The following is a 121,896-nucleotide window of genomic DNA, read 5'->3' as shown; positions in this document are numbered from 1 at the left end:
CCTGTCTGAGATGCTCTTCTGGGGATTGGGCTGAGAAACTGGCCAGAATTGTAGCTTATCTTCTTGTACTTAGACAGGGGGCTGTGCAGAAGCAGAATGGTCCATTAGGCAAGAGGTTTAAGGTAAGGGCCTTAGATGAAGTAATTCATCAAAGAGCAGATACTGATCATGTCTCCAGGGAAAGGCAGAGAGCAGGGGGGAGAGGCTATTTTTGGAAATTTAACTTCATAGGGTAATCAGTATTGAGAAAACAATAGAAGGTAAAAATGATCATGTAAGTTATTCACATTCAGTAAACAATTTATTAATTTTTATTTATTCATTTAGTAAACAAACACTTATTGAACATCAACTACATGCTAAGCTCTAGGCCTTGGGGATAATGACATGTTCTGGTGTTCATGGAACTTACCCTTGAATTCCCCAAGGCATCTTTATAGCCATAGAGAAGTTAGAAAGAGGGTGAGGTGAAAACACAATAAGTTATTAGAAGCCTTGTCAACTATTAACTGCCAGCAATCTGATACACATTTCGTCACTTGATCCTTCATAATCCTATGAAGCACATGTTATCCTTTGTTTTATAGGTGAGGAAACAGCCTCACAGAGATTAAGAAATATGTCTACCATCACACAGTTCACAAATGGGATTGGAAAGCATTTCTCTCCATTCCAAAGTCTGTGATGAAAATTCTACCTTGCGGGGCTGGGGCTGTAGCTCAGTGGTAGAGCACTTGCCTTGCACATGTGAGGTACTTTCAGACAGGCAGCTTTGCCCTGTGGCTGAGAGGAAGTAGTGGCTAGCCAGACACCCACACCTTTAGGTGGAGCCTCAGTTTGATCCTCAGCACCACATAAAAATAAATAAATAAAAATATTGTACCAACTACAACTAAAAAAAAAAAAATTAAAAAAAATTCCACCTTGCTACTCTGCTTTCTTACTTATAATTTATGTTATAAAGAAATTTGGCTTGCTAATAATTATCTCAGAGTATACAGGTAGTGCAAAGTCAAGTATACCCCCTGTGGCAATGATGAAGGTAAACTACCTCAGAAAGAAGTTAAGTTCAAAAAGGATGGGGAGAAAACGATGTTAAAAATGTTGGGAGGGCAGAGACTTCCTCTCCATCTGAGTTATATAGAGTGAGATGGGGTCCTGAGGTCTGGGGAAGACCACCACAGCTAGTATAGAAGTAGGTTTCACATCAAATGAGATGTAAAGTAACTTTTCTGTTAAGGTAGAGTACTGCACCACCTAACTATGTTGACCACATATATGATGGTGATCAAGTAAGACTGCATGACCTGTGATGTAGGCATCTTAGTTTGTGTAACTACACTCTGTAATGTTAGCACAATAATAAAAATCAGCTAAAGATGCATTTCTCAGAACATATCCCTGTGGTGAAGTGATACATGACTATATATATGTTCATGCCCACTGGTCAAGATATGTACTACAGTTATCATGAGTGCTGAATATAAAGTGTAATTGCCTTACCCAGATGCAGACAGCAACTGGACACAACACAGTACTCTGTTCTTAACTTTGGTTTTGCTCTCCAAGTTTTCAGTTACCTGAGGTCTACTATAGTCTGAAAATATCAAATGGAAAATATAATTCAAAAATGTTAAATCTTATTTCCATGTTGCTATAATTTTTCTATTTTATTATCAATTATTATTGTTACTTTCTTACTGTGCCTAACTTAATTTATGTTTAGGAAAAAACAGTGTTATGTAGGGTTTGGTTCTGCCTGTTGTTTCAGGTATCCAGTGGGGATCTTAGAATGTGTCCTCTGTGGATAAGGAAGGGCTATTGCACCTAGTACAGCATGGAATGCAAACAGAGGTGTCAAGGAGCAAATCCAAGGGGTAAAAAAAATACTTGGATGTACACAGCAGAATCCCAAATCAGCTTAGTCTTCTTTGGACACATACCCAGGATCTGGGGACATATAGTTCAGAAGTCATCTGAAACTGCATCACCAAAGACCTGGACACAGCAAGGTGAATGTCAGTCCTGACATCAGGGATTGTTTAGTTGACTTGTTTTTGCCACATGTTAGAGGTATTTGTGTGTAGTGTTTGCATACACACACACACACACACACACACATTAGATGGTAAGGGACAAAAAACTGGGTTCCAGGTCTTGATAGGAGGCAGGAATCTAACAGACTTTGAATGAAGCCTACTTCCTCCTGAGACAAGATTGAACTTGCTGTGCTGATTTTTCTGAAATGTAAAATCGCTGGTTCATTTTACATTGCCTCTGCCCACAGCATCAACTAAGTCCAAATATTGAAAATCTACATAAAAGTAATGTATTTACATTTCTTTGCAGTCCTCTTCTGCTGCCCTTGTTTTTCCTTATATACTGAGACCCACATACAGTCCAATCTTGTCCACACAGGCTCAGTCACAAGACAGTAATTCCACCAAAATAATCTGTGAGACCCATTGTTGCCACTGACTATCCTCCATCTCTGCTTCTAAGCCCATTCTCTGTTACCCACCTAAGTCACTTTAGAAGCTAAAGACTACTTCCCCCACCCCCTTCTAAATATATGCCAGAATTAGGAGGAGAAGGGGAAGTTGTTAGTTAAGGAAATTTCCAAATGCCAAAACATAAACAATTCCAGTAACTGTCCACAACTGGAAGTGCAATGTGTGAACAGAACAGTCTAGATAGTTTATAGCTAGCCACGGAGGAGCAGAAGGGGCGTGCAGAAGCAAAGTCAGCTATGATAAAGTGTAGCTGAAGTGACATGTGGAGGAGGAATGGGAACATTTGTGAGCCCCAACCCAATTTGTGGAGGACAACGTTCTTTCTCTCTGGAGGAGGAGTGAAGTTGTAAGATAGCAGGGCTATTGTTTTCCAAAGAAAATACCAGGCAGGGTGCAATACTGGACATCTGACCACACTAAGCAGAGATGAGCCAGAACTTTGGAAGCCAGAACTCTGATGCAGTCCTATGTGTCTTCTGGGGTCTAGTCTTTCCAGTCCATAGAGTCACTCTCTTTTTTTCTTTCCTCCCTTGTACCCTCATCCTCCTCCCTCATTCCTCCCTCCCTCCATCCCTTTCTTACTTCTTTCTACATAGTAAACAGAGAATACGAATCTAATTTAATCTGTGTTGTTGATTCTGACAATCCTCTGGAATCTCAGATTGACCATTAGGAATTATTTTCACTGGACAGAAGGACAAATATTGACATAGAAGCCTAGAGATAAATCTGAGTTTGTAAAGTCTTGAGGATTATCCTGAAGATTAGTTTGAGCAAATCTCACTTTAAAGCTGCTTTCTTGAGATTTTCCATTTTGTCCTAAAAGTCAAAGATTGAAGAATTTCAGATTAGTTGATGTTTCTGGTTGTTTGGCCTCGGGTTAAAGCTTTCCTTGCCACTCTCATCAGTCCTTTTCCAGATGCTCTGGGAAACTTTTCTGGGTTAAAAGATTAGCAAGAACCTATTTACAAAGCTTCTACATATCTGGCTGCAAAATCATTTTGATATGTGTGATTATCTCTGGCTGAAAACTTATCTTGATTAATTAAAGCACTTCTGCTGCTACTCACAGCAGGGAAGAGTTTCTGGAAAGGACTCCAGAGCCACTTAGCCTCCTTGAGAGTGCTACTGTCCACAAGTCTAGACCAGCAAATGCCTGCCACCACTTCAGTTATTTATCTAGCATAGCAGTAGTGTGGCAGTTGTCTAGTTTCAATTAGTTCTGTTGCAATTTAACACTATTGACATAATTAACATTTCAAAAAATGCTTTGAAATTTTTCAAAAATTACCTATTTAAAAATATGCCTTTCTACTTTAAATATCACAGATTCTCATTGCAGAAAATTGTAAAATAGAGGGAAACATAAAGAAGAAAATAAATACAATCCATAATTGCATGACTGGATGATAAACACCATTAACATTTTGATGAATATCCCTTATATTTTTCCCCTATCATACAATTCCTTAAACATGCAACTAAAACTTACATTCTAATAGGAATTTTTTTCACTTAAAAAATACATATCACACACACTATCCCCATGTAGTTTTCATATACAACATAATATTAAATGGCTACCTAATAATGATCCATTATGTAGATATATTAGAATTTATCTTAAAAAAAATCCCCTCTTAGGAACTACAATTAAGTTGTTTTAATTTCTTTTTTCACTGTTTCGGGTAATACAGACTGAATATCCTTTTACATAAATCCTGACAATAATTCCTAATTGCTTCCTAATGGCAAATTCTTAGAAATGGGAAGCTAGATAATAGAGCTTGAACATTTTAAAGTCTTTTGCAACAATTCTGCCAAACTGGCCTCCAGAAAGGATGTTACAATTTATTCTCCTAAAGACATTTTAGAGAGTAATATCCTCAGCAATATTCAGTCTTCAAATTAAAATTTTACTTATTTGACAGAAAAATGGAAATCTAATTTTCATCAAAATTTCCTGGAATACTGGGAAATGGAATACTATTTCACATGTTTAATTGGCCATTTGCATTCAGGCCCTAGGGAATGGTGCACCAAAGCCATCTATTCAGTCTCCTACTGTGATGGTTATCTTTATTTCTTGGGGTAGATGAGCTATTATTTGGTGGTTGCCTCTGTGGATCATTTCCAAAGGTAAATTTTATGACAGTGTTTTAAATGCTTTCTTTTTGCCAGCTATCTAAGAATATCATGGAAAGTGGATGCATGTAAGAAGTGACCAATTTATCTTGCCTCCAATTTGCAAAATTTGGGGGAGGGGACAAGAATGGAGGTGGGGGTGTGTGGATAGGTAGGAAGGGGGTCTTGCTGTGTCGCCCAGTCTAGGTTTGAATTCATCATCTTCCAGCCTCAGCCTCCCAAGTGGCTTAGAATTACAGGCATGTGCCACCTAACCTGGCTTAAGTGAAATTATTTTTCTTTTCTCTGTAGTGCTAGGGATTGAACCCAGGGCTTCATACATAGTTGGGCAAATGCTCTACTACTCGTTCGCGTCTGCAGCTCCCTTCTTTGTTTTTAGTTACTCATATGCTCTACTATGTTTTGACATTTTGCCATGACTCCTTTTCATTTTTCAAATAAAAACAAAACTTATTAGGAAAATTACTTACTACTACATAGCAGATCTCATATAGAGCTGCACTGATAAATATAGCCTCCTTTGGTCCTCTGTTACCATCTAAATCGAAACTTTAAAAAAATAAATCAAATTAAAATTTATGCCTCTTACTTGCTCAATGGCCACATGTGGCTGGCGGTTATTGATAGGTAACAGATGTAAATGGTGGGAACATGAGGTTAAGGGGATAATTCTATAATCTAGACCTACTGTACTGACCTTCCACAAGCTTTCTTTTAAAAAGCAATTTTACCTGAAGTCCTTCCTGGCTTAAGTCAATAGGATATGCTACATTCCTCAGCAAACAACCTGTTCTCTGTGGGGGTGGGGAGATGAATGCCCACTTCCCCCACCCAGTAGAAGGAGAAAAATGTTACCTGAAGGGGGGCAGTTTTGTGACCTTTACACAGACCAGATTCCAGAGTTCAAGGAGATATGATAATTAGGAGCAAAGCCCCCTAACAGTAAAATCTGTAATAACAAGTTCCAATTAGAACTGGTCAGAGTGAACCAAAGTGACCCAGAGTTGCCTTGGATCTTTACTGTGCACAATGGGGACTTGGAAGTCTAATGGAATCCTGTTGTCTGTCAAAAGTTGAAAGGTGGGTCTCGATGGTATTTTCTGGATAATTCCCTGGGATCCCCAATAAAACAGGAGGACAGAGAGGTATGCCATCCCTCTCGTCTCTGAAAGGACCCTGTGGACAGCATGCTGTGCTCTACTCTGATTTACTCCATGATGTGTAGAACAACTGTTTTTAGGTTGTGCCTAAACCTTTGTTGCTCCGTTTTGTAAAGAGGTGGTTTGCTATTTCTAGTTCATTTTGAGTTTAAGTGCTGAGGTAGAATGACTCCATTCTTTGTTTGTACAAGTAAACAACAACCATTTGCCTGGCACAACCATAAGGAATAAGGATAAATAAATTAATGGTGCTAATAAGAATGATCACCTGTGATCTTATCTTACATTCTCTTGTCATTTCCCCCAGAGGTTCATGAAAGCCTTTGGCTTTTGAAAACCAAGCGATTCTGCAGAGTGCTAACCATAAGAAACACTAAGTTCCATGTTACCCAGGAGGGTAGGATAGGAACACAGCATTATGAAGAATAGGAAAAGGAAATTAAGTTCTGTGGGCAGAAAAGCTCCACCTTTCCTCTGGAGACAGAAAAAGACTAAGAGGTCAGATGGGGACACTTGGCTCAGCCAAGCTTGACTTCCTCCACATCTCCACATCTTTTGCTCTGGGCTATCTGACTTCACCTGACTTCAAGGCAGTTGACCGAGGAGCGGCCTTCAAAGAGGATGGGCAGATACAAACCTGTGTGCATCCTCATGTGTCCTGAGGTCAGTGGCATTTTAAAAACGAGCACACCAGTGTTCATAGAGGGCAGAGGCAGAAGGTGGTTGTCCTAAGAATGACACTCAGAGTTCAAGTTTATTGAACAGTTTCCTTTATGACTTTCCAGACTCTAAACAGGGCAAACTTGCAATCAGCTGAACAATTAAAAATGGCAACGAGGCACAGGAAAAAAGTAGAGTGTGAAAGAAGAGAGCAAGCCAGGGATGAAGGAGAATGAGTCTGCTGGGTGGTTTCCCTGAGGTCTAGTTATGCCAAGGACAAGTTGAAGCAACACATTAATGTTTATGAGACTCACTGTGCACAGGGCGTTGTTAATCTGCAGACTCTTGGCTTCTCTCTGAAGCCTTTGGTTTTCTGCAAGACCAGATGGTAGCTTTTCCTTCTTACAAGGATTTGCAAACAGAGAGGATGGTCTCAGGCAGACTCTGTAAGATTATCCTGGCTTTGAATGTAACTAAGGATGGGCTTATACCTTCTGCGGTTTCCCATTGCCAGAAGGATAAAATAAAGAACTCTCTGGCGTGGGTGGCATATGCAGGGCATCTTCAAGCTGATCCTCACATGTTTTTCCATCTTTACCACCCATCTGTCCCAGTGGCTCATGAGCTTTCCCTTGTCCCAAGCCCTCTAATGACATAACATAGTCTTTCAGACTTCTGTCTCCACCCAACAAGCTCTTTCCCTTACATGCTCTCATTTTTGACTATAGGTCTCCTGAGTCAAGACTCAGCTTAAGTTCACCTCCTAGAATTTTTCTTCTGGCCTGGTGACTCTGGACCCATCTTTCTTGTGGCTCTAGTGTGAACAGACATCTAGATTAGCTCTTATAACCCATTGTAAGTATTTGTGGGGTGTTATTAATATTAGGATACATTACATTTTAGTGTTTCTTAGGAAGGTTGAACTACAGATGTCTTTAATATAAACAAAGGCTTGCGAGTTAGATTAACTTTCCAAAGGTTATATATCAGGTAAATGGATAGTGAAGATTTGAACTCCTTTTGGATTCTAGGTCCTGTGCTAGAAATACAGGTCAAACCTAGTAGTTTGTGCTGGAACTGGAAAGTCAGAGTGAATTCCACAGAGCGTATTAAACACATAACTGGAAAATATGGTCAGAGGAACAGGAAGATCAAAGTTACACTTGGAAATGCTAGTTTGATGGTGGAAAAGGGGAGAAAGAGTGTAGGGTAGAAGGATGAGTAGTTTCTGGGAAACACTTTTGGAGGCTGTTGCAATGAAGAGATTTGTTTTCAGCACATTAAGCTTGAGCTGACTGCACAAGTGGAAAATCCAGTTAAGGTGGAGGTAGAAAAAGAGGTGCTAACCAGAGGCAGAAGTCTGGAAGCTGCTGTAGAAAGACTGTAGATGTTAGAACTGCAAGTAAATGAGGTCACCAAGGCCTGGAGTATAGGCAAAGGAGGACAAAAGGCTCAGAAATAAACTTGGAAATTTGGCAAATTGAGAGTGAAGAAGAGGGGAAATTGTGAAAAGATAGGAGAAAAGATATAGAGGTGTAGGTCAGAGCAGGGACTTATAAAGCACTGATCAAACAATTACAGAGCAGACAAGGAGTCGCTCATATGGCATGGGAGTGTGTTGAAGCCAGGCACAGTGATGTTCCCCTATAGTCCCAGCAACAGGGGGGCTGGGGAAGGGCCTTTTGACCCAATATGTCTGTGACCAGTCTGTGCAACATAGCAAGAGCCTGTCTGAAACAAAACCCCTTTAATAAGTTCTTAGAGTGACAGTAAGAGAGTGGAGCTGAAGTGGGAGACCAGGACACAAGAGCCAGTCAGCTGTCCTGCACTGGAAGCCAGAGTTGGCGCCTGGGCTATGGGGCAGGGTGGGAAGGGAGGTGGGGATGGCTGCAGACCTTCCACATTTTATTTATTTATTTAAGTTGCAGACGGATGCAATACCTTTATTTATTTATTTATTTTTATGTGGTGCCAGGATCGAACCCAGTGCCTCACGCATGTTCAGCAAGCGCTCTACCACTAAGCCATAACCCAAGCCCAGGCCTTCCACATTTAAAAGTGGCTTGCAGTGCTCTGCTTTTTCTCAGAACCTTCATTAGTCTCTAAAATCCTGGTATACTGGGGGAATCAAGACCAGGGCGAGTGGTCTTAGAAGGGGTTGAAAAGGATCAGAATGGGAATGGGTCCCATGGAATGGCAAGCTGGTGAATTGAAGACATTTGTAGAATAGGAGGTTCAGAGTCACTGGCCTGAAAACAGAGCCCACCAGGAATTTGTGAAGTTCTGAGGAGGGCAGTGGACTATCAGAAGGCATGGGATGAGGCTAGAACCAGTTTCCTCTGAATCTAAAGGGTCGTGCAGACCTGAGCTGACATCTGCAGGACAACCTTATGATGGATGACATGCTATGAAATAGTTATTGTTTCTGAATGAATTAACTATGTTGGTGGACTTTGCAAGAGCAAACTCGAGTGAGGGAACCCCTCAATGTTTGCAGATCTAGTAGGCTGGAGGGAGAAGTCGGATCTTAATGCAGCATTACATAGACATAGTTTACATCTGTCGTAACAGGGCAAGTTGCCCGGTTGCGAGTCATTAAACTGTCTGCTGGAGAACATCTCTGGGACTTTTCTGGTCCCTTTGCTCATGAGTAATTGCTTCCTAGAAAACTTTTTCCAAGCCCCAAATGTTTTTTCTGAGCTGAAAGGATGTGACCCATTAGAGAAGGTTGCTGCAAAGCAAGGGGTCAGCAGCCTCAGGCACCTGCTCCTCCTGCCTTTCCTGAAGTCAACTATGAGGGCTTGTGATCTTCAGTAAAGTCAGGTTCAAGAGAGGGCAGGTAGCTAGGGTACTGCGCAGACAGACTCCTATGCTGGGACAAGAACGGAAGCTCCAGGGCTTAGCTGAGATCACCCAGTTCTTTCCACCTTTTTACCCCAAAGACTGATGAGACATTTCCTCTTAATAATTTGTGTGTGTCACAAAAAGGGTGTATGCATGTGTGCACACACTCATCTCTGAGCAATGTAGGAGATTTTTGGATTACAATGGGAGTAGCATTTGATGATTAAATGAAATTTGTGAAAGTGCTAATTGAAACCCTGTCAAAAAGATGATGATTTTAAAATGCAAGTCACTAAAATGAAATGATAGATTGCTTGCATTTATTTTACAATCTACATTTTGCTAGCCTCTCCCAGTTTGCCCAAGGAAAAGGGTGAAGAAAATACTAGCTTTTTCAAGTTTCCATTTTTTTAATACTAATTGCTGGGTGTGCAGAAAGATATGAAATTCTTAAGTGTTAGTTGGCCTCAATGGATCCCATATTTCTTATCTGTAGATGTCAGTAAACATTAAAGTAGGGATCCTCATATCTATGACATTGATGGTGGGAGCAATGTTGTGAGATTGTGTGACAGATTATGTTTTTCATAGATGGCCATAAAAATATGTCCTGTCCTGCATATTCTTCTTACGATGTGTTACTGGCACTTCTCCCACAGAAAGGTCAGCTCTACGTATTCTCTTTCTCAAAGCTCAGCAAGATTTATGATTGTTTTGGCCAACAGGGTATGGTAGAAGTAATGCATGTGACTTTTTAGGCTGGGCCAGCAAAGGTGACAGTTTTCCTTCGATCTGTTGGACACTCCCTTCAGAGTGCTAGGTTACCATGAAGACATCTAATGCCCAGGTTGCATGGAGAGGCCTGGCTGGCTGACAGTTCCAGTTAAGATTCCAACCAACAGCCAGAGTCCAATGCCTGACATGAGAATGAAGACACCTCCGGGTGAGACTGATCCCCAGCCATCAAGTCTTTTCAGCTGAGGTTCAGGTATCATGGAGTTGACTTCACTGTGCTTTGTCCAAATTCTCTACCCACAAAATCTGAGTGTCATAAAATAGTTACTTTACACCACTAAGTTCTGTTACATGGAAACAGCAGTTGGAACAGAGATATAAAACTAGGAGCCCTGTATACTCCCTGAGTCCTCCCAAGATACTCTTTTGGAGAGTTAGAGTTTTTGGAACATGATTTGAAAAAATCTGGGACTAACCAATCTTCAAGGGTTCCAACTTCCCTGTTTCTAATAAACTTAGAATTTAATATCTTCATCAAGAAGAAGTATCTTGCCCCGTATTACAAATTGAGTTCTCTTTACTCCAAAGATGCTGAAGTTCTGACCTCTAGTACTTGTGACTAGGACCTTACTTGGAAATAGGGTGTCTGCTGGTCTAAGATGAGGTCATTAGTCACCAATATGACTCTTGTCCTTATGAAAAGGATTTGGACATAGAGATAGACACAGACACAGACACACACACACACATACACACAGGAAAAGCCATAAGAAATGAAGGTGAGATGAGGATGGTACAGCTACAAGCTAAGGATCACTGAAGATGGCTAGCAAGCTTCCAGAAGGCAGGAGAAAGGGATGGGATAAATTCTCCCACAGCAGGAACCAATTGTGATGCAGATGCCTTGATTTAGAACTGTGGACATTAAATTTGTTTATGCCACCCAGTGAGTGTTACTTTGTTGTGGCAGCTCTGAGAAACTGACTCACGGGTGAGTTTTAAGTGGGTGATGGACCTTCATGTTCTGAAGCCCTCTGCAGCTTCATCCAGGCCTCTTGATTGATTCGGCAATGTAAGTCTTGGTTTTTCTACTTACCGAGCTTCAACTCTGAGAGGGTAGATGTGCTAGGCCCTAAAATCATTGTAAGACAAACAGTAAGTTTACTAGGCAATGAGGCAGATTTAAAAAGTTGCAAGCAATTCTAGGTAAGTCTTAAAACACTTTAGAAAAAAAAAATCTCAGGAGTTTTAATACAAGTAGAGCCCTACACTGGATTTTGGTGGAGCCGAAGATAGAAGGGATGAATCAATGAATATGTAGTATTTTCTGTGCCCTTGTCTAATCAAAGAATGTGAATACAATAAATGTGACTCCTTTATTGTTGAGCCTACTTAAAGCATTTGTAGAGTGCTGGATAGATTTTATTATGTTCTTTTCCCTCTTCCCTCCTTGTATACATAAAACATATGATTCTAAACATTTTAAAACGAATTTTAAAAAAGAATACAATATTTATGTCTTACAATATTTCACCATAGTGATGGTTAGATGGTTAGGGCTATCAATAATGTTACCAGTTTTTATGATAAGGTTTTGGAATGAAATTTCAGATGGTTTTGATTTTTTTTTTTTAAGGTAGGTAAAGCTAATGGACACTTTATTTATTGCAAGCTGAGGAATGAACCCAGGGCCTTGCACACACTAAGCAAGTGCTGTATTACTGAGCTATATTCCCATCCCTTGATGCAGCTTTTTTTTTTTTTTTTTTTTTTGGTTCTGAGGAATGAACCCATTGCCTTGTGCATGCAAGGCAAGCACTCTACCAACTGAGCTATATCCCCAGCCCTTGATGCAACTTTTTGATGAGATTTATAATTAAAGCACTCAGTAGTTATTAGCAGTTTCTGAGTTAAAGAAAGTTGTGTGATAATAATTTTCTAGCTGGTTTACTATACTTGAGATTTGATTGTCGTATGTTGGTAGAATTTGAACAAATCACCCTAAATTTTGGAAAGCACATTAAGTATCAGGAGGTGGCCTGCTACTCAAGTCACAGCTCTACTCTCCCTGCCCCACATAAAACATGTTATTAATATAAATCAGGTATTTAATCCCTTCAGCACTGTTCATATTTCCCAATTGACATAAATTCAGTTTCTTTGAGTGGTAACCTGGACCTAACAAAATATTGATGTGGCTAAATGTTTAGATTGAATTGTTTTGACTGACGCCAAATCTGTAGTTCTCAGTTTTACAGAATGAATTCATTTAAAATATTTCCTCACTAAAGTAAAGGCTGTCAACATCCTGTCTTTGTTTCTTGATGTTAGCCTGCTCATAGTGTTAAGGCTCACAAGTATAACTACCAGGAAAGGTTATGAGTCATGCTTCCAGAGGCTAGAACCTGGGGAGAGTGAAGAAAAAAAAAATCCTTCTAATTTTGAACAAACTGACTTCCTGTTAGAAAGGCTTACAGAAAAGTCCTGCCCCTGTGAAACAAAAATTGGTTTCCTTTTGGAGATCATTGTGTGTACAGTCTTTCAGGTTTTCATTGGGATTGGCTATTCTGTGAAGTATTTTTCATAAAGAAATCTAAATCACTAAGAAATATAATTTATACAAACCACTCAATAGGCACAAGTGGAACTCATCAACTGTTTCACAAACTTCTCAACATTTATTCCTCAAATGCACAGTGAATACATCTTCATGTTTTTGCATTAGTCTTAATTATGCTTGGACTAAATCAGCCCAATAAAGATATTCAAAGCTACCCAAATGTTATTTAGAGTATGATTTTAACAAAATTATCACATGTTGTCTATGATATTAGGTGGAATTCCAAGAACTTTCACAATTCAAAGTGAGGAAATGTTATAATTTTTTTTTATCAGAATCACTTCTGGGATTTTTTATGTAATAGAATAATTATGGAAGAAATATAAGATGCAAAGCTTACAGGTTACTTCTTTTCTGTCATGTTTTTCAACACATATTACCTGAGACTTGTAATAAGAACTGGTTAAGCTGGGCGTGGTGGCACACACCTATAATCCCTGTGGCTTTGGAGGCTGAGGCAGGATGATTTCAAGTTCAGAGCCAGCCTCAGCAAAAGCAAGGTGCTAAACAACTCAATGAGACCATGTCTCTAAATAAAATACAAAATAGGGCTGGGGATGTGGCTCAGTGGTCAAGTGCCCCTGAGATCAATCCCTGGTACCCCTCAAAAATAAAAAAAACAAAAAAACTGAACCAAATAATTTTTAAAAAATGGTATATGTCTCAATGTAATGAGTTGAAATGAAATTAATTCCTTAAAGGACTGAAAAAATAAGTCTATATGCATTGTGTACACAATGAACTGAAATCACCAGCTCTCTCGAATCTACTATATTCCCAGCTTGTCCCCCAAAGTTCTCCAGTTTCATCTAATCTCTTCTAAGGGTCTGATACACATATTCACATGGTACATCCCATCACATTCACTATCCTTCCTCATCTCAGTCATCCTTCTCCAAAGAGTTGACTATCAGAAAAATAAATGCTATACAGAAGAAAGTTACCAGTCACAATTCTCTTATGCATAAGTGATACATAAATTTTTTCTTGTTCAAGGTTTCCATAAGCCTAGAGTGACTGTGGTTAATTAGCGAGGCCTCCTAGATGTGCAGAACCACTCTGATTCCTTTAAATAACCACCATCATTACCGTAAAAGTATTTACTGAAAGCTGGGCTGGACAGCCATTGTACAATTTGGTCAGGCAAATGCCCAACAATTGCACTCCAGATTATATATTAAGGCGCTAATTACCCAAATGGAACTCCAGGGGCAGCTTAGGTAGATGCAGTACAGTGAATTAAGGAAGGAAATAATTAGTCACAATTACAGAAACTAGCTCAATACCAAGTGAAAGAATGCATGCAGCCCATTTCCGGCAGAGCACAGGGAGACTTAGTAATAATAGTTTAAGAAATGCAAAAGATAAACATGACTTATAAAAATGAGCAAGGGACTAATCTCAGTGTTAACTTACAAAAATGACTTTATTTAAGTTATTTTCTGTTCCTATGTACTACATAGCCAAATAACACTAAGACATTTTATCATGAATTTGTATTATGACAAGTCAACTTTCAAGCCTTTTTCTTGACAGTCTTAGAAGTTTTGCCAGTAGTTGACACAATCTGAACACTTATAGACAGGAGATGAGTGGCACATAAGGCATGGAGTTTCAACCCCAATAAAAATACGCACTAAAGAAGCAAAGTAAGGTGGGAGAGAAGTATTCAGAAGGAGGCAAATTCGAACAACATTAAAATCCATGCACAGAGCCTGTTACTTGACATGGCCAAGAAATCAAATTGTCCAAAGTTAGATACCCCATGTCAAATTCTTCTGATTAAAAAAAAATTTCGTGTGACATGGGTAGATCTTCCTGTCTCTCCAAAATGAATGCAAGTATGCCATCTTCATCAATGAATGACTCTGAGAAGACAGAACAAGAGTGGATACTAATTTGGAAGGCAGGAAAGTGTCAGAAGCATGGTAGTGGGACCTGATCTGAAAAATTTACAGCAAGTCATGTTCTGATCAAGGCCACCCAAGTTCTCTTACCATGTTTCTAAGTAGATAAGAAAAGAGAGAAAATTGTATAGACCCTTTAGGCAGTCTATTCCCCCCTAATTATGCTGTTTTGTTCATTTGTTTTGCTAACTTGAGGTTAACCCTATCCAAATTTATTGAGATCCTACCCCAAAGGTGAAATATTTGAAGAGCATTATCACATTCAGGATTCAAAGGAGAATGTTAACTGAATCTTAATTTATGCTTGAAAAATGAACTGAAATTATGTTGACATTGATCTGTTCACTACTAAATACTGCTGACAGTGTTCATAATGATGGATCATAAATGCTTATTGTTTAAATAAATATATCATGATGACTAATCAGGTATTTGGTATAAAATTAAATTAGAGAGTAAAATAAATTACTTTAAGAATGGACTTCACTTATAGTAGAATATAAACAACAGTAAAACCCTACTAGGAGACATCTTAAGAGATAAAGATTTTGTTTTTTTCTTTTTTTAACATCAGAAATCATAAAATAGTGTATTGTAAGAACTTGGACTTCTTTATTCCAAGTAACCCAAGGAAGACTCACGTTGTTAAGACCCTTCTACAAACAGGTTTGAGATACAGGTAAGGAGGCGCCTAGAAATGAGTACATACTTGCAACAGGCATCTCTTCCCAGCTTTTCTGAGAAAGCAGTGCCTGCCACACAAGATACCTCGTAAACTGTTAGGAGTCATTAAAATAGCTGGAAAATACAGTGACAGGGAAAGAGAGGTGAGCACTAAGAAAATTTTATCACTGTAAATAACAGATTCTACTGTATCAAAAACCAGGACATTAAAAATGCTGCATCAAAAGCAAAACAAACCCAACACATAAGAAGAAGATAGAATAGCTTTCTGAGGCACGGTGTTCTGAGGGGGGTTCCACTGGGATGCATTTTTTTCCAACCAGACCACCATCAAACAATTATTTCTACTCTGCATTTCAACAATAAAACTCACCAAAAAAAGCTTACCCAGCATGAGATTCAAGCAGCCACTGAAGTTGATAATATGTAAAATGCTTTTTTTTTTTTTTTTTTTTTAAATATTTACACAGCAGTTACTCGCGAATTCTATTGAGGCCAGAGAAAGATAGCTAGTTGTCCTTTTTAGCAAGAGCACTTGGAAAACACAGAAAGTGATTAGGTAAATACTTCTGTCCACTGAGTTGATCAGTTAAAGAACTTTAGAAAAAGTCAGCAGTTCATTTACCTGAGTTTCCCATTTAAAGGCTAAATAGTAAGTAATTGAATGCTTTTACCTAAGAATGTGAATAGAATCTTATAATATTAAAAGGGCCAGAGTCAGAAAATTTAGATTTTTGATTTTTATAAAATCTAATAGAAAGATCTATGAATTTCCCTTTAGTTAAAACATAAAAGTTGTGGACCTATGCTGATCTTCTGAGCGTTATTTACAACTTAAGTTGGGAATCAGCTTGCAAAATCTTTAAGAAAACAAATCAAATTCTTTGGAATTTTGAGCAAGTGACAAAAGCCAATTATTAGTGACTTATTTCACTGAGGAATCCATATGAGGTTGCTAGTTATTACTAGTTCAGCATAAATATAATTTTAACCTGAATAGATCCCTTTTGAAGGGTGATAGAGATAATAACCATACATGTCAATCAAGAAAAACAGTGCACACAAGTGTTCTGCCATCAGTGTCTAAGCTTACTTTTCAACAGGGTATTTCAGTCATGCTCAACCATGGACAATCTGCCAACAAACTCCTTGTTTAAAACAAACAGGACTATGTTTCTAAATACAATACAGTGTTCATATTTGGGATCCCAATATTCTGGAATTGAATATTTTATCATATAAGAACTACACCACGTTACTATTCTAAAACATCATTATTTTAACTTCAGGTCTAAATAAATCAGCTCCACAAAAATCACATTCTGAAACTTCAACACAGAACAGAAAATGTGAAGCTCTTGGTCTCTGTTACTGGATTATTAAACAAGTAAAATGCATTTTTCCCTTTAATCCTCCACCCCCTGATGTATCTGAATGTTTAAAACACAACCGAGGTACACGTGTCTGCCCAGCAGTCACCATAGCTGCCTCTTGTACACAGCGCAAAGTAGAATCGGGCAAATTCACCAGGATCAAGGAGCCATTTTTAAAAACAGCATTTTAAAATCCCAAACCATCTTCCTACTTTCTTTTGTTATTAAGTTACAAAGCTTTATCGGGTCAGCCAGGGAAATATTTAGCCCAAATCCCCATATTATGTTGGATTTTAAGTACAAAGGTAAATAAAAGCTCTGCTGATCGTCAGGCAAAACTTCTTGCTAAGTGACACCACTTAGCACTTTATTCACACTTCTAAAAAAAAAAGTTAACAGAACCATTTTAGATGAGATATGTATTTAAAGCCAGAGAGCAGACAGAGTTTCTGTGCTGTACCACTAGCAGGCTTGTGGGAAATCAATAAATATACATATGTATTCATATATATAGAAGTGGATTATTTGGTGAAACAGGCAGGATTTGAATAGCTTACCCCTGCCACAGTGCCTAGAGGAAAGGAGAGCTGAATGGAATATACCAGCTCTTCAACAGAGTGCTTTAGTGCTTTTTTTTTTTCCATCTGATGCATCTGCTTATCAAGATATCAAAGATGATTAAATTACTCAAAAAACAGGCTTCTCTAAGTCTATGATTTTTAAATTTAATTATCTATTAGGATGTTAAAATAAATCTAATTTCTCTAGGGCTCTTCACCAGTACTGCATAGCAATGTTGAAATTACAGCATGGAGGTGCTTTTGTATTTAGTTTTAAAATGTTTTTTTTAAAAAAAGGTTGGTAAAAACACAAATCAGTTGAATTATAAATCACCAATTCAAGCATGCCAACCAGTAAGGATTGCTTTCTTTATGAACTTACAAAATCCTTGTCTAAGGATAATTGTCACTGTCGGTATATGAAATAATACAATTTAGGGGCAAATTTTAAAACTAATACCCTGACAAAGGACTTCAGTGAATTTATACTTCAGAGAAAAGTTTTCTGTAGAATGAAAGGCTTGGCCAATGGAGAAGACAGCTGTTATTAAAAATAAACTAACAAGCATAGATTCCTTGGTGTAGACATGATGAAAACAAAAACAGGGACCCGGTACTGGTGCAAATGGGCTAAAAATGACATTGGCAAGATATCTTCATCCATTTAAAATATGCCAAAGTGCATGCAATTTATATTTCCCTCCCTTTTACAAGAATGAACTGAAAAAAATAAAACAAAACCAAAAAAACAGACGGAACCATCTGTTTCTGTCAGTAGAAAACAATAATAGATACATTAGGTTCCAAGACAAATAAAACTTTAAAGTATTAATATTGAAAAAATACAATTAAATTTTTATTAAAAAATACATACTCCTTACTCTTTGTGTACATTTTGTTTCGTTGTGAAAAAGAAAAAAAAATAAAATAAAATAGGAAAGGCATTAAGACTACCTAATTACTTATACTGTATTTGGTAGAAGCGTGTTTCAGTCAAACTCTGATGAAAAATAAGTTATTCAGCTTTCATTTGCTCCCGGACGTCAGAAGGCAGAGTTTCAAACAGAGCATCTTCCACAACCAAACCAGCTCTCTTCAGAGCCCGGCAGTCACCGAGTTCTGGAGGGAGGATCTCAAAGTGATTGCCTTTGACGTCTAAGTAGGAAAGAAACAGTAAATTTCCAATTTTTGGTGAGAGTACAGACAGGCTGTTTTTCCCAATCTTCAGAGTTTTAAGTTTCTTGCAGAAGTAGAGTTCATCTGGAAGGCTTTCCACTTTGTTACAAGTGATGGAAAAATACTGTAAACTTTGTAGAACTCCAACTTCAGGTGGGATAAATCGAATGTCATTGTAGGATAAGTCCAAGTATCGGATTTTGTTGCATAGGAAGAGGTGGGAAGGCAGCACCTCTATTTTATTGTGACTGAAGGACAGTCGTTCCAGGCTGGTGAGCTTCTTTATATGCTCGGGGATGTAGGTGATGCTGTTATGCCACAGTTTCAGCACTGTCAGCTTTCTCAGGTGCTGGAAGCTCACAATTTCTTCTATAGATTTCAGGTTGTTTTCTTTCAGGTCCAGTTCCTGGAGGCTGAGCAGGCTGAACACGGCATGGGGAATGCGCTCCAGGTCACAGTGGACCAGTTCCAGCTCTGTAAGATTGGTCATCTTCTTTAAGTTGTTGAGCATGACCAGCTTGGTGCCGTCATTATGGATGCACATCTTTTGGAGATGGCTGGAAACATCCACCACTGCCTGAGGGATTTTGGAGACGTTACTTTTGATAGAGAGGATTTTAAGGCTTTTGAGATCCCGCAGAGACTCAAGGGTAATATTTTTGGATATGTCATGACTTAGAGAGCCAACCAGGTAGAGCTCTTCCAGATTCCGGAGTCCATACATCCACGGGGGCAGCTCCCTCATGTCATCAAACTTGACGCTCAAAACCTTGAGGTTTTCCTTCAGGAAAGAGAGTGCTGCGCTGTGGATTTTGACAGAACACTGGTGAAGAGAGAGCTCTTGGAGATTGTCTAGCTGTGCAATGGTGGCTGGGATCATTACATTCTTAATAATTTCAAGTTTTAGAGACTGCAACTCTGTGATTTCAAAAACAGTGTCCGGAAGGCCAGAAAGCATGATAAGAGGCAATTCCAGTCGATTATGGGCATTTGTCTGCAGCTTCTGCCTCAGTTTGTCAGGAGTCCACTCGTTATTTAAGTTCAGCTGCTTCAATTTGTTTTCACTGACTTCGGACAGGAACACTGCAAATCTCTTGGAATAGAGAGGGTCATACTGATCTATCATATGAAGCATAAAAGCAAAATCATTTTTCACATCTGGAATATCATCAATTCCAGTCTCCTGGCGGACATACTCAAAAGAGTATTCCCTTAGGGAACGGTAGAACAGCCAGTATAAGGTGTAAAGGCACGTCAATCCATAGATACTTACAAAGCATAGGTAGCAAAAGGAGAGTTTTGAGAACAAGTGTGCCATGGTATGATTGCAAGAGAAGTTTTTATATCCAGTCATGTCCTGAATGTCAACATTACAGTCCACTGTAAACTGGACTTTGGAAACCAGAGCGCTATTATATGCAATGATGATTAGGAACTTGATAACCTTCAGTACAGTCTGGCGAACATACATGGCATATAATATATCACCTTCTTCCACATGCAGCCTGAACTTCTTCACCTTCTCAAATAAGGCCTTTGCTTGCTCACCTTCCTTTTTATCCAGAGCCCCTGCAGTAGATTTGTCAACCACAAACTTCTCAGGGATTGATTTTAGAGACTGAGAGTTGACCAGGCTGCCTTCCGGGCCAGACTGGGTGGTGTTGGACCTGTTCATATTGTTCTTCCTGTTGTCCTTTTCCTCAGAGTCCTCCCCAGACACTTCAGATAAAGCCCGTGTGGTCCAGGGAGAGTCAAAACACTTCCCCAGGATGGAGATGAAATGTTCTATTTTGGAGCTGGAGCCAGGGAATTTGAACCAAAAGTTGCTGCAGAGCATGAAGACCAGGGTATGGATGAGCACAAGGTAAGGGAAATACTTGGCGTACCAGTGGAGGGCTCGCTCATAACACATCTGGTTTATGAAACTGTACTGTTGCAGGTCCAAGTCTGTCTTCAGTCCTTTCATTTCCACAGTGGCAGGATTCCCGGGAGATGGTTTAGGTGGAGGCAGTGGGGTGGTACTGGCAACGGCTTGAGACACATTCGAAACGGAAGTGTGGTTCTGAGCAGGCTGCACTCTTTTCGGAAGGCAGATTATCTTGTCCTGCATGACCTGAAACACAGAAATAATATGTTCAAATTATATTACTCTAAGAGCTTTCCTAATGTCATTAGTACGAAGAAAGGAGCAATATCATCCAATAAATGTCCGTTTCCTCTGCCTGGAGAATATAATGCTCAATTCCAGCACCAGCATTTTACTCTTAGCTCATATGTTGGAAAAAAATGAAATAAATATCTGAATTTATTTCTCATGTGTAAGCTGTGACATAAAACAGCAATTTTTTTGAAGACACAGAACAAGTTATAACAAAGTGACTATTTAGAGAATCTTCATATATATATTTCTAATTTGTATCTCTTCTCTCACCAGACACTGGAAAAATCAGTTATTGGTCTGGAAAGTATATTTCCTTATCAGATGTAATCTTGAGTTAGATGGCTCCCAATATTATATTATTTTATATATGAGTAGTAAAAGAATTGGAAAGAAGAAATATGGAAAAAATTCTAACTTTATTGTTTCCCTTTTTCTTTCTACTCATATCCTGGTTTTTATGCAAAAATTAATAAAATTAATATGAATGGCTTAATATAATAAAAATTTTATTAATTTTTTGGGAGGGTGCCGGGGATTGAACTCAGAGGCACTCAACCACTGAGCCACATCCCCAGCCCAATTTTGTCTTTTATTAGAGACAGGGTCTCACTGAGTTGCTTAGCACCTTACTATTGCTGAGGCTGGCTTTGAATTTGCAATCCTCTCGTTTCAGCCTCCCAAACCACTGGGTTTACAGGCATGCATCACTGTGCCCAGCTTTGTTAAGTTTTTATACTAACCATTTCTTCAGAAAGAGATGAAAGAAGACGGGAGTGTTCAATAGAAAAATAATTATGTCAAAATTTGCTAGCTTTTCATACAATATTGAGAATCTCTCTCCCTCTACTGATGCTTTAAGTAGTTGAAAACAATGTTATGCTATAAGAATGTCAAGATTGCAATTTGAGAAAGAGAAGGGCCCTTTTTGAAGATGAAGTAGGATGAGGCAGAATATACCTTGAATGAACCTGGAGGAATCATATCCATGAAGAAGCCCACGTAAGTGGAACAATCTGAACAATTAGCAAACAGTTCCAAGGAAGAATAATAACTGAGGACTATACAGCAATGACATGGGGAATTAATAATTCAGGAGAAGTCTACTTGTACTTGAAGATGTCAAATGGTGGGAAATCCAGTGTTTGGTGATTCTGCAAGAGTAAGGTATCTCACGATGTTGCCATGTCAAAGTCTTTTACATTGACTAGAGAGGCAGAAACTGAACCCATTGTAAAGTGGACTGCTAGGCATGGTAGGTGACCACAAGCTAGGGATGAGGGAACAAGCATCTCAGCACACAGAAGTACGAAATTGTCAGTGGAGTGAAGCATCCAACACTTAGGGAAGTGCTGTCACACAGGAGACCATTAGTAAATATTTGCTGAGAAAGTGAATGAATCCAGAACTGCCACCAGTCCTTTGGCTCAGGGTTGTAAGGGCCTGGGTGTCGAGGACACCTCTCTTAGGATGAAGATAAAGATTGTTGACAACAGCAAACTTATATTGTGCTTAGTATGTGACTGTCCCTATTCTCATAATGTCATGGGGCAGGTACTCATTGTTTCCATTTTGCTGATGAGGACACTGAGGCATGGGCTCAGGTTAAGCAACTTGACTCATGTCATCTATAGCCAGAATCATCTGGACCCAGAGTCCATGTTTCTTATTTCATTTTACTGAATTTCTAGGAATAAATCAAAAGGATCCCAGTATGACTTTGTCCTAGATAACAAGTACAAGCTTTTTAGGTACAAAGCTTGCTGCTTCCCATAGCCTATGCATAAAACAAGAAATGAGGCTAGAGAAAGAGAAGTAGAGAGAAACAGGGGAAAGGAATGTTCTTCCCTGAGCACATTCTCCAAGAGTGACACCCTTGGGCTAATATGTTAATATGACATTGTTAATGATGTCATGAAAACAAGTGTAAAAGCAAGACTAGTTCAAGTCAAGAACGCAGGCACCTTCTTAAAAGGTGCTAAGTTCTTGCCAAACTACTAGGCAGGCTCTCATGCTGTCCCTCCTGTAGGCTTGCTCCTAATGATGAAGATGGGTAGGGTTTCCTGGCTGCTGCATAGAATTTTAGGCTACGCTCTGTACCAGTGCACCTGGCTGAGGGGCAAGCATGGGCTGTAATCTAGCTTGTGCTCCTTCACTTAACTATATGCACATAGGGCTACGTCCACACTGTAGGGGTGGCTTTTTATATTTTGCACAAAGGCATCTGATTGGCTGGGGGGCTGCCACGCTGGGAAGGTAGATCCCATTCTCCCCATTCTGCAGAAGAAACGGACCTAGGTTCAAAAGAATGACTTGTTCAAGTTCACACAACAGGAATCACAGCTGTCTTCTTTTTCTGGCCCAGTGTTCTTCCACTGTTCCACACGGTCTTCTCATTTCATCAGCTTCAGTCCCATGTAGGAGGGCAATATTAGCCAAGTTTCTTTCAGACCTCTGATTTTATGTTTCTCCTAAAATCTTCATGAAGATATAGTTTTTGAAATGTGCCTGCTCAAATTCTGGGAGGGTAAAGACAGTGATTTATTTTCCAAAAGCTGTTAACCACTCAGAAATGAGAACTGAGTAGGAAAAAATACTGGAATTTAGTCGCTAAAAACTGTAGTTGCTCATGTTGCTGAGGGAACATATCATCAGAAGATTCCAGCACAGAGGCAACTCCAAGTAGAATTCTGAAAGAATGCAGGGACAGGTTGTTCAATCCAGAACTATGAAAAGCAACAACCACCAGCTTAGTGAGTCCTGCAGTCAATAGTATGAAGATTTAAACAGTAAAATAGTTATGGGAGAGAGGAAGTCAGTTTCTTCTATGTTTAACAGAAACAGTATTTTTTTTAAATACTGCAACATCAGGAAGGACTGGGAGAATGATCAGCACTTTCAAAGTTATATTAAAAAAGAGAAAGAATCCCCCTACCCCCAAAGGCAAGATAGGATCCCTAAAAAGGGGTAGTGGTGATACAGGGCATTTTTTGGGTATCTCTGTAAAACTCTGTGGCATCCTGTAAAACTTGAAATTTTTTTCTTCATCTTTTCTGCTTTTCTAAGAAGTCTGCAAGTTAAACCTGTACCTCACTTCTCTTTACCTTTACCCAGCAATTGAAAGATTAGAGTGCAAAACAAGTCTTAAAGAAAGGCTGCAAAACAAACTTGGAAAGAATTAATTGTGGGGTTCTAGCTGCTAGCACAGGACTACGCTAGAGTATGGGCAGGGAGAAAGTCCCCAGGCCCCTCCAGTTATAAAACCCTATACGAAGTGCAGATCCTCCCCAGCAGCTCCTCCAGTTGCAGTGTGGGGAAGTTGTGCCCCTCTCAGGGACAACCATGAGGCTGCTTTTGGAAGGAAAAGGCTTAAGTATAAAGCTGCATGTTGAGTTTATGTAGGGCAAGTAGAGGAGGAGGGGAAGAAATTGGGGGTGGGGGCAGGGAAGAAAGGAAAAAATTAAAAAGCAACGTGAACAGGAGAATGTGATCCAAAATATACCAAGGGGAGAAAAGTAGTCAAAAAGCTGATATGAGAATCCTTCTCAGAATGAAGGCATTTATGTTAAGGAAAATAGATCAGAGTAAACATGAGAATGAGGAGAGGGACACAGAGAGGCGCACTTGACAGCTAGTGTCAGGTGAAGCCAAGGCACAATTTGCCCCCTCTCCATTGTGAAGAAAAACAGTATTGTATAAATAAATTTTTTGGAAATCACAGCAAATTCATGCTTGGATCAAAGTTGAATAGAAAGGAAGAATTTTCTCTGGATGGGTAAAAATAAATTATTTCCATGAAGCAGATACCAGAACATGAGAATGGAATCCTTCGGACATGTGCCAAAACTTAAGAGAGGGCACTGGACTAGTGTTTGACCCTAGATCCTCTAGATCTTCAGGAGCAGCTGTCTCTAGTTCAGGCAAGACCTGAACAATTTCAGAGGAGGAAAAGTTTATTTGGGGGCTCACAGTTTCAGAGGTCTCAGTCCAAGACAACTGGCTCCATTCCTTGGGGCTTGAAGTGAAGTAGAACATCATGGTGGAAGAGCATGATGGAGGGAAATGGCTCATACGATGATCACGAAGCAGACAGAGACTCCATTCTTCAGACACAAAATATATATCCCAAAGGCACGCCCCCAATGACCCACCTCCTCCAACCACATCCTACCTGCCTTCGGTTACCACTCAGTTAATCCCATCAGGGGATTAATTTACTGATTGGGATAAGACTCTCACAACCCAACCATTTCTCCTCTAAGTCTTCTTGCCTTGTCTCACACATGAGTTTTTTGGGGACGCCTCACAACCAAATCATAATAAAGTCACTTATGCTAAATGCTACGTGATCAAACTAAAACTTCAAGGAAGCAGATCTCCAAACAGACCAGTGTTTCCTGAGAGCAGGAGACCTCAGTCTATTTGCATCAGAGTAATAAGTAAGTCCTCTCTGCTAATTTAACCCTGATAAGTAAGTAACCTAATGTTAACCAGTCAGCTTTTCCCCTATTGTTCTTTTTCCTTGTCTCTACCTATGAAACCCACTGTTATTCTACTGCCCACCGGGAGCTCTCATTCTATTTTGCTACCTCAGTTCATGAATCACAAATAAAAACCAGTTATATCTGTAACTAATTTTGTCTTTTGAGAGTCAGAATCATAGCACATATGCTGATTATGCAAAAAAGTGTAGTCTACATATTTAGGCTGTTGCCAGAGAAGCAGTTCAGTGAAATGCAGAACCCATCTGTGACAACCTATAGAATAGATGCCACATTTGTGTGCATGAGACTCCGAAGGGCTGAGATTAAAACAAAATAAAACAAACCCACTTAACTTCAGAGGAACTACTTGAAATAACAAAGATAGAGCAATATAAATAAAGACCAGCTTATCTAGCACATGCCAAAGGTGTAAATGACATATCCAGGACAGGGGTAGGACACGGGAACACAGTTCTGAGTGTGCCTCAGGGAAAGTAATCATTATGGAGTCTCTACTCTTAGTTGCTTTGTGAGGGATAAAAGAACAATAAGGCCTTCAAGGTCAAACACAGGAGAAAGACATTTAAATCAGCTATTAGTGTGAGAAATTCGTCTTTTTCACAGCAAACTTTATAATCAATTTCAGAAAAAAAGAAAAACCTGGTAGTATTTTTATTGAATTAAATTTAAAAACAGGTATCTTTATGGTGTTCATGATGTTTGTCTCCATCTAATTGTGGCTTTCAGGATTATCTTATAGTATTCTTTACAAAGGCTTTATAAATTTACTGTTAAGTTACACCTTTAACTTATTTATATTTGGTTACCAAAAATCTGTCTTTCCTTTTTTAAAATATCTTTATTTTATTTATTTTTATGGGTGCTGAGGTTCAAACCAAGTGCCTCACATATGCTAGGCAAGCGCTCTACCACTGAGCCACAACCTCAGCCCTGTTTTTCCTCTTAGCACATTTATTTTTAATACAGAAGGCACAGTCTCCCTACCCCTATGCCATTCTTCCATGAGCCCTGATAAATTTGGTTTCAGATTTATATGCACATTTACATACGTGATATATAAACAAATGGAATCCCGCAGTATGTATTGTTTCTGAAATATGTATATGTATTGGGCTTCACTTTTATATGTCTTGGAGATTTTACTATATTGCACTTGGAGATCTATTTCCTCTTAAGTGCCCTGAAATTATACACTGTCGGTCGATGCACAGAACTTCCTAAAGACATTTCCATGATGATGTGCATGCAGGTAATTTTGCTATTAAGAATTGTGTTGTTTTCAAAAGACTGCACACTGCCTGATTTTATGTGGTATTCTGCAAAACCAATTCAGAGAACAGAGAGGGACACAGAACAGATGAGAGGTCACGGGTTGGGCTCACTGCAAGGGTTCACACACCAGGGATTCCTTAAGGTGTTGAGATTCTTCTGTATCCTATTTAGTTGCAAGAATCTATGCAGGTTTTAAAACCAAAATATCTACCTTTTTAATTAGACAAAAAGCACATTCTTTTTTGGGGGGTGGGGGTACTGGGCATTGAACTCAGGGGCACTCAACCACTAAGCCACATCCCCAGCCCTATTTTGTATTTTACTTAGAGACAGGGTCTCACTGAGTTGCTTAGTGCCTTCGCTTTTGCTGAGGCTAGCTTTGAACTTGTGATCTTCCTATCTCAGCCTCCTGAACCGCTGGGATTATAGGCATGTGCCACTGTGCTCAGCAAAAGGCACATTCTTAATGGTGGGAAGGCTAAATGCTGTCTAATATCAACACTGCTCTGCCAGATTTTTTTCTGGTATTTTTATATCATATTTGTGTCTCTATTTTCACCTGGGTGATTTTGTTATATTTTAGATGTCCACTTTATATAGATTTTTAAAAATCCAAAACAATCACCTTTTTCTTTTTCTTTTTTTTTTTTTTTTTTTACAAATGAATGTAATGCAATATGTTATTTTGCTTGCTCATTTCTAGACTCATCATTGCTTATTTCTAGACTCATCATTTTACGACCCTTCTTCCTCCTCCATCTTGTCTTCTGTTGCATTGGTAACCTCCCCTACGTTTTATTTCCCACCACCCTCTACTCCTCATCTGGTTAGGAAAATGTAGGCTGCATCTCTCTTCTTCTAGATGTTATCCACATTTTCTTAAAATGTACACTTAAAGTTTCTCAGTATCCTACTCCTCTCCCAAGAATGTTTTAACTGTTCCCTGAACTATCCAATTTGACTGCCCTGGAGTTTGTTTTAGCTTTCTTTATTATTTTTACAATCTGTGGTTAACTTTGATTGACTATATATTCATTAAACCTAGGGCCTACCAGTTTTCTTAGATCCTGCATTTCCCCAGCTGTGTTCCTTTTCCTTTTGAAGCATATCCACTCCTTAATTACTTATTAAATAAGGGTCTGTGGATGGGAAACTCAAACACTTGTAGATCTGAAAATGTCTCTATTGCTTTCATTCTTGAATAATAATTTAAAACTCTGTGTTGAAAATAATTTCCCCATAACATTTAAAAACAGGATTCCATTTTCTCCCAGGCTATTTTTCCTGGTGAGCAGCCTACTGTCAGATTGATTTTGTTATGTAGTGGCCAATCTACCTTTCTCTATGGTGGTTTCAAGATTTTACCTTGAATCACAGATTTTTCTACAGTTTCACTTTAAATTTCAATTTATGTGGATTAATCCTGCACCATACCTATAGGCAAGCACTTACTTCAATTTTTCAAAAATTTAGCAAACATTTCTTTAAATTGCTTCAAATATCGCTCCTTCATTTCTTCCAAAATTTCTATCAGACACATGTGAGAGTTTTGTAGTCTATCTTTCCTAAGGGTGCATATGCTTTGTAATCCTTGTCTTTCTTGGAACTTGGGTCTGGGTAAACTTGGTACTCTTGTCTCATTCATAATTTTTTTATGCAACTGAGTATACTGCAACTGTTCTATCAATTGATGTTTTAAAATTCATTAATTGTGTGTGTGTGTGGTGCTGGGGTTTGAACCCAGGGCCTTATGTATGCCAGGCAAGTGCTCCACCACTGAGCTACACCCCCTCCCCCATTGAATTTTTCATTTTCTAAGAGTTCTACATTTTTTATTTCTATCTGCTTTTAAGTCATATCTCTTTTTTAAGTTATGCCTTTATCTTTTTGACCACTCTAAATATGTATTCATTTTAAATTCATGGTCAGCTGTTTGAGAACTTGATTTCATCTGGAGTGAACCAGTGTTTCAGTTGCTAATTTTGATTAGCCTTGCTTAACACAGTTTTCTTCAAATGTTCTAGGTGGCAGGCACATTTAGAATGGGAGGTTGTTTTTCACTGTCTCTATCATGTGTGCTCATGTGGCTTCCCGTACCCAGTCAGGCCCTGATCCGCCATTAGTTCTTATCATGGAATTCTGATGTTTTATTGTGATGTCAGCACCTCCCAGTTCCAGGCAGGCAGATGGGTCAGGCTGACTCAGTTCCTGGATGGGAGGCACCCTAGATGGACAGTTTCCTCTGAAGCACCAACTCTAGCATCCAATTAATTGTCATTCTTTGCAGCTTCCTTTTGGGAGTAGGGGCCTTGGCTTCAAAGAGTGACCAAGCTCTAGTCTCTTATCTGACTTGATGCAATTATAGTCCCCTTCATTGGCAGGAGCTGAGCTCCTGGCTGATACTGCTTGGTTTTGGCTAACAGCCCAGCCATCGATTCAGCCCCATTCAGTGTTCCATTTATGCTTCACAGAAATGCTTGTTTAGTTTTTGAGTCCATGAGTGTGTGTTTTCAAAAAAATCTCTTCATATTTATCCATCATGACTAAAGACAAACAGAGGAGGGTGTTAAAGTATAATACTTCCTTTATCAGCTATTCCTTAAGTGTTTATGTGTGCTTTAATATAAAAATTAGTCAAAACAAATTAGTACTATGAACAATTGGTGTTGCTTGGGTAGTGCCAAACAGCGTCAACTGGCCAAATTCCCCCTCCTCAAAAAGGCTGAATTCCTTTTTCCCTACCAACAGCATATGAGACTGCTTAGTTCCCTACATGTTCTTTCTCTACAAACTACAATCCATAAGCTATTCTTCAATTTCAGCTTTTTAAATGACAGTTATGACTATATCATCATAGAAAGAGGGAGGGAGGGAGAAAATTTGCAGTATATGATAAAATAGGTGGTACCATTTCAGCATGTTAATTTGTGATCCAAATGTATTCTTTAGTCTGTGCCTTACTCTTTAAAAAGACTGATCCTATAATTTTAGCAGCTTGGGAGGCTGAGGCAATAGGATCTCAAATTCAAAACCAGCCTTAGTAAATTAGTGAGGCCCTAAGCAATTTAGCAAGACCCCTCTCAAAAAATAAAAAAAGGGCTTGGAACCACCATTTGACCCAGCTATCCCACTCCTAGGTCTATACCCAAAGGACTTAAAACACCATAATACAAGGACACAGCCACATCAATGTTGATAACAACACAATTCCCAATAGCTAAACTGTGGAACCAATGTAGATGCCCTTCAGTAGATGAATGGATAAGGAAAATGTGGTGTATATATACACAATGGAATATTATTCAGCATTAAAAGAGAATAAAATCATGGCATTTGCAGATAAATGGATGGAGCTGGAGAATATAATGCTAAGTGAAGTTAGCCAATCCCCCCAAAACAAATGCTGTATGTTTTCTCTGATTTAAGGCTGCTGATTCATAATGTGGTAGTGGTGGGGCAAGGAAGGATTAGATGAACTCTAGATAAGGCAAAGGAGAAAAGGGGAGGGGGATGGGAAGGGAGGGGGTATGGGGATAGAAAAATACAGTGGAATGAGATGGCCATCATTACCCTAAGTACATTCATGAAGACATGAATGTTGTGAATATACTTTGTATATAACCAGAGATATGAAAAATTGTGCTCTATATGTGTAATATGAATTGTAATGCATTATATTGTCATATATAACTAATTAAAATGAAAAAATATAAAAAAGGGAAGGGGATATGGCTTAGTGGTTAAGTGCTCCTGGGTTCAATCCCTGGCACTAAATAAATGAATAACAAAAAGACTATGCCTTGGGCTGGGGCTGTAGCTCGGTGGTAGACCACTTGCCTAGCATGCATGAGGCACTGGGTTCAATCCTCAGCACCACAGAAAAATAAAAAACAAATAAAATAAAAGTATTCTGTTCATCTACAACTACAAAAAAAAAAAAAAAAAGACTGTGCTTTGTGCCTTACCCTGGTTATGGCAGGTTTATTATGGTAGAATGGAGCCACAGAAAGGCATGTGGACTAATATGATGGTGATTGCCTTTATCCTTCACCTTCCCTCTACCCCAGATTCAAATTTAGCTGGTACCAAATGGCTCTATCCTAAAGCTGATCATCCAGACCTGCCCCCAGTCTGTCAGGAGGAGCTGAGTTATTGTTACTGGCCTCTGACCAAAGAATGATGTGACAAGAAAAACATCTCAAAGAACCACTCCCTAGGGCTTCTTTGAAGACACCAAGAACAGACTAGACTTCACCATCTAAAAATTTTTAAGAATTTACTGCATGTTAAGGGTCACAGGAAAATCAGAGGCATGATCAGGTGTATCTGTGGTTCTGAAAGCACTTGCAGTCTTGTTGGAGAGACATGAAAAAGAGTACAAATGAAGCAATGTGTATGCCAGGTGAATTACTAGAGGAGCACAGTTAAGAGTCTGGGTGTGGAGTAAGAGGAAGGCTCCATGGAGCTGGTGGTAAAGAAGGCTTCATTTGGGTCCTGGAGCTCCTAGATTTGAATAGGTTACCAAGGGACAGCAAGTCAGAAACTTGTGGGTTCCAGAGACAGGGGCAAAAGGCTGCATTTGAGGAGAAAATAAAAAGAAACTGAAATGATGGATTGTCAACTCTCTCTCTCTCTTTTTTTTTTTTCCTGAGGTAGACCCATTTTTTCTTTGGCAAAGGGATGGAAATAGAATGGAAGGGAAAAACTTTCATGTAACTAAGTTATCAGGCAAGGTACAACTTAATTGCTATGAGCACTTTCTTCCTGAGACAAGATGCTAGTGGACAAAGAAAGCATTGTTCTCAAAAGGCATAAGATTTACTCTCATCAGTGGTAGGATTAACTATGAAAATACAGGATTTATTTCAAGGATAACTATTTAAAATGTTTTAAGTACAAAAAACCCTGGATGAGATAGCAGAGGAACTGAAAAGGCAGGGTTGATGGTGAACATCTAAATGCTTTGGGGCTTATTCACAAGTGATTTCGGGTCAGTCTTTGCAGGAGCACAAAAATAGACATCCGTGAGAACTATACATGTTGCATCTCTTGTCACTAGGACAAACACAGTCCTTGTATCCAGGGGAAATGGGAAAGCAAAACTGCAAGTGTGAGGCAGCATTTCTTTCCTGCCATGCACATACCATTTTCCTCTTCTTGTGTTTTCTTTCTTTTTTAAAAATAATTAATTAATTAATTTTTATGGGGTGCTGAGGATTGAACCCAGTGCCTCACATGTTCTAGGCAAGCGCTTGACCACTCAGCCACACAACCTCAGCTCCACCACCACCACCCCCCCTTTTTTTTTTTTTTTGGTACTGGGGATTGACTAAGGGGCATTCAACCACTGAGCCATATCCCCAGCCCTATTTTGTATTTTATTTAGAGACAGGGTCTCAAAGAGTTGCTTAGTGCCTTGCTTTTGCTAAGGCCGGTTTTGAACTTTTGATCCTCCTCTGCTGCAGCCTCACAAACTACTTGGATTACAGACACCGCCACTGGCTCTTTTTGTGTTTTCTTAAAGACTTTATAAAAGTGCAGTTTCAGGGTTACAGAAAAATAAAGAGGAAGGTACAGAGATTTCTCATGTCTTCTGCCCTCACAGGAACATATCTTCCCCCATTAGGAACATCCATCACCAGAAGGGCATATTTGTTACAATTTAAGAACATACATGGATACACCATTACCACCCAAAGGCCATAGTTTCTGTTTCAGTTCACTCTTGTGCATTCTGTAGGTTTGGATAAATGTGTAATAATACATATCCATCATTATGCTATCATATAGAGCAGTTTCACTGTCCTGAAAGTCCTCTGTGCTCTTACTACTCATCCCTCTCCTCTTCTGCAACTCACCCCCTACCACTGAAATATTCTTCAATTTTGCCTTTTCCCAAATGTCTTCTTGTTGGAATTAGACAGTATGTATACTTTTCCAACCAACTTTGTCCACTTAATAATGTGCATTTAAGGTTTCTCTTCATTTTCCCCATGGCATGATAGCTCATTTTTTTCTGGATAATATTCTATTGCCTGTATTATCTCTTCCTTTTAATGATGATAATTAAAATTTACATTAAGGCCAGCAAAATACATAACATCCATGGAGAAAGTTTAGATTCAGATAGTCAAGAGAGAGAAGAAACCATCTAAAGCAAATTGTCAGGTTTTAAGGTGTTTATTAATAAACTTCAGGCTGGCTGGGTGTGTAGCTCAGTGTAAACCTAGCATGTGTGAGGAGCTGGGTTCAATCCCTAGTACCCCCCCCCCCCAAAAAAAAAAAAAAAAAAAGAAAACATAACCCAACTTCAAGGGTGGAGTAAAAAACATTTTTTAAAAAATTGTTTGCTCATTTCCTCTATAGAAATAGGAATAATAATAATAAAACCCCCTAAAATTCAAAAAACAAATAAACCCTGGCACCTCTGAGGCAAAGTTTGTGTCCTTGTGAGGTGGGGAATCCAAGAGATCGAAGGGATGAGTTCATTAAAACTTGGATCTTTGAATTTATAAATTTTCTCAGAGGTAGAGTATAACAACAGTACTTTTTTTTAAAAAATAGGTTTCATTGACATGTTATTAAAACCAGATATCCAGAAAATCTTCTTGAGTTATGCATCATTAGAAATTTTCATACTTGAGGAACATCAAATGCCACCAGTCTGGTAGAATTTCCCAAGTCATTATTATACAGAATAAGTAAAGGTATAAAGACCCATAAGCTGCTTAAAGGCAGGCACCATGTTTTATTTTTATTAACTGGCACAAAATAGGCATGCAATTACTATTAGGTGAAGAAAAACTGTGCCCACAAAGGAGAAGAAACCTCAGCCACAGCAAGTCCACAAATTCATACCCTCAGATGCACTGGACACCTGGAGTTATATGACTTCCGTTATCTTCCTCTGAGATGAAACAGTTCATTTCACACATCCTCTGCATTTCCAGTGATGTCAGCCCAGTGATTCCTCAAGCCAAAGGTCAGTGCTGACTCACATAAGACATACCAAGAGAGTGCCAGACTTGGGAAGTACTGTCCATTTATTCCCAAGTTTAAAAACAATCACATCTACATTAGAATTATGTATACATTTTGATATTTTCTCAGTAAATACCACTCTCCTATCACTGTCAATGCTGAGACACCAACTTCTCTGAGGGCATAGGTGGCAGTATGTGCCATCACTGTTCATTTTTTTTAACCCTTGGTTGGCCTGGCACTTCCAAGTCATCTTTGTTGTATCTACATTGTGTGTGTGTGTGTGTGTGTGTGTGTGTGTGTTTCCCCCCTCTTTACCTTTTGAAGAAACCTGTCTCACAACAAACAAGGAATTAGGGGGAAAATATCAAAAAATGAAGGTGAGAGTTAAAGTAGTGCCATTTCACTCTGTGTCATGAAATTTCCTCATGAACCAAGTGGACCGGTGAATCATTTGATCCATGGCAATTTTAGTGGGAAACATCTATTTCAAAGTAAAAAATCTGTGGGAAAATTCAATGGATATAAAAACTGTGGATAAATATTAGGAACAGATATTTTGATTTATAACAAAGAGTATTTGTTTTACTTATTTGAAGAATTTGAAATATTTATCTATAATTATGCTCTTAAAATACTGTAGGAAAAAGCTCTTTTTGAAATGATGCCCAGAGACTGAAATCAGTTCTGCACTCAGCTGGCTTAAGACACTCGACAGTTTAGTGATAAATCTGTGAGCAGGAAAAAGTTAAAAGAAATTAGGAGTGATCACAAAGAAACAAATCCTTTGGACTATCCACAATGTATGAACGGCACTAAGATACAGAATTCTACAGACTAGAAACATCCAATTAAACAAATAAAAAACTGTTCTAAAATGATTTTTCAAAAACAGTGATGATTTTAGAAATTCACTATCATCTTCAAGAACAATACACTATAGTACCCAGTGAGATGATGTCACTGGCCAGGTGTGATCCAATCTATGTGAAGGAACAGACTGCATTACTCAAAAAACATTTCGATGTCACTGTGATACCACAGAAGGCTTGCAGTTAACGCAGGAGCCGTGGCATTTAGGAGGCACTTATCAATGAGGGTAGAACTCAAGACACCACTTTCTTCTCTCTTCCTTCTTTCTAGGAGAAAAAGGGCCAATAGAGATTGTAACCCTTAAGGAAAAGTATTGAACTGTGGTATCACAATGGGTCAGAGTCTGAGTTCAAGTGGCAGGACTTTCTCTTGGAACTAATCCATTTGGGTGCTCACTGCAGCTTCTGTTGGAATTCTCTCATTCCTCTTTCCTCCCTCCCTCCCTCCCTTCTTTTCCTTCAGGGTGCTGAGATCAAATCCAGAACCTTGAACATGGTGGACAATGGCTCTACCAATGAGCTGTACCCTCAGCCTGTGCATCACCACATTGAAGTCTCTCATCTTCTTTAAAGCTGATGTGAAAGGACAGGTCTGGAGCTGCCTCTCTCCTGAAGTTGATGGTACTACCCTAGGAGGGCCTGAAGAGGAGAGCTCCGATGAGCTTTAGGAGAATTAACCAGAAGTCCATCTCCTTCTGCCCTTTCTTCTCATACCCTTCCCTTTTCCCCTCTATTTCTCCTTTGCTTGGATCCTCCCCATCCACATGCTTCCCCCTCCTCCCAAGCATGGCTGAAATTACACTACATAAAAAGAGGCTAAGAAGGTTTCTTTCACCCTCTCCCCCATTTTCTGGTGGAGGTGTGTAGGCCTTGGGGGAAAGCAAGCACTTGTGACATATCTGAGGTCTGTCCCAGCGCTTTAACTTAAATGTTAAATGTTCTCTTGCCTGGTGTCTTATACTCTTGTCTGTATATCTCCTTCAATGGCTTCTGGGAGAGGAACACTGGTAGCTATGGATGGGAAAATTTAGGCATTTGGTCCTGGATCTTAGACCTCTCTCAGTCTTTAAAAGAGGACCAAGTGGTTCCATATATGACCCATGGAGACACCCCAAATGAAGAGAAGGTATTTTGAAGTCTATGGTTAAATAGACTAAATAAATAAACAAATTTTTATTTTATTATCTTTTTGTTACAATAAATCAGTAAAATGTAAATACTACATTTTATAAATGTAAATTTATTTATCTTTCCAGTTTATAAAACTGAGGCTAAGAAAGGTCATGAAATCCTACTAAAAATCATAAAGCTGATATTTTCTATATGAAGTCTTAATATTTCTCTTGAAACTGACTTGACATAGTAGAATTATAAAAATACAAATTTGTATTTCCAGTAAACATGAAGTTTCTTATGAAATAAAATCATGATATAGCTGGTGGCCTGTTTATTAGACAAAAGATTTGCAGACTTTCTAAAAATATAAAACTGAGTATCTAATACAATATGAAACAAGTATTCCAGAAAAGAACATTACTACAACACTGCCACATCTTGCATTATGCATTTTCTGAGAATATGTAGCACCTACATTATCAAATTTCATATCGGTATCCCAAATGAAAAGCTAATAGAGTTGAACTTAAGTTCACATGGCCCCAGCTTTGGGTATCAGCACAAAGAATCTCTCCAGTTTTTTTTATTTTTTGTAGCATTGCGGATGTAACCCAGGGCCTTGCACATGCTAGGCAAGCATTAACCCTCTAAGCTATATCCCCAGCTTTTAAAAACTAATATACCTTGAGCAGGGAGATGTCAATTCTTTTTTAAAACAGCTGTCTCTAATATTGATAATACTTCCAACATTTCTTAGAAAAAGTATCATTTTTGAACTTGTTGTTACATGATTAAAAGGGTTACTATGTTAAAAAGCCTTTATTGCTTCATATTAGATATAAGAAGTGCTGGCAGGAGTATCCCAAGTTCTGGGTCAGCACAGGCAACTTAGTGAGACCCTGTTACAAACCAAAGAAACAAGCACTCCCCCCCCCCCCAAATAAAACAAAACAAAAATCATGGGCTGGGTTTGTAGTTCAGAGGTAGAAAGCCCCTGGATTCAATCTCCAGTACACCCACCCACCAGCAATGGGGGGGGGGGGGGGAAAGAAAAGAAACAGAAAAGTGTTATCGATTACATAAAAAACCCCAAAGTCCTAATTTGCTAGAAACTTCCATGTAGACATTTCTGAAATTTTACCATGCTTCACAAATCTCATCCTTTATAATGTCCTAAAATGGTAATTTTCTTCAGGAATATGATTTATTCCTATAGCCATCCTATATTGAATATCAAGGACCTTGATTTTCCCAGACAGAATTAATTATTCTTTCTCCTTTGCATTCACAGCACTCTATTTCACATACCCACTGTGGCAACTATGCAGTTTTTACATTACAACAGTTTCAGAACCTCCAGGACCAAGATTAAGTTTTGTGTCATTAGAACCTAGCATCATGTCTATAATGTGTACAGAATAAGTTTATTCAATGAACAAATAAATGTGTTATCTTACCCCTGAAACTATTTTTTAGAATCCTTTGGGACAGAGATGAGCCTTAAATTATTCTGTATTTCCCATAATACCTAACAGTGCTGGGAACCTAGTCAATATTCAATAAATATGCACTGATTTATTTGCAGCTTCATAGCAAAATTTTCATTAACAGAACTCTTCTATCACCATTCTCAAGCTAAAGCTAGATGCTAATGTGTCAAGGAAGTTATAAAAAGAGATTTCTCTATCAGACTTCCACTAAATCACTTTCCCTCTTCCAATTTTGATGTAATTTTTCTTAAAAAAAGAAGTTTAACTACTGCAAGACTACATCTTTCATGGAAAAGGAAAACACATGTCATGAAAATATCACTGATTCAAGAATCACTCAAGTTTAAATGAAGTTCTTTTTCTTTTTTTTTTTTTAATCCCCGAGAGTCTAAAGTATGCTAAATAGTTAATGAACATAAACAGGCCCTTGACGTTCATTTAAAAGTTAGTTTAAAATGTAAAAAACATTTTCCCACAAAAAGACATGAAGGTTGTAAGACTTTTAGTGCAGCTCATAAAGCCAGCCCCAGGGGTATAGAGTGAAATGCTGTTACTAATACCAACATTAATCACCACTGATAATGAGGTCCACTTGGGATGCTGGCAACACACCTCTCCACATAACATCAGTAGGAGCGGGCAATCATCTGGATAACAGAAATCTGGTTTTCACCATGACAACTAAAATTTTATTATAAAACAACCACACAGAGCCAAAACAAAACAAATTCTCAGTTCCATAAAATAAATCATACTGACACCGAAATAACTCTGTAACTTGATATAAAGAGGTGCCTCAATTTCTATAGTTTCTTTGTCATAACAGTACAATTTTTTTCCCTACACAAAAAATTTGGTTTTAGCTTTCCCACATATAAGGGCCCATAGCAACATATACACCTTAGTACCTGAGATCATATAAATTTATACAATGAACAAATAAATGTCACTATTATCATTATTTGTTGACACTTAACTTCCAAAAGTGTAGGGCAGAAAATGTTATGAGAATGTCTCCCTGCTTCTATAAGGTGGTAAAGATTTACTGACCTTTTATTATCATGTTCTGGAATTATATCATGAATTTTTTTCCTCAAATTTGCTATTCAAATATCAGGTCTATCTCTTTCCTTGACATTAGCTGTATGCTCATTATTTTAAGGATGAGAACCCTCAGCATTCCTGCCCAATTCTGCAGGGGTGCTGTGGTAAATTTGTCTCATAGTACCTAAGAAAGGTTATTTTTTTAGTAGCTGTTTTTATACTTTTCAGGGGAAAGCTGATTTTTCAAATAATTACCTTCATACCAAGTTTTCTGCATTATCTCATGATGCAGATTTAAACTGCAGTTTTGCATTCTCGTTTTTATTATTAAGATAGCCAATGAAGACTCAGCATTGCTGAAGCATATTTATGTACTCACTCAACAAATATTTCTTGAGTGTGTGTTAGGTAAAAGGTACCCAGGTGGGCACAAAGAAGGATCAGACATGAATCTAGCCTGTAAGCAACTGGCTATGTCATAGGAGCAACAAGACATGCTCTAAACATTTTCCGCCCTATGCTGTGGCTAGTCAAGTATCAACAAAGTAATGATAGTGGCAATGTATGTGATTCCAGGTACCAAGATCCTGCAGGATTCAATTATTTGTCCTAAGTCTGAGAAGTAAGACTTAAAGCTGGAAGCTCAAATTCAAGACAGCTGGCATTTATGGGAACACAAGTGCCCTAGGACACTAAGTTAACAGGTGTGGGTGAGGGTTTGTCTCAGGTCCTACAGAACAGATCCACATTAGAAAAACACCTGCTCTCCCTCACCTCTCTGTACCACCACACAGGCTGCAGCTCTCTGTCTGGGATGCTTCTACTGATAGCCACATGCCTCCCTCCCCCTGGTCCTTTTTGTTCTGTCCAGATGTCTCAGGACTTCCTGGGTCACTCTATTTACAGCAGGATCCCCTTCACTCTCTCCTCACAGTGCATTAGTTTTTTCCAAGTACTTATATCTGACATTTATATTTAATTTTTTTATTTTTATTTTTATTTTTTTAGGAGGCAGGGATTTTGTTATTTTTGTCACTGTTCAACCCCACTGTCCCTTCCCACACCCCTCCTCAGGCTGTTCAATTTCTGGAAAGGTAACCTAACCTGGCATTTACAGAAAAGACTTCACTTTTTTGAAAGTTTGCATTTGTACAGAGCCAAAACCATTCTTCCCAGAGCTTCCATGATTGGCTCTATTTGGTCTTCTAGGACACTTGGAAGACGATCCAGCCCTTTATATGGCAACCCTTCAAGTATCTTCTCTTTTCACATTCCCTTCAATCTTCTAAAGTTGAGATAAACACACCATCAGCCAGGCCTCATTCAAGGTTTTTGGGTCCTTTACCTTTACTGATTACAACCTCTTCAATTATGGTTCCAAATAATCAGAAATGAACACAGGTTTCATGATATATTTCCACAATGTGATAATAAAAGATCAATAAATCTTTGCCATCTTTTAGAAGCAGGGTGACATTGTCATAACATTTTCTGCCCTACACTGTTGGTAGTTAAGTGTCAACAAAGTAATGATAATAGTAATTCATGTGATCTCAGGTCCTAAGGTGTAGATGTATACTTCGAAGCTCTCAGCCTCCTTCCAAGGACATCAGGTTCTTGCTGTATGTTAGTATATATTCAGAATATGCCATTTACCCCTCATCATCCACTCCTCCCTTTATACCAAAGTCCATTCTTCTGAGCTCTTACCTGATGGTTGCTGACTTCCCTTTTGGGGATACAGAAAAGGACCCTGACAGGTGAGTCCTTGCCTCATGGAGTTTATATTACTATAAATTAAAGATAATTCTTCCAGCAAGATTTTTGTTCTTTAAAGAAATGATTTATAAATCTTAGCCTTAATGATTTTCTCACTTGTAAAATTTAAAAATGACTTTCTCACTTGTAAAATTTAGTTAATTCTCTACTTCTGAAGCACAACGGAAGTATTTGCAAAGAGATTTATACTTTTACAATTGGAAAAAAAGTATAATAAATTTAGAGAGAGCATCTCATCTATACTCTATAAAAGACATGAAAATTCATAAGTGAGATGATTTTGAATGTGTGTGTATGTGTGTGTGTGTGTTTGTGTGTAGGGTTGGGAGAGGGGAATCTTGGGGCAGAGGGTTGAATTAACCATCATCCTGGATACACTATATATTATCAGCATTAGTTTATATGAACACTATCTTCCCCCCTCCCTCTTTCCTTCTTGTCCTCTTGCTCTCTCTTTCTTTTTACTCCTTAAGGTCATTCTATAATCACTTCTACCACCTTATGTGAACATTTGTCACATAAATTTTGGGATAAATTTATAAGGTTTCTAAAAAAATCTAACTAGAATTTTACTAATATTACTTTGGATTTATAAAATGAATTGTTGGGGATGGGCATCTTTATAAAATGAATTCTGTGCTATTTAAAACATGGAATGTCTTTTTGTTATTCATACTGTCATATATGTCATTTATTAGACATTTAAAAGTTTACTAAGAAGGTATTAACTATTCTCAGCTAAATTCCTAGATACCTAGTATTTCTTGTTATTGTCAATAGTGTCTTATTACATTTGTTAGACCTTTTAGTTGGTATATATCTTGAAAAGTTGGGAGAATTTTATTTCATATTTTAAAATGTGTATAGAAAACAGTTTTAGTAATTTTTTTTTTACTATATGAAGTCTAGATATTCCAAGACAATTGTAATTATAAAATGAACACTAAAATGCATGATTTTTTCAAAGGAAAACAGTAATATAGCAGAAGAAGGAGCAGCATTCATTGTTTATATTAAACAAAAGGCTCCAAATATAACCTAGCCTATAATTAGAATGTGGTCCTTGTGTTAGCCCAATCCTTATCCCAGGGCCCCTGCTGGTTGGGATGATCCAAGGGTCAGCAGTGTTCTCAGCTGAAGGGGAAGAGGGAACATCCAGAGGAACAAAGGAGGTGGATGTGGCACAGTGCAGCTCTTTGACAGGATTAGAAGATGGGAGAGCTCCAAGTCATGGGTCCTGATTAGATACAAGGTCACTTCTTTCCGTGTATTGTACTAAACTTATTTAATATAGACCTTCAAATAGAGGTTTTGATGTGTTCACACACAGGAATGACAAAAGAACCTAAATATATAATAAATCACAACTGCTTCCATAGACAGAAGACTGGTCCTCTGACATTGTTTTTGTTATTTGAGGATCAAGGCAATTATTAAACAATCAACAGGCAACAAGATTCTATCAATCCATAATGGTGAGATAAAGCATTTAGATTCATGTGCTGCGCCAAATTGTATGAATCACTCTTGAGACCAGGGATTCACTACACATTAAATTGTCAAGGTGCGATATGATAAGAAGTCAAGTTCTAGGGAAGATCAAAATCAGTTTGAGTAAACCACTAACAAGGAGGTTCTAACTAAGGCATTTTTTGGTTACTAGATATAACAGAGGTTTGTTTGTTTGTTTTTGTATCAGATATTGAATCCAGGAGCATTTAACTAATGAGCCACATCCCCAGCCATTTTTATTTTATTTTATTTTTTATTTTGAGCAGGGTGTTGCTAAATTGCTGAGGCTGGCTTTGAACTCAAAATCCTCCTCCTTCAGCTTCCCAAATCGCTGGGAATACAGGTGTGCGCCACCATGCCTTGCTATAATGTGGGTTTGGAAACAGTGTTTTTTTCACCTCAGCATTCTCCATTGTCCCTACAGACATGAGAAAGGCTGCTCTTCAAACTTGTCACCATCCAAATGACTTTTGTTTCATATTCCTCAAAGACCCATACAGAATGGTGATGTGTAGCGGGTGCACAGAAACTTTATAAAGCACATTTTAGGTGAGGTCTTCATTTTAACCCTATTTCTTAGTGTCATCTGCTATTTCATCAGTAGTCTAAATTTTACCTTGAATTAAGTAAGAATCTAAGAATTTCTGGGTCTTCACCTATAAATTCAATTTGACCAAAAACCCAAAAAATCTACTAGAAAATCTCAGAGAGCATAGGACAGAGGATTGCAAGAGGGGAGTAGAAGAAAGAATTCAAGGCACATTGTCAAAATGAACTCTTGTGCAATCACTTGAATCCTGTAATTTTTCCTTCCTGTATTTTCAGTGAATTGACTGAACATTTGTGAAGGCCACTTGCCATGGGGCTGACATTGATAGCTCTAAATCAGAGAAGTAGAAATGAACCTCAGTGTGCACCAGAAATCAAAGTGTGACTAACAAGCTCAAATGTTCCAAACTCTTTGATAGTGTTGCCTGGCTGATCAGTTTGTTCCTGAAAATTGGTTACATCCACTGGATTCTTTGTAGATGGGCAAAATTCACAAAATTTTGTGGGTCCCCCTCCCTCCCCTCCACCCCCACTCCTCCAAATTCAGAAAGCAGGAAATGTCCTTTCTGTGCAACAATCACCAGGCAGGTCCCCTAGGGCTTCCGGGGGCTTGCATCTTCCAATTCCTGTTTCTGGTTTCTAACTGTTAACTCTGTATTTGGTCATGAGCTCCCTGTGGGCTGTTGTGGATTTGGTCATAATAAGATAACCTGGAGTTACTGATCAGAAATCTAAAGCAATCTTATTTTTCCAGGAAGCAACACAATGACCTTTGAGAATCTGGTCTATTTATTGAGTGTGTTGAGTTTTTGAATTGTGTTGTTTATAGCACAAAGTTGGCTGTTTACACTGAAAGTCCCTGAGGCTGTATGCCTATACAGGAATAGGATTCCTACACTCCTACATCCTCCTGTTTTACAGTGAGTTTATATTTGTTTCTTATGTGGACTGATGTAATTTAAGGAATGTTCTTTATACATGCACTTATTCCATAGCAGCCTTGAAAAAGGTTGCTTGCTTAGAAATGAATAAATATTTGTCAGATGAGTAAGACAAGATTGCTGACTCAAATCCTTTTATATCAAGGCAAGAAATAATCAACACTACTTTAACAGATAATAACCACCTCCTTCCCCCAGTGTTTTCCAAGCTGCATCTTGCTAAAACTATATTAACATTACCTTTTAGGAGTAAACAGATAATCAACTATTACTTGCCATAAAAGAAGCAGTTTTCAAACTACCCAAAAAGCTATTGGATTGCCATTTTATTAGCAATGAGTGATCTCCCACCTTAGATTTGGCTTTGACATGTTTCAAGCCTAGGAATTAAACTTGCTTTGGAAATAAGATCAAAAAGAATAATCACATGTTCCTTTTGCAAAGGGAAAATCAAGGCATAAAAATTTATTTAACATTTAAATATCACCCTGGAATTGGAAAAGGAACTTGAGCTTCACAGAGAACCCTTTGTTTTTACAGTTATCAATCATTTAGCCAATTTCAGGGGATTATCATAGAGGAGTTGAAATAAGAGCTTAAATTCCTCTACCAAAGAACTGTACTTTCATTTGCAAATTAACCCTGGCCAGTTTTGTTTTCTTTAATAATTTATACCATGTTTTTGCTTATTTCTTTAATGCTTACTGTAGAAGATATTCTTTATTTTTTAAATAGCAGGTATATAGTAAATAACCTTTAAAAAATCCAATCCATCATTTAGCAAATTGATTTTTTTTATAACTTCCTATTCCCTTTAGTCATTTTGTACTTGTTTTAAATACTGAAAATCCTGTCTTACAAACCAAATTTTGGCTATGCAATCTATCTAATCATAATGGTTCCATAATATTCCACCCCAGTGTACACAGGGATAAAAAGCACAGGCTAGAGAATCAACCTGAGATTTGATTCCTGGCTGCATCCTTTGAAGCAAGTTATGTAACTTCTACATTTCAGAATTCTTGTTTGAAAAATGAGAAAAATATTCATTCTGGGAGCTAAAGAAAGTGCATACAGATTCCATCACAGGTCTCCTTATGCATTACTCAGTGGAAGTGCTATTGGCATTCTCTACAGGATGATTTCTGTTATATGGAACATTCCACCCATGGCAGGGTCTTTAGTATTCCTGACTCTGACCCCTAGAATGCCACTTGAGCCCTCTACCACTGTATCAATCAATGAGGTCTTTGTGAAATGATCATAGTAAATTGTCTGTTTATGCTGCTTTTTCTTCCATTCCTCTTTTAAAAATATGGTTTTGGCTTTGGGTAGCCATTCTTTGAGACATCACTGAGTTATCTCCTCAAATTCCTAACTTCCAGGGGCTGAGATGACAAAACATCCTATTTAATCTTTGGAGGTACCATCGAGGCTCACCCATTAGGAGGCATTGCTTATATATTTCTGTGCTCTTTAGACCATTCAAAACCTGCAGGCTTGGCTGTGCTATATTTCTCATTCAATGTTTTACACCCAATTCAGTGCCTGACTGACACATTGTTTGTGCTTTGGGATGCTAGCTGAATTGAGTGGCTCACCCCATATGAATTCTGAGCTCTGTAGCCTTTATATTCTGGCTCAGTATTCTCATTTTTTCTCAGAACCTTGGCATCTCAGACTACACTTCCTGTATTCAGTCAATTGCATCAGATTTCCTTTTAAAGCTTGTAAAGATGAAGCAGGCTTGTGCGAAGGGCCCAGGCTTGAGAACCTGTCTAAATGAGAGAGATAACAGGAGTGGGGCTGAGACGGTCCATGGAGTGCTTCCGTGTCTTCTGAACATTATAGGCAGGATGCAGCTGTGCTACAGGAAGATGATTCTGACTTAAGGAGGCTTAAGTTGTGCTTGATACCCTCCTGAACTCACAGCGGACCCATCTTCTAATGATGTTCACTGCAGACGGTTTTGTAGGTACTCTCTTTTTCAATCATTTGATTTCAAATAAACTACTAGTCTTTAATGACATGTCGTTTCCTTTTTCTTTTCTGCATTTCATCCTGCCCTGGAATATGTAAACATGAGATATGATCTCCTGGGCTTGTTAGGCAGATCCTGCTGCAGCTCCAGAAGCTCTGACATAGTAATAAAGTAAGACAGATTTATAGTCCTGTTGATCTGTTACTTTTAGTTTCCAAACTGGCCATTCCAAATCTTCACCCTTCTCTTTGAAAGCCCCTACACTTCACTACTTTCCTTGCTGCTTTTCCTGCTTCTTCCCACCCTCACAACTTTTAGCAGATGTATAAAAGCAGACTTTTTTTTGTACATCACAAAGAAACCAGAAACTATAAGATATAACTCCCATCATTTCTATCTCCATTCCAAATAAAAGTGTATTTATTGCCATCAGTCCTATTCTGATGATAAATACCTTTTCCACCCAAATTGAGGGGGATCCTTCCATCTGGATCCTGGATCCATCTCTCCTTCTTCCTGAAGATAAACATTCATCATTAATCTTGAACCCTAGGATCTCGGTCCAACTGCTTACTTAATATCCAGACTTTGATGGTAAGCATATATTCCCAATGCAACACACTCAAAACCAAACTTTTTCCATTTGCTCAAGTCTAAAAACCTTAGTCATCTTTGATGTCTCCTTTTCTCTCATATTTCTCATTAGATCTTTCAGCCAATCTCAGTGGAATTTCTTTTAACTTATATTCAGAACTGCTATTTCCACCCTGGTCCACACCCTCTGATTCATTTCTCTCCTGGATTATTGCACCAGCCTTCCAAAAAAAATCACTCGGCTTCTATCCCTGCCCTCCCATAGTGTATTCTCGATGGCTGTAGAGATGGTCTTGTTAAAACATAAGATTATGAACTTTTGCTTAAAATAATCCAAATGCATCTCATCTCCTAGCAAAGTTGCCTTTCAGTGGCTGACAAAGTCCTGAGTGATCTGGCACCCACTGCTTCCTGGGCCTCACTCACTGCTCTAGCACCCTGGCCTGCCAGCTTGTCCTTCAACCATGCCAGGGAGAGCTCTGCTTCAGGCTTAGAATGTTATCGAGAGTCTTTCTAGAGTCACCCTCAATGTTCAGACAGATAAGATCATCATAAACCTTATGTGACACCAGAATCACCTAGAAGATACAGGATTGAGAAGATGGAAAAATATACCCTGTTCATGGATAGGCAGAACTAACATCATCAAAATGGTGATATTACCAAAAGTTCTCTATAGGTTTAATGCAATGCCAATCAAAATCCCAATGGCATTTCTTGTAGAAATAGATAAAGCAATCATGAAATTCATATGGAAAAATAAAAGACCCAGAATAGCAAAAGCAATTCTAAGCAGGAAGTGTGAATCAGGTGGTATAGCGATACCGGATTTAAAACTATATTACAGAGCAATAGTAACAAAAACAGCATGGTACTGGTACCAAAACAGGCGGGTGGACCAATGGTACAGAATAGAGGACACAGAGACTAATCCACAAAGCTACAACTATTTATATTTGATAAAGGAGCTAAAAGCATGCAATGGAGGAAGGATAGCATCTTCAACAAATGGTGTTGGGAAAACTGGAAATCCATATGCAACAAAATGAAACTGAATCCCCTCCTCTCGCCATGCACAAAAGTTAACTCAAAGTGGATCAAGGAGCTAGATATCAAATCAGAGACACTACGTATGATAGAAGAAAAAGCTGGCTCCGATCTACATATTGTGGGGTCAGGCTCCAAATTCCTTAATAGGACACCCATAGCACAAAAGTTAATAACAAGAATCAACAAATGGGACTTACTTAAACTGAAAACTTTTTTCTCAGCAAGAGAAACAATAAGAGAGGTAAATAGGGAGCCTACATCATGGGAACAAATTTTTACTCCTCACACTTCAGATAGAGCCCTAATATCCAGAGTATACAAAGAACTCAAAAAATTAAACAATAAGAAAACAAATAACCCAATCAACAAATGGGCCAAAGACCTGAACAGACACTTCTCAGAGGAGGACATACAATCAATCAACAAGTACATGAAAAAATGCTCACCATCACTAGCAGTCAGAGAAATGCAAATCAAAACCACCCTAAGATACCATCTCACTCCAGTAAGATTGGCAGCCATTATGAAGTCAAACAACAACAAGTGCTGGAGAGGATGTGGGGAAAAGGGTACTCTTGTACATTGCTGGTGGGACTGCAAACTGGTGCGGCCAATTTGGAAAGCAGTATGGAGATTCGTGGGAAAGCTGGGAATGGAACCACCATTTGACCCAGCTATTGCCCTTCTCGGACTATTCCCTGAAGACCTTAAAAGAGCGTACTACAGGGATACTGCTACATCGATGTTCATAGCAGCACAATTCACAATCGCTAGACTGTGGAACCAACCCAGATGCCCTTCAATAGATGCATGGATAAAAAAAATATGGCATTTATACACAATGGAGTATTATACAGCACTAAAAAATGACAAAATCATGGAATTTGCAGGGAAATGGATGGCACTAGAGCAGATTATGCTTAGTGAAGCTAGCCAATCCCTAAAAAACAAATACCAAATGTCTTCTTTGATATAATGAGAGCAACTAAGAACAAAGCAGGGAGGAAGAGCAGGAAGAAAAGATTAACATTAAACAGATACATGAGGTGGGAGGGAAAGGGAGAGAAAAGGGAAATTGCATGGTAATGGAGGGAGATCCTCATTGTTATACAAAATTACATATAAGAGGTTGTGAGGGGAATGGGAAAATAAACAAGGAGAGAAATGAATTACAGTAGATGGGGTAGAGAGAGAAGATGGGAGGGGAGGGGAGGGGAGATAGTAGAGGATAGGAAAGGTAGCAGAATACAACAGTTACTAATAGGGCATTATGTAAAAATGTGGATGTGTAACCGACGTGATTCTGCAATCTGTATGTGGGGTAAAATTGGGAGTTCAAAACCCACTTGAATCAAATGTATGAAATATGATATGTCAAGAGCTTTGTAATGTTTTGAACAACCAATAAAAAAAATAAATAAAAGATACACTGACCTATTTTAATGATTAACTGCATTTGGATATCTATTGCCCTCTCCCTCCATCTCAAATCTCTCTCCCCTTAATTATTTTCTCCTGGATCCTCTCTGATATCTTGAACTATTCTTAATGTATTTATTTCAATTCACTGAAGTTCAATGTTTGTCCTTCAAGTATTGATATTTTCCATTGATTTTTCCTCAGTCTATGTTCTTTATGTATTCATTCATTAATTCACTCATTCACTCATTTTTCATGGTTACTGAGTGCATATAACCTCCTTGTCTAGCCAGTTGAAACATAAAGAGCTATAATATTCAGGCTTTTCCCTAGGAAAAAAATCTAGTTGTACAGGTGATAAAAAAATAAAGCAAATATTCAGGTATTTGGTAAATATGAACTTATCCTGAAAATCTCCCTGTGTTTCTGCCTCTCCATATGTTTCCTGAGAGCATGGTTTCATATTGTTTTTCTTTCTTTTCAGTCTAAATTTTAAAAGCATAACCAACTTATGTATAAGAAACTAAGTAAATCTTTTGTTGAATCCTTCACATTTTAATATTCTCTTCTAACAAAACTAATTTTAACTCCTCAACCCCCCAAATCTGAGTTATTAGAATGGATACATGTCTCTTTTGTCTTTATTAATTACACATGTTTCCAATGCCACTTTAATAAAACCATAATGACACACACACACACACACACACACACACACACAAAAAGAAGATACAGGATTGGAGGCACAGCTTGCCAGCAAGGCAGGACTGAGCTTCCTTCTTTGGGAAAATCTTCACAGTTGTCTATGCTGTGGTCCACACTGCTGCCTAGAGTTAGTGTCCCTCCCAGTATCTCCTCCCCCCATATCTCAGGTATAAGGAAAAGACCCATCCTAGGCAGATCCAAGACCTACCCTGACTTAAAAGCTTTGAGCCCTAAAGAAGCAAACATCTCTTGCAGCTTGACCCATAAATCTTTGATGTACCGAGCCATACAGTTACAAGGGTTACTACAATCACAGAAATCCAATGAAATGGCTTCCTACCAGGCTTTTATCTCTTTCCCAGCCCAGATATAGCTGACCAATCAGTGGTCATTTATGCCAGGAGCAATATGGCCCAATAACACAGTTAACTTTCCACTTTTACCAGGTTTCTGAGAAACAGTGAGAAAGCTGAGAAAGTTAAAAAAAGTAAAATTCTGCAGAAGATGAAATGAAGGGTCCTATTAACCCTTTGTTATATGCCCCTTGTTCTTGCTGTTCTCTCTGCTTGGAAGGCTCCCTCCAGGACATCTACATGGCCTGCTCCTGCACCTCCTTTTCTTTCTCAGCCAAAATTCACAACTCCTAACTCTCCTTCTGGGACATTCTACCATGAATGCTTTACTTATTTTTCCCATTGCCCTGTTCACCTTCTAACATATTATAGTAGTCCTCTTTGTGATTTCTTTGTAGTTTTGGGTTCTTGTGGTCTGAAAAAAATTAAATGCAAAATTTCAGAACCGAGCACTTCATAAGTTATAAAGTACATGTACTTCTGAGCAGTATGATGTTAGTCACTTAGTAACTGCCTTGGTTATCAGATTGACTGCTGTGTCTTAGTGCTTGTGTTCAAGGTACTCTGTTTGTTTTTTAATGATTCTCTTTTAAAAAATATTTATTATTATTATTATTATTATATAGTTGTAGATAAACACAGTATCTTTATTTATTTTTATGTGGTGCTGAGGATCGAACTCAGTGCCTCACATGTGGAAGGCAAGCATTCTACCACTGAGCCCCAGCCCCAGCCCCCTGGTTTTAATAATGACCATAAAGCACAGGAGTAGTGATGCTGGCAAAGTAGTCCTGCCAATGAGGAGTTGTAAAGTACTTTCTTTAAGTGAAAATTCTTGATTTAATAAGAAAAGAAAAAGAAATAATATGCAGACGTTGCTAAGATTTACAATACAAATGAATAAAGAAAAACATAGGTTTTGGTAGTATCCCCACTTTCTGGCACTCACTGGGGGATCTCCAGGGGACGACATATATAATTTACTAATCAATCTTGCTTAATTTACGTGTTAATTTTCCTGCAGAATTTAAATTCCATAAGGGAGATTTTTACCTTTTATTTTTTAATCCTTCACTGATAATTCTTGGTAGAAGTATGTCAGGCACACAGTAGGTTTTTTAACAACATTTTGTTAAAATTATGACATTATTAATATTTTGTTAAAATTAATTTCTGCTCTTTCTCTCTTTTAGACTCTAGCTTCTCATCCTTTCTTGGGCAGGTGGGAAGGGGGCAAAATGTTTTTGGTGACCGAATAAAAGACAGTGTGTTGTCAGGGTTAAGAAAAAGGACTTTGGATCCAAATTGTGTGGTGTGAATAAGGGCTTTGCCACTCACCTTAGGAGGTTTCTCTAACCTCTGTGCTGTGGGTATCCCATTTATAAATGGGGATAATAACAGTATTTATATTCTAGAATTGCCATGAGGAAGAAATGAGTTAAAATGTGTGTAAAGTGTCCAGAAGAGTGCCTGACACACTGGAGCACTGTATGACAACTATTAATAAAATCAACTTTAACAAGACCTTTATTTCCACGCTGCACTACTTGTAGCTATTTCTCTCACTGCCTACCTCCTCTTGAGCTGATCTTCCAGCCCAGCTGCCCATGGCCTTTAACTTCCACCTATCTTTCCAACCACCAAAACCAAGATTTCTAAGAGCCCAGGTGTTGCTTTTCTTTCCTTAGTCTGAGTGGGCTGAGAACTGCCTGTTGTCGCAGATCACACTTTTCTTTGGCTTCTGCCACTCCTCCTGCCTGGTTTCCATCTGTCCTTACCACTGTTTCTCAGTCTCCCTCAGAAGCCTCCCTTCCTCTGCCACGCACTCTTCAGTGTTGTTCCTGACATAGTCTCGCTCACCACCTTCTCCTGGGTGATCCCATTCAAAGGCATGGTGCCGACTCCCATACAAATGACACCCAATCTGTGCCAGACCTACTGAATTTCCCAAAGATGTTGTGTTCTTTCTCACATCCATGACTTAGAGATTTCTCTCCTCTTTCTGGCACCTTCTCCCACACCTAGCACCCATTGCCTGACTAGTTCTAGCTGGTTTACCAAGTCTTTTTTTTGGAACCCGGGATTGAACTCAGGGGCACTCGACCACTGAGCCACATCCCCAGCCCTATTTTGTATTTTATTTAGAGATAGGGCTCACTGAGTTGCTTAGTGCTTCGCTTATTGCTGAGGTTTGGCTTTGAACTCATGATCCTCCTGCCTCAGACTCCCGAGCCACTGGGATTATAGGTCTGTGCCACCACGCCCAGCCTGGTTTTCCAAGTTTTAATGCAACTATTACCTTTTCTCTTTTCCTAAGCTAAGCCCTCTGTACTCCCTTCCTGCCATGGAGACATCTGTATCATAGTGCAATACAACGTCTCCTGATTGCTAATGTATTTAGTTCTCCCCTAGAAACGAACTACTTACAGGTATCCATCTGCTCAAAGTATGGTGCAAAATATATCTAGATTCAATATATGAATAGTAGCATCTGTGTAGAATACATTTTGATTGTGCTACAGTTTAATTCAGAACTGAACATTGGACAAAATAATGATATCTCACCAAAAGAGTAGTTCTTTCAGAAAATCTTACAAGCTTTTATAAGCAAAAAAACCCCTAAAGTTCTGTTTTGGCAATGTAAATGGCACTCTGGAAATATATAATATATTCTGCAGTAAAGTCAACTTTGAAAGGTAGGCTCCCTCTTTGATGTTGGTGACATTGACTTGACAATAGTCAACTGCAGTTGGGATCATCGAAATCTCACAAGTACCATATTTACCTTATTAGAAAAAGTTTAGTAAATATGTGTCTCAGGCTCCCTGCCATGATTACAAATGCCATATACAAACAGAGAAGAGCAACTAATGTTTACATGGTTAAAAATGACACAGCCAGCTCTTTTTAAGGAGCTTCGATGACTTGACATTTAAGAAGCTTCAATGACTTGACATTTTTTTTTTACCCTGGCTCCATTTCGCCATGGTTCTCGTACCTACCTGTAAAGTACATCCAAATACACCGATCATCAGCATGGCCACGGACAGGTAATCGGTAAACACGTCCCACCATGGCTTCAGCACCCGGAAGGCAGGCTGCTGCTCAGAGAACTGCCGGAATTCTGTCACTGGAATCATGTTTCTGAGAAAGGAGAGACTGCTGGTGAATTAACTTATCTTCAAGCACGACATAATACTAGTGACCCTTTTACCATCTTTTGAAATGCTGCTTCTGCCCATCAGAAGCCCAGGTCTGCAGGAGCCCAGAAGCTGTCCAGGAACCAGGGTCTCAATGAGCCACGAAGTAAAACCACCAATTGAGGAAATGAGGAGACTCCCATGGACAAGGCAAGGACCTGTCCTGAACCACTGTCTAGTAGTCAGGCTCACTCGTGCTTCAGTGGGCAGAGGGACCATGGCCAAATCCCAGTTATTTCTTGGACCTCTGCTTGACTCAAACAGAACACAGAGATGCCAGCAAGAACAGAGCCCACCCTATAAAATGCTTTAGCTCTTTATCTTGCCTTCCTGGGTTACTGCTTTAAACTATTTTTAAAGTATCATTTTGGCATTCATTTGTGTTATTTCTTTACCTAGCCCTACTTGTAACACATTTTATTTCCTCCACAAGGAAGGAAAACCATTCTGTCATGTGGTTATTGTCTTTTAAGAGAGATCATATTGGTGGTATTGGTGGATTGGAAAGTACCACAATTTCTCTTCCTGCCCCCATTTTCTCTGTGATTTTTTTTTTAAGTGCTAGGGACTGAACCCAGGGGTACTTTACCACTGAGCCACATCCCCAGCCCTTTTTATTTTTTATTTTGAGACAGAGTCCCACTAAATTGCTGAGGGCCTTGCTAAATTGCTGAGGCTGGCTTTGAACTTGTGATCCTCTTTCCTCAGCCTCCCAAATCACTGGGATTGCTGGCAGATGCCACCATGCCTGGTTGTGCTTTTCTTTTGTCTTGATTTCTGTTCTCTATTTCTTAATGCTTTTCATATGCCATTGATACCCTCTCACTTATGCTGATTTTTTTTTTCCTCTGAGAAATCAGTTTGCCCTGGAAACTTACTATAGTTTGGATATGTGTCCCCCCCCCAAATTTCATATATTCAAGGCTTAGTCACTAGCCTGTGGTGCTCTTGGGAGTTGGTGGAACCATTAAGATTGGGGTCTAGTGGAAGGTTTTATGCCACAGGGGGCATGCCCTTAAATAAGATGTTGGGATGCCAGCCCTTTCCCCTCTTCTCTTTGCTTTCTGCCTTCCATGGGAAGAACAGCTTGCTCCACCATGCTTCCCACCATCGTGTACTGCCTTGCCATAGGCTCCAAAGCAACAGGTCAACCAACCATGCACTGAAACCTCCAAAAGTGTAAATAAATCTTTGAGAATAAACCTTTCCTGTTTTAAAGTTGATTTGTCTCAGGTATTTGTTACACTGACAGGAAGCTGACTAACATAAAATTCCTATTGTGTCTAAATGACAGAAGCTAAGTGAATGGGGTACACATGAGGTTCTGCACAAAGGGAAAGAGGCATATCTTTTTCTTGATCTGCATTCTCCTTTGTCACTCTCATCATCATTGCCTTTACTGTGATCCAAGACTTGGGGTTAATCATCTTGCTACTCTGGGAAGAAGTATTCTTTCCTTATTTTATGGCAAGGAATAAGGGAGGCCAATGAAGGCCAAAATGAAAAACTCTCTTCAACCTTCTTTAGATCTAATAATCTAGCTCTCGACACCCGTCCTTCCTGCTTAGTCCTAACTAATAAGGCAGAGGAAAGGTTACATTTGCTACTCTGTCTCCTAAATCTTGTTTGGTTCATGGATTTTCCCTCCCTAACACTGAATTAAGGACTATACAATAAACACCCTGGATAAAAAAGCCAAGCTTTTCCTTTGAATTTATTGGTGTTTATAGCTTTAGAAAATATTGCTATTCATTCTGTCCTCTGCCTTATGACTTTTCTTAAACAATAATTTGCTTTCCTTTTGCATCTGTACTTTTACAATGTTGAAAATTTCAGCTGCCTCGTGATGCTTTCGCCTATGACCTATCTACTCGATATCTTTGCAGCACTTGAAAGATTTCTTCATGGGCTGCAAACTTTTTGAGAACAGAACTGATACTCTGTGTGTGTGTGTGTGTTTGTGTGTTCATTCTTAAAACAGACACTGCAGGCAAACCACGCCTGCTAAAAATTTCAGACTAGCTCACACTTTGACTTTCCTGACACCTTATGGTCTCTTTTATCAATAAATCACAACAATCTCACTGACCCAAATATGTTCCAGTCAGTCGTTTCAGTGATAATCAGATAGGGACTAATTCATCTTAACTTCCAAGTTCTGCTTCAAGAGCTACTGTTTTATTTCACTTTGAATGCTATAATGTCCAAAAACAAGATGCCCCCCAAAACTGTTGAATAAATGATGAATGCATTTACATGGCCATTCATGGAGCAATGCTTATTTAGCTCATATATGGGATGATCCTATTTAGTAGCAAAGAAAGTGACAATTATCAAAGTACCTGTGCCAAAGTCTACTATTCCTTGACAGATTTTGTTGTTGTCTCTTTGATGATAAGTGCCTTTATATCTTGGAGGAAATTAAGCTTATTCCTTGAAGCTTGGGACAGTCTCAGGAGGAAAATGTATCAATATAGAACAGTGGTTCTCAAACTTTTTGGTCTTAGGACTCCTTCATGCTCTAAAACACGAGAGCCCTAAAGTGTTAGTATCAGCTATTATAAATATTGTGATTGTCTGGATCTGGAGTGTCCCTCTAAAGCTCATGGTTAGGCAATGCAGCAATGTTCAGAGGAGAAATGATTGGGTCATAAAGACTCTTAGCACATCAGTGGATTAATAATTTGATGGATTAATAATTTGAATGAATTTACTGGGAGGTGGTGAAAACTATAGGCAGGTAGGGCATGAATGGAGAAAGTAGGTCACTGGGGATATGGCCTTTGGGACTGCGCCTTAGTCCCTTCTTCTCTCTCTCTCTCTCTCTCTCTCTCTGTGCTTCCCTACTGCTGTAAGCAAAGGAGCTTTCCTCTGCTACACCCTTCCACTATGTTGTTTCTGCCTTACGGTTAGATTATTATGGACTGATGCTTCTGAAACCATGAGCTAAAATCTTTCATCCTCTTAAGATGTCCTTGTTAGGTATTCTGGTCACAATGTATTCTTGTCACAATATATTCTTGTCACAAGGTATTCTGTGACTGACTGTGACTAGCACAAATATTTTTACCATGTTAGAAATTAAAACCAAGAAATTTTAAAAATATATTAATTCATTATAAAAATAAAATCAATCCAGATCAATATGTATTATCATTAAAAAGGACTATATTTTTCAAAACACAGTAATTAGAATAATGGCATTATTTTACCTTTTTGCAAATCTCTTTAATATCACCTTACTACAGAAGACAACTGGATTCCAAGATCTGTTTCTGCATTTAATCTATTGTGATATGTTGTTTGAGTTGAAATGAACAAGTAAAACATAGTCTCATAAATATATGTAGTTAGAAATGTGAGGAGTATCTCAATAGCTTTTCAAGTTATTATGGATATTCACTTTTGAGACTATACTAAACCTTGACTTAGTTATACTAAACCTAGACTTGCAACATGGAATCTGGAAACCATACCAATTAACTTTTTAGACTCCATCTTAAAACCCCTTAGTCTGTCTTATACTTCAAATAAATCTTTTTACCCAAGCATGATTCTGGAATAGCATGCATTAGTAATTAGAAACTAATGGATCACTGAGTTACGCAATCTTCCAAATGTTGACACATTTCATTGTATAATATTAAAAAATCAGTACAATATTAAAAAATCATAGTAATTAATATCAACCATTGCTATCATCAGAAGAATTTTTTAAGTATTGAGAAACTGTCAAGCTCATGTGATGGATACAAGTTCTCCAAAATTCTAATTATTATTTTAGAATACGAATTTCATTACTGTCAACAAATATTTGCTGCTCTCCTTTAAGTTGCAGGTTCACTTCATTCATTTTGTGAATAAAACATGCCACATACTCAAAAATAACCAGTTGTTTTATTCAAGTAAAAGCAGTGTGATAAAGTAGCTAATTCAACCTTCAACTCAAATATCACATAGGGCTTTCTTTCCCTTGAGACGCCCTTCTCCCGTGGGAGGAAGCTGTAGTGCTCTGTGGGTTTTTCCCATTACATGACCTAGTGTACTAATGTAATTTAGAGCCAAGGGTTGACAGTTACTAAAGTAATAATTTTTACTGCTTTAAGAGGGACATTAAGAGAAACTGCCTTAAAAAAAGTAAATTACAAGTGTGTACCCATGAAGAATACAGCCCCTACAGTATAATATGGTGCCTCTCTCTTGATTCATGCAAAGGCACCTTGTCCACCATTGATTTTGCACCATTATATTTTGATCTGTGAGATCCCTTAAAAAGGTCTGGGCTAGTATGGTTCTATGGACCACACTTTGAGAACCACAGAGGCGGGGAACCACTGTTCCTTTCTCTAACTCTGGTTTTCCTTGAAAAAGCAAGGACCTGGGCCTTCCCAGCAGGAGAGGTTCCCTGAATCCTTGGCTGAGTTGTCTCACAGGCATCATGCTTTTAGTATGGGAAATAAAGACAAACTAAGGAATCAGAGCAACTTAAGTGTTCCTGCTGCTTCTTAATATCGGCACAACCTAGTTAAAATGGATTACATGACTGGTTACAGAAAGAGCTGGTCAAGATGATGCGGCTTTTTAGTGTTACAATGAAATTTTTATTGATTGTACTTTTGGGTGTGTATATACATGTGCAGATATATGTCCACATACATATACATATTACTACAAATAAACACATGTGTAGGCATATAATATACATGGACTTTGTAGTTTAAATGTATCACAAAGCTCTAAGCTGTTATCCACCATAACACTAATCCTTAACATTTTTGATACAAAAGGAAGAGTTCACTAAAAATCCCCCAACTAATGGATGGACTTTTTGCTTGAATTTTTTTTTTTACTGAAAAATTTCTTTGCATTCTTCTTTCACAACTTTTAGTACCTCTGAACAATCATGCTCTGCAGAGACAACTACACTTGAATTCTCTTTCATTGTCACTATTGTTTCCAAGTTCTTTGTGACAATTTCAAGAGTTATCACTGCAAACTAAAGGAGCCACTCCTGAATAAACTGACAGGTTTAAATAATTAGGGGGCTAAAGATCAATTGGCATAATTTTATTCCTCTTTATACAGTTTCTATTTCAGAAATGTAAATGATTACCCTTTATACTTCCTCTGACCCTAATTTTCAACTCATTATAAAATTTTAGCTTATCTAATTAGTAATGTCTTTGGGAAGATGCCATTTCAAATTAAATCAAGGATTCTGGTATCCTAATTTTAAAAATTTAAACTTTTACTTTAATGCTTCTGTAAACTTTTGCAGAAACTATATGCATTTCTTTTTTAAAAAAACATTTATAACAAAAATATTTCATTTTAATTGTTCTACATTCCATTTAAACTAAACTCTCAAAGATATAATTTAATCCTTTGATAAGAAATATTGGTAAAGTTAGGGGCAAACATAGTTTCATAGTTCTTTCTTTTATATGGCTCTTCCTAAAATAATATGTACCCATCAGGATAATTTTAATACTTTCTTGTCTAGAGTTAATTATACAAAATGTATTCTACTCTGTTTATTAGCCCATGACTTAAAGAATATCAAACTTATTCTACTACCTTGTGACCATGTTGACTGGTAATGCTGCTCTGCTCTCCTATGGCTATCGGGCAGGTATGGCTACATTTGTTTATTCCACATTTTTCTGGCAGTGGGTAATCAGAATCACCTTTAGATGGCACAGTCAAATATCATTCAAGAAAACAAGGGCCATTCCAAATGATCATAGAAATCATGTCAGTAACCCAGTGAGTGGCTCTTAACAGAATAAACAAAAATAACCGAATGATTCCTGAATTCATGAAATACGAGGGCTACAGAGCAGAAATCCACATATATTTTTCATCTAGGTTGTTATATCCAATGTTGGTTCTCATTTTCTCATCCTATTTGATCTACCAGCAGCATCTGACATAATCTGGCCATTCCTCTTTGGCTCTTAGGACATCACAGTCTTTCTGTTTTCTTCCTACTTCCTGGTCTGTTCTTTCTTCCATTCCTTGGTTGTCTCCTCCTCTTCTCCCTGACTTTTATTTTGGAGTGCCCAGTGCTTAGTCTTTGGTCCTCTTTTCTTTCCTGACTCATTTGCTCCTCTGGCAATTGAATCTGGTCTAGATGCTTTCATTTATATTTCCACCCAGTCTCTCAGACTCTCAGATCCAAAACCTACCTCTGTCTTCACATCTGCCAGACACATCAAACTTGGAATGTCCCATACCTACTCCTGTCACACTCCATGATTCCCCCACCCCACAGCAAAGCCCTGCTTGTTCTATTTGCAGCTTTCCCATCTCAGTAAATGGCAACTCTATCTTAGAATCATCCTTGACCCCTCTCTGTCTCTTACATCCACATTCAATCTATTAAAACAAAACAAAACAACTTCTTTATTATGTTTTCTTAACCTACTGCCTCTTTTCTTCCACAAGAATGTAAGTTTCACAAAGGCAGGTCTTAATTTTTCAATTCCAATTTATTTTATTTTATTTTTTAATTGATTTTATTTTTTTAATCATGACAGCAGAATGCATTACAATTCTTATTACACATATATACCACAATTTTTCATATCTCAGTTTGTATATAAAGTAGGTTGACACACAATTCGTGTCTTCATACATGTACTTTGGATAATGATGTCCATCACATTCCACCAACTTGCTAATCCCCTGCCTCCTCCCTTTCCCTTCCTCCCCTCTTCCCTATCTTGAATTCATCTATTCCTCTCATGTTTCCCCTCCCTACCCCACTATGAGTCAGCCTCCTTATATCAGAGAAAACATTCAGCATTTGTTTTTTGGGGATTGGCTAGCTTTACTTAGCATTATCTTCTCTAATGCCATCCATTTACCTGCAAATGCCATGATTTTATTCTCTTTTATTGCTGAGTAATAGTCCATTGTGTATATATACCACATTTTTTAAATTCATTCATCCACTTAAGGGCATTCTAGGTTGGCTCCATAGTTAGCTATTGTGAATTTAGTTGTAGATGGACACAATACCTTTATTTTTATTTATTTATTTATATGTGGTGCCGAGGATTGAACCCAGTGCCTCACACATGCCAGGCAAGTGCTCTACCACTGAGCCACAACCCCAGCCCCTCAGTTTTCTAATTTTTATCAATGTATCACAAATACCTAGGAAATAAACCTTGACATATGGTAGACAGTTAAAAAACTTGATGAATAAATTAGTGGATATTTGTAATTTTAGTGAAGAAACACACGCAATTGCCTTCAGCTTTAGAAATGGTAATTGCAAAATGAAAGTATGTATCTGAGTAATGTCCTGGGAGGAAGGTCCCTCAAGGCAGGCTCAGGACATGAGTGCAGCTGAGGCCAGTGTGGAGAAGGGCAAAAGAAGAAGGGCATAGAAATACCACGATTTTACATTTATGGGTTCTTCTCAGTTGCGCCTGAAGGCTCCACAAATCAAAATAAAGTCCTGCGATATGTTTAAAACAGTAATTATAAAATAAACTGCTTTTCCTCCCCTGGCAATACAAAGATGAAAATAAAAAGCCGGAGCCACATTCCTCCAATTACAATAAAAATTATATCTTTCTCCCTTGGGAGGGCATGCCTCTGGATTATCTGATTATATAGTGTGGAATACATGACAAAACATTTCTAGAAAAAATCCACCGAAGGAGGATGTAATTATATAGCTCTGTAGACATATAATTAATTAAAAGAGCAAATCACAAATGTGTTACAAGATTTTAGGACCTGAAAGGGACCAAAGAGATCATCCAGTTCACATCCCTCATTTTATGGGTGAAAAATTTGAGCCAAGAAAGATTAGGTGCCTTGCCCAAGGAACACAGCTGGTGATGAGCCATGATTTCTAACCAAATGTTTTTTCCCACTCTGGAGCTTATCACTTCTAACATGTGACAGTGATTAGAACTTAAAGAAGAAAAATGCACTAAGCAACAAAAAAACAATGAACTCTTTTTGATTATTCCCTTCATACATTTGAAGAACAATCCTTTTATTCCCTTGTATTTTAGGGCACACTTCTCAAGGCCTTGATATAAAGGAGGATTGTTCATGAGCGTTTCTAGTTATCTTTATGGTAGTCTTAAGGTACCACTACAGATAGCACTGTAAATCCCCTAACTATATGCCACATGTTTAGACTAGTATAGGTCGCTTTTTTCTGTTACCAAGCATAACTCACTTTTGTTCACTCATGTGTGATGAGAGTGAATTACAGGTCAGGCACATTGCCATGTGCTAAGGGAAGAGAAGAGATCAAAACAGACAAGGAACTTCCCCTTGCCTACATATACATTTCTGGAAGAATGTTTGCTAATGAAATTCCTAAGAAAATATTAATTAGAACTGCTCTTTTTTGTAAATGGTTTTCATTATTGTTTCCTGTGCCAATGATGTACTTAAAGAGGGTTGTTGTTGTTGTTGTTGTTTTGTTTTAAATTTCACTAAGGACAAAGTTTACATTTTGTTCAATTTCCAGAAAATAATACAAGATCTTGGAAGAGGTCCTTTTTAGATATTTGTTAAACTGAAACAAACATAAGCATACATCCCACACACTTGTACACAAACCTAATTAAGTACTTTGTAGTAAAGACCATACTCTTCTTATATTATTATCTTCTTTGACAAAGCTTGATATTATAATAAATAAGAATGACTATTTACTATATACTACATTACCACATAAATAATGATTATTAAAAAAAATCCTACCAAAGAGAATGCTTGAGATGAGTCAGGAATTATTTATAATTTCAAACTTTAATACACAATGTTCTGTCACTAGTGCTGAAGAGGATGTATAGATCAATACTTTTTTATGTCTCTGCTTGTACCCAAGTACATGGCCATATTTTATGACTCCTTTGTTTGAACATTATTAAGAAGCAAGTGACAGAAAACAGATCTATACACAATAATCTTATTAATAATATGGTAGTTTGGAATTTTGCATCTCTAAATCTTGCCAAGGTCTTAAAAGTTGGCTTTAACTTCTTTGGGATTTTTGTCAAATAGCTTCAGTTGTATAATGCTATTAATAATTTAGTGCTTATTATGCACACTTCAAGTACATTTAAACTCAGAAGCCCTTTCTGATATGAGGCTAAGCTGTGATCTAATCGTTTTTTTTTAAACTGACCATAAAAGACCACCAACTGAATGTTACTCCTTTCCTTACCCCTATATTCTGAATCCCTCTACAGTGTCAGAAATGGCTCAGCTCTCTGCATCCCATTGGCCTTCTTATTCTGTTTTTAAAATCTGCCTTAGAGCGGGATCCATCTTTGCAGGAAATAGGGTGTGTACAAGCCCCTGCCCAATAGGAGTGGATAACCTGGAATAGGCTGTGTGCTTCCCCTCCAGCCCCCAGTCCCACTGACAGTGCTTCAGGAGAAGTTTCAGTTCATCTGATCAGTCTCAACAGCCAAAAACAAAGCTTAAGTTTTATTTTTAAGGCTTATATTCTCCTTTGGCGAACAAAGAAACTGAGGTTTATCTCCAATCTAGGCTTGTGCCCCCAGCAGCATTCACCCAGCACCTGACAGTACCCGCCGGAAAATCAAGCAGAGCAGAGCTGCAGGCCAGCTGCCTGGGACGCCATCTTCCCTTGAAGGGAGAGAAAGGGGAGGAAGGAGACAGGAAGGCTCCTGCTCTCAAGAACACTACAACTAAAGCTTCTTGCTTATTTCTTAACTTCTGGAGTTTAGAGTAATCTGATAATTGCAGGGATCACCTTTTATTTCACATTACTTGCTCTGGGGACTAAAACTGCTCAAGAAATTGTTGAATTGAATTCTTTTTTTTTTATTGGTTGTTCAAAACATTATAAAGCTCTTGACATATCATATTTCATACATTAGATTCAAGTTGGTTATGAACTCCCAATTTTACCCCAAATACAGACTGCGGAATCACATCGGTTACACATCCACATTTTTACATAATGCCCTATTAGTAACTGTTGTATTCTGCTACCTTTCCTATCCTCTACTATCCCCCCTCCCTCCCCTCCCATCTTCTCTCTCTACCCCATCCACTGTAATTCATTTCTCTCCTTGATTATTTTCCCATTCCCCTCACAACCTCTTATATGTAATTTTGTATAACAATGAGGGTCTCCCTCCATTACCATGCAATTTCCCTTTTCTCTCCCTTTCCATCCCACCTCATGTATCTGTTTAATGTTAATCTTTTCTTCCTGCTCTTCCTCCCTGCTCTGTTCTTAGTTGCTCTCATTATATCAAAGAAGACATTTGGTATTTGTTTTTTAGGGATTGGCTAGCTTCACTAAGCATAATCTGCTCTAGTACCATCCATTTCCCTGCAAATTCTATGATTTTGTCATTTTTTAGTGCTGCATAATACTCCATGGTGTATAAATGCCACATTTTTTTTATCCATGCATCTATTGAAGGGCATCTGGGTTGGTTCCACAGTCTAGCAATTGTGAATTGTGCTGCTATGAACATCGATGTAGCAGTATCCCTGTAGTACGCTCTTTTAAGGTCTTCAGGGAATAGTCCGAGAAGGGCAATAGCTGGGTCAAATGGTGGTTCCATTCCCAGCTTTCCCAGGAATCTCCATACTGATTTCCAGATTGGCCGCACCAGTTTGCAGTCCCACCAGCAATGTACAAGAGTACCCTTTTCCCCACATCCTCTCCAGCACTTGTTGTTGTTTGACTTCATAATGGCTGCCAATCTTACTGGAGTGAGATGGTATCTTAGGGTGGTTTTGATTTGCATTTCTCTGACTGCTAGAGATGGTGAGCATTTTTTCATGTACTTGTTGATTGATTGTATGTCCTCCTCTGAGAAGTGTCTGTTCAGGTCTTTGGCCCATTTGTTGATTGGGTTATTTGTTTTCTTTTTTGTTATTTGTTTAATTTTTTGAGTTCTTTGTATACTCTGGATATTAGGGCTCTATCTGAAGTGTGAGGAGTAAAAATTTGTTCCCATGATATAGGCTCCCTATTTACCTCTTTTATTGTTTCTCTTGCTGAGAGAAAACTTTTCAGTTTAAGTAAGTCCCATTTGTTGATTTTTGTTATCAACTTTTGTGCTATGGGTGTCCTATTAAAGAATTTGGAGCCCGACCCTACAATATGTAGATCGGAGCCAACTTTTTCTTCTATCAGACGCAGAGTCTCTGATTTGATATCTAGCTCCTTGATCCACTTTGAGTTAACTTTTGTGCATGGCGAGAGGAGGGGATTCAGTTTCATTTTGTTGCATATGGATTTCCAGTTTTCCCAGCACCATTTGTTGAAGATGCTATCCTCCCTCCATTGCATGCTTTTAGCTCCTTTATCAAATATAAGATAGTTGTAGCTTTGTGGATTAGTCTCTGTGTCCTCTATTCTGTACCATTGGTCCACCCTCCTGTTTTGGTACCAGTACCATGCTGTTTTTGTTACTATTGCTCTGTAATATAGTTTTAAGTCTGGTATCGCTATACCGCCTGATTCGCACTTCCTGCTTAGAATTGCTTTTGCTATTCTGGGTCTTTTATTTTTCCATATGAATTTCATGATTGCTTTATCCATTTCTACAAGAAATGCCGTTGGGATTTTGATTGGCATTGCATTAAACCTATAGAGAACTTTTGGTAATATCGCCATTTTGATGATGTTAGTTCTGCCTATCCATGAACAGGGTATATTTTTCCATCTTCTAAGATCTTCTTCTACTTCTCTTTTTAGGGTTTTGTAGTTTTCATTGTATAAATCTTTCACCTCTTTTGTTAGGTTGATTCCCAAGTATTTTATTTTTTTTGAGGATATTGTGAATGGAGTGTTTTTCCTCATTTCCGTTTCAGAAGTTTTGTCGCTGATATACAGAAATGCCTTTGATTTATGCGTGTTGATTTTATATCCTGCCACTTTGCTGAATTAATTTATTAGTTCTAGTAGTTTTTTTGTAGACCCTTTTGGGTCTTCTAGGTATAGAATCATGTCATCTGCAAATAGTGATAATTTAAGTTCTTCCTTTCCTATTTTTATGCCTTTAATTTCTTTCGTCTGTCTAATTGCTCTGGCCAGTGTTTCGAGAACTGAGGCTGGCTTTGAACTAGTGACCCTCCTGCCTCAGCCTCCAGAGCTGCTGGGATTACACGCAGGTGCCCTTGTGCCTAGTTTAATAAACTAATCTTTATAAAAATTTACTATTTAAAATTTCCCTTGTAGTACTGGAGACAATGGAAGGTTTGATAGTGACAAAAAAACACTAACTGTTGAATACCTCTCTGGGGCCCCAAGTGTCTTGCCAGTTCTTGATTTTTGTCTTTTCTGTTGAATGTACTCAGTAAAATTCATGATGGAAAGAGGAAGTTCAGGTCCTCCAGCCTTTAGGAAAAACAGCTCTGCTGAAGGGAGCAACTATGGAACTTGTATTGCCAGACTCTCAAACTGATGTCAATGCAACTAAGAATCCAAGTACTGGGTTTTTGTCTATCTAGTCAATAGTGATAAATCTTTATTTATTTATTTATTGTTTATTTATGCAAAATCTTTGCCCTAAAAATAATTATTGGGTTTGGTTCTCAATTTAATGTACTGATTGAATGGTCATCTTTTTCAAGTTAGACATTATATGAGTTCCTTCTTCCAAGTTTTATTTTCTCATAATGAAGTTAAACAAAAATATAATGTGAAGATATTCTGTGCTTCCAGAATCACACACTCAAAGTCTTGTAGGACATCAAAGATTTCTTCAGATGAAGGTTCTAGAACAATATGAGCAAAGGCTGCTGGCCTTTCAAATAAGATTGTGTCAAAAATATGTATGAAAAAAAAACATCAATTAAAATAGATGTTTCTAAAGATGAATATATTTTTAAATTTAAAAAGATAGACAACTAACTCCCCTCCCCCCAAAAAAACCAGTGAAACTAGGTGATATTCAATACATGATAGCAAAGACTTAATGATCTATAGGACTCGTGAAAAGTGTAGAAAAAAAGATTCAAATAATAGTGGCAGGGCCTTGTGCTAATCCTGCAACTGGATTGTTCTTACAGTCCTCTCCCCTGCTTTGCAAATTCCTATGCACACTGTAGACTGAGGCTTTAGTGCCACTCAAAGGTAGCATTTCAGACTCTCAAAGCACCATGGACATACCTCAATGACCACAGGCATCATGTTCCATTCATCTGTGCTCTTGGGTTAATGCTGGTCTGCCCCTCACATAGACTTCATGAAGGCAGGAATATTTTGTTTTTGTTCACCTTGTTTTCCTGATACCTCACTGTGTTTGGCACCTAAGTGCTTAATAGATATTCACTGAATAAATAAATGAATAACTAGTAAAAACAAATTTTCAAATTAGTCCAAGTGTAAGATCATGGATTTATTAATTTAAATCTTCTGTCAGCAAAAAGAAAATAGAAGAAGGAAATTTAAAGGCCCATCAGCTAAGATGGGGTGAGAGCCAAGCGGTGCCATCTTTATAGACAAAATGGTTTACTTGTAGTTGCTATTATTAGTAAGAAAGTTGGTTTGGGGCTAGATGAGGTCTTCCTGAGAAAAATCATCTCAAAAATGTTGAGAGCTTTGCCAAATATATTTTTTAAAATGGTTGAAAGACCTAAAAAACAAAATAGAGGAGCCTAGCGATGTATCAACTTGTATGGTGACATCTAAAGTTGGTTTAAGAAAGGGTTTTGTTCAGCAATTTCACCAGGAGAATGAAAGGGTGAATGCGGGTACCTAGAAGGAGAAAAAGTAGCTCAAGGTTTGCTGAATTGGGAGCCTAAAAATATCAATTTTGAATATTAACAAATGAATTTAAACTAAGTTTTAACAAGGGAAAACATAAGGCAAAAACAAGAAAAAAAAACTACTTTTAGAAGTCAAACACTTCAAAGATGAGGTTGGAAGTTCTGAAGAGGAATTTAGGAATGAAATAGATGATCTTTTGGATGGTGGAAAATGGGCTTTGAGCCAAGGTAAAAGACAGGGTTTATGGAATAACTGTGGGGATGTTTGTTTTTATTTGTTCCGTTCTTCTTTTCAGATGACCCATATTAAAATGTTAATTCTGACCAATGTTTTAGGGACTTAAATTAGTTTCTGAAAAATAAAAAAAATTATATTCAACAGAGAAATGGAAATTGGTAGAAAGATAGGCTGGTTCATTTTTACTAAGTCCTTGGACACAAGCAGAGTCAGCTTTGGGATTATAGTGGCAAAGATGTGGGATTTGGGGAAATGGGGTGGAGACAACCTAAGGACCTGATTCAGTCTGACCTTTCTGTTGCTAGAGGGAATACAGATTTATCAATGGAGAGAGCCACTCCTGGAGTACAAAGTTTCCCAAGGACAGATGCAGTATGTTAAAAGCTTTACATCCCTGACACCTACCATAGGTCCTTGAAGCTTTATTCATTCTTTCTACACATACTGGAATTGCTTTTATCTCCAAGGCAAGGAGTTCGCTAATGTGAATAAAGCAGTAAGTAAGAAAATAGAACCTATGTCTTTATGAACTTTGCTCTATGGTAGAATGAAGGTAAAACGACACACATTTAATCACAATTGAGACAAACATGAGGAAGTAGAAGTTGAGGATGCTCAGAAAGCACTGAGCTACTGGGAGTGTGGGAAGCAATGACTACATACAAATATGAAGCATTATCTGGAACACTTAGCCAGGTAAATTGGAATCCAGGGCCAGGAATACATTTCAAACAGGGTGGAGGTCTACAATGATAGTTTCTGACTCCTTTTAAGATGTTCTTTTTGCCCTCCATTGATTATAAATCACAAATATTTGGTTTCTGTTTATTTTGAATAAATTAATTTGATATTTTCTATCTCTAGAGACAGAAGGACAGGACTGAACTGGTCCAGATGCTTTGAGAGGAGGATAACAAATCACACATTCTTAGATCGAATTGCCAAAAGTCTCACCAAAAGACTTTATCTAAGGGATTTGTGAAAATCTACCATCATGTTGTTATAACCTCGATATGATATTCTCCCCAAAGTATATGTGTTAATGCAGGAATGTTTAGAGCTGCAATGATTGAATTAAGAGAGCTGTAACCCAATCAGTGGATGGATTCATCATTTGAATGGACTAACTGGGTGGTAACTGTAGGGAGGTAGGTGTGGGTGGAGGACATAGGTCACTAGGGGAATGCCTTTGTGGTTTATATTTTGTCCCTAGCATCTCTCTCTCTCTCTCTCTCTGCTTCCTGGCTATTACAAGTTGAGCAGCTCTCTTCATTTCACCCTTCTGCCATGATGTTCTGCCACATCTTGGGCCCAGAGCAATGAAGTTGGCCAACCATGGACTGAAACTGTGGACCAAAAATAAACATTTCCTCCTCTAAGTTGTTCTGCTCAGGTGTTTTGGTCACAGTGATGGCAACCTGACTAATGTGTGGAGCTTCACAGTTTCACCTTGTGCCTGAACGTTAAATAAGGGACACTTCCATCCAGACCACGTGAGCAGACCCTAAACTATACGGGTTCATCTGCCACAGGATGCCTCAACTCTAATTCAGTGTAGAAATTTAAAATGCCCCAAAGCTCTGGCTTAGTAGTTAACACATTTGATAGCAAGCAGCAAACATTGTTTTAGCATTGCAGTGTGGCAGCCATTACCAATGAAAGGGTTGGCTCAGCAATTTTCTGGGAATGAATACAAGACTTAATGATGGGGGTCAAAGACTGCTTTCTGCCCTATGTCTGTCCAAATGTGTGCTAGCCTCCCATGTAATCGCCTCACTCAAAATTCATCCAGAATTCCTCCTTAGGAACTGAATTCTGAGCTACACACTGAAATCCATTCTTGCCAAAGAATAAACTCCTATGATCTGTATTAAAAATTTCTTTAAAAGGTTTTTAACTGGTAGATCCAAGATAGTGGGCCAGAGGGAGGCAGCATTCTGTGTCGCTCCATGACCTGGGACTCAAGTAGTGAGAATACTGCTTCTCTGTGAGTGATATTCGTGCTCCTGTGCAGGAATCACGGCCACCAGGCCGTTCAGGACTCTAGGCTTCAGTGTCAGAGTAGGTCTCCCAACTACTTGCCCACGCAGGACTACCGGGTACCCAAGTGAGATCATCGGTGGCATCAGCACCCACACAGAACTTTTGGCCACCCACCAGAGCAGAAATCAATGATGCATGCATAGGAACTCGGGCCACCACTCCCATGTGGACCCCCATCTACCAACGTGGGGGTCCCCCAGAGCTTCCATCTTGGAGCTCTGCAGGAACGGAGATAGTACTCTATGTGCAGGAGCCTGTCTGCACCTGAGAACTTCATACAGGCTCTGAAGTCAGCTGACAGCCACACATTGCACACCATAGAGCTCCTTTATGAACTCATTGTCCAACACCAACGTCTGGCTCCCCCCACCTGAACCGACACCCCCTTCGCTGAAAGCAACCACCTCCATCTCGAGTCACTTTAATCACCATCTTTAGTGTGGGCAACTCTCAGTTTGGAATTCTGGATGGCCAGGTACCCAGTTTCTAGCTACCCCCTCTCCCCAGCAGCTACTACACAGTGAGTGCCCAACACAAAACACAAAACAGCTTTCAGCTGGGCAAGTGCGCAGCACACCCAAAGCACCATGCTCAAGAGCCCCTGAGAGAAAGGTCCATTATTAGGAAGGGAGAGGGTGAGTGTGATATATATCAGAGATTAACACAGAGACCAGGAACTGGGAGGTCTTCAGGTGAGATAAGAAGAAAGACCAGGTGCTCACATCACACCAGTGGACCCAAAAAGAGATCCGTGAGGTGCAGTCTCTCTTTAGGGATCGACAGGTCCCACACCCTACTTCCAGGTGCCCTCCAATCAGGACCAACCCTCCCACCTTGGTTACCTTCACCATCCTGAGGGGAGGGAGATACAAACTAACAACAGACGACCCCACCTATTGGATGAGAAGGGAAGCAGGAAAGATAACTGATCTCCAACCAAAACAATCCCTGTTTCTTCCTTCGAGATTTTTTTTTCCATCTCCCTCTCTATTCTCCCACCCTCACATCCCCAACATATGTGAAACCAAGTACTTTGCATGAATTAGGATTTTGAGGACTGGCACGTCTCAATAGTATATTACAGATGTGTTGTATATTCATTTTGTTTTCTTTTTTTCCCACCAATTTGTACTATTTTAACATTTTTAATTTTTATTAATATATATGTGTGTTTGTTTTATGTACTCTACTGTCTTCCCACTTATTGTCTACCCAAAATTACTTCTTTTTCTTCTCCTGTGACTTATATTCATCTTTAGGTTTCTCTTTCACACTTCCTAAGATATATTAACTCTATATCCTTACCTCCTACCACCTCTGCATATCATCCTATTCCTCACCCACAGTTCTTTGTTCACCATCAGAAACTGTAAACCCTTTTATAAACCTACTGAGTATATTGTAGATAATAACTGAATTCACCATTTCTGTATATTGTGACCAAACTGTAAACATCTTAACAGCAAATATTTGTTTTTAGAGTGTATATTGTTTATGTTAGGATCTGTTAACATTGTCTTTCACCTCAAAGGAGAGGTATTGGATCCTTACAGCACTATAAGCCTATAGGGTAAAAATGGTAATGCCTCGGATCCACAGTGCTAGAAGGGAAGACACACAAGCAATATGAAAAGACAAGGGAAGAAAGTGCCCCAAACAAATCAAGAGACCACTTTATTAGAATCCACAGACAGCACAGCAGAAGAAATGACAGAGCAGGAGTTCAGGATATACATAATTAAAGTGTTTTGTGAATTAAAGGATGATATAAGAGAGCAAATACAGGCAGCAAAAGATCATTTTGACAAAGAGGTACATAAACAAATGGAGGAAGCAAAAGATTACTTCAATAGGGAGATAGAGGTTCTTAAAAAAAAAACAAACAGAAATCCTTGAAATGAAAGAAACAATAAACCAAATTAAAAGTTCAATTGAAAGCATCACCAATAGACTAGACCACATGGAAAATAAGACCTCAGATAATAAAGACAAAATATATAATCTTGAATAGAATGTAGACCACACAGTGAAAGTGGTAAGAAACCATGAGCAGACCATTCAGGAAATATGGAATAGCATAAAAAGACCAAACTTAAGAGTTATTGGGATAGAGGAAGGCATAGAGGTCCAAACCAAAGGAATGAGCTATCTATTCAATGAAATATTATCATAAAATTTTCCAAACATGCAGAATGAATTGGAAAACTAAATTTAAGAGGCTTACAAGATGCCAAATGTACAAAATCACAACAGATGCACACTAAGGCATATTATAATGAAAATGCCCAGCATACAGAATAAGGAGAGAATATTAAAAGCCAGGAGAGAAAGGAATCAGATTACATATAGGGGAAAACCAATTAGATTATGTGCAGATTTTTCAACCCAGACCCTGAAAGCTAGAAGATCCTGAACAACACAGATCAAGCTCTGAAAGAAAATGGATGCCAACCAAGAATCTTATATCCAGAAAAGTTAAGCTTTAGACTTGATAATGTAATAAAAACCTCCCATGATAAACAAAAGTTAAAAGAATTTACAACTAGAAAAACCTAACTACAGAACATCCTCGGCAAAATATTCCATGAAAAGGAATTGAAAAACAATAATGAAAATCAGCAAAGGGAAGTATTACACTAAAGGAAAAACTAAACAAAGGAAAAACCAAATCAAGTTAAATACCCAAAATAAACAAAAATCACTGGGAAAACAAATAATGTCTCAATAATAACCCTGAATGTTAATGGCCTAAACTTATCAATCAAAAGACACAGACTGGCAGATTGGATTAAAAAAAAAAAAAGACCCAACAATATGCTGCCTTCAGGAGACTCATCTCACAGGAAAAGACATCTAGACTGAAGGTGAAAGGTTGGGCAAAATCATACCACTCACATGGACTGCGGAAACATCCTCATATCAAAAGTTAATCAAAAGGGGTAAAGAAGGATATTTCATAGTGCTTAAGGGAACCATTCTTCAACAAGACATAACAATAATAAATTTATATGCCCAAAACAATGGAGTGCTACGTTCATCAAACAAGCTTTTCTCAAGTTCAAGAGTCAAATAGACCACAACACAATAATTCTGGGTGACTTTAAAACACCTCTTTTACCAATGGATATAGATCTTCCAAACAAAAGCACCAAACACCAAAAGCAGCAGAAGATAGGAAATAATTAAAATAAGAGCTGAAATAAATGAAATTGAAACAAACAACAACAACAACAACAAACAAACAATTGAAAAAATTTACAAAACAAAAAGTTGGTTCTTTGAAAAAAATAAATAAAATTGACAAACTCTTAGCCATGCTAACAAAGAGAAAGAGAGAGAAAACTCAAATTACTAACATACATGATGAAAAAAGAAATATCACAACAGACACTTCAGAAATACAGAAGATAATTAGAAATCATTTTGAAAACTTGTACTCCAATAAAATAGAAAATATCAAAGGCATTGACAAATTTCTAGAGTCATATGGTTTGCCCAAATTGAATCATGATGATATTTACAATTTAAACAGATCAATTTCAAGTGATGAAATAGCAGATGCCATCAGAAGCCCACCAACCAAGAAAAGCCCAGGACCAGACGGATACACAGTTGAGTTCCACAAGAATTTTAAAGAAGAACTAATGACAATACTCTTCAGTTTATTTCAAGAAATAGAAATAGAGGGAGCACTTCCAAACTCATTCTATGAGGCCAATATCACCCTGATTCTCAAACCAGGCAAAGACACATTAAAAAAAAGAAAACTTCAGTCCAATATCTCTAATGAACATAGATGCAAAAATTCTCAATAAATTCTGGAAAATTGAATACAAAAACAGATCAAAAAGATCCTGCACCACGATCAAGTGGGGTTCATCCCAGGGATTCAATTTTGGTTCAACATATGGAAATCAATAAATGTAATTCATCACATTAATAGACTTAAAGAATCATATGATCATCTCAATAGATGCAGAAAAAGCACTCAACAAAATATAGCACCTCTTCATGTTCAAAACACTAGAAAAACTAGGGATAACAGGAACATATCTCAACATCATATAGGCTATCTATGCTAAGCCCCAGGCCAATTTCATTCTAAATGGAGAAAAACTGAAAGTACTCCCTCTAAAAACTGGAACAAAACAGGGATGCACTCTTTCACCACTTCTATTTAACATAGTTCTTGAAACACTGGACAGAGCAATTAGACAGATGAAAGAAATCAAAGGGATACAGATAGGAAAAGAAGAACTCAAATTAACACTATTGCCGACAATATAATTCTATACCTAGAAGATGCAAAATTCCACCAGAAAACTTCTAGAACTAGTAAATGAATTTAGCAAAGTAGCAGAATACAAAATCCATACCCATAAATCAAAGGTATTTCTGTATCTCAGTGACAAATCCTCCAGAAAGGAAAACTACCACATTTACAATAGCCTCAAAAAAAAAAAAAAAAAAAAAAAAAAAAAAAAAACAAAAAAAACAAAAAACAACTTGGGAATCAACCTAACAAAAGAGGTGAAAGACCTCTACAACAAAAACTACAGAACTCTAAAGAAAGAAATTAAAGAAGACCTTAGAAGATGGAAAGATCTTCCTTGTTCTTGGATAGGCAGAATTAATATTGTCAAAATGGCCATACGATCAAAAGCATTATAGAGACTTAATACAATTCCAACCAAAATTCCAATGACATTCCTCATAGAAAGAGAAAAAGCAGTCACTGAAATCAATAAATGTAATAAACAAATGCCATCAGAAGCCCACCAACTTCATTCTAAATAGAGAAAAACTAAAAGTACTTGCAGGTGGCATTACTATGCCAGACCTAAAACTATACTATAGAGCAAGAGTAAGAAAAACAGCATGGTACTGGCACCAAAGTTGACTGGTAGACCACTGGTACAGAATAGAGGACACAGAGACTAACTCACATAATTACAATTATCTTATATTAGACAAAGGTGCCAAAAACATGCATTGGAGAAAAGATAGCCTCTTCAACAAATGGGTCAGGGAAAACTGGAAATCCATATGCAACAAAATGAAATTAAATGCCTATCTCTCACCAGGCACAAAACTCAACTCAAAGTGGATCAAGTACCTAGGAATTAAACCAGAGACCCTAGGTCTAATAGAAGAAAAAGTAGGGCCAAATCTCCACCATATCAGGTTAGGCCCCTACTTCCATAATAAGACTCTTATAGTGCAAGAATTAAAATCAAGAATTAATAAACAGGGTGGATTCAAACTAAAAAGCTTCTTCTCAGCAAAAGAAACAATCAGTGAATTGAATAGAGAGCCTATCACTTGAGAGCAAATTTTTACCACTCCCACATCAGACAGAGCACTAATCTCTAGAGCATATAAAGAATTTAAAAAGCTGAACACCAAAAAAACAAATAACCCAATCAATCAATGGGCCAAGGAATTGAACAAATACTTCTCAGAAGGTGAAATACAATCAGTCAACAAATATAGGAGAAAATGTTCAACATCTCTACCAATTAGAGAAATACAAATCAAAACTACTCTAAGATTTCATCTCACTCCGCTCAGAATGGCAACTATTAAGAATACAAACAATAATAAGTGTTGGCGAGGATGTGGGGGAAAAGGCACACTCATACATTGCTGGTAGGACTGCAAAATAGTGCAGCCAATATCAAAATCAGTATGGAGATTCCTTGGAAAATTGGGAATGGAACAACCTTTTGACCCAGTTATCCCACTCCTTGGTTTATATCCAAAGGACTTCAAAACAGCATACTACAGGGACACAGTATACTACAGGGACACAGCCACATCAATGTTTATAGCAGCACAATTCACAATAGCTAAACTGTGGAACCAACCTAGATGCCCTTCAGTAGATGAATGGATAAATAAAATGTGGCATATATACACAATGGAATAGTACTCAGCAATAAAAGAGAATAAAATCATGGCATTTGCAGGTAAATGAATGGTGTTGGAGAATATAATGCTAAGTGAAGTTGGCCAATCCCAAAAAAACAAATGCCAAATATTTTTTCTGATATAAGGAGGCTGATTCATATGGGGTTGGGAGGGGGAGCAAAAGAGGATTAGATGAACTCTAGATAGGGCAAAGGGGTGGGAGGGGAGTGGAGGAAGTATGGGCGTAGGAAAGGAGGTGGAAATGAGATGAACATCATTACACTAAGTGAATGATGTGAATAAAACCAGAGATATCTGTATAAAACCAGAGATATGTGTAATATAAATTGTAATGCATTCTGTTGTCAAATATAACAAATGAGAATACAAAATCTAAAAAAAATAAAACATAGAATTAAAAAAGTTTTTAACTGTTACCTAATATTTGTGCATATTTATGGTGTGCAATATGACAATTCAATACATATATACAATGTATAATGATCAAATCAGGGTAATTAGCATTTCCACCACCTCAAAAATGTAAAATTTCTACGTGTTAGAAACATTTTTTCTCCTCTAATTATTTTGAAATATATAATAAATTGCTGTAGCTGGGCATGGTGGTACATGCCTGTAATTCTAGCAGTTTGGGAGGCTGAGGTTGGAGGCTTGTAAATTTGAGGCCAGTCTCAGCCATTTAGTGAGACTCTCTCTCAGAATAACTAACTAAACAAATAGTGCTTCTTAAAAAAAGTGAATTTCAGATAATAAATAAATGTTAAAAAACAAATAAATTACTGTAGACTATAATAAACTACTATGGCTATAGAAGACAAGAAAGAATTCTATTCAGTTTTATTTTGGTACTATTTAACCCCTCCCTACTGTCCTACCTCCCTATCTTTCCTCTAGTCTGGAGTGACCATTGTTCTATCTACTCTTTTCTTCTAGATCTCATGTGAATGAGAACCTGCAGCATTTTTCTTTCTGTACCTGGCTTATTTCACTTAACATGATGTCCTCCAGATTCATACACTTTGCAGTTTTGCTTTTCTCATTTTATTTTTCCCTTCTTTTGATGTGTGCTTCCGTTCTTTTCCTTCTTTCCTCCTTCTCTCTATCCTTCCTTCCTTCTTCCCTTTTCCAACGTTTTTTTGCCTACCAAGTGCCAAACGCTGGGGATCAAAGATAAATAAGAAGCTAAAATAGAATCTGTGGGCAATAGAGCTAAGTGCAAAAAGATTTAAAAAATGCATTATCACTTTTCTTAGCTCCTCAGCTCTTTACACTGATTCAAAGGGGTTTGTGTGAGCCAGACCAGCACTGGCAGAGATGCATGCCAACTAGTCATTTAACTCCTGTAGGGAATTTGCCAAGGGACCTTCCAGAGAAGGATGGGGTATAAAACCAAGCCTGAAAAAAAAAAAAAAAAAAAAAAGACCACCAAGCATGCTCTGGAATGAAGAAATTAAGATGGACGTGCACAAATGTCTGTTTAGACACAACATGAATTTAGAAATGGAATAGATTCAGAGAGATTTTCTTGATAAATTTCTTGCCATACAAACTCTTGCAATTTGCTATTCATAATCTAAGACCCAAATAAATTTGGACAAGAAATGCTTGAATAGGCTTCTACATATCCAACATTTTCCTCCGCTATTTCTTAAACTGGCATTTTTTAATGAGAAAGTTCAGAGCTCTTTTTTTAATTACCAGTGGGATTTGTAATCCCCCCAAATACTTAACCACTATGCCAACAATGCACCACTATGATTATAATAGAAAGAAAAGCAGAAAGCATCTGTGTAAGGAAAGTAGCTGCAGAAATTAAACTAGAAAAAAATTCTAAGAACATAAATGAGTCAGCATGAGGTATAACAGCCTTTAGGGCATCAACTTCAAAGAGAAAATGAAATTATTTTGGTTGCCCTGGTAACACCAAGATAAAATGTGGAAATGAAAATGCAGGGTTTAACATTAAGAAAATCTTCCTCAGCACTAAGGTCTCTCACATCATGGAATGAGCATTACCATGGCAACATGCAAATAACATGTAAACAGATTAAATACAGAAAATATGCCAGGGGTTGGAAGCATGGCAATAAGGACTAAGCTGATCTAATAAATATTCTGTACCTTTCTTTTCTTTTGACTCATGGAATTAAATACTGTGATGGCAAAGGGATTGTGGAGATCAAATGAGACTTACTTCAGAGATAGAGAATCATAAATGATTTTAAAAATTAAGTGTTATGTAATATTTCTAACCATTTATTTTTCTCCAAATGATATGGAATATCTGCTCATTCTAGAGTTCTGGTTTTCTGGTAGGAAAAGGGGAAAGAAAAAAAAAAGCATAAGAAATAAAAACATTATCTCACCTTATGGTTTCTATGCCAATTGATTTGCACTTTTTTGGGGAGGAGATATGTCTCCAGTTATTAGGGTAGTTCATATCTCAAAAACTATTCTGTTAGTATAGTTCTAGAGTTGTAGTATTGTTGTTATTTTAATATTATTACTTTTATTTTGTGCTGGAATTGAACGCAGAGCCTTGTGCATGCTAAGCATGCACTGTACCTCTGAACTACACCACCAGCCCCAAAACTAGAGTTCTGGAGTGATACTCTACAATCTCTAGATGAGAACATGGCACTGAAGTTAAGTTGGAATCCTCACTCTGCCACTTTAAACTGGGTGACACCAAGCAGGCTACATTTGCTTCCTTGTTTTTAAAATATGAAAAAAAGACAAGATCTTTTTTCATGGGTTTATTGGGAAGTTTGCAGAATGACAAGGACTGATTGTAGTACAAGGCAGGAAATCAGCATTCGATTTGTGACAGGTACTAATATTATCAATAGAAATGAATAGTTAAATCAAGGGAGTTAACCATTTTTAAAAATGTTATGTTATTGTGGTAAAAACAATTAATAAAAAGTTCTGCCTTCTCAACAGAAATTTAAGCATACAACACAGTTTTGTTGACTATAAATATAATTTGTATACCAAGTCTCTAGAGCTTATTTATCTTGCTAACTGAAACTTTGTGCCTGTTGGTTAGGAAATCCCCATTTCTACTGGCCCTGGGCAACCACCACTGCTCTCTTTGACGCTATGAATTGGACCATTTTACATACATCATTTAAATAGAATAATGTAGCATTTGTTTGTGACTGGCTCATTTCACTTAATGTCCTAAAGAATCACCCATGACATTGTATATTGAAGAATTTCCTTCTTTTTAAGAGTTGAATAATATTCCATTGTAGGTGGTGTATACCACATTTTAAAAGTAATATATTCATCTTCTGATGGATACTTTGGTTATTTACACATCATGGCTATTGTGAATAAGGGAGTTTATTATTAATAAGAATAAGAATTTCTTGGTGTTTGTGCCTTCAGTCCCCACTTGAGGCATCACACTAAAAAAGAATTCTTCATAAAAAGATGGAAGACACAAACTTTGAATCATTTTTGTTAAATGGGGAAGGAAAGGTATAACAACTGGTAATTAGTACTATTGTACCTGCTAATTGCAGTTATTAAAAAAATGTTATCTGTTGAATCTCTACATTAAATCTGTGCTCTACAGAAGAGGAAATCTGCAAAGGCAGGTCAGTTTCCCCATGGTTACAAACCTCATGAATGGCATCTGCAAAAATTCTAACTTAACTCTCAGATTCCAATGACCAACCTCATTTCATTTCACAAGGAAAACTACCTTAGTCTCTAATAACCTCTTTTATGGGAAGTCTAGACTTGATATCAATTGGTAAGATCACCTGCTTGAGAAGTCAGTCACCTGAGGACTGTATTCAGAACACCTATGACTTGATCCAGCCTAAAATCTCACACAAAGAGAGCAATTCAGCCTAAGGAAAGAACTTTTTAAAAAGATGTTTAAAGGACTCAACTTCTGTCCATGAAGGAGTCACTAGTATGGGAAAGACTTCTACCATAAGTGGCTAGGAAAATGGAAATTTACAGAGCCCCAAAAAGCACTCCTACCTTATATTCTTGGTTATACCTGTCCTTGGTTTGATACTGAATCCTCTGGTGAAGAATGCTGTCCCCAAATATGGCCCTATTCCATTCTTCTTATGGGTGATCTGCATGTGATTTCCAGTAACTCCATACAGCAAAACAGCAAGAACCTTCTGTGCTGAGAATTTGAATACTGGGAAACTTATACCAAATTGAAACCAAAGGATTCTGACTACTAACTTCCTTTTCATTGTTCTTGTTCAAATTAATTTGGATGAAATACTTAACTATTAACCATCTCTTAGAAAATTATCAGGCTCTTCCTTCCCTGATGTTCCAGAAAAGTGTTTGACTTTATTGCAGTTATGCCTGTAAAGAGGTCTGTTTTCCTGTCACTGGCTCAAGTGTTCACTGTTTTTTTATATTATGACTTCTTTTTCAGCTTCCTCCTCAGGTCCCACAATGTTTCCAGAGACACAGAATAGGAAACACTTTAGGTGAACTTGATGTAAAATATCCCCATGAGTACCTATAGTATCTTTCTAATTCATGGGACTGCAGGCTTATTCTGCCAACTAACACTGATATTGAGACATATTAAAATATACATTTTGGATCACTCTGAAAGTTTAGCTCTTTTATAGAAACATGATTGAAGATGTGACTTCATATCAACCCGAGTTCCTGAACTCACACCAACCCGAGGTTCCTGAACTCACATACCCTTAGCTTTGGCTTTCTTTATTCTACCAAATACTACCCCACAGTTACTTCTATTACTGCTCAACTTTCTATTTTACCTCATCTTCTTCATTTAACTTCTCCAAGTTTTCTCCTTTTTTAGTTTTTCTCAGTATAAGTACCTCATGCTCTAGCTGATAGATTAGATATAGGGTTTGAGAGAAGTCAGATAAAGCCAACATTATTTTCATTGTTTTTGGATCTTATTTTCTAGGATTTTTCTTTTTTCTTTTTAACTGATACATAAAAGCCATAAAACTGTCCATATTAATAGAGTGGCATGTAACATTCAATAATGTACATATTATGTCATGTTTAAATCAGGTTAAACATATTTACCTACCTGAACATTTATCATTTATTTATGGTAAACAGTTCCAAAATCCTTTCTTCTACCTTTTTGCAATGTACAATACAGGTACAAGATATTTGACTTGAAGAGAAGAAAGGATGGGTTGCTGAGGGAGCAAGAAACTACCGGAAGAGCAGATTGCAGGCAGAAGGGGAATGGGGGGGCTTGGTTTCAGCTGTGTGTTATTAGACATCCCAGTGAGGGGCCCCACAAACACTTGAACACACCAGACAGAGTTGGGAATGATCTTGGTTGGAGTCACCAGGGGACAGAAAGTGTTAAAGTCATGAGACAGGATGAAAACACTTAGGGTGTATAGAAAGAGAGGAAAACTAGCTAAGGACTTCCTAAAATAAGGAACATGCTGCCCCCAAATATGGGCATGGATACTGCTCTCTCATTTCCTTCAGGTCTCTGTGCAATTGTTGTTTTCAGAGATGCCTTGTCTGCTTACCCTACTGAAAACATGAACACAAACTCAGGCATGGCCGCAGCATGCCTTACCAGAATTCCCTTTTCCATTTTTCTAAGTGGCTTTCCTCATAGTGTTATCCTTTATAAAAAAAATTTTAAATTTCTTTATTGGTGTTATATGATTATACATAACAGTAAAATTCATTACAACATGTTTGTATATGCACACAACAGAATTTGATCAACTCCTCCCCCAGCACTCCCCTTCTCCACCCTCCCCATGATCTCCTCCTTCAATTCTACTGGTCTTCCTTCTATTTTCATGAGTTTTTTTTTTCTTTCTTTCTTCCCCCCGTCCCCCACACTTTTCTTTCTCTAGCTTCTCCATATGAGACACAACATGTGACCCTTGACTTTCTGAGTCTGGCTTATTTTGCTAAAATGTGATGCTGATCTTCAGTCCTCATAGCATTATCTTTATGGATATATGGTGTAGGTGTGTGCTTATTTAATTGTGTTTCTGTTTCCTGCATCATAAGGTAAATTCCTAAGAAATACGAACTTTTTTTTTTTTTTTTGGTGCTGAGGATAGAACCCAGGGCCTTTTCCATGCAAGGCAAGCACTCTACCAACTGAGCTACAGCCCCAGCCAAGAACTTTGCTTTTGTTCATTCCTATTTCCCAGTGCCTGCCTAGCACAGTATCTAGCACAAAAAGTGTACTCAATAAATAATTGTTAAATGAATGAATGAAAAAAATGAATATATGCTTATTCCGCAAGTCTCCCAATTGTTTAAAATATATAACAAAAATATTTATGTGGCTACTAGAACTTCGAGGAAGCTGCACATAGTTTTGGGATGAGGACCACCTGATTCTCTGAGAATGAGAACCATTCTGCATTCCCTCATGACACCTGCGTTGTACTGAAGGACAAGGAGGAAGCTCCTCACTGGAGGCTACCTGAGAGATCTGCATGGTGGTAGAAATGGAAAATCTTCTCCTCTTTGCTATTTGGAGAGTTGGGAGAAGGAAGAAAGAATATGAGTGAGACTAGAGGTATTTTCAGCCTGATTTATTCTGAGCCAGGGGCTCCTTTATGATGTTATTAGCAGTACTGCATTCTTTACTCCAGTTGCCTGACTCAGTCACCTCCCTGGACCTACAGTGGAATAAGGTACAGGAGAGAATTATGGGTGTTTTCTAAGCAATAGCAGGCCAACAGTGCTCATGGATAGTTGGGGTTACAATTTTCAGTGTCAGATGACTAGTAATGAGCAGAATCAGAGCATGATATTTGTGGGAAGTTACAATGGTCAAAAGTGGTTCAAATCAGCAAAAATGTCATTCCTTAAAAAAACAGATCATACTGAATTCATGGCATTCAAGATCTAGAAAATTTACCTAATATTATAACTAGCATCATTCAGATTCCTTGTTGGAGTTTGGAGTTCTATTATTTTAAGAGAGGAATGTGAAAATGAGACCCTGTCTCTAAATAAAATTAAAAAAATAGGGCTGGGGATGTGGCTCAGTGTCAAGTGTCCCTGAGTTCAATTCCTGGTACACCCCTCCCCCAAATTAGATAGGCACTTATTTAAAGACAACAAATTCTACCTTCAAAAATATATCCAGATTCTTTCTTTCCTTCCTTTTTTTTGGAGTGCTAGGATCAAACCCATGACCTCATGCCTGCTAGGGAAGAGCTCTACCACTGAGCTACACCCCCTAATCATTTCTGACCTGTCTGCTATTACCTTGGTCCAGCCACCATAATTTCTCCACAGATTACTGCAACGACCTCCTAGCTGGTCTCCCTGCTCTCATCTTTGACCCTTACAGATTAATCTCAACTGAGCAGCCAGAATAATGCTTTCAAAATACTGGGTCTCTAAGGGCCTTCTGGGAGACATTCCAACCCCACACATAGCAGTTTTGTGCTTAATATTAAAATAAGTAATTATAACCCTACATGTAGCAGTTATGTATTTCAGGATTTGGAAAAGTTCTTTTGTGCTTAATATTAAAATAAGTAATGATTGAAAGATGAAAAAAAAAAAAATACTATGTCTCTTCTCTGCTCCAAACTCACCAGTAACCCTCCATCTCACTTGGGAAAGGTCAAAATCTTTGCAAAAGTCCTAAAGGCCTTATGTAATCTCACTCCCAGCCCTTCTAGTCTTAGTCCTCTCCTGAACATTCTCTTTGCTCCAGCTGCATTGGTTCTTATGGCAGTTTCTAGAACATTCCAGACTCACTCCTGCCTCAAGGCCTTTGTACTCACAGCACTTCTGCCTGTAGTTCTCTTCCTGGTTTTGGTGTTGGTGTGGCTCCATCCCTTGCCTTCTGCAGACACTGCTGAAGCTGCTCCAGAACTGAATCACTTTTTTACCATCTCTACCACTGCCACCCTGGTCCAAGCCTTTGCCCCCTCTTGTTTGGACAATACTGCCAAGCCGATTTAATATTAAGTCCCTCCTGCCACACTCCCTTTCTTCCTGCCATGAATTATTTTTTCTCCATAGAGTTTAATAACTTTGAACATATTATGCCTATTTTAGTTGCTTATGTAATACCTTTTCCGACTTCTTCCACTTGAACGGAAGTCCCATGAGGGCAGTTTTTGCCTGATTTGGAAACTGTTTGGTTCAGGAGATTGACTGACCCATAACTAAATAACAGAATAAAGTAGTACAAACAGAATGTATACAGAAACGTCACATACTCGAGATAAGCAAAGGAATATATAAGGCTAACAGATGTGTTAAGAGCCTTGAAGTATATAGATACATTGAAGTAGTACCAGAGGCAAAATACTTCAATTTGGTACATGACAACAGGTTTTGACTTGCTACATGAGAGACTTAGGAAGAATCTGAAATTAAATGGCCTGAATAAAAGGTTCTAGAACAAAACCTGTCATCATACTATGGAGATGTGAAACAAGGGAGTAAGTCATGTCTGGCTGGTGGGCTCACTGTTTCAAGGTGGCAACCAGTTGAGAAAGGGCTGTGGGATGAGCTTGAGGATTTCTCAGAAGCCAACATTACTTCCTGAAGCACACAAAGTGCCAAGTGTTTCCAAAGGGAAAATGTGGACTGGTATTAAAATAGGAACCACTGATTTGAAAATTGTTGATGGATCTGGGCTGGTTTGGTTGCCTCAAATTTACTGGAGAACACCTAGGGGAAATAAAACCAGGGCAGGCAGAAGGGCGGCTCAGCCTTGGTTGTACATTAGAACCACCTAGAAAGTTGTCAATATACTGATGTCTGGTGTGGTTAAATCAGAATCCCTGGGGGAGGACCCAGGCATGAGGTATTTTGCAAAGGTCCTGGGGTGGGTGATTCCTGAGGTTGAGACTTATTCTCCAAGAAACATCTGTTTCTCTTTCTTGTGATAAAAAGTAAAGCTGGGTACCAAATAAGGTCTGAGGGAAAATCCACAGCTTTACCTGACCCTACCAAGGAAGGCTCTGCTTACTTAGAATGATTTCAGAACCCAAGGAATTTATTTATTTTTTCATGCTAGGGATTGAACCAAGGGCCTTGTGCATACTAAGCGCACATGTTCTACCCACTAGAGCTATCCACCAGCCCTTGTATTTCAGGGAAGAAGAGGGTCCTGAGCCTCATGAGGATTGAGAAGTGGATAGGGTGGGCATGCAGACTGAGAAAGGGACCAAGAGATCTGAGGACAGGGGAGCATAAGGAAACCGGACAGGGCGGTCGCAGTCTCTCTGGCTCTCAGTCTCTGTGGCTGCTCCCTCCATGCTCACTTCACCTTGCCCTCTCCTCCTCCAGGACTCAAAAGCCCACAGCACCATATCAGGACTGTCAGGTTTCCTCATGTGGATCACCCTCCCTAGGGAAGAGCATGCTGCATGGGCAACACTGGGAGGGGTCTTAGGCCATAACTGCAGTTTCTATTTTGGAAGCCTGTGGCTGAGTATTTTCCCATGCAATCCAAGATCAACAGTCTTCTACCTGCCCTCTCTATCCTTCACTGCCAGGGTTATTTATATTTGCATCTATCTCCCTCCTGCACTGTAAACTGTGAGGGCAGAGACCGGGTTGCTCATCTGGATACACCCAGCCCTTGACCTATTTGTCTGAGCTGTAATGGTTTTAACGGACAGAGCTTCACACACATAGCATGATTTACCCTCTGGAATAATTTCTGGATGTAGATGATGCTTTAGGCAAAAGAACTGTAGTTCTGATGGGGTCCAGGTTTATTTGATAAATGCTTTATTTTAGAGTAACAGTGAATATTGATCTTTGTTAACAAAGCTCTCTTTATATATGAAGGAAAACACATCAACATGAGCTAACATTTACTGCAACGTGCCTTGAAGGTGGCACCAGGAGCTAGCAGCACTTCCATGTACTATATTGTTTAACACCCAAACAGCCCTAGGTTTGAGGTACTATAAGCCCATATTTACAAAAAAATTGAGATTTTGGAAGGTAAATATCCTACCTGGGGTTATCTAGCATAGGAGGGGGCCTAGAATCAACCAAGGTCATTTGTGTTCAGAACCCATTATTTTAAGCCAAAAAATCTAACATTCCCATAGACAACCAAAAAACAGAATGGAACATTGAACTCAATTCTGATTGAACACAGGAATTAGTTAAGGAGAAAGGGTGTTCCTCTATTCTATAGAAGGATTTCTTAAAAACTAGGTGTGATACTATCTAAAACGTCTACCAACTTATATCAGAGATACTTACTTTCAAGTTTGTATTACATTCAGATTATAATATAAACTAAAAAAAAATTTCTTTCACATTTATTTGATTTTCCACGGGCAGTAACTCCTAACTCTTTGGCTTTAAATCTTTTAGATCTATAGCCTCTTAGGTGCTTAATAACTTCAGAGAATTTAAAGGGTAGGCACTACTTTATCCAATATCTAAATGAGAGAATAGGCAGTCTATTTTCCTGTCAGGAAAGAACCCATTCAGCATGAAGTATATATATGTTTTTAATAAATAGTTTATAGTTTATCACTCAGTATAAGAAACAATGATACACATGTTAAATCTTTATATCAATTGCCTTAGTTTTGGAAAAATGAACATATCCTTAATTCTATTCACAGGTGATTCTAATATAAAAACAGACGGGCTGGGGCACTGTGGGGCCTGCCTGTAATCCTAGCTACTCAGGAAGCTGAGACAGGAGGATCTCAAGTCCAAGGCCAGCCTGAGCAACTTGGAAAAACCCTATCTCCAAAAACCAAATTAATAAAAGTAATTTTATATGTAATATTATATGTAATATATGTATTTTGGTTTTTTACTGGTAGAGGGGATAATTCAGCATGGTTCCCTAGTAGGTATAAGGTCCTGGGTTCAATCCCCAGTACTGCAAACAAAACGAAGATGGGGCTTAGGTATAATCTTTCTAAAAATAAGGATGCATATTCTTAAAATACATGCTTCCTTCTCCACTGCCATTTAATAAAATGCCTTATCATATGAGATATTGAGATATGCACAGTGACTATTTGAAAACCTTTCTGTGCCTAAGAATTTTCTAGTCTTTTTCAGATTATATTCTAAAAACAAATATATTTTAAAACAGGCTTCATTCCAGGTTTCCAAGCAAACACACTCAAATAGATTAATTAACATATCAGAGACTCAGACTGTTTTCAAATGCTATACTTAACACTGCTTATGATGTCACGCAAGTAATTTTGACTCAGTGAATATGTCAACAGGAAGGGGTCTGGCAGAAGCATAAAAATTCTGAGCAAACTAATCCTGAGACTCAAGCAACTCCATTACCAGAAATGTTAGTTAAACCAAACAGCAGGGTGGCCAAAGAACATCCAGGAAAACCAGTGTTTTCAAGATTGTGGTTTCCTCATATAAGGGAACTATTATGCTCCCATTTGGATGTGGCACAAGGGGGCTCTTTGAAAGCATGGTATATTTCAATTAAAAATAAAATCTCAGTCCAGCTGAGAGAATACAAAGGTACTCTCAGTCATATGCTTGCATTCCTGAGATTATCTACCTCCTGCTTACCCTCAGTAACATGCCCTATGGCCTTACCTCATATATTTTGTTTTAGCTTATAAAATATTCTAATGTGACATAGTCCTTTGTTCATGTCCCAGTTCAGGTCTAAAAATTTTTCCCCTTATCTTGAAGAAGAAGTCTTCCTAAAATTTTGCAGAAATGAATATCATATCATGCATCCTCTAAACCACAATAGCCACAACCTAATGGTCCCATGACAACAGTTAGGCGGACCATTCAAAAGACACCATGTGCCCCTACTGAGGACACCAGCATTACATCAATAGATCTTAATAAAAAACTGAAAGGTAATTTTGTGAATTCTCTTCCCTAGAAATGATTACAGTCATTTTGTACGTTTAAGGTGATATGAAGTCCTTTATCCAAAACAATATAGGCCAACAGTAAAGTTAATAAGAAATATACTTTTCATTACCTTATATATATATGTTACTTCATTCAACATCTGCATTCCCAGAACTCTAAGTTTAGTCATAAGCAGCCACTTTAACCTAAAAAAATAAAAATAAATGTAAGTCATGTCTACTCACTATTTTGTGTAATACAATGCAATGATTATGATGTAAGTTTTATAGCCAGAAAAATTTAGGTTTGCAATCTAGCTTTATAGCTATTAGCTGGTGATCTTGGGCAGGTTTTTAAACTCTTTAAATTATACACCCTTAGGGAAAAAAAAACACTAAATACAAGTAAAACACAGTATAATCAAGTAAAATACAGTAAATACAATTATGGACCTCATTCTTAAAAAAAAAAAAATTAGCTCTGGGTTTCTCAGGAATCTTAGATTCTGAAAGGTCTTTGTGTTTCCATGTCTGTTCCTCATAGAAACTTCCAATAAGTATCCCCAAATCATGGTGTCCCCTTTAAAACATTTGGTAATTTTTCTCCTTGCCTCAAGAGAGGCCAGTTTCTTTAACCATCTCTAACTCCATATGTAGCTGTCAAAACCTTGCAAAGTGTCAACCTGCCCCAATCCAGAGGTCCCAGGTGTTCAGTTCTCCTGGGTTCCCACAGACAGAGTGGCTCTTGGAGCTTAATCAGTACCTATCATCTCTAGTGCATGACCCAAAGTTTTAAGGAAGGCTCCAAAGCTAAGACCAATGATAACATTACAACAACTCCTTAAGAGCAAGGGCCCACCCTACCCAACACCTTATAGGTGGTTAGACTTGTTGCTATGGAGTTGGAACTTTTGGAAAATCTGCTCCCCTGACTGCTGCCATACAACAACACAGCTGCCTTTCTGGAGTCTACAGGAAGCTGCACCTGTGGCTGAGGAAACCAGCAACAATCTGTGGGTTCCCTGAAGACAGACTTCCTGGAAGCTGAGTCATGGACCTCCCAGAACAGTCACTGAAGTGGCCTCATGTTGTATTTTTGTTATTAGTTACTTCTGTGCTCATGCGCTGTTAGTGCCCTTAGCTAGAAGATAAAGCATTATGATGAGAGAGACAGCCTGTGGTCTCCCAATACCCAGCCCCTCCTTTTCACCTAATAATGGATGGGTACATGTTCCAGCCTCCTTGCGGGCAGATATGGCCATAAGACTCTGTCCTAGCCACTGGAATCTAAACAGCAAAGATGGATTCAACTCTCATTTGTGCGTTTAAAGTAAAGAAACTTGTCAACATCTCCTTCTACCCACTTTTCAGATGAGATATAACCTCGGTATTAACTGCCTTCAATCAGATAAGTGAGAGATATGTACTAGCAATGGTGGACTAGTAAGACATCAGGAAGCTAAGTCCTCAACATCATATGATTATGCTTAGATTATTATGACAGAGAAAGATACAATGTCTTTTCTTAAGTGACCATGTGTGTGCCTGTGTGTGGTGAGAGGAGGTGGAGAGTCCCTCTGATAGCATTTGACATCACAGCCTAACTCTTCAGTCACATGGGCTGTGCTTTCCATGCTGGGGTAGGCAAATGCATTCAAGTGGTGGAGGAGGAGATGGAGGAGGAGAAGAGGGCGTAGAATGCAGAGGGCATATTTTCCTGGTACTGACTTTAATCAAAGATTTTCGGGCTAAAAGGAAATTTTGTATTAAAACCAAAAAGAATATAGAATCAAATGTAAAATTTGCATGCTTTTAAAAAGGTAAAATATAGATATAAAATGAAATTTGGTCCTTTGAGCAGAATGCGTCCATCTCTATTCCCAAATTCCTGAAATATTCCGGAGAAAGTTACTAATGGAAACTATGAGGAGCATTAGCTGAAGAGAGAAGATCTGACAGGAAGTCCGAGGTCTAGATCCAACTCTACTTCTGACTATAATATATTATGCAAGTCCTCCTGCCCTGGTACTTCTACATACAAAACAAAGCCACATATATAAATCTCCAGAGAGAACACTGTCATACATACCCATATACTTATGCGTTTCATGAAGATAAAGACGACTTAGGGTTGATTTTGGAAAGCAATGAGATGCCAAGGATCGTATTCTGGGAGTTATGGTATCCATGTGAATGCCATAAAGCCAGAAGGTGTCCATGACATGATCACTCTACTGAGAAGTTGCACAGGTCCCATAGTTCACACAGATCTTCCAAGGGCTTTTGGTCTCCTCTAGAACTTGTGCTCAAATATAATTGTTATGAAAACAGTTTTAAGAGGTGGAACTTATACTTAAGATTAAAAAAAAAAGAATATAAGTATATTTATACTTTGCTATTGATGGATAATAATTGTGCATCTTTATGGGATACAGTGTGATGTTTTGGTACATTTATACATTGCATGTTGATGATCTGAGAATACTAACTTATCCATCATCTCAAACATTTGTCATTTGTTTATGTTGAGTACAAACTTCTATTTTGAATTATATAAAAAGTATTATTAACTATAGCAAACTTCTATGTAATAGAACATCAACAGTCTTCTTCCTATATGGCTATGACTTTGTAAACATTATGTTGTTTATATACTGTAGAGACTAATCCCTTATTGAAAAAATAGTATGCAAATTAAAAAAAACAGAGGTGTAATTTCTAAGAGGTGTTTAGGGCATTAATTCATTCATGAGGGTGGAATCTACTGTCCTATGCTTGTGCGCTTGCTCTCTCTTTCTCACTCCCTTTCTCTTGCTTTCTCTGCTCTTCTGTCATGTGATTCCATCTACCACATGATAAAGGCTGCTGCCAGAGGCTGGTGGCTTGATATTGGACTTCCCAGCCTACAAACTGTGAGCCAAAAATTTCTGTTCATTATCAATGACTATGGTATTCAGTTACCAAATGGACTAAGATGTATAAAGACCCAGTTATAGATGCCCATATATTTGGGGGAATGTTTCCAATCTTAAAGATATAAATAGAAAAGATACACAATCAAAGGAACAAAGAACACATATGTGAATCAAAAGTAAGAGAAAAATACAAAAACAGACAGCAGGAGTTCACATTTTAAAACCTTCAAACTCTAATTAATATTCTCAGCAAGTTAGTAATTGATGTGTGTTCATCAGAAAAAGCTTAGAAATTAAAAATCAAGCAATCAACCTAAGGGTTGGATTTTAATTTTGACAAAACTAATCTTAAAGTAGAATAAAAATGTGGGAGAAAAATTAGAAATCCAATATTTGAAAAACAGAAATTTTCTAGAGTAAAAAGAAAATGAATGGAAGTTATCAAAGAAAGAGTGAAATAATTTTTTCCAAATGATTGAACTCAATATGAATTAATGAATTAATAAAGACCCACACCACTGTGAAGTCTAGAACATTAGGGAGAGAGAAGATCCTAAAAGTTTTTGGCAGTGGGGTTAGGTCAGGTAAGAGGAATAAAGAGAGAAAACACAGAACATTAGGTTTCTCAGCAATAATACTGAATGCTAGAAGATGGTTTTTATTAAATTTTATTAAATTACAATTTTTTTTAAATTCCTAATGGAAGGAGGTGTCAATTTGGAGTTCAATATCTAGTCAAACTAACTTTCTAATTGGAGAGTAGAATAAATAGAATATTTCAGACATTGAAGGACATAGATAATTTTACTTTTATGCATTCTTTACTTTAAAAATACTGAAATATTCCAAGGCAATACAAAGCCCCTTCCCTGGCCAGCTGAAGTGGTACACACCTGTTATCCCAGCTACTTAGAGGAGGCTGGGTGAGGCAGGAGGATTGAAAGTTTGAGATCAGTTGGGCAATTCAATGAGACCTTGTCTTAAAATAAAACAAGGGCAGGGGATGTAGCGCAGTGGCACAGTGCCCCTGGGTTTGATAAATAAATAAATAAATAAGTTCCTCCTCTGAATTCCAGACTTAAATACCCAGCTGCTGACTTATAATTTCCAATGGATGCTCTACTAGATATTTCAAAATTAATTAATTAAATAAGTAGGTACCCAAAATTTCTTCACTTCCTTCCCAAATCTGCTGTTCTCACAATCCTCCACATTTTAGTCAATAGGGAATCTGTAATTGCATATCCTTTGATTCAAAATCTTGGAGTCAATTTTGACTTCCTTCTCTCACATCCAGGTCTATTCTGTCAGGAAGGCCTATTGGCTCAACCTTAAACTACATCCAAAAACTCAACAGTTCTCACTACCTGGACTGCTATAGCCCAAGTCACTAGCAGGTCTTGTTTGGTGTATATAGCACGTTCCTAACTATTCTCTATGCTTCCATCTTTGCCTCCTACAATTTTCTCTACCACTGTTTGTCAAAGTATGCCTCTTTGGGGAATTAGAGAAGTTAAAATTATTTTCATAAAATACTATATATTACCTTGCCTTTTAAATTTACTTTCCAGTGAGTGAACAGAGAAGTTTTCTAGAGGCTAGAGAGGACATGTGAATGAACAGATCAAATGCCAGGCATAGAGGGGATGTGCAGAATTTATACTGCTATCTTCTCACTTCATTTCTTTTGAAAAATGTAGTCATTTTCATAAAAAATGTTATTTGCATTAATATCTAGTGGCTTCATTATTATTTTAAAATAGACATCAGTTTTAAATTTCACATACAGTAAATATCTACAGAAAAAAACCTATATAAAGCTCTTTGGAATCTTTAATAATTTAAGAGTACAAAGGCCCTGAGACAAATGTTGATAAGAATTTCTCTATGCTGCAACCAAAGTGATCCTTTCAAAATCCAAGTTAGATTAAGACTCTTATTTGCTCAGAACCCTCTAGTGGCTCCTCATCTCATTCAAAATAGAGGTGGACAAGACACTTTGAAGCCTACCCGATACATCCTTATATTTGCTGTCCTACTGAGCGGATCTCCCTCCTTCAGACGTGGGTATCTTTCTTCCTCTTTCATGTCTTTGCTTTATGAGCCAGATTTTTAATTGTGCCCCTTTCCAAATACTGAAATGCTTACAAATGCATTCCTGTTCTGTGATAATGCTACTCCACATTGTGGTGCATTTGTTTACCCTCTCTCTTCTTTCACAGTGTAAGTCTGCAGGATCAGTGGCTGTGATCAATCTGCTCAAAGGCTAGTCGACCTGGTGGTTCGTACCCAGTGTGGTCTCAAATTATCAGCACCAGGCTGATTTCAAGAGATTATCCAGCTAACCCATCAGGCAAGACCACACTAAAACCATGGCAGAAAGCTGTAACTTGCTTCTATTTTTAGTTCTTCCAAAGACCCAGCCTCTGTCAAAATTTGTGGAAAAGCTGTCTACTTGATGTCTGACAATTCTTTCTGGCCACTGGAATTCTTATGTGCAGGTTAAACTTCTATTTTCAGAAGAGATGCACAACCGCTTTTTGTACTCAGTTGGAGATCCCCTTATACCTGAAAGTAGTTACTAAATTTTTCCTTAACTTCCTCATCTTAGCTGAAACAGCTCAATTCCTTTCATTTTATCTCTCTATACAGAGTCTGTTTCCAGTGCCCTAATTCTTTTTGTGATGGTCTTCTGATTCTTTTCCAAGTTTTTCATCTTTCTATTTGTGAAGTCCTAAGTTAAACAAGCTATAAGAGCTAGTGTGATAACAAAAGGTTCCTACAGTTTACTTTTCTTTTACTGCACCCTAGGGTATGCTTTTAAAAATGGACTATTACATTGCCTTGTTAAAAAAAAATGTCGGAAACCTGTTTGATTTTATTTACAACTTCCTCCCAGAAAGAAATTAATATTCCTATAAAACTGCTTAAGTAATTGATTCCCATGAACTTTAATAACACTGAGAATTATTCTGGGAAATTAGTTGAAACACACAAAGTTGACCAGCTGTCAACCAAGAGTTTAGTGACCTTTAACCAATCCAATTTCTTTTGCTATAAAATATCCTTACCAAAAGCAAATTTTTGGGCTGGGGATGTAGCTGAGTAGTACAGTATGTTAGCATGTGCAAGGCCCTGGGTTCAACCCCAGCACACACAAAAAGAAAGGAAGGAAGGAAGGAAGGAAGGAAGGAAGGAAGGAAGGAAGGAAGGAAGGAGGGAGAGAGAAAGAAAGAAAGAAAGAGAAAGAGAGAAAGAAAGAACAGATCTTTGAATTAGCTAGTAGAGAACTTTTCCCTTAGAGTAAGTTTGTTGTAAATCTTTGACACATATTAACAAACAAGTTTTCTTTATTGATTTTTTAATAAATGCAGAGATAACTCTGTCCTATAAAGGTAGAGATAGCATATACTTAAGCTTGACAGATCCCATGAGGTCTATGTTCCATATTCTGAAAACAAAATAAAACCAAAAAACCTACTCTTTAAAAACATAAAAATGCAAATACCAATATTAATAAGTTGACCAGACAAAATCAGTTTGCAGACCCAAAACCACATGGGCCACAGTTGTCAATGTCTATTCTAGTTGCTCTTAGAAATCCCACAGAGGCTTGCTCACCTCAAGAGAAGCAGAGCTGTCAGCAGCCTCTGGCTCAAGATACTTTGCCATGAAAGCTACTGAGATTCATGGTGTTTCTCTTCCTGATTCTGGCTTTTTTACTGAGATATGGCAGCTAGAGCACTTAAATGTCAATCTAAAAAGTCATCTGAAAGTGCTCCTATTCTGCTGGGCTTAAGATTACTTGCCATCTAAATAGGAGTCTGGAAAGTTGTTTGGGTCCTAACAATTGGTTAAAATGAGGTTGCAGTTAAAACAGAATTCTGTCCCTAAGATGGAATTAGAAAGGTTTTAAAATACATAGGTAACCTAAGAACAGAAATAAAGAGTAGGCCCAAAGCTTCTGGCCCATGTTTTGAGTTTGAGGACTTCCATGACCAGTGTCTTGTATCTGACATAATACAAATGTGTATTGCATTACCAAGAAACAACTAAAACTCTTAAAAATAAGGTTTAGGATATGCCAGTATGAATTGTTTAAAAAAGTATAAAAAAAACCTTGGAATACGGCAAAAGGAGAACAGTATATCCTTTCAATGTAATACTGAATAATTATTTAACTGGGCCACCCAAAGATTATTTAGGGAAATATGCCCTTTTTTGACTTGCTAATTACTTCTAGTTAAATTCCAGACTTGTACATTTTTTGTCCAGTAGAAAAGAAAATTCAACACAATATGACTTTTATTTCTTTGGAGTACATTTGCGAGTTTATACATACCCTAGCAATGTTATTCTAACATTCTTTAAAAAAATAATTCCATGAATATTGTTTGAATCAGTTTTGTCATACTGTTGGCTCCTTCATTTATGAGTAAAATAAATCTTTGATATGTTCATTCTACATTTGTCTGAGCCATATTTAATTTTTTGAAAATTATCTTCTGACAACATGCAGAGAAGCCTTAACTTGTCTTGTGTTTTGCCTGCCATGGGTTCATTTGTGTATATAGCTGCCTCTGAATTTGCATTTGTCTTATAATTAAATCTGTAGATGGGAATTGGCTCAGAGGTTTTCTGTGCATTTGCCTGTCTATAAGCAGTTTTTTGTTTTTTGTTTTTTTTTTTGGTCAATGAATTCTTTGGGTACCTACTCAACCTTCAGCTTCCCATTTGCTTAGAACATCTTTGCGATTGAAGGTTACAGGAGCACAGGAGTTTGTCCTGTCTTAGAGAACACATCATTACCAAATGGATTCATTTTGAAATGAATGGAGACGTCAAATCTGCCTGGATGGTTACACAGAGGGTGAAGAGAAAGGGTTAAAGGGCACGGCTGCCAGGTCAGCAGCTGACAGTGAATTAAAAGAAGAGCTCTAAATAGACCTAAGCAGGCCCGAACAGATAGAATCTGTAATCTATCAAGACAGGTCCTCCACCAACATCCCTGGCGAATAATTTGTGACTGAAAGAGTGTTAATTACAGAAGGATGTTTTACTTTTTTTTTTTTTTACTGATTGTACAGGTTGCAGAATCACATTGGTCATGCAGTCACGTATATATACACAGCAATAATAATGTCTATTTTATTCTGCTGTCCTTCCTTTCCCCCCTACCCCTCCCCTCCCCTCCCATCACTTTTCTCTACCCAATCTAATGTGATACACTTCTTTTTTTTTTTTCTCACATCGCCATACATGTATTTTGTGTAACGATGAGGGTCTCCTTCCATCTTCCATGCAATTCCCCTTCTCCCTCCCTTTCCCTCCCACCTCTCTTCCCTATCTAGAGGTAATCTTCTTCTCATGCTCTTCCTCCCTACCCCATTTTGAGTCATCCCCCCTTATATCAGAGAAGACATTCGGCATTTGTTTTGGGGGGATTGGCTAACTTCACTTAGCATATTCTGCTCTAATGCCATCCATTTCCCTACAAATGCCATGATCTTGTTATTTTTTAGTGCTGAGTAATATTCCATTGCATATAAATACCACATTTTTTTTATCCATTCATCCATTGAAGGGCATCTAGGTTGGCTCCACAGTCTAGCTATTGTGAATTGTGCTGCTTTAAACAATGATGTGGCTGTGTCCCTGTAGTATGCCGTTTTTAGGTCTTTAGGGTATACTCCGAGAAGAGGAATAGCTGGGTCAAATGGTAGTTCCATTCCCAGCTTTCCAAGGAATCTCCATACTGCTTTCCAAATTGGCTGCACCAATTTGCAGTCCCACCAGCAATGTATGAGTGTACTTTTTTTCCCCGCATCCTCACCAGCACTTGTTGTGTGACTTCATAATGGCTGCCATTCTTACTGGAGTGAGATGATATCTTAGAGTAGTTTTAATTTGCATTTCTCTGATTGCTAGAGATGGTAAGCATTTTTCCTGTATTTGTTGATTGATTGTATATCCTCTTCTGAGAAGTGTCTGTTCAGGTCCTTGGCCCATTTATTGATTGGGTTATGTTGGGTTTTTTTTTGTTTGTTTGTTTAACTTTTTGAGTTCTTTGTATACCCTAGAGATTAGAGCTCTATCTGATGTGTGAGGGGTAAAAATTTGTTCCCAGGATGTAGGCTCCCTATTCACTTCACATATTATTTCTCTTGCTGAGAAAAAACTTTTTAGTTTGAATTTGTCCTATTTGTTGATTCTTGGTTTTAATTCTTGTGCTATAGGCGTCTTATTAAGGAATTTGGGGCCTAACCCCACGTAATGAAGATTAGGGCCTACTTTTTCTTCTATTAGACGCAGAGTCTCTGGTTTGATTCCTAGATCCTTGATCTATTTTGAGTTAACTTTTGTGCATGGTGAGAGACAGGGATTAAATTTCATTTTGTTGCATATGAATTTCCAGTTCTCCTAGCACCATTTGTTGAAGATGCTATCCTTTCTCCATTGCATGTTTTTAGCACCTTTGTCTAATATAATGTAGTTGTAATTTTGTGGGTTGGTCTCTGTGTCCTCTCTTCTGGATGCCCTCTCTCACCACTTCTATTCAACATAGTTCTTGAAGTACTAGCCAGAGCAATTAGTCAGATGAAAGAAATTAAAGGTTTAACTATAGGAAAAGAAGAACTTAAACTAGCACTATTTGCTGATGATATGATTCTATACCTAGAAGACCAAAAAGGTTCTACCAAGAAACTTCTAGAACTAGTAAATGAATTCAGCAAAGTGGCAGGATATAAAATCAACACCCATAAATCAAAGGCATTCCTGTATATCAGTGACAAATCCTCTGAAATGGAAATGAGGAAAACTACCCCATTCACAATATCCTCAAAAAATAAATAAATAAATAAAATACTTGGGAATCAACTTTAAAAAGAGGTGAAAGATCTATACAATGAAAATTATAGAACCCTAAAGAGAGAAATAGAAGAAGACCTTAGAAGATGGAAAGATATACCTTGCTCATGGATAGGCAGAATTAATATTATTAAAATGGCCATATTACCAAAAGCACTTTACAGATTCAATGTGATTCCGATCAAAATCCCAACGGCATTCCTTACAGAAATAGAAAAAGCAATTATGAAATTCACCTGGAAAAATAAGAGACCCAGAATAGCTAAAGCAATTCTAAGCAGGAAGAGTGAAACAGGTGGTATCGCTACCAGATCTTAAACTATACTACAGAGCAATAGTACCAAAAACAGCATGGTACTGGCACAAAAACAGGCTGGTAGATCAATGGTACAGGATGTTTTACTTTTAGAAGTTATCTTCCCTCTTTCCACAGAGAAATCAACTGGACTGTCTTTTAAATGAATGGAGGTTACATTTTCCAGTTAGAAACTATCAAACACTTATATGTATCTAGAATAATGGAATCTGAAAATTTCACCCTCCCCTGACACACAACAAAAAGAGGAAAAACAATGCAGTTTGGAGTTAATGAATGGTGTACAGGTTACCAATTTTTAATGAACAAAAATTATGAAAATAGCTTACGGTCAGCTTTCAGCCACCCTTTCTCTATTTCTTAAACAGAATTTTAAAAATCCAAAATATAAGGCATTTTATTAGTGTTTTAATAATACTTTACACACAACTAGGAGTGAATTATATAAAATTTAAAATTCAATTGATAGCCCTAATAATGATGAATACTCACACAAATTAAACTATTTTTTTACATTTCATTAAAAAGATACTTAAATGTTTTAGCAGTTATTTGATTGTAGTTTGGGATGTGATGCAAAATTATACCTAGTTTATATCAAAATGTCCAATTTTACATTTTTATCCCAGAGAATGGAAATGAAGTACATCCACACAAAAACTTCCTCATAAATGTTTATATAAGAATTACATATATATATATATATATATATCCCAAGTGGAAACAAACTCAATGTCTATCAGCTGATGAAGGGATAAACAACATGTGGTATGCCCATGCTATGGAATACTATTTGACAATTTAAAAAAATGGAGTAGTAATGCATGCTATAACATGGAAAACTTCAAATGTATGCTAACTGAACGAAAGTTACTACTACTAACAACAACAACAACAACAAAATCATGTATCATATCATTTGTAGGAAATGTCCTGAATAGGCAAATCTATAGAACAGAAAACAGACTAGTGGCTGCTTACAGCCTGGTATGATTGGGAATGGGGAATGACAGTTATTGGGTACACATTTCTTTTGGGGATGATGAAATGTTCTAAAATTAGATTATGGTGATGCTTGTATAACTCTGTAATTATATTAAAATCTGATGATTAAACATTGTAGACTAATATGATGGTATCTAAATTGTATCTCAATAAAGCTGTTGAAATGTGTTTTAGTTCAAGTACTTTATTTATTTACTGGTACTGGAATTGAACTCAGAGGCACTCAGCCACTGAGCCACATCCCCATCCCTATTTTGTATATTCTGTAGAGACAAGGTCTCACTGAGTTGCTTAGCATTTCACTTTTGCTGAGGCTGGCTTTGAACTTGTGATCCTCCTGCCTCAGCGGACCAAGCTGCTGGGATTACAGGCCACTGTACCCAGCAGTTCAAGTTCTTTAGTTCATCCTACTGTTCTCTGACAGGATGCCCACTTAACTGGAAAGTGTTAACTTGCTTGTATCTCAACAACACTGAATTGTAACTAGTGTCTGTTTCTTTAATGGTTGTAAATTTGAAGCAATGCTGTAATGTGAGATTCATGAAATGTCACATTTCTTTAATAAGTCTTTTTTTTTGGGGGGGGGGCAGGGTTTGCTAGGGATTGAAATCAGGGCCTTTCTTGTGCATGTTGGTAAGCACTCTGCCACTGAGCTATACCCCTAGACCTGATAATATGAACAATGGTTATATTACTATTTGGTGATAATACAAATTATAATTCAAGTTAACTAATTTTAAGAGCATGAACTAATATTAAAAGTAGGCAATTATGAATAATCTTTGGCAAAATAATTATCATAGAGTTTTAACTTATGTATCATACCTACACATAAACACATTGTGTTCTTCATAACATTCAAGTAAGACTATAATCCTTGTCTTATAATATGCTTTATAAAACTACTTGAATCTTTAAAAACTGAAATTTAAGACTTTAAAAATATTGTCATCCACCATGGTTTGACTGATGTGACTTACATGAAAAATAACATTGAGATAAAATTACTTTTTAAGTAGTTAAGAAGGATAGATAACAGTAACTCCAAAAGAAAAAAAAATATTTCTAGAATTGATTTTCCTCAATATAATATATTTCCTTCCTGTATGTGGTACCCAGATGGCAAACACTATTTTTCTCCACACTGAGCCCAAATGTGCTCCTTCAGAAGGGGCAATTAGCTTTCCTGCTTTTGTGCTGCCTTTTGGTATTTCAAAATTATAAGTAACTACAATCAAACAAATATACCAATAAAGATTTCTAGCCTCTAGAGAGATTAAAATTCTAACACTTTTCATATACTTTCTGATATAGTTATTAGTTAATAAGCCAGCTGAAACTATGGCCTTCTCTTACCCTTGGGCATCTATACTCTCATCTAACATCATTTAAAAATGTTGCTGTAATTTTGAAAATATGTTTCAAATTTGGAGCAATAAAAACAGGAGCAGGTACCTTTATGCCCGGAACATACAGGATAGACACCAGAGACACCAGATAGCATCTAAGTAGCACCAAAGTTTGCTTTTCTCCTTTAATCCAGGCTGTGGCACCCACAAGTTACAGGATGCTAGAAATAATTAGTTTTCATTTATCTGCTCTTTATTTCCTTAATTAGGTCAAGAAGAGGTGTTTCTGTTTATTGCATTCATATTATAGGAAAAGCTTTTAAGTGAAAAAAAATAGGTAAAATAGTGTTAATGTGATTATGTTATTAGACACCCTTTCAGGATAAGTAAAATCAAATCCATGTTTGCATACAAGGGCTGACTGACACAGTGGTTATTAACAGTTTTACTTCTAAGTTTTTTTTTTAAGTTAGAGATTAGCGTGGCCCTTATTATTTTTAATTATTGCTTTGTAGATTCCTTACAATATGGAACCTTAATTTCTAAAGCCTGTATGCTTTCTTGCCAATATTTGTCTTTTTTAAATATTTTTTTAGTTGCATATGGACACAATATCATTATTTGTTATGTGGTGCTGAGGATCGAACCCAGCAACAACCCTAAACCCAATATTTGTCTTTAACTCTTTTTTTTTTTTTCCATCCTTATAGCACTGGCTAGCTTCCTGTACAATGTTGAATGGAAATAATGAAAGCAGGTATCTTTGCTCAATTCTTGATTTTAGAGGAAAGGCATTCAAAATTTCACTTTTAAGAATAATGATAGCCATAGGTTATTTTTTTTAAAGAGAGAGAGGGGGGGAGGAAGGGAGGTGGGGGGAGAGAGAATTTTAATATTTATTTATTTTTTTTAGTTTTTGGCGGACAACATCTTTGTTTGCATGTGGTGCTGAGGATCGAACCCGGGCCACACGCATGCCAGGCGAGCGCACTACCGCTTGAGCCACATCCCCAGCCCAACCATAGGCTATTTTAAAACAAACAAATGTTTTGAGACTTAAATGTTAAAGAGTCTTTATCATTTCAACGTCATGAACAAATGTTAAAAATGTTGAGTACATAATAAAGTTTCCTCTGTTTTCCAGTATGATAGTCACATAGGAATAGTTTACAGATTTTTGTACTTCACAGGCTACGACTTTAGTATGGCAAGTATTGTTTTTCAGGCAGAATATAAAGTTGTAAGAAACGTATTTTAGTCTAAAAGGTTAAGTCAGTTTAAACTAACAAAAAAGGTAAAGCAAAGGTACACAGGAATGCAACAAAATCAGTGTAGGATGTATACAAAAGATTTAGAACACATATTTTGGTATACCCTTATATTGATTGATTTTTGAATGCTAAACCCCCCTTGCATTCTTGGGATTAACCCCTTGTCTCTTAACTTTTCCTTATAGGAACATTTTTGGTTAAGAATAAAATTTTTGTCAGACTTTATAAGTTGTGCTTTTCAGAGAAACCCCACCCACGCAATTTATTTAATTTGTCAAGTGTATTGGGTCTTCATTTTTCACAACATTTCCTTGCTGTTCTCATCTCAATGACACCCCGCTTTCATTCCTGATATTGGCAATTTGGGCTCTCCATTTCACCCTCTCTCGCTCTCTTCACCTCTTTATAGGTTTTGCTAGGGTCATTAAACTTTTCAAAGAACTGACTTTGGGCTTTTTTTAGTTATTTTCTATCATTCATCTGTTTTCCATCTTATTAATTCTATTATTTAGTCTATTTTTAATTCTATTATTAAGTCTTTCCTTCTATGTTGGGGGCATTTCATCTAGCTTCTTGTAGAGATTAGGATCACTGCCATCAAGTGTTTCTTTTCTAATATAAACATATCAAGCTCTATAAAACTACATCTATTTCCTAAATACCTATTATCTATTCACCTAGCAACCTACCTATAACCTGCTTTAGCTACGTCTTATCATTTTTTCCCATTATTTTTGATGTAATATTTTTATTATTCAGCTTGAAATATTCTTAAATTTTCTTTGGCCTGAAAGGTATGTGGAGGCTTCTCATTTTATTTACGAATCTTTGATACTCTTCTAGATATCGTACTGATTTCTAATTAAATTCTATTGTGGTCAAAGAATACACTACAACATTCAATAATAATATTCTGTGCCTTTTTTGAGAAAAATTTAGTCTTCATCCATATTGTTGTCATGTCTGAAATGTATTTTTATTTTCTCGAACTTTTTATAGCTTTCTCTGCATCTTTGGTTTCCAGTGGTTAGACTATGGTGATATATCTAGGGATAGTTTTGTTGTATTTAGCCTGCTTGTACGTGCTTCTTGGATTTTTCACCAAATTTTGGAAATTTGTTTCTTCAATTTTTTTTTCTGTTATTCTTTCCATTTCCCCCCCTCTCTTTTCATTGCTGGATGTTGTTATACTCTTAATGTTGTCCCACATGTCATTGTGGCTCTGTTCAATATTTTTCAATCTTCTTTCTAGTCTGCAGATTGTATAATTTCCACAGATGTATATTTAAGTTCTCTGTTTCTTATTTGCTCTCTTCAATTTGGAATTAAGCCCATTGAGTGGATTTTTCATCCTAGATTTCTATTTTGTTGCTTTTTATAGTTTGCATTTCTTTTGCAAGGGTCCTCCATCTGTTAATTCATTATGACTGTATTTCTTTTCTGATTGCTATGATAGCAGTTCAAAAATAATAATCTGTTAATTCAACATTTATCTCAACTTGGAGTTAGTTTCTATTGATTATTCTTTGTCTTAATTATAGGTTAAATTTTTCTGATAATTGATTCTTACTGAATATTCTGGATGATAATTATGGAAGTTCTGAAGTCAGTTTCTTTCTACTGAAAAGAACTGATTTCAGTTTTAGCAAGCCATAGCATGGCTACAGTCTAACTCTGCACTGTCTCCCCTAAGGTGGGTGGCAGCTGAAGCCTACAGTCTGCTCTTTCAGTTCTCCAGCTCTGGTCATCAGTTAGGTTCCAGGGATTCTCACCTCTCAAGAGCACTTTTTTTTTTAAAAAAATTATTTCTTATTTTTAAATTTTAATTTGATATACACAACATCAGAATGCATGACAATTCACATGACACATATAGAGCACAATTTTCTATATCTCTAGTTGTGCACAAAGTAGAGTCACACCATTCATGTCTTTATACATGTACTTAGGGTATTGATGTCCATTTTATTCCACCACCTTTCCTACTCTCATTCCCCCTCCCTTCCCCTCACACCCCTTTGCCCTATCTAGAGTTCAACTAATCCTTCCATGCCCCCTCCCAACCACATTGTGAATCAGCATCCTTAAATCAGAGAAAACATTTGGCATTTGGTTTTGGGGGATTGGCTAACTTCACTTAGCATTGTATTCTCAAACTCCATCAATTTATATGCAAATTCCATGATTTTATTCTCTTTTAATGCTGAGTAATATTCCATTGTGTATATATACCTCATTTTCTTTATCCATTCATCTACCGAAGGGCATTTGGGTTGGACCCACAATTTAGCTATTGTGAATTGTGTTGCTATAAACATTGATGTGGCTGTGTCCCTGTAGTATGCTGTTTTTAAGTCCTTTGGTTATAGACTGAGGAGTGGGATTCCTGGGTCAAATGGTGGTTCCATTCCCAATTTTCTAAGGAATCTCCATACTGCTTTCCATATTGGCTGCACTATTTTGCAGTCCCACCAGCAATGTATGAGTGTGCCTTTTTTCCTTGTCTCGAGAGCACTTTTGAGGTCAGGCAAAGACCAGCAAGGAGTTTATAATGTAGATTTGAGGGATTTCCCTTTTAGGTGATTCCCTTTTTTCTAGAATTTCCCCTTCATTTTTCAGCCACTGTGGAAGGCTCAAACTGCTCCCTCTGCTTTTTCAAGTCAGCATGACTACAGCATTTGGTTTGAGATTTCATAGCTCTGGGCCGCAGGAACTGGGTAAGTGTTTCAGAAGAAAATCCATGATTCAAATCTCATTCACTGCAGTTCCTATTTCTCAAGGATCAGTTCCCTTCCAGTTCCAACTTGCTTTTCATTGCTTTCCTGTGCCTTCAAAGAGTTGGGTTTCATATTTTGTTCAGAGTTTATAACTTTCTCTGCTTGAGAATTAATTAATAGAAGCTACTCCTCCACTGACATTTATTTTTTGAAAGGTATTTGATACCCTCTCCCTTTTTCTTCTTAATCTCTTTTTTTTTTCTTAAATATTTTTTAGTTGTCAATGGACCTTGATTTTATTCATTTATGTACGGTGCTGAGAATCAAACCCATTGCCTCACAATGCCAGGCAAGCACTCTACCACTGAGCCACAGCCTCAGTCCCCTTCTTAGATGATCTCTAACCCTTAATTTAGCAGGTTATTTCAGTGAATTTGTAAGGTATCTTTTTTAAAAGTTGTAAAACCCAAAGAGTTCTAACTTACACATATTTGATACTTTGGTTATGTTCGTAGCTACTTCAAAATTTCAATCTGTTTGGTATATTACCAAATAACCCTATTTTAGGAGTTGAGGGATTAAATTTTTCATAATACGTCCCACATGAGCATATTCTTTAGAATTCTGGAACTTACAAAATTTCCAATATCATGAAAGACAACATTCTGCCAACACCATGGTGCATGCCTATAATCCCAGAGACTTGGGAGGCTGAGGCAGGAGGATTGCAAGTTCAGGGCCTGAGCAACTCAGTGAGGTGCTAAGCGACTTAGCAAGACCCTGCCTCAAAATAAAAATAGCTGATACAAAAAAGAAAGAAAGGAAGGAAGGAAGGCAGGAAGGAAGGAAGACATCATATATGGAATAACAGAAAAAGTTCTGACCATGAATTAGTAAACATAATCTTTTTAATAAAGGCCAACTTAGAGAAACACAACTAGTTTTTGTTAAAGATCATTTAAATAAACTTTATTCTAACTACTAAAGGCAATACAATCTTATCTGTAGATTAACTTTACTATTATGGAATCTATGTTCCCCTAGAAAATGTGACTCAAAAGTTTGTCTCACCTACAAAACCATGCAGAATGGCAGTCATTAGTATGCAAATTGAGACCCTTTATGGCTCCTAGTAATGTGGTTCTTTGCATAGGTTCACTAAGATTCTGTTCTCCTTCCTACTGTATATAATTTAATAAAACAAATATGTAGTGTGTGGTGCCAAAAGTGTCACATTTAGAGATTTATTTAGTTTGGCATGACGACCCACTATTAAGGTATTAGTGATACAAATTACAAATGGTAATGCCTACAACATCCTTCCAATGACCTACTCTATAACCTTCAGAATCTCAACTTTTTAGGAAGTAAAGACTGGAACTTCCTAGCAGGACAAGAATCTTAGGGGGAAAAGTGGGTCCTTAAGAAAATAGGGTTATCACAGTGAAAAATACCATAGACAAAATCTGATGGAGATAAATCACATACTTCTTGGATTCTGGTCTTGGGAGTAGATAAGCTGAGAAGAGAGTAAAATGTAAAATGTAGCTTGAAAGAAGCAATAAAACTTGTATTCTAGAGTCTCAGCAAAGAGTTAACTTCTTTGCCTTTGTAGTTGTTCAGTACCACACAGCAATGAACTTGATTACACAAGATAGTTTAAATGGTGTGATAAGCACCTCTTGCTGTACCTTTTTAAATAAAACACTCTAAATAGGACAGAATACAGAAAACATAGAAGTCCATGTCCATGCATTATTGAAATAGATAATACTGAACGTGTTAGACTACGCTTTGAAAAAAGTCTTCCCTAGTTGAGGGTGGTGGCACATGCCTGTAATCCCAGCAGCTGGGGAGGCTGAAGTAGGAGGATGGTGAGTTCAAAGCCGACCTCAGCAACTTTGCAAAGCCCTAAGCAACTCAGTAAGATCCTGTCTCTAAATAAAATATAAAAAGGCTGGGGATGTGGCTCAGTGGGCAAGCACCTCTGGGTTCAATCCCTGGTTTTAAAAAAAAAAAATCTTCCCTGATGTAGAATACCAGAGCAAAATAATCATGATTGTGAATGTACAGCATAAATAAAGAAATCTGAAAAGTGTATTAGTAGGTCACAAATTTAATGACCTCAACATAAAAAAAAAAAATGGAATGAGGTGAATGGATCCTTCCTTGACCAAGACAGATTTGTAAAGACTTTCTAAATTGAGTGACTTAAAAACAAAAACTTTCACACTTGATCTGGGACAGAATCTACTTGTTGGGAGAATTCACACTCTCTGGTGAAGAAAATTAACATTCCTGATAAGATGCTTAAGAAATTTTAAAAATTAACTCTAATTAGGATAGTATTTATTCCTGGAAATCAGTTACCTAGCCATTCAGTTGTTAGCTGTCAGTCAAGAGTCAAGTAGTGACCCTGAACCCACGTTTTAAAATGTAGCCTAACCATCTACTTTTTAAAAATCAAATGTTCCTAAGAATAATTTTTGAATGGACCTATCAGAACTCTTTAAAGATATAAATAAAACTTTGCTCATAAATTATTTGTCCAAAAGGTTGTTTTCTAACAGTTTATTAGTTATTCAGCACCATGCGCTTTTACCCTAACAGCACATAGTCATTCTCTATCATACATTTCATTCATTTATTCATTCAGAAAATATATTCTGATCTTTTGCAATATGTTGTGTGCTGTTCTTAACACTTTTCTAAATACAACAATGAACATAATAAAATCAGCATCAAGTACATTTGTATGGTTTGTTTGCTTGTTTATTTTTCTTTAAGATACCAACCTGTATTTATCTTCAATTTAATTGAACTGCTTGTTTTTTTAACTATTTCCTTTCATCTTAATTTTATTAATATAATTTTGCCAAGCTTATCTCAAATACTTGCTTTAACACCAGTACACTGTGTCCAATAGGGAGTCATTTATATAAATATCAGATATATATTTTATTTTATGCCATCCAAATCCTTAGAAAAATGTTGAAACATAAAACTCAGATCCCCACCCCCCCAGACACACATCTGTAGCTACTCACTCCTCAACTGATAACCACTTTCAGTGATCAGTTACAATGATCCACACAGCTGTGCTTTAGCTGGAAAGGCAAATGTGCTGGACAGTGTTTCCTAACTTTACTGATAGGCACATGGTTCTAGACCTTGCTAATGTCAAGGGAGAAAATATAAATTAGCCTGATAGTGTTTTCTTAATGAAATCATTCTTCAAGTCTTCAAAAACATCCAGGTATAACTGACTAAATAATCATTTTTCTACAAGTTAGATTTCATTTTCCTATTTACCAAACAAAGGGAGATATTTAAACAAGTTTTTAATTTTCATAAACCTCAGATATTTGAAAAAGACTACTAAGTAATTTTTATAAATTTTGACAAGTTCTTAAAAATCTACAGATGGAACCCACGGGACCCAGGAGTTTTCACATATTTAGCTTATTTAGCAACTTACACAGGATTTACTCAGATGTCCTGACTTTATGCTTTTTTTTATATGCCAGTTTATAATTAACTTTTGTATGCTTTCTCCTAATTTTCAATCACAAGTAGAAATATTTACATATACATTTTAGTGTCTCTATTAAGAAAGGTGGTTCAGGGCTGGGGCTCAGCATTAGAGTGCTTGCCTAGCACATGCGAGGCCCTGGGTTCAATCCTCAGCACCACATAAAAATAAACAAACAAAATAAAGGTAGCGTGTACAACTAAAAAATAAATAAATACTACAAAAGAAAGGTGATTTCATACTAAAATTTCATTACCAGAACTTAAAATAGCAGAGAAGGAAATGAATGTACTCCAAGAGAGTAGGTAGTAAATGTCCTGGGGATTCAATCCCCAATACCAAACCAAACCAACAAACCACTAAATACTAATGACACAACTATTTCTTGAGCAGCTCCATCCCAGGCACTTTGCAGTGCTGCTGACAGGGTGGTGCCCAACACAGATAAGGTTTCTGGCTTCATGGAAGTCTCACTGAGCTCCAAACATCAAACACAGAGAAAAGTTGTAAAATATATATATATTTTTTAAATTGTTTGAGAACAAAGAAAAAGAAAAGGACAATATGGTTAAAATAAAAGCTGAAAAGATGAGAGATGAGTAGTTGTGGGGGTAAGAAACATGCCAGGGCACAATAGGATCCAGATGCTGAAAATAGCCAACATTTAAAAAGATAAGGTAGCTCTTCTAGTAACTTCCAAGATTAGACATCAGGAGGCCAGGCTTATACTCCCTAGGGAACCTGTGCAACGAACCAGATGCAAAAAGCCAAGAACAACTTCAGGGGCCACACCCTCCCCAGATATCTACTTGCTGTGAACGGAAATCTTTTGCATTGCTAGAGATCGAAAACAGCACCTTGCATATGCTAGGCAGGCACTCTACCACGGAACCACACCTCTAGCCCTGAAGTGTTTTTGACAGGTGACACAGTGTTTCATAATTATAAACATGTGGTTTAAGGTGTGACTTCTCTGATATAGACAAACTAGTTTATCGCATATGTAATTGAACAGCCACAAGAATGAATGGCTAACAGAGCATTGTCAGGATCATCAGAAAAAAAAAAAAAGGAAATTAAGTATGCGAAGTTTGGGGAAGGCTACTCATGCAGAAAACAAAAGGATGCAAGTAGAGGTGGCTCTGGGAGATAACTTTAGGAATTTAATTATTTTGCCAATGTGAAATTGGAGCAAGTAGGAGTCTTACATTTTTCACATGTAAATTTCAGTTTAAGATAAAGTGTGTTTATTTTATAGAAGGAAAACCAAGTAGCAATATAATTGCAGAGGATTTGTAAATTAATGTATGCTGTGCACTCATTCAAAACATATTGATACACTGACCATTCTTCATGTTTTTAGCTGTATATGGCTCTGGTTATTTCTGACATAACACTGAACCATGTGACACCCATTTGTTGGGGTGGGAAGACATAGTGTAAAAAAAAATCTTAACTAATGATTGTGGTCCATCAGGGTCCATGAACAGATACATAGTAAAATATATCTGCAGTATTACAATTTCTCTTTTAAAAGGCTTGTGCACTGAGGATGATCGTGAAAAGTGGGTTGAGAAACATTTCCCTATGCACTCCAGCATGTTCTCTCTTGTACTGCAGACTTTGGAGCAAAAACGTTTGGTTTAACCAAACTAACTTTCCTCTTTGTTCTACCTCTATAGCCTTCTCTGGCAATGGGAATAGCTTTGGTTCTTCTGAGTCTTTAGAAAGTTTCTTTAAACAATGTCTAACTCTCCAGAACTTCCTTGATGCAAACTATTTTGGTTATCTGAAACATTTTCAGTTACCTCCCTAAGCTTTAAAACAGCTTTCTTATGACTGATTTTTGAGTTTTGCTGAACTTTCTGAACCCTTGTTTCAGTTCCTCTATCAACTGTCATTCAGTTCTACACAACAGTCTACAGAATCACACTTTCAAAAGGATATCCATCCAGGGTGTGGGGTATAGCTCAGTGGTACTGCACATGCTCAGCATGTATAAGGTCCTGCGTTCCATCCCCAGCACCCAAAACCAAGCCAAACCAAATAATAACAATAAACCCATCCAACACCAGAAAATGTTCCTAAATTTGCTCCTAAAACACTTCTAAGTAGATAGTTGTTTTTGTTGTTGTTTTCGTGTCTGATATTTAAAAAGACCATACTCATTCCTACTTTTTAATAATTAAGATATTTTCAATATATTCCTGAAAATTACCTATTTTAGATGAAGCTCTGAGAGGTACCCTCTTGTTCTTCTATGCTAACCCTGGGAGCAACGGGGAGTATACTCATGTGCCAGATGTGTAAGGCTATATTAGTTTGTCTCCTTTCTTGCCCTGCCTGATGCATGTCTCTTTCCTATTTTAATAGTAAAGGAATGGTCAATATCTAGCAGGTCTCAATCATACAGTATTTTGGTCATACTTCATTTCTTTTGCCTCTTCGTTTTTACTTATTCCAGCCCTAACTGTGATGAGACTGTCTGGGTCTTCCTTCTACTTATGCTAATTCTCTCCTCAAGGTCATTTCTGGCTGTAGCCTCCGCACTGGGCCACAATTAGTCCTACTTCCAACTAAACTGGTTTGAAATCTTCCTCGCTTATCATCTCAAGCTTCCTTCCTCTCAGGTAAATTCAGTTCCTAATTAAAGAAATCCACCTGGACCATTACCCTTCTACACTGCCAAAGTCCTCAAATATTGAAGTACTTAATATATTTGCAACCTAAGGTTTTTTTAAAAAAAATAACTTTATTTTATTTATTTATTTTTTTAATGTGGTGCTGAGGATCAAACCCAGTGTCTCACACATGCTAGGCAAGTGCTCTACCACTGAGCCACAACCCCAGCCCTTAATATGGTTTTTATATCACACTTGGAGCAATTTATTAATGAAATTTTCCTATCTGCTGTGGCGCCTAGTGGCCTAGTGGCCTTAAGAACCATGGCCTCCGAGGAAATGTAATGTCAGTTAAACTATTGGAAAAGGATGAAAGGAACAAACTTCAAAATGATGAGGAAAGTGTCACTAACAATCATGTAATAGAAACAAATAATTTGGGTATGTTTCCTAATTATTTTAGGATCTCTTTCAAAACATATGATTTGTTTTTCATTCAGGAAATAAAAATCTTTGAAGTGCAGTCCTATGTAAAGAATATAAAGAAATAGTGAAATGTCCCTAACCTTAGTTTTATATACTGTACTTCTTGGGAAAATAGCTTGAAAAAAATATTTTTTAAAAGCATGAGGGTATGTGTTATTTGAATTAGAAATACACTAAGGATTCAGAGGGAGGCATATGGACTCAGGAAGGATGTGGAGTTTAGGCTGTGCTTTGAAGATGCAGAATTTCAGCTAGCAGGGGTGTGGTCAAGAGTGAGGTTGAGGGGGGGCAGATACTGCCATTGTCTGGTGCCTTGAGTGATAAGCAAAGCTGAGAATCAGAAAAGGCAGAAAACAGGAAGTGTGTTTGCTAAAACATACAGATTCCTGTCACTGAAATACTGCTAGTAAAGTTCTAAAAAATATGCAATGTTGGGCAAAGGAAAATCTACAAAAGGGCAGTATATATTTCTAATTCAGGACTACAAAAAAAGGATGTGATTCAAAAGTTAAAGATACTAAAATCTGATATAGACTTCAGTACAGCTGTATATAAAGAAGGAATCTGTGCTTTGCATGTGTAATTACATTTAATCCACACAACAAGCAGCTATGTAGGTTTTATTAATTCCATTACACATGAGGAAAGGAAAACCAGGGCTTACAGAAGTTCAATAATGTAAGCTCCTTTGTATTCCTGCTAGGCAATTGAGGCAAAATATGATAGCAGCTATTCCTTTAATAATCCTATCTTGAGGATACCCTTTTTACTCCATGCCAATGATTTATACCTTTTTAAAAAAGTAAATGGATTCAAGAACATCTCCATAGTAATGTCACCCTCATTGGTTGTAATAAGCTTTCATGAGTGGTGCAGGAATGGAGATACAGCCAACACTCCAGGTATGATGTGTGAACTCTTGGGAGTAGGATCCTCTCCTCCATGTAGAAGACAATAGCTGATGGGCAGGAGTGAATAGTCCATTAGGCCAAGTTTTAATTCATTCATTTAATAGAAATCTGTGGCAAGAACATAGATTTTTGAAATAAATGGCTCTGACTGAAAATTAGAGTCCTGCTGGATATTAGATACATGCAAAACCTTGGACAGATTACTTTCTCAACCTCTGTTTCCTCATATAGACATTATGTCAAGTCAACAATAAATTAAGGTAGGAATAATAAGAGCCTTTGGATAATGAGAAAAAGTGTATCATTAAGACTAAAGAGGCAGGGCCTGGTGGTGCACAACTGTAATCCCAGTGACTCCAGAGGTTGAAACAGCATGATCCCAAGTTCCAGGCCAGCCTGAGCAACTTAGTAAAATCTTGTCTCACAATAAAAAATAAAAAGGGTTGGGGTTGTAGCTCAGTGGTACAGGACCAGGGGTGGGAGGAAAACAACAATAACAACAAAAACAAAACAAAACAAAAAACTAAGGATGTTTGTTCTCATTAGGCATTAACTTAGCTCTAAGGTATTTGGAAAGTCACAAACTGAGCTCCTTTCTTCTGTAAAATGTGGATGGCCATCCATTCTAGGGGTTTGTTATAAGAATCAGAGATAATGTGTTAGGGACTTGGAGCAGCCAGACTATATTGTATAGCAATACATCATATAAAAAATCATTAATACCTGCTTGCCAAAATAAGGTATAGTTTCCATTTCATTTCTTTTTAAACTTAGGCTTTATTCTAAATGTACTGGTGACTATAACTTAATAATACTATACACTATTGAAAAGTCACAACAGGGCTGGGGCTGTAGCTCAGCAGGAGAGCACTTGCCTGGTATGTGTGAAGCACTGGGTTTGATCCTCAGCATCACATAAAAATAAATAAATAAAGGTATTCTGTCCATCTACAACTAAATTTTTTTTTTTAAAAGTGATAACAATAATTTGGCAAAAATTGAAACTTAGGAATTAAAACAGTTCTAATTTTGTCTTTTTTGTTGTTTATAACTGTCTCATTTTTAAAGATAAACTTCATATAAGTGAAAAAAAATATTCATTTCTCTTACAGCACTTAATGTAGTCTTTCACTGGAAGCATTCCCTTAAAAACATTACATAAGCACCTCATTAATTGAACAAATTCATTAAATAAAACTAATAATCACTTCATTAAATATTAATAAAGATATTAATTAAATTTGAAAACAGACTAGCATCACTAACAAAATTATCAAAACTTCACTAGTAAGAAAATTGTTAACTGTGCTTACTGTCTTCTATACAATCACTGGGTTGTTGGATCCTATCTACCGCAAATCTATTGTGAACCATAGAAAATATCCACCTTGACATCTGTTCCCCCTGTCCTTCCTAAAGAAAACAAATAGACCCCAGGACAAGACAGAATTTAAGTTAGTCATTCCACAGGAAAGCAAATCTGTTTTACACCTTTGGCCTTTCCTATTTAAGCAGTCACAAGAAATGCAAATATCAAAGATTAGAACTGTATAAATCTAATCTGTTACCTTAATCCACACATCCAATATGGTTTATGAATCTGAGCAAATTCTGTCAAGTTCAGGCTACATTTTGGGTTTTCTACAAATCATTAGAAAATAAAGAGAATATATACATGTATAAGACTGACCACGCTGTCGGTTTTGCAGTGTTGGGACAACAGAGAGAATTACCTGTCCAGGCTGAAGCCTTATCTGCTTTAGGAAACCACCACATCCCTGTCCAGAAATGTGACCGTTTGTTAAGGCTACATTTCTTGTACTACTGAAGTCTTCTAAGAAGTATGTGACTAAAATGGAACTGTGATTTCCTCTACCCATTCCTCTCTCCTCTGAGGTTGTGTTAAATAGGGTAATTCAAACCTCCCTCTGCCAAATGCTGGCACTCCTACGAAGATTGATTGGTTCTTATTTTTTACTTTAAGGAGGATGGTAACCTGAAAGTGTTCCTAATTGGTTTGCTGGGAGTTTGAAATACTTAAGGAATTTGAAACCTAGTGAAGTTTGGCCCTCCGATATATCCGCATAAGGATGTGGATTAAGTGCCTGGATAGATACTGCAAACTCAGGTACTGTGCGAGGTTTTAAAGAAACTGTTTGAAATCTGATGTACACGGGCAGGCGTGGGTGAGGGTGGGAAGAATTGGTTGAGCAAGAAAAGAAAGGCATTAGCATCTAGAGAGCACAACCTGGAGTTGCTAACTCCATCCCTAACCACCTCCTTGCTGGGAGCTAGCTGAAAAGAGGCAGATAAAGAAGGCTCAGTTTGGGGGTGAGAGAGAAGCAACGGTCCTAGTCTCAATCGCTGGCCTAAACACCAGGCTTTTGGGGCCCGCCGGATCCCGCGAAGCCCCTCTCCCGTCTCTGGTACTGCAGGTGAGGGGACAGTGCTCTCTTGTTCCCTACAAAGACCTTCAAATTCTCCTCCACACCCCACAAAGTGCTAACTTTAGAGGCTCTAGGATGGCAAGGAGAGAAAAGACCAGAAAGGGCAGGCCCCCGGGGTCTCAGGGATCTTCCAGGTAGGAAAGAAAGAGGATGGATCGCGTTTTTTTCCCTCGTGTGTCCCCCTCCCCCCCCCCCCCCCCCCCCCGCAGAACCTGCTGTGGCCGCGCTGCGCTTGGCGCCAGGCTGGGGTTCCTCGTGCGGACGCCGGTGCTAGCGTGAGATGGGTGGGGTAGGGGTTGTCGGGTTCCTAAACAGTAGAACCGATGGTTCCAGGCACCGCACGCTGGGCAGGCGACCACATTCTGCTTGTCCCAGGGCCAGGAGAAGGCAGAAAAGCAAGCAAGGCAGGGAGGGCGAGTCCTAGCTCCGGCTCTCCTAGCGGAACGAGCCCGGTGGCCCTCTGCGGGCCGCCCCTCTCCATCCCTCCACGGTTCCCCCGCCCTTACCTCTGGGTGCTACGGTGTCGGCACGAGAGGGTGCTGGGGAGCGGCGAGCTGTCTCGGGGCCGGGCTTAGCGGCAGCCAGCGATGGCGGGGTCGCCCGTGGGACCGCTGCTCATGGCTTGTCGCGCCCGGAGCGCTGCAGCCGCGGCCACCGCGGCGCCTTCCTCCTCGTCCTCTTCGCGGGCTCCGAGCCGGGACGCAGCTAACGCCCCAGCCCTGCAGCCCTCCTCCTCTGCGCCTCCCCGGCCACGGACGGAGCCGCCTCCAGCGCCGCCCCGCGTGCAGCGGGGCCAGCGGCAGCCAGCGCCGCCCAGCGCCCGGCCCCGGGGTCGCCGCCGCCGCCGCCGCCCGCCGAGCCGATTCCGCGGTGCCAGCCCCGCTGTGACGCAGGCAGCAGTGCCCGGGAACTTCCTCCCCTGCAGAGACCACCCCGTGCCCGCAGCCGGCCAGTGAAGATTGCCGCCGGCCGCCGAGGACTTTATTCAGGACAGGAAAAGAAATTTCTCCAGCCGCTTCGAGATCGAGCCACTCCGGTCTCTGAGCTGCCCACCTGGCGAGCTCTGCCGGGGGAATTGGCTGTGTCTGATACCACCTCCACTCCTCATCCCTAACAATGCGCGGAAAACCCGTGGCTTCTGTGCGCGCAGCGTTTGCTCGGTTACCGCAAGCTCCTCCCTTGGGTAAGTTGGAGCGGAGCAGCCACCACTAAAAATAGCTCTTCTGGGAAATCTTCGAAAGACCGAGGTCAGGATGGAGAGGACTCCTCGGCAAAGAACGGAAGGGGGTCCCTGAAGAACCGAAGGTGGAGAGGATGGAATTACACTGAAGGAGAAAGGCAAAACTAAGTATTGCTGGACCACGAAATCGTTGAGCCCCTTGACTACCAACACTCCTTTCCTGCAGGAATCCCCATCTGCCCCACACTACCAGATGGGCTCCTGGATCTCTAAGCAGCAGGTTCTAGGGAGACTCCGTTTGCAAACTCCGCCTACGATTTGTGTTGTGCTTAAAGGAGTTGACCCAGGCACACCAAACCACCTGTTGTTTGGAGCGAATGGGGAGGGAGTTCTTCATTCGTTGATCTGAAATCTTTTTCTCCTCCACATTCCCCGCCCCCCCCATCCCGTCCAGTATTTTAGGATGAAAAAGCAAACTCTGACTTCTTGAAAGCTAGCAGTTCTCTGCATGGAAAATCTAATGCTCAGTTTTTAAAAATGTAAGACAATAGTAAAAGTCTTCTGGGAATACTTCATCAATGCCAGCTATTTTAAGAGCACCAAAAATTAAACTGTTGCTCTATCCTGGCAGTTTGAGAGAGACAGATGTATGTGAGTGGAGAAATTAATAGATAACTAGTTGTCTATTTTTTCACCCTACTTCTATTTCTAAGTCAAAATGATTTTCCCCCAAAAAAGTTGTTCCCTTGGGCTTTTAACTGCTGTTTTCCTGCTCCCCCATCAAAATACTATGCTTTTTCCAATCCGGTGGGGTGACTGGATGTCCTTCGAGGAGAACAACCTTAAACCCCCTCTGGCCTTAAGAGATGACTCTAGCATCAGTCTTAATTAACCTAGAGGAAGACAAAAGTCTAGGGTGGGACTTTCCTACTAGACAGCAGATGGAAAATTCCTAGAGGGTCTCTGGAGAAAAGGCAGAATCTGGCATTAGCAATTTGCTAAAAATAAAAATGTAAGTACCTTGCAAGCCACCAGCTTAATGCAGGAATATTCTCTTAGGTAGCTCCAACTCAGATATCTTATTTCAATTTAAATCCCCACTGAAGCAAGTACTAATGTCAGAAATCTCCCATGGAGGGCCTTATTCTTCAAGTGCTGAGTGCCCTTCCATCTTTGTACCATTGGCACCTTGGTGACAAGTTTAGGCCTCCCTGGGATGCTCCCTTGCTACCTAGTGCCAAGGAACCACCGAACCCTAGACTTTTGACTTTGGTGAAACAGACTTAAATCCCAGTCTTTTTTTTTTTTTTTTTTTCAATGGGGTCTCACTATGTTGCCAGGCTGGTCTTGAACTGGACTCAAGGGAGCTTCCTGTCTCAGCCTCTCTCCAGTGCTGGGACTACAGGCATGAGCCATCATACCCAATTTTGCTTTTCCTCTTTAACCTTAGGGAAGTTACTGCTCCTTTTTATTTTTTTCCCCACACTATTATTAATATAGGTATAGTAGCACTACAGAGTGCTGTGAGAACTAGACAATATTCTTAAAGCACCAAGAACAGTGTCAAGCATCTTAGAAACAATAAATGAGAGCAGTTATTGTATTTATTACTCTTCTTTGCTCTGAAAGCAAAACAATAAAAACAGCACATTCATATCCCTTGGAGACATGGGCTATGAATTCCCTACAAGTCAGCTCCCCTTGAGTTGCTTTCTAGTAATATTCCTGTCTACTCTGCCTTCTAATAAAGGAAACAGGACAGGTCTACAAGTGCAGGCAGGTGATTCCAATGTGCATTAATGCTTGAAAGTTACTAGTCCAAAAACTAATCTGCTAATCTGCTTAATCTACCTTTTTCTTTTATAGCATGTAAAACCTTAAGTCTGTTGTCTTACTTCAGTCAACCTAACTTGAATCACAAATTTACCAAGCACTCTTTAAAGCACTGAGTGAATCAGCAATTAATGAGCCAGCTTGTGTGAAATCCGGGTCTTAAAGGTGTCAGAGAAATATAAGACTTTTTATCCCTGGCTTTAAGGTATTTACAGTTCATGGATGACGGAATCTGGCATACACCAGAAATTTAAAGTTTGCATCTTAAAACTGAATATGCATGAAATTCAAAGAAAGGAGAGGGCACTGTGGGCTAAGTGGAATTGCGTATACAGTTTCCATCTTAGGCTTTCATTTTATACCCAATTTTTCTCCACCCCCCCCCATTTTTTGAGGGTCTCAAATGCTAGGTAAGCACTGTACCACTGAGCAACATCCCTAGTCCTGGACCCAATCCTTTAACCCAAAATTTGATGTTCTATTTGTGCTTCCAGAGTAAGTTTCCACAGTGAAAGTCCACACAGATAAAAGTTAACTGTGTATTGCTTGGTAACAAGGAGTGAAAGTGGATATTTCTGGACAAGGCAGGACAATGTTATGGTAAGGGGTATGGAACCATATAAATCTGGGCTCAAATTCTCTGTCTCTATCTTTGTGACCTTTAGCTTCTTAATCTTTGAGCTCCAGCTTCTTCATCTATTGGAACATAGAAACTTTTTAGGGCTGTGGTGAAACAGACTATATCTTGTAAACTGTATGAAAATGGTAAGAATATTACATTGTTTTGTTTTTAGTCACAAGAAAACTCAGGCAGGACTATATCATTCCTTGAAACTCAATTCAAATATCACTTTGTGAAGCCTCCTGGGGTTCCAGGCAAGTGTAGTAAATTCTGCCTTCATTGTGCACCTACAGCAAATCAAACCTCTGTTTTAGCACTTACCAGGGTAAGTTGTCATTTATCTCTACATGTCTGCTTCACTCCCAAGTCTGTGAGCTTCTTCAGGGCAGGGACAGTATCTTTATTCATGTCTGTATCCATCATCAACACCCAGCCCAGTACCTGATATTAAATATTGAAAGAATGATGTTTTAAATTTCTTATACAGATTCTTTCACTATAACTCATGCTTCATGCTGTAATTCTTTCTCATCAAGAATTTATGCTAAAAGTATGTATTATGTATATGTATCTACTTAATTTTTTTAATGCTAGGATGATAATGATGATGATGTTGATTACTTTGGTGGTTCTGGGGATTGAACCTAGGGCCTTGTTCATATAAGGCAAGCACTCTACCAACAGAGCTATATCCCCAGCCCTCCTACTAGGATTATTCTTTAAGGTGAACCTGCTACTCTTGATTTTCTTATTTTTAATGTCCGTTGATACTGCCTGGTAATAGTGAAAGTAAAATTTAAATTCTAAACCAAAACCACCAGCAGGATTTTAACCTGCATTCTCTACCCACCATGTGCACAACTGCTCCCAAGATCATTTCTGAGCTTTGTGGGAAGGAACTAAGCTAACAGAAAACATCCTTTATTTTAAGTTTCAGCTGTTAACATTGTTGCAACCATTAGCACTTTCTGAATTAATAGCTCCAATATAAAATTCACTTTTAACAACAGTTTTGAAATCCTTGACTCTGCACCATTAAAAATGCTAACACAGAGAGAATAAAACCTTCCCCAGTAATTGTCCTTTGAGCAAGATGTGCCCTGAAAGGTAATGTGGTCTTGACCCTAAAATGGCACTTAAATTTGTACCAGAGGAGATGGTGGTGACAAAGACCTAAAAATAGGATACTTTAAAACTTTGAATCAGATTCTTCTAAAATCAGCCTCCTCCCTGCAAGACAGAATTGTTTGGTGCCACTACATTGTGAAATTTTCTTTGGTAATCATAATGAATAAGCACTATGGGGTATATACTGGGTGCTGGGCGCTGGCTTTGTATGCATTGTCTCATTTAAACACCATAGCTAACCATTAAATAGGCAGTCCTTTTTTTCTCCTTATGACAGGAAGCCATATAATTAAGTAGTTAGCCAAAGATCACATGATTATGAGTAAAAGAGTTATGATTTGTTCCTGGGCAAGTCTAATTTCAGAGTTCTTATGCTTAACCACTACTCAATCCGATGAGAAAGAAATATTTGTTCTTAAATTGAATCCATCAAGCATAGTCAGGAAGTTTAATGATGTACTTTTCCTGTAGTTTTTGCAATTGCATTCATTTGGGCTTTTCCCAGTAGCGTACTCACATCCAAATGTGCCTTCATGAAGTGGTTTTACAGCAGCCTCTTCAATTGAAAAGCACTTTATGACTGAAAGCAAACTTCTTAATGAAAGATCATGAAGTGTCTTGTGGCTGTGAGTTTAGGCAACATGAAATACACTGGGCAGAATCTCCTAAAGAATTATTGTTCAGATGGGCCAATGATAGACAAGCAACTTTCACATGACAAATATTATTATATAATTATATCTAATAAAATATAATAAATATTATGTAATTCTTCCATCACCTGACTAAGTCAAGAGGCAGAGTAACTGGCAAAGAAAGAGCTCTGCTGGCCAAGCTGGCAGGTGGAAAACAGAGAGTTTTCACCCAACTTCCTTCTTGCCAGGGTCTCAGGTAAAAAAAAAAGCTTACATGGGGTTTCTGAAGAGTCTAATTTTAGCTGTAGTCAGGTGGTCAAGGAAGGGTTATCAATTCTTGCCATAGTCAATTCTGCAAGAATTTGACGTGGATTTGATGGTGTCCACAGGTCCAAGCATTCCAGACGTTCCTGGTTCCTGTAAACCTAAAGAAAGATTACTGAGTAGGAGGCCATATGATTGGTATTGTTCTTCGATGTTTTTCTTTATTCTTCCTTACACGCAGGGCTGAATTTGTCGGTTAATTATTTGGGAAGTGAGAATAGGGAGTGAGGCAAAACAGAAACAAGTGAAACACTGACTTGCTAGTGTTAGAAGTGAGTTAATCAGCTCATGGCCTCCAGTTATACTGTGACGTAAGAAATTTACTTTTTGGTCTTCATTCACTTTCCTGGATCACAGCTTCTAAAAGCTGTAGAAAGTAGAGCTAAAGAGAATTTTTTGTTGTTGTTGTTATCATATTTGGATTTTGTCCTCGGTTCCTGTAATAGCATAACAATGAAAAAAGGGTCTTGCGATATTCATAACGAATCCCTTTCAACTGCACATGGGTGTGTGTTAAAGAGGTGACTTCTGGATGTTCCCTAGTGAACCACTGTTGGGGGCTGGTTATCAGGGAAATTGATTGAAGGATTGGGATTTTCTGCACCCCTTCCCAACCTCCAGGTAGGGGAAAGGGGCTGCAGATTGACTTAATCCCCAGTGCCAGGGATTTGATCACTCATGTCTATGAATGATGCCTCTATAGAAACCCAAAAAGATGGGGTTTGGAGAGCTTCCAGCTCAGGGAACCAGAGCACATCTATGTGCCAGGAGGACAGTTCCCCACAGAGCTCCAAGGGACAGAAGCTCCTGTACTCAGACAGTTCTGGATCTTGTCCTGTGTATCTCTTTATCAGGTTGTTTGTCCTTTAATACAGACCAGTCATCCAGAAAATAAACTATTTTTCTGAGTTCTATGGTCTGTTCTAACAAATGATTGAACCTGAGGGAGCCTCAGGGAACCTCCAATTTGTAACTACACTGGGCAGAAATTAGTGGGTAATCTGGGGATCTGGCATCTGAAGTTGGGAGTTGGAGGAGAAGTCTTGTGGGGCTTAACTCTTATCCTATGGGGTCTGATGCTATCCCTGGGTGAAGTCTGAATTGAGTTAAATGTGTCGGTAAACCCTACACATTTGCTGATTAGAAGTATTGTTGTGAGTGGCAGAGTTGAGAGAAAACATTGAATTGCTTCAAATTTCAGTGTCATCAACCCTTAAAATGTACCTAAATTGAAGCTCAAGAAATTCATCCTTCCTTCCTTCCTTCCTTCCTTCCTTCCTTCTTTCCTTCCTTCCAAGCTGCTTTCTCTCTGATGGAGGAAAATCCATGGCAAAGCCTTTTGCTCAGCCTTTTTTGAGGTTTATTTCTTAATTTCCCAAATTCACTCAGGTTTTGTCTCCCTAGGAACAAGAAGACTAGCTTCCCTTCTCAGTGTCAATGACAGTGGCTATCAATGGCCACTTTTACTGAGGTTAGGGAGAAAAGCATAGACTGGCATTGACGAGACCTAGATTCTAGTCATGACTCTTTCATTGACAATCTTTGGATTTAGGATGCGTCTTAATATCTTTGTATCTTTAGCTCTCATCTGAAAATGAAGTACTTGGGATAGGTGATTTCTTAGTTTATATAGAACTAAAATTTTACACACAGATCTTGATATGTCTTTATTTTTCCCAGATTTTAGTCAGTAATGGATATAACCACCCACTCTTAATCAAGAAAGCAGAAAGCCATCTATTGCAACTTGCTGCTACCTGGGAGAAATATTTCTGGAGTAGAACAGACCAGTCGTCCGATATCTCCCCAAAGTATCTCGGTCCTCCACCACCTACTGCCAGTGATAGCCATTTCTCTCCTGAGGAATCTCTAAGCAGTTTCTGTAGAACTCTATTCCATGAGGTACTCTGAGAAATTTGGGTCTATGCCCAAATTTCGCATGTGTATACATACAAATTGATTTGGGAAATACTATACCTGTCTTAGAGATTCATAGTGCATATCAATATGCTTAGAACTCTGAGAACTCCTGCATTTAAAATGCTTGTTTAGCTTTGTTGAATCTAGAATTTCTCTAACTTCATTTGATCATAGAACTTCATTTGTCATACCTACAATATTCCAAAAAAGAATAGAATCCCTCAGAATAGAATGTTTGAATTGTTGTTGTAGAGTTAAAGACTTCAGAAATTTCAAAAGATTTTTCTTTTTGTAAAGAGAGGAGATATAGGCCTTATTAACTCACTTAATGAAGTGAGATAAGCCCTCTTGATTAATGTTTTCTTCAGCTACTTTCATTACAAACATCAGTCATAATAGAGTGCCTGTCATCTCTAATAGGACAAAGAGTACCCATTCTCATTGATAATAATGTAGCCTGTTTCTCTATACTGAGGAATAGTTCTCTTGCTTTTACATATTCTTATTAGCTTCTCAGATCTATGACGTCCTTTTAGAAATATGTAGTTGAAACTAATATAAGACAAACACACATATTCTGAGCACTCAAAGGGATAACATGAAATAGTTTATTTATAGTTGGGCATGGTGGCACAGGCCTGTAATCCCAGTGGCTTCGGAGGCTGAGATAGGAGGATTGTGAGTTCAAAGCCAGCCTCAGAAAAAGCAAGGCACTAAACAACTCAGTGAGAACCTGTCTTCAAATAAAATACAAAAATTGGGTTGGGGAAGTGGCTCAGTGGTCGAGTGCCTGTAAGTTCAATCCCCAGAAATCCCCACCAATAATTCATTTATTGATAATTGTTGAAAAACAATTCTATTAAGGGTCTTTAGTATTTCTGCACTTCTTGTGAGCCAGGTTCTGGCTGCCTTGTTTTCCAGACTAAGTGTTCAAGGGTATTTGTCTTGTGAACAGTCTTGAAAGTTAGAGGTGCAAAAGGCAGGCATGTTTGCTGTCCAATATGATAATAATAATGTTTCTCTCCAAAGCATAGGACAGATTCATATTCTCTAAGTTTAGGATTCCTCTCCTGTAACACAACTCACTACATATATACAGGTGCTTTCTGGTCTTTCTGGTCTTTTTTGCATCTCTCTGTAGAAATGGGGGCACCAGGAACTGATTTTTTTAAAGGCTATGCTTTGTATACTACTATTGCTGTGAGTAGTGGACTTTCTTTTTTCTCTGATGCCAGAATTCTTATATCTTTTACTAGAATCTAAGAGTATGACAGGCTAATGTTTTAGTTTGCAAGGAGAATAAAAATCTCAGACCCTTTGAATTTTTTGACAATTTCTTTTTCCTCACCTAATGGTAAAACAATACAGTATCCTCTACTCCCTCTTTTAGTCATTCCTGTCTTACATTCTGTCCTGCGAATGTTTTCCTAGGCCTCTCATAGCTTTTATAGCCCTCCATCTTTGTTTCTGAGGAAGATACAGTATAGGGCTATTAGAAGTGGTGCATTCTGATTATGGGATGGGATTTCAAAGAAAAGCAGAATAACATTTCATTAAAATGCTATTCTAAGATAGTTTATATTCTTATTTTTTTATTTTTATTTCTTTGGTTCTGAGGATTGAACTCAGGGGCACACAACCACTGAGCCTCATTCCCAGCCAAATTTTGGATTTTATTTAGAGACAGGATCTCACTGAGTTGTTTAGTGCCTCACTTTTGCTGAGGCTGGCTTTGAACTCGTCGCCATTCCCCCTTCTCAGCTTCCCAAGCTGCTGGGATTAGAGTGTGTGCCATTGCACCCAGCTTAAAATGATCTTAAAAATTAATATTCAATTAAAAGAATGTTTGTTTTAGTTACTTGACCAAAATACCTGAAAAGAACAACTTAAAGGAGGAGAAGTTTATTTGGGGTTCACAGTTCCAGGAGTCTCAGTCCAAAGATAGCCGACTGCATTGTTTAGGGCCTGCAGTGAGGCAGCATGTCATGGGGAAGAACCCAGCAAAGGAAAGCTGCTCAGCTCATGGTGGGTCTGGAAGATGCGGGAGGGGACATAGGAAAGATGAACCCTTCTAGAGCACATCCCCAGTGCTCCATCTCTTCAGCAAGCCTCACCTTCCTACATTTCCACCCTTTCAAT

At 38.1% G+C, this 121,896-nt stretch overlaps 1 protein-coding gene across 2 annotated transcripts; it reads right to left on the bottom strand.

Moving 5' to 3' along the window:
• Window positions 1-14,084: 14,084 nt before the first annotated feature.
• Window positions 14,085-112,859, bottom strand: Lrrc8c (leucine rich repeat containing 8 VRAC subunit C). 2 transcript variants are annotated; one of them, XM_027935092.3, is made up of 4 exons: window positions 112,622-112,859; window positions 85,807-85,882; window positions 51,701-51,842; window positions 14,085-20,490 (listed from the first exon to the last, which is right to left on the bottom strand). In XM_027935092.3, exons 3-4 carry the CDS (start codon window positions 51,836-51,838, stop codon window positions 18,217-18,219), a joined length of 2,412 nt encoding a protein of 803 aa, XP_027790893.1. In that variant the 5' UTR covers window positions 51,839-51,842; window positions 85,807-85,882; window positions 112,622-112,859; the 3' UTR covers window positions 14,085-18,216. The 2 variants fall into 2 exon arrangements, with proteins under 2 accessions (XP_027790893.1, XP_027790894.1); XM_027935093.3 differs by lacking the exon at window positions 85,807-85,882.
• Between the last annotated feature and the right edge of the window lie 9,037 nt (window positions 112,860-121,896).

This window comes from Marmota flaviventris, chromosome 10 (assembly GCF_047511675.1).
Source record: "Marmota flaviventris isolate mMarFla1 chromosome 10, mMarFla1.hap1, whole genome shotgun sequence".
NCBI classification, from domain to species: Eukaryota; Metazoa; Chordata; class Mammalia; order Rodentia; family Sciuridae; genus Marmota; species Marmota flaviventris.
Note: the sequence above shows the minus strand (reverse complement) of the source record. Positions and strands in the feature narration are given on the sequence as shown.

Coding starts and splice junctions, on each gene's coding strand:
- Lrrc8c (XM_027935092.3), bottom strand. CDS start 51,838: ATGATTCCAGTGACAGAATTCCGGCAGTTCTCTGAGCAGCAGCCTGCC. Junction 20,491..51,700: donor TATTTGGATGTACTTTACAG/GTAGGTACGAGA, acceptor TCTGTGTTTCAG/GTCATGCAGGACAAGATAAT.